This window comes from Mastacembelus armatus, chromosome 15 (genome assembly GCF_900324485.2).
Source record: "Mastacembelus armatus chromosome 15, fMasArm1.2, whole genome shotgun sequence".
NCBI classification, from domain to species: domain Eukaryota; kingdom Metazoa; phylum Chordata; class Actinopteri; order Synbranchiformes; family Mastacembelidae; genus Mastacembelus; species Mastacembelus armatus.
The window spans coordinates 2,804,090-2,932,277 of record NC_046647.1 but is presented as its reverse complement, the minus strand read 5'-3'; the positions used below and the strand labels follow the sequence as shown (position 1 = coordinate 2,932,277).

Here is a 128,188-nt window from a genome sequence, read left to right as displayed (position 1 = left end):
CTACTGAGGAATGTTCCGTGAACTTGAAATGACCTTAGTCTCTCCAACAGATAGAGTATGCTCTTGAAAACTGTGTTGGTTTTATTTGAACAATCCAGTTTATTTCTGAGGTGAACACCCACTCTTTCAATGTACATTCCATGGATGTTCACTGAGGTCAGCGAGGGGTGTTTGTATTTGTTAGAAATCACTGCAGTTGTTGTTTGCTGTTATCTATCGTTTTCTCTCTGAGATGGACTGGTGTACCCCTGCCTTTCACCCAAAGAGAGCTGGGATAGGCTCCAGCAGATCCCCGTGACCCTGGTTAGGAATAAGGAGGTATAGGTGATGGATGGTTGGATGAATGTCTTTTTCTCCCTTTCTTTATTTCTATCCCTTCTGTCCCTCACCCCATGACTTGTCCTATAGTTGGCATCATCAAAATAAACAAAATCCATTCAACAAGAGAAGTTGGTTGAACACCTCTTGGAAAGCAACTCTGTTGGCTCAATAAGGCATCATATTGTTTGCCAAGCAGCTGGACAAAAGTGTGTATTCTGCACATGTTGGCTTTCTGTGGAAATAAGCACTGCAGAAAACGGATTGATGGATTTATCTACACCCACACTCCTTTTAAATATGAAGAAAAGAGCTGCATAAGTCTGCTTGTTCTTTTCCCCTCACAAGTATATTGTGATGGTGGAGATTGTTGAGACGTGGGAATCTGCTGTTTTTTACTATGACACAGAGAAAAGTCATCTCCACTGCAAACATTCTGTTTACCTTCATCAGTTTCTGTCACTCTGAATGACAAGACATGTATGGCAGCTACCTGAAAATAGCTAAATAGGAACTTACTCCCTTGACCTTCTTTGTATTGATATGAAATTAGTCTTCAAAATATCAAGTTAAGTTCCCTCCACTTCTCCACCTCCTCTGTCCTTCCATCTCTCTTGGATTGACATTCTCCTCTCCTCAGGGTTAGCCCTTTGAACCTTTCAGCCTAGTCTGAGAGAACAAAAGCAAACAAATCACATTGTCCTTTCAGGAATGTTGGCTTGTTCACTGCCTTTCATGACTTCTTCTAAGGTCTTTTCTGCTGCTCCTTATTCAGGGTCCCCAAGAAAGTCAATGGTTCCTTACATTCTAGTTTGACAAGTCAGAAGGATACACACTAATCCCTTTAATCTGGTCTTTCTCGCATGCAGCCATAGGGAGAGCGGGACCACAGAGAGTAATCCTGTCGAGAAAACAATAGGATTAAGGGCCCAACCTTGTGAGTGACAATCAGGTATCCACCGACTTTTCTGTAAAGCAGGAGCCCAAGCCGCCCTCCCTTCAATGTGACTTTATTTTTGTTTGGCGGGGCCTGAGAGGAATGGGGGCGAGGTAGGGGAGGAACGGGTGGGTTGTGACGGAAGGGAGGATATTTCTTTCAGTGGCTGCTGGAGGTCTGACAGGCCTGTAGTCCCCTGACCACCAGGGACCCAAGAATGACTGACAGATGAGGGGTAAGAGCTGGGACGCTTGGAGGTTTGTATCCAGGGGTGTGGGGTCAGGGGTGCTACAAATACAGTTTATTTCTGTTCAGACAGACATGAGGATGAGACAGGCAGATCAACCCTTTTCACTTTTGAATAGACATTTGAGCTACTGTTAAAGCTGGTAAGCACAGCATTTTAAAAGCATCACAAACATATAGTTTATTTCTTTCTTTAAAAATAAAGCTCAGCAAAGCAGTTGAATAAAAACCTTTTTTGGATATCACACGATAGAAAATTAGATGAACCTATAAAGTATATATATATTTGATCGACAATTAATTTAGTTTAACATATTTCTATAAGGAATAGCTACCTGAATAATGTGCATCACATATAGTGTAGTAACATCCATCCATCCAGTATCTATACCCACTTATTCCTAACCAGGGTCACGAGGATCTGCAACAGCCAATTCCAGCTCTCTTTGGGTGAAAGGCAGGGGTACACCCTGGACAGGTCACCAGTCCATCACAGTGTAGCAGCATTTTGTTTGTTTGTTTATGCTCACCTTTCTATTTTATTTAATTTATTGTATTGTAATTTACTATGTACAATATACAGCAGTCTTTAATTGTACTAATTTTTGAATGTGCCTTATTGTGATTCACATGAAGTGGTGTGGTATCTCTTTTGGGATTAATAATGTAGTGATTAATGTAATCATTTTGATCTATGAATTTATACATCCAACTACAATATCTTGTATGACACAAGCACATGCAGCCTTTTTCTTATTTCAAATATGACATGAAAAGACACAAGCACAAATAATATATCAAGTGTAAAGTGCTACATTTGCCATATGAAAATATGAATTTTTATATGCCCTTTGCTGGATGTTTACTTATGGAAAGAGAACTATAACCTAACACATGGGGATTGATTTATACAGCAAATAATAAGATACAGCAAAAGAAGAAAAACTGTAAAAGAAACGGTTTGTATCAAAATGATACACCCATGCACCAAAAAAAAACATAAACAGTATGTTCAACTCCATACCAGTCTTCAGCTAAGGTTCTACTACAATCACATGCACTTCACCTTCTGAACACCAGATGGCCCCATTGTTACAAATATGGTTTTAGCAGGACTCAGTGAGAAAGAAGTATGTAACCAAACTGAGACTCCTCAGGTTTGTGAACAACTACTTATTGCACAAACACTTTGAAAACAATAGTCCAAACCATCCAAATTCAGCAAGGTGCATCTGATTTTCAAATGCCTGTCTCTGCCATTGCAACAGCCAGGAGGCATAGCCTAACTTTAGGGCTAAAGGATACAAGCCTCACACCTAGTCACGAGGGAAACTGTCCATTCCATTCAGCTCCAGTTAAAGTGGTCAGAAAAAAATCAGTCACAGTATGGTGATTTCTATGTGTGACTGTGTTTGTTTATGTAGCGCTCTGAGCTCATACTGAGGAGTCTTACTGAAGAAAATGCATTCTGGGGTAAAACCGTTGCCAAAGCAAATATGCAGACTGTGGGATGATCTGCTCTGGTGACCTCAGATGGGAATATCTTTCATTCAATTTGTTTGTATAGTGCCAAATCACAATAAAATAATTTTTACATAGAACCCAACAAATCCCTTATGCAAAACACCTGATGATTGTGGAGAAGAAAACTCTTTCCAATGGAATAAATCTCTAGAAAAGGTGTTCATGAAAGAAGTGTCTATTGGACCAAACAGTATCAAGTAAAGCAACAAATTCAAACAATTATTTTTATCATTTAAATTTACTGGAACAGTTACTTATATCATTGTAACTTAGTTTCATATTTATCCATAACTTTATTTTATAATCAGATTTCCACATTCTTGTTACTTTAGTGTCTACTGTTTGAAATTTAGACCAGTCAGTTCGTTGATGCTTTATAAACATGTTTGAACTGGCAGTGGCCCCTTCACTTACTCACAGAATTGCCTCTTCTGTTAAGCCATGATGTTTAGTCCGTGAAGCTCATGAACTTAAAGAAAGAGCAGCTGTCAAAACAGCTAAAAGTAGAAGGAATTGAAAAAAACTGTTAGATTGTTTTTTAAAGAGGCAGACAAGATATTTTGTTATTTGTGTTGTTACAAAGTGGGATTTTTAATTGAGTTTTTTCTAGTCTTGGAACAAAATCCAGAGGTTTTAGCTTGACATTGGGGCACTATAATAAGTCATGAATGAGAAAACAGTCTTCTGTCAACTTTGATTCTATATGGTTAATAAGTTGGACAGAATGTAATGTAAGTGGGAATTTTTTGATTGAGTAAATCATGTCATTTTTTTTACTTCTTGCTATGTTTTCCCCACATTATACAAAAATGGTTATCAAGATTTTCTCTGGTGAAATTTTGTCCATTTTTACTTTTATTGAATACGTAAATAGAGAATTGCAATCAGATTGCACAGCCCATGTTGAGTACTAGTAGTACTATTGTCAGCATTGTTTACTGTATTAAATTTTATGAGCTATTCAGTGACTACAGTATAGCACTAATGTTTCTACTGCAGTTAACTCCTAATGCTGTTATGAACTATGAAGTTGCATAGCTGCAAACAATTTAAGATGGAAAAAGATTACACATGCAGAGCTAATTTCCCTTTCTTTGAGTGGTCTCAGCCCGGGAGCATTGCTTTTTCACTGAAAAGTTTTATCCTGGAAGAATAAACGTAATGTGTTTAACAAAATCTCCCATCCAGAAAAGCTGTTGTAGCATGTGTTGTGGAGTGTGTTGTTGTGGAGTCTGCTCCCATCCTAGTCCTCTATGATTAATTCAATAGTCCCTGGAGGACACATCTCCTGCATGGGTGTGCACCTTAACCATTTTTCTTTTGTTTGGCTCACGCATATTAGTTAACGGATGTCACATGATCTAATATATGTCATTAATGACCAGCAGGGAGGGTCATAGTCCAGACTCACAGTGGGCATCCCAGGACAAGCACAAACTTACGCATGGCTTTATTATAACTTTCCTGCTCATGGCATTATGGACACCATCAAGACTACATGTTGGATAGTGTTAGGACCCCTCTCTGAACCCCCGTCTTGTACCCCTTGCCAATGTCAGATACCAAGAAACCAAGCCATGAGGTCAAAGGAACTACCTGCAGAGCTCAGAGACAGGATTGTTGATAGGCACAGAGCTGGGGAAGGCTACAAAAATTTCTGCTCCACTGAAGTTTCCCAGAAGCATGGTGGCCTCCATAAAACTCAAATGGAAGAAGTTTGGCACAACCAGGACTCTTCCAAGAGCTTGTCACCTTGCCAAACTGAGCGATCATGGGAAAGGACCTTAGTAAGCGAAGTGACCAAGAACCTGTTGGTAACTCTGACTGAGCTCCAGAGATCCTGTGTAGAGATAGGACAGAGTTCCAGAAGGACAACATCACAGTAGCCCTCCACCCATCTGGCCTTTATGGCAGAGAAGCCTCTCCCCAATGCAAAACACATGAAAGTTTGCAAAGTTTTAAAGTTAGCACCTGACTCTCAGACTGTGAGGAAGAAGATTCTCTGGCCTGATGAAACCAAGGATGAATTGTGTGGCCTCAATTCTAAATGTTTTGTCTGGAGGAAACCAGGCACCTTTCATTAGCTGCTCAATACCATCCCAACAGTGAAGCATGGTGGTGGCAGCATTGTGCTGTGGGGGTGTTTTTCAGCAGCAGAGACTGGGAGATTGGTCAGGGTTGAGGGAAAGCTGAATGGAGCAAAGAAGAGAGATAGCCTCAATGAAAACCTGTTCCCCAGCACTCAGGACCTCAGACTGGGCTGAAGGTTCACCTTCCGACATGTTAACAACCATAAGCACACAGCCAAGACAACACAGGAGTAGCTTTGGGACAACTCTGTGAATGTTCTAGAGTGGCCCAGCCAGAGCCCTGACTTAAATGCTGTCAAACATCTCTGGAGTGACTTGAAAATGGCTGTCCATTGACTTATGTAAATGTTTCATTAATTAATAAATTTAAAATATTCCAAAATTCTGTTTATAGGTTGTCATTATATGGTACTGAGAGGTACTATAGATTGCTGTAGAATTAACAAAATTGAAAAAAAGGGGGTCTAAAAACTGAGTGCACTGTATACACTGTTATCTGCAACACATTTTTTATTATTTTTTCAATAGTGCAGGTAGTGAACCTCTCTATATATTAAGGATGGACTAAACTATGTCTAAAACAGTATATAAAATGGTCAGGATTCATAACCGTCTTTACTTATACTATATTCAGTATAGTACTGTTATGCTTCTGATTTGCCTGGTTCCAAATCTCAGAATTACTGCCAACACATATTGCCAGTTTCTTCCAGTGATTCAAACTCATCTGCTGTTGACCCCAGTAGGTGAGGCTTCAGTTACAAAGACTGTGCCGTGGGAAGACAGGTTGCCTAGATGGTGTGTGTCCAAGGTTGCTTATGGACTGTGCTGTGAGCCTCTACAGAGGAGCTTTAACCTGAGTCTACAGTTGGCCAGGGTCCTGGCTCTGTGGAAAACGTCTTGTATTGCTCCAGTACCTAAAGTAAAGTGTCCAGCTGAACTAAATGAGTACAGGTTGGTGGCTTCCACATCCCACATTATGAAGGTCCTGGAGAGGATGATTCAGTTTGCTTACAGAGAACACATTGGTGTTCTCTACATGCTTCACCATGTTTTGTCTCACCTGCAAGTTATGTGAGGATTATGTTCTTTGAATTATTATCATTTTGAGCAGTTTTTCCCAGTGGAGAGACAGGAAATGTGGAAAGGAGAGCAAGGGGACATGTGGTATAGAACACCTGGTTGAGGAGTTGAACCAGCGTCACTGTATTCATGGTTGGGCATGCTAACCACTATGCTACAAGTGGCCCCCTGTTCTTTAAATTTTTAAGAGGATGTAAAGCCATCCAATCAATCATCAGGAACAAAATCAAAAGGATGGGGGTTCAATTCAATTCAATTTATTTGTATAGCGCCAAATCACAATACAATTCATCTCAAGGCACTTTACAAAAAAATGAAAAAAAAAAACCCCAACAACCCAAGGTTGATTCCTCCTTTTTTTCCTGGATCACAGGTAACCTGACAGAAAGGCCACAGTTTGTCAGGCTGGGAAACTGCATCTCTTTTGAGCAGCACAGGGGCTCCAGATGGGACTGTTTTGGCTCCATCCCTGTACACGCTATACACAGCAGACTTCATTTACAGCTCTGTGTGTTGCCACCTTCAGAAGTATTCTGATGATACTGTGATTGTTGCATGTATCAGGAATAGACAGGAAGAGAAGTACAGAGGGCTGATAAACTTCTTCAGTGACTGAAGTCATAAAAACTACCTGCTTCTGAACACTTCTAAAACCAAGGAGATGATAGTGGATTTTTGAAGGTCTAAGCCCCCTCCTTATCCTGTCAACATCTGTGGTGCAGACATTAAAGTAGTGCCTACAAATATCTAGGCATGCACCTGGACAATAAGTTGAATTGGTCACTGGACACTGAACAATAGTACAGTACAATATGAAAAAGGGCAGAGGCAACTTTTCCTCCTAAGGCAGCTTAGGTCTTTTATCCTACAGTCTTCTGGGGAGGTAGCATAAAGCAGAAGGATGCAGCTGGACAAACTGATGCAAAAAGCTTGTTCAGTGGCTGGAATGGACTCACTGGACTCACTGGAGGCTGTAGTGGAGAGATACAGACAGAAAAGGGTAGAGACCATCCTGGAATACACTGACCATGCAGTTCACAACATCCTGAAGAAGCAGAGAAGCAGCTGCAGTGGACGACTCACCTGAGCTGCAGGACTGAATGACACAGATCCTTCATCCCCAATGCCATCAAGCTGTACAACACCTTAGCTAATGGCAGATGACAACTGACTACTCTCACTACTGACTTACTAACAACATTACCTGAATTAGCCCTTCAGGATGAATAAGGTTAATCTTATTTATTGCAGTTTTAAAATGTTTCAATTATTTTAAAAAAGTTCACTCTGGCACCAGCTCTACCTCAGTGTCATTTTCCTGTGTGTGGAAAACCAGGTGTACTGTGTGTGTGGTTTGACAATTCAGACGTGATTATCTAGGATGGATCTCTGTCGATCAAGTGGATCTGCACATTGTATGGTTTGGGTTTATAGAGTCAAACACTCATATCCCCTCTAGTGTGTGATCTCAGGTACAAGGGTCAATTGTATGTACACCCAAACAGTGTGTTTCCACAGTGCTGAGATGGGTTTGTCAAGAGACTAATGTGTCCTAATCCCTTCAAAGGCTTTGGCTGGATACTGACAGGCACTCAAAAGTGTTGTGAAAGAAAGGCCGAGCTGTGTTTTTCTCACTGGGATGTATTCACAAGCTCTGTAAGACAGTGTGTGCACATGATTTCTATGTGTTGTGCATTTGTGCTCACGGTGCCTGAAGCAGTGGATTAGCCCTTTACCTGCAGGCTCTGGCATGCTTCTCAGTCCAACAAATGAGTCCTGTCCAGCTTGCTTACACTGTTTTGGTTTATCTTCAGAGGGTGTTACAGTTGGTCTCTGCCCATAGTCATCATCATCCCAGATTAAAATGCAGAGTCAAATTGTTAATAATGTGAACGGAAGCAATAGTTTTTCAAAGCAGTGCATGCTTATTTTGAATATGAATAATCAACTCCATGAAGGAGAGCTATTGAGAAAAATTACTTTAACACAAATTAGTGAAGCTACACTCAGCTTTGATGAGACCACTAAACTCAGACTGTCTAAACTTTACTACCATAAAGAAAAAATAACTTAACACTTTAAAATACTTTTAGTGAAGGGATACAAAGGGTTATTTATTCTTAATGTTGTTTGTGGAAAATTCTTTTTTACCTTTGGTCCAACTCCATCCATAGTTTCAATATATAAACACTTGTATTAATAAACAGTTCATTTCAAGATGTGAAAACATTTATTGTGAAAATAGACAACTTTATTGAACTGATAAATGTTGACTCTATTTGTCATCTGATGTAGATAGGGTTCTGTCTGAAGTCAAGTGAGTGAAGACTAGTGGCCAGGGCTGCATACAGGTGAGAGCTGTTGAACCTTAGGCAGTACACCGGGCTGCTCACTGAGTCTGAGCTGAGCTGGAAGAACTGGGAGAACATACAAAATATGAAACATGTAATCTAATTAAGTTTATTGTTTTAACATATGGCATTTAGCTCATAAAATAGCATTTAAAACTGTGTGGTACTATACCTAATTTACACTTTACATATCAGGCATTTTTTCCTTGAGGACATATTTTTCATACCTGCAGGCATTCAGTCTGCCGTTTGTCCCAGAGTCGTACGACGCCGTAATAAGAGGATCCACTGGCTATCAGGTGGTTTCCATCTGTCTGGATGCAATACAGTGTGCTGTCATGAGGCTCCTCCCACTCCATCACACACTTCCTGTTAGGAAGGATAGGAGTGTTTGCTGAGATAAACAGGATAATTTCTGTTTCTGTTAAAATGTTATGTATTGATCTCATGTTCCAGCGCCAACTCCTGCTGTTATGAATGGTACCCTACATGTAAAAGAAAAAAAAAAAGACCAGTTCCTGTTAAAGAACAACAAACCTAAATGGCAGGGAATATTGTGAGTATTGGTCCCTTTGATGAAAATATTGAGCAATAAAAGTGAACACTTCATTAATATTGTAGAAGCCTTAAAGCTGAAAAGCTATAAAAGCATAGTAAAAATTCTGGCAGCTCACTTTTCACCAAAACCCTTTGTAATTGCCTTGCATTTTGACTTTTAGAAAAGAAATCAAGAAAAGGGGCAATCTAGTTCGTAGCTGAACTAAAGAAGCTATCAAAACATTAAGAATATAATATAATAGAATAGAATAGACTTTACTATCATTGTACAGGTCAATGAAAATATGACTGCTTAACACAAACATTGCAAATAATTTAAATAAAGTAATAATATGATTAAAATGATCATATAATTAAGCAGGCACACATAAAAAAGTAAAAAGTATTGCACAGTGAAAATGTGTTTCACATAAGTAGATAAGATAAACTTTATTCAAACTTCCCAAAGGGAAATTTAGGTAATCTTGTAGTTAAATAGTCTGTCCGTAGTAAGAGCTGTCAATTGTCATCTGCCATTAGCTAAGGTGTTGTAGAACCTGATGACAGTGGGGATGAAGAAAATCCACTACCATCTCCTTGGTTTTACACGTGTTCGGTAGGAGGCAGTTTTTGTGACTCGAGTAGTTTATCAGGCATCTACATTTGTCTTCCTGTCTGTTCCTGATACATGCAATAATCCCAGTATCATCAGAATACTTCTGAATGTGGTGTAATCCACATGAGGCATGTGGCTACTGAGCCTCTGTGTTTAGTATTGTTTGGTATGTATTTCTCCTGCCCCACCAGAAGGTGGCGCATGCGCTATGGGAAGATTTTTGTTTTTTTTTTTATAAACCATTCAGAGTTGTGACATCAATACTATATGTTTAACACTGCACAGATACAGATACAAATTAATTTGGTTTTCAAGAATAGTGGTTACAGTTAAAAGTGCATTAGTTTGATGACTTAATATTCACTTCCTTAAGGGAATACTTGCCTTTTTTTGTTGGTTATATCTCAAATGTGGTTGATATATATCAGTTTGTTGTTAAAATGCGATTACAGTTCAACAACAGTTTAAATGGGGTGAATATATTACAAGGATATATGTTTGATGAAGAATATGTTATATTAAAATGTGGTTAAGAATATAAATAGGTGTATAGTGGTTATCAGAGGTATTACATGATTTTGGTTTAAAATGGATACGGTAAAGTAGGAGTACTTGATTGATTCCTTATTCGCACTAAAATACCTTGCGTAATGTATATCTATTCATTTCATGATGGTTGGAGTGTTGTATATCCTCGACAGTTGGTTATACTTGAAAGGAAGCTTTCCTCATTGAAAGGAAGCTAATGAGATGAATAGAGAAAAGAAGATTGCTACTTATGCATTCTACACTGTGAGCACAGATTGGTTTTTGACCAGGACCGGATTAGTTAGGATCTGAATCCTGTGGGTTTAGTGGCGAGCCATCGTGACAAGTACCCTGCAATAAATCAATCCTCAATAAATGTTTAATTTAAGCAATTAAATCACTTTTTATTCCTTGAGAGATAAAGGGGGAAAATTAAAATCGGCCAAAGAAATGAGCCAAAGAATCGGCATCATATATCGGCTGCCCTGATTTCTAAATATCGGCATCGGCCATAGAAAACCCGTATCGGTCGACCTCTAAGGAGGACCCATCCTCAGAAAACAGCATCATCAACCCATTCCTTCATTCCTAACACAGATAACTGACTCTTTAAAACCACCTGGGTAATGTTGAACATTGTGAATATTGACACACAAGACATTCTTTCCTTAACGGGGAAGTGCACATTACAATTACCTTCATAATGTGGGATGTGGAAGCAACCAACCTGTACTCATTTAGTTCAGCTGAACACTTTACTTTAGGTACTGGAGCAATACAAGATGTTTTCCACAGAGCTGGGACCCTCCCTAACTGTAGAGATCCTCTGTAGAGGCTCACACAATTGGACAGCACAGTCCATAAGCAGCCTTAGACACACTCCATCTGGGTGAGCTGTCTTCTCATGACACAGTCTTTGTAATTGCACCAACACTCCTGTTACTGTGACAGATGGTGGAGCATGCCCAGGTGAAGGAGAGGCCATAGCTGCAGTGGTGGAGATGCACACAGGTTGAGGACAAAGAGGAGAAGGAGGTGGAGGAGGGGACATTAAGGAAGAGTTAGAGGGTGTGGCTGGACAGGCTGGGGATTTTATGGAAGTGTCAAACCTGTTGAGTTCATTGGCTCTGTCCACTTCACCCACTGATGCCTGGTTGTTCTTTTTTGTAGCCAGTGAAGGTATCAGTTCCCCTCCACACTTCTCTGATGTTTTGTGCTGTAGATTTCTCTCTATTTTCTTTTTGCAGTCCTCCTCTTAATCTCCTCTTAAACTCATGTTGTACATATTTGAAACTTTCTTTGTCTCCATCTTTAAATGCTTCCTTTTTCTTGCTAAGCCTTGATGTCACTAGTGATCCAGGGTTTGTTATTAAAGAAACAGACTTTGTAGGTATACGTGTGTTATGATGTTGGTGGTGGAATGGATGGTGAAGGATGAGAGCAGGACCCAAATGCAGTAGACAATGTTTTTTATTTAATGTTCTTTGGATCCACCAGGTATCGGACACATCAGAGCACACACAAAATACACGAACAGCCATTAAGGCAACTCTGCCACACATCGCAAAAGACACAGACCTCGCCACTTGGCAAAAACAAAGGCACTCAGGCCAGGCTTAAGTCTGAGGGAAGCAGTGGTGTTGGCAGTACCAGCCAACACCGAAACAAAACGAAGAGATGATGATCCACACATGATGATCAGCAGGTCCAACCGATCCACTGGTACGAAGTCCTGCAACTGGAGACGGTGTGGCATTGGCAGCCTGGCCGACCCAACGGGGCGAAGCTTTGGTCCGAGAGAAGTGGTGGTGTCAGCAGTGCCGGACAATCCACAGGGACGAAGTTCAGGGTCGAGGTGCAGTGGTGGTGAAACCAGGGTGAAAACTCCGGTCCGGGAGTTCGGAGAGGAAACTCAGTGGGGACCACAGCCATCACTGAGGTCCGTGATCCTGGAGAGAAACATCAGTGGGGATGGCCTCGTCAGCACACTGAGGTTCTGAAAGCTGGGATGGAAACTCAGTGGGGTCGACCTCGTTGGCACACTGAGGTCCAGAAAGCTGGAATAGAACCTCAGCGGGTACGTCCTCGTTGGCATACTGAGGTCCAGGAGTCCGAGGCGGAACCTCACCGGGAATGGCCTCGTCTGCACACCAAGGTTGAGGAAACTGGTCAGAGAACTCAGCTGTGATGTCTTCATCAGTGCACTGAGGTCCAGGTAGCTGGAGAGGAACCTCAGCGAAGACGGCCTTATTGGTGCACTAAGGTTCTGAAGTCCGGGGCGGAACCTCAGCGGGGATGGCCTCATTAGTGCACTGAGGTTCTGGATGCTGTAGTGGAACCTCAGCTGGGACGCTCTCATCGGCACAAAGATTCTGGAGTCCAGGACAGAGCCTCAGCGGGGATGGTCTTGTTGGCACACTGAGGTCCAGGAAGGTAGGGTGGAACCTCAGCGGGGACACCTTCTTCGGCACACTGAGGCTTGGGAAACTGGAACTGCTTCTAGCTGTTGATTCAGGCACTCTAGCCGGGCTTTCAGGCACTCCAACCAGGGTTTCAGAAAGTCTAGCCGGAATTTCAGATACTGTAGCCGAGAACACAGGTGGCTGGCTAGCCAGAAACTCTGGTGAAGCACTAGCCAGGAACACAAACAAAAGGCTAGCCTGGAATACAGGCGAAGGGCTAGCTGGTAACACAGGAAAACGGTTAGCCAGTAACACAGGTGAAGGGTTAGCTGGGAACTCTGGTGAAGCCTCGGTGAAGGGGAGACGCCAGGTCCAGCATGTCTCCAGCAATGTGCAGGAGGCAGTAAAAAAGTAGACTGTAAACTAGTGAACTATGATATGAGTGAACTCCCTGGGACCATAATAAGTTCTGAGACCATAATAAGTTCTGAGACTAACTGCCAAAAGCTCAATGTCCTTTCCTTGACAGTATCATGACCAGGGTTACACCATGTCTTATTCACAAATAAAGCTAGTCCTGTATGTTTTGTCTTGCCACTTGCCTCAGCATCTCAGTCTGTGCATGTACCAGGTTGAAGTTAAGCAGATCCACACAGGAGTCTTCAATATGTGATTCCATCAGTTCTCAGTTCTCTGGCTCTTAACCAGTGCCTCCAGCTCAGCACTTATATTCAGTAGAGAGTTGACAATTCCCCATGATGATGGATGGTAGGAAAGGTTTGTATGTCCATCTCATAGCCTTTAGCACGAGCTCAGCATCCACAGAGAGACTAGATCAGCTGGAGTAGGGTGATATAGTCCAGATTTGGTCCGTTGTAGTAAAAGGTCATCTCTTTTATAGATTCTTATTCCCACAGTATTATACATGTGTCATTAAACAGATAAAACAGTGGTTTTCAAAAATATATCAAAAAAGATGGATAATTTCACGAGCCACAAGACTTTGGTGACATCTGTTCAAGCGCGAATCCTAGAAAAAAAAACTGAATAGAATAGAATTGCAGAGTGAAAAAAGGAAATGTAAAAAATGTATTGCACGAGTAGAGTGTAGTGTAGTGGATTATGGTATAACATAGATAATTGCACAGTAATAAATGTATGATCAGGTTCTGAAAGAGACTGAGTGATACAGACAGATATTTTTTCCCATCCAGAAAAAGTTCATTGACGTGCTGCTATGGCTGCATTAATTTCTTTACCTGTAATTTCCTTTATTAGATTATTATTTTGTTGTTCACTAACTTTTGTTCAGTTCAGAAAAGTTCGTGGTTATCATTATTCAATTCGGGCTGGGAGTACAAGCCTTTGTAGTACATTTCAAAACTCTCTTCAATTTTATTTAGATAATGGTGTATTAATTCAGTTTTGGGGTGTTTAATTTTATAAACTGTACTATCAGCTTGCTACTTCCTTTATTTAAATGACAGCTATTTTGTAGACTTACCCCTTACCTCATAATATCCTTGATTGATGAACAATAACTTTTTTCTGCATTTCATCAGTATAAATTGCATCAATTTCATTTTGCAGTCTTTTATTGTTATTGTTTGAAGTGTTTTATGTTGTTTTTGTAACTCCTTAAGATCCATGTTGAGTTTTTCAAGTTTTTCTTTTGTTTGTTTTTATATCAAGGAAGTGCAGGCAATAATTTTACCTCTCATTACTGCTTTGTAGGCATCCCAGAGCACAAACGGTGTCACCTCCCCATTGTCATTTTCATTAAAATATAATACAGTTTTAGTTTCAATTTGTTCCTTAAATTATTGTTAATTAAACAGGCCTGAAGACAATGGTGAAACTCCATCAGTTGACAGGAAAATCTAATACTGTATGTAGCTGTATCCTTGTATGCCTGGCAGCATGGCAGTAGTACGCAGTGGCCACTCCGGATCCAAAATGGTGCTATTCATGTATCTAGCCCGATCTAAAGTAATTCATGGACATCTAAGACATTGGTGTTTATGTCTACGACCGCCAGACACTCCTTAAATACAGAAATCGTGCAACAACCAACCTGCACGATGATGTACTGGATAAACTGCGCAAACTCGGCGTGCTGCGGAGATCAGGCCTCCAGATCTCGGCGTCGCCTGATGCCAGCGGCTGGAAGGAAGGACAGCGAAAGCGGTGCGTGAGGGAGCGGAAGCGTGGCACGAGCCATCAGAGAGGCAAAGCACGCATACGCCCAGAGAATCCACAGCTACTTCATGGACAGCAGTGACATTCGGCGCATATGGCAGAGCATCGAGGCAATCACTAACTACAGGACTACTACACCTGCCTGTGACAGTGATTCCTCCCTTCCAGATGCGCTGAATGACTTCTACACATGGTTCGAGGAAATGAATAACACGACAGTGAGGAAGACAACAGAGAACCTCTCCTGGTCCCTCAACACCAGCTACATCATCAGCAAAGCCCATCAGCGTCTCTATTTCCTGTGTAGGCTGCGGAAAGCCCATCTGCTTCCACCTATCCTCACCACGTTCTATTGAGGGACTATTGAGAGCTTCCTGAGCAGCTGCATCACTGCCTGTTTGGAAACTGCACCGTCTCGGACCAAAAAACCCTGCAGAGGTTAGTCAGGACAGCCGAGAAGATCATCGGGGTCTCTCTTGCCTCTATCAAGGACATCATATGTCGCTCTGTTATACGTAGCACTATGGTCCTGGAAAAACGTTGTCTCATTTCACTGTGTACTGCGAAAGCTATATTGGTTAAAATGACAATAAAAACTTCTTGACTTGACTTGACTTAAACAAGGAGATATACAGTATGTATGCACATGCCACAGTAGGTTGGGTGGTGGCTGTGGTTAAGAGAGAGGGAAAGTGTTTTGGTGAAGCATTTTTTGTCATTAGACATCAATACTCCATTAGAGAAACCTCATAAATAAGTGATGGAGAAACACCAGGGGCAGGCAATGGGGCAGTAGAGATGTCTGGAGGCTCTCTCACAAATACACACAAACACACTTTTATACTGCTATAACAGGACAACATTCTTAGTTAATTTCATTAAACTTAACAGTCATGACTAAATGTCTATCCTCAACCTCTATGCTAATCCTAAAACTAAGTCTGACCCTCATAAGGATTGTCAGAAAGTGAGGACCGGCCATAGTATACAAGTAGTCACACAAAAAGTCACACAAAAGCCAGACACATCAACAGATAATACATACAAATGCAAACTCAAAATGTATCAAACGTTTATGAGCGATGTCACACTTTGTCATTGCATTGTAATAAAATAGTACTGAAGTCCAACTTACACACACCCACACAGGTGTTTTCATTCCTTGGCCGAGTTCCCACAACGTGTGCAATGTGAGTAATACCAGCTGCACACACCTACACACACACACACACAAAAGCTCTTTATGCAAATCAATAAGTAGGATTGATGTTTCCATTGATGAAATAATCTCATTATTGTGAGTTTCACTAGGTGACTTTCACCCACTGCATGGATAGAAAAGACAGTGATAGCTAGAGTTCACAACCAAACTGATCAGAATCTTTTTTTTTCTCTGTCATAGTTTTGGCTGTGAGTCCCACCTCCTTAACTGCTTGGATGACCCTGGGAGCCTTTTGAGGCCAGTTAGGTTTGATCATATGAATTATTGATACTTAAAGAGGCATTCCCCTCTGTCAACCTTTACTCCAGCCCAACCCTTTTCAAAGTCCCTGGAGTAACCTGCCATTCACATCTGATTTGTTTTACTTGACTGATCGTGTTGAAATACAAAATGAAGCCTCTCTATCCCATTCTACCCAAAATAAAAGCTGCTCACATACATTAAGCTGAAGGGAGAGCTACTGCATTAATATTGTCAACAAAGAGGACTGCTTTTTAGTTCCTTGTACACCAAAGAAAATAACAGGTTTGGAATTTTATTGTGAGCCTATTAAAGGCAGTTAAAAAATGTATCTATATATGCTATAGCTGTGCATAAAATGAAAATATATGTTTTGTTCCACTATTAGGGTACACATCTCCCTGGGGTGTTGTTATAAGCTATTTAATGGGAGATCTAATGTAAAGTATTGAGTGAAGCAAGAGAGACAAGAAAGTGCATGTATGAGAATTGACATTTCATAATTAAACTGAAACCCAGGAATAAGAAATAATAATAAGGTTATTATAATTCTGTTATTATTATTAATCAAATGTTGGTAAATGTTGGTTTTGAAAAGGAAAAGAACATAATGGTCTATGTGTGACACCAATGTAACTACACTGAGAAACAACATGTTGTCCACTTGATCTATAATGGATGAATAAAGTAAATTTTAGCATTTTAGAATGCCTAGTCATATTCTGTGGTTATCTTAGTGAAAATAACTTAAAAGTAACTTAAAAGTAATGTAATGTATTACAATTCAGATACAGTAATACTGTAATGTAGTAATATACTGTATAAGTAAGTAACGTACCCAATAATTAACTTAATTTCAGTGAATATTAGACTAATGATGTACATTTTAAATTCATGGTCAATCCCTGTCCCAAACTGCTAATATTTTACCATAGAATCCATATTTTGATTGGCCTCCAGACATAACAATGTAGTCTCAAGATCTAATATACCTCGGATTATCATAGGTGGGTAATAATTTTCCTGCTGTAGCATAGCATAATATAATAGATTGTTATTAAATGATAGGATTTTTCTGTAAGTATCCCCCATCCACCCATTTTCATTGTCATTATTTGGGGGTTATGTTGGCAGCAAGCTAAGCAAAGTAGTTGCTTTCTACCAGCTCCTAGTGGGGTTCTGAGGTTTCCCATGCCAAATAAAATATACTGTATAATCTTTCCATCGTAATGTGGGTCTTCCCCATGGCCTCTTACCCATTCGACATAGCTGGAATACTTTCAGTGGATGACATCTGAACCACCTCAGCTGGCAAGTAGGGATGGAAATCCAGACCCGGTACTAGTTTAGAACTGCTTCCAAATTTTCCAATCGCTCGTATGCCTACTTAATTCCTCTTATTGATGCTGACATGTTTTTCTTCTTTTTTTTTTTTTTTTTTTAAAATCTGTCCTGAACAGCTGCTTGGCATACAGTATGAGGATCTAGATGCCTTATTGAGCTAACAGAGTTGCTTTTCCAAGTTTCAAATTCCTCGTTATATAGCTCTTGTGTATTTTGGTGATCAGCTACAGGATAAGTCAGGTGGTGGAGGGACAAAAGGGATAAGGATAGAGATACATATCAACAATAACAATGCTTTCTAGAATGTCAGCAATAGAATGTGAAACAAAGTCACTGATAATGACATATGATAATGCATTACGATTCTGAGTGATAATGCAATACAATATTGTTGATAATAGTAATAAAAACGATAATATTGACTATAATATTAATAATGCAATTTACAGTGTCATCAATAACAGAGAAATCACAACTACTATAAAATATGTGTGCATGAGTATGTGTGGGAGTGTGTGTGCACGTGCGTATGTGTAAGCGTGCATGTGTGTGAGTTTGTTACTGAATTTTATACACAGCCATAGCAGGAAGCCACCACAGTGCCACCCTGGTCCCAGCTGCAGACAGGTGCGTACCCCAAAAACTGGGCCAGAGAAGTTGCACAAACCCTGGCTTAATTTCTTGAATAAATATGACAGCAGTGCTGTTTCAAATGAAATAATCAAAGCACATGCAACAAATCTTTCCATGCAACAAATGCATGAATGCCACCACTTCCCAACTGAACAGGACGTCTATTACAGAGGGTAACAACATTAGCACCAGTCTTAGCAGATCTTAATTTTACTACAAAATCAAATACTACATAAATAAACAGAATTTCATAATGAACTCCATGCTGGAGATGTTCCCTGTGTCATCGTCTCTGAGCTAGCTGCACACAGAAAAATGTTTGTCTAGCACTGTTGTCTACTTTTACTATAGGAGGGAGATATTATTTGTTCAAATCTGTGAATATTTTTCTTACTTTACTGCAGTATTGCAGAGCTGGGCTGCACAGCTACACAAAACACATGAAAGCAGCTTATGAACCATGATAAGACACCCTGCACATGTTCTGATCAGCTCCTTAGAGGCTTTTCTGAGAGCAGGTCAAGTCACTCTATGAGCTGCTGTCATGACACAGCTTTTGATCCACTGCAGGCATGTGTTTCATGCTCGGAGAGGTGGGTCAGGCTATTTGATGCTTCTTCAGGGAAAAAAAGAGAATAGGTCTTTTCATTTCTGAATCAAGTTACCTAATGTTCTGACCCACTGCCCTCCCACCCTTCCCCTTCAAACTGTTATTTATCCCTTTAGCCTTCACACACTGGTAGACCTAGAAGATGTTTGACGTTACAAGATGGAAAACTTTAAAGTACTGACAGAATGTAAGGGTGAGACTGAAATTAATATGCTACTGTTTTCATCAATGAAAAACAAGAGAAAGGAACTGCTATTACCGCCGAGGACAGTCAGAGACAGTGAAAGTGTTATTGCTGTCTTGAAATATGACAGACTAGTTGTTAAGCTATCCATTCATTATCAATACCTGCTTATTCCTATTTAGGGTCATGGGGATCTGCTGGAGCCTATCCCAGCTCTCTTTTGGTGAAAGGCAGGGGTACACCCTGGACAGGTCACCAGTCCATCACAGGACCACACATATAGAGAAACAACTACACACTCTCACATTCACTCCTATGGGCAATTTAGAGTCACCAGTCAACCTGATATACATGTTTTTAGATTGTGGCAGGAAACAGGAGTACCTAGAGTAAACCCACACAAGCACAGGGAGAACATGAAAACAACCAAGAGAACAACCAGGAAACTTCTTGCTGCGAGGGAATAGTGCTAACCACCAAGCCACCATGCTGTCCTTATTTGTTAAGCCAAGGACCAAAAATGTTTGATCTATTTATGCAACTTATATGGCCTGGAGCACCTAGAGTTTACTCCTTAGTAAACTCTAGATATTTATTTTGTATCTGTGGCTAACTCTATGGCCAGGCATGTTATGTATGCATTTCTGCATTGTGACTGTTATTTTAAATATAATATTTAATTATATGAAAGGATAACCTTGTATGTAAGATTAAAATGACTGACATTATGTATATTTAGAAAGCAGGTATGCTCTGTCCAGAGAGTCACCAGATTTGTTGCTAGTCCCTTTATCAAAAAGCAGTCACTAAAGAAGTCAATGAATTGGCAGCATTGCTACTGTGGGAGTGATTTATCCATACTTCATATACACACAGACACACACACACACAAACACAAACACAAACACAACAAAGCAGAGGAGACAGGTTGAGTGGGAGAAACTCGAGGTGAAGGTGAAGTAGTTTTGTGCCAAGAAAAGGAAAGAAAAAAAGAGGGTGAAAACGTTTTTCAAACACTCCCATAGGAGCCAAGTAAATGGTCTTATACTTGTAGAGCGCTTTTCTACACTCAAGTGCACTCAAAGCACTCTTAACCCCATTTGCCCATTCACCCATCTGCTCTCACAATCACTCAGCAAAACAGCCCTGGGGGCAATTTGGGGTTCGGTGTCTTGCTCAAGGACACTTAGACATGTGGACTAGTGAAGCCAGGGATCAAACCACCAACCCTTTGGTTCATCGCCAATCTGCTCTACCTCCTGAGCCACAGCCACCCCATAAAGGCTTGGTCCAAGATGAACTCTCTCTCCAACAGAGAGAGGAGATGGGAGGAACAGGTGATGGGAAACAGAGTCTCTGATCTGTGGTTGACTGATATGGGTTCAGGTAGACACACAGGCACATCAATTTCTGGATACGTTAGTTCAGAGGGAAACTGATTCTGAGGCAGAAGAGCTGATCTGAACAGATATACTAAAATCAATGAAATGTATAGTTGGCATTTCATTGATCCTAGTATTGGTATGGTTTTATGTTGAGGCTATGGTTTGCTTCTATTTATAAAAAATGCAATATTGTGAGGAAATGTAGACCTCATTCGTTTTCTATCTTAGTTCAATATCCTGATGAGATACACAACTAACTATTAATTTTATGATTTTATGAATGAACACCAGAAAGAGTAGCAACCACTTTACAGGAAGGTAATGTGGTTTAAAATGTGGTGTAAAATAACATAGAAATTACCAATAAAATGGCTTCTTTCAGTGCAGTGGTTCTATTCTGAGCTCTCTCTGGATTTCTTACCTTATCTTTAAGTCCAGCCAGCCTACAAACAAAACTAATTGTAAATTTGCAATCTCATTTGACCACAAGTGAGAGTTATAATGTAACCTATTGTAGATCTTAAACTACTTTATTTGGGGCTGCAACACATTCTCAACCTGAAGGCAGCAATTCCCCGTTTTTTCACAAACTATTATAAGAATGCCTAAATAGTTATTCTCTGTGCATTATCACATAAACAAGCAGGTGAATCGGGTACTTATCAGAATGAGGACATCAAAGATTTGGAGAAGAGAAAACTGGAGTACACAGATAGTTCAGAAATGAACTATTTGAAGATTTTCAATCAGGATTTAGAGCACATTGTAGAACAGAAACAGCATTGTTAAAAGTCACCAATGATCTTCTCTTAGCCTTAGATAATGGACTCATCTCTACACTTGTCCTGCGAGACCTAAGTGCTGCATTTGACACTGCTGATCATAGTATCTCACTACAGAGAATAGAGCATGTGATTGGAATCAAACGAACAGCATTTAAATGGTTCGAATCTTATGTATCGTACATATTCCAATTAGTTCATGTTCATGATGAACCTTCCACAAGCACAAAAGTTAGTTATGGAGTTCCACAAGATACTGTGCTAGGACCGATTCTGTTCACCTTATAAATGCTTCCTTTAGGCAATGTTATTAGGAAGCACTCTATTAATTATCACTGCTATGCAGATGACAATCAGCTTTATCTATCTATGAACCTTGATAACACAAACCAGTTAGCCGGACTTTGAGCATGTCTAAAGGCCATAAAGGCCTGGATGACCTGTAACGTTCTACTTTAAACTCAGCGAAAACAGAATTTATTGCATTTGGGCCTAAAAACCTCAGAAACAGCTTTTCTAACAATATAGCTACTTTAGATGGCATAGCCCTGGCCTCCAACACTACTGTGAAAACTACCCTTGGAGTTAATTTTGACCAGAATATGTCCTTTAATTGTGGTTCCCAGAATTTCCAAAAGTAGAAAGGGAGGCAGAACCTTTAGCTATCAAGCTCCTCTCCTGTGGAACCAGCTCCCAGTCTGGGTTTAGGAGGCAGACACTCTCTGTACCTTTAAGGCTAGACTTAAAACCTTCCTTGTTGACAAAGCTTATACTTAGTTATGCTGCTATAGGCCTAGACTGCCTGAGGACTCTCCATTGGTGCACTGAACTCCCCTACCCTACCCTAACCCTCCCCTCTCCTACCCTCCTCTCCTCCCCCCTCACATGTATATTCCACCATTAAATGTCACTAACTTTGTGCTCTCTCCCTCTCTCCCTGTACCTTCTGCAGGTGCTTCTGGTCCTGGAGCTGTATATTGCTGATGTGCAGTTACTGGACCCACCAACCTGCAGTGTCTATTTGTTGTTTATTGTTGCTGTTCTTTTCTCTCTCCTCTATCCACTCACCCCAACTGGTCGAAGCAGATGGCCGCCCAAACTGAGCCTGGTTCTGCTGAAGGTTTTTTCCTCCGTTAAAGGGAGTTTTTCCTCTGCACTGTCGTCAAGTGCTTGTATTGTGATTTGGTGCTCTACAAATAAAACTGAACTGAATTGAATTGAAATGTATAGATAAATTAACTGCTTTTAACAGTGCAAACAAATCAGACTAATATTTCAACACTACTGTATCAGATTATAACTGTATGGATGTTTGTATGCAAATGAGCAAATTTAATTCAGTTCAATGAGCAGGACCCGCTTTTCGCATACTCCCTTTCTACTAAAAAAAGTGTCTTAGAAAATTTAAATCAGTGTATTGTTTTCTGTCAATGAGTGAACAAGATGATTTTCACATCATTTTGAAGCAAACAATCTAGGCTACAAGATGCATTTCTCAAAAGTCTTGTGAACCAATGTTCTGTTATGTGTTTTATGGCCTTATTTCAGTGACTTAAAAATTGTAGTTTTTCACTAACCATGCATAAACACTTTTTTCTCAAAAACACAATAATGTATAAACTTGCTGCTCACATATTATTGTAGCCAATTTTGTGCTGATTACAGTGTTATTAATATGTTTCAGTGTTACATTAATATGTTTAAAAAACACTGAAAAAAGCACAAATGTCAGGACATGTCAAAATTTGTCCAGGCCCCAAAAACACCCTCAGACCCCAGAGGGATAATATGTTTAAAAGCAACTGAAAAAAGCAATGTCAGGGTATGTCAAAACTTGTCCAGGACCCCAAAACACCCTTAGACCAGAGAGGGTTAACCCAAACATGTTCCTGTTGTGGACTTTATCACAGCCACGGAATCTGCCATTCACAACAATGGCTCATCTAATACAGAAGCAGAAGAACTCAGACTAAAAGTCACTGCAGCACTCTCTAGTTCTAAACCACCACCATCCAACCTCACTACCCAGGAGAGCAGGGCTGTGTCATCCCTGTCCAAGGACTATTGCACATCCTGCCTGCAGACAAAGGGAGATGCACAGTGGTCCTAAGCACAGCAGACTATCATGGAAAAGTAACATCTCTCTTGGAAAACCAGCAGGTCTATGAAAAGAAAAGACCCCACCAGCACCTACAAGAAAAAGGTGACTGACTGTTTAAAACAATGGAAAAGGACAATGCCATTGATAGGACCACCTACTACAGGCTGTATCCAGGGGAGACCACCTGTCTGTATGGGCTCCCTAAGATACACAAAGTAGGAGCCCGCCCCCTAGGCCCATCGTCAGCAGCATAAACATATAACACTGCCAAACACCTTGCCACCATCGTAGCAGCAGTGTAGGTCACACAGACCACCACATGCGGAATTCAGAGGAGCTTGCCTCCAAAGTCAGACATCTAAAACTACATAAAAAAGAAACTATGGTATCCTTTGATGTTACATCCCTCCCCTCTCTGCCAGGAGCAGTCTCAACCCAGACCAAATTTGCCTGGTATTGGACCTTCGTCTGAACACCACATACTTCTCATACAGAGCTGAAATTTACATATGGAAACATGGATGCGCCATGGGCTCCCCTGTGTCACCCATTGTTGCCAGTCTGTACATGGAAGAAGTGGAAAAGAAAGCTCACAGCTCCTTCACAGGCATGGCACCGACCCATTGGTTCAGATATGTGGATGACACCTGGGTGAAAATAAAGACCCAGGAAGTTCAAGCCTTCACAGATCACATCAATGCAGTAGACACAACCATCAAATTCACCAGAGAGGACGCTAATAAAAACTTTGCGGACTTTGCGGTAGTCATCGGGTCTGATGGCAACCTAGAAATAAGAGTCTACAGGAAACCCACACTACCTTCTTTTTGACTCCCATCACCCACTGCAACACCAACTAGGAGTCATCAGGACTTTTCAGCAGAGAGCAAACAACATCCCTCCCTACATGGAGGCCAAGAGAAAGGACGACACACACTTGAAGACACCCCTCAAAACCTGTGGCTACCGTAAGTGGGCTTTCAACAAGGCAACATCCAGACCAGGCAGAAAAACAAGAGAGAGAGCTGAGCCTCAAGATCCACAGAGGAAAAACCTGGTCATTCCCTGTGTAGCAGGTGTTTCAAAGGGGCTTAAACAGATTTTTGGGAAGCATCAGATACCAGTTCACTTTAACCCCACCAACACACTGAGACAGAGACTGGTTCACCCTAAAGACCAAACACCAAAACAAAAGAGGAGCAATGTTGTATATGCCGTCTGGTGTAAGGAAGAATGCTCAGAACTCTACATTGGAGAAACCAAACAACCACAGGACTACAGTCAGCTGTGCACCTCCATTTAAAGGAAACAGTAAACTCATTTGAAGACAGTGATGTACATATTTTGGACAGAGAAGATAGGTGTTTTGATAGAGGAGTCAGAGAAGCTATACATGTTCAAGTGGAAAAACCCTCCCTCAAAAGGGGTGGAGGGCTCAGACATTCTGCATTCAATGTCCATTCAGCTCCTCCCTGAAAGCCACACAACAGGCTTTCAGGGAGGAGCTGAAACAGGCTCTGCGAGGTCAGGAGGTTCTTCCGGATGACTGGACAACTACAGCTGAAGTGATCAGGGAGACAGGTAGGAGAGTACTTGGTGTGTCATCTGGAAAGAGGAAAGCAGATAAGGAGACTTGGTGGTGGAATGAGGAAGTTCAGGAGTGTTTTAAGATTAAGGTTTCTGCATTCTATTCCCAGGAAATTAAGGAACACATCAAATGTCTTCCAAGGAGGACACACCCTACAGGCAAAGTTGATGAATCAGAGGGGTCACGTGAGTCTACCATTAGATCATAACCACCCTCACCAGAGCTTACTCCTATTATTCATCTAATGAGCCTATTCAGGCCAGGTGTGAAGTAAAACCAACTCAGGAGTGTGGGTCTAATGACTCTCACTCAATTTACATAGCTCACCTAATGAGCCTATTTGGGCTAGATATGGAATGAAACCAACCTGAAGTATAAATTGAGGTTCCTTACCAGCTTTCTCTTGGACTGATGGAGCTACTCGAATGAGTAGTGAAAGGTTTCGACCTGAAACCCAGAAGTCCTGTTGCCATGACTCAACCTCTAGATAGCTTTCAGCTTCTCATCCCACAAGAGTTTGTCAAAAAAAAAATCATCAAAACAAATGAAGTTTTGATGATCAAGAAAAAATAAGTCTGTAACTGTCAAATTATGGTCACCCAAGATGGTTAAACCCTAAATTACCCCCAAATAGACCCCCAATTAAAATAACTATATTATTGCACATTTACATAATGTAGTCTGCATTAATGCCCTGAAAATAAAAGTACTAAAGAGCACTGATTATTGTACTAAATATTCAAGTTGACCTCAACAAAAGAGAGATGGTGCTGTACCGTGGGCTGAGTCGGAGGTCCCACAGTCGAATGAAGGTATCATAGCCACAGCTAAGGAGCTGGAATGGAGACTCAAACACCATGTCCAACACACCAGCCCCACGACGAAACTCTGAGCCCAGACAACACACACACTGCAACCTGGTAGAGGAGAGAAGTGGAAGACAAAAAACAGAAGGAAACTTTAAACAATAAATAATGAAATATATTTATTATTTACAGAAACAAATCTATGTCTGAACCTGTATTTTCACTTATTGTGGCACTTTGTTCAATATGTCTTCTATTTCAACATGTTTCTTTTAATGTTTATGTAGGTAAGGACCTAAGTTTAAGAAAATCTGCTTACTTGGGAGTCAGCCATAGGGGGCAGGGTTGGTGATGATTGGTATGTTCTCACAGTAGGATTGACACACCCCATCAAAGAGTCTTGGATCTTTCAGTAAATTTGCCCCACCCTATCTTTATCTTACAAATGCACAAATAAACTGTCTAACAATGGCTTGTACAGGCCTCTTATGATGACTGACAGACTACATTTATAAAGTTATATAAAATGGTTACACTATTGTTACAGAACCTATGCAGGACAGTGTCACGTGCCACATCTAAGCTTTGTGTGTCTCTTCACAAGTGGAACTCAACTCTGGGGTCAAGCACAGCTAACAGAAAGACTTCATGTTCTTCTACAGTTTTGGTGAAAACAAACTTGAGAATCGAACAGCACAAGAAAGCTGAATTAGAAGTCATTATTCTGCTTTTCAAAAGCACACATGCAAACCCACATGCTAGCTGGTATTCCTATCACAGTGAATGAAAACACATGAATTGACCTTGGAACAAAAATGCATGTTTGTAGAGGAATGTAATAAAGCTGATCCAGTTTTGGGGCATAGTGAAAAAACAACAGCCAGTAGAGCCACATTGCCAGCAAAAATCAGAAAAACCATTCTGAGGTGCTTAACTCAGACACCCCCATCGATGCCTTGTGTTAAGAATAAACCTTATATTATTGTTAGACTGAAAAAGACTAACCACTTAAATAAATTTTTTTTTGTCACATTATTAAACATGTTATCATGTGAACTAATCAGAAAATAGATAAGTATTTTATTATATATATATATATATATATTATATTATATATATTAATAATATATTATGATATAGTATATTTTCTGGAAAATTAAATGTTTTTGTATCAACCATTCAATTAAATAATTGACTGACTGAGTTTTAAACCTGTCACTGAGTTTGTCTGGTTGACGTGTGTATGTGTGTCCAACCTCATGCAACACCATGCTCTTGTGATCACAGCTCTGTCCTGCTTGCTCCATGCCTCTTGATTATTGAAGAATAACCTGCACTCAGCAGGGCGGATTATTGCAGAATAACTGTCTCTTTGTTGCCATTTAGAACGCTCCATGATTGTGACTGTGTGTGACTCACATGTTTGATACCTGCACCGTAGCAACCATTAAAGGAGGCCACAGGCCCTAGTGACCTAGCAGCCCTGCATTTCGACTTGTGTCCCCCTCCCTCGCCTTGAAGCTCATTCTGCTGGTTTGGGCTGGTAATCTCCCAGCCTTACCCCAGGGGACCTTTTCATTGGACCAGGGTTTTCCCTACAGGGCGTCTTATTGGGTGAGAGCTTTGTCATTGCCAGGGTCTCATGACTAAGCCTGGGCCAATGGGGAGTCTATGATGAGGCTGAGTTTGTGTCCTTGTGTGGTAGTGACCCCTTATTTTCCCCTTACTACTAAAACCAAGGAGCTTAGCAAATACTACACAAAAAGAAACTCATTAAAGCCAAAGGGATATAGGTCTGTTCATTCATAAGAAAATAAGGATGTCTCTATCACAGCACTACCTCTCTAACTAAAAAGAGATCATTAATTCATAACTCTACTCTACATAACTCGACTCTGGAATACTTCAAACAAAATGATTACTGTTTTCTAAAAATACCATAAAAAACACCCAAATGTGAGAGAAAAATAAAAACTGGGCTCCACAAAACAAATCTCACACCTGCACAGAGATCTTAAAACCAGTAACAATTGAATGTGATTAACTGTTGAACAATTCAAAACAACAGGGACTTTCAAATTGATAGCTCACAGGCTTTTATGGGCCTCATGTAATTATAAGATGGATGCATAAGCATGCAATCTGTCAATATTAATCTCTAGTGCGCCACAGCACAATGTTCTGATCTGACCATCTTGTGTATGGCTTGTCTTGGACAATAAAGTTAAATAATTGAGCATGCCTGAATGAATGGTGTCACTAATATGTCTCTAAAACAATGATGACTGGTTCACAAGGGTTGGTGATGTACTCAAAAGAACACACCATCAACTCTTTACAGGATAAAATGCTATTACTGTTGAAGATATCCAACTCAAATCAGTGAAAAGGTAGTAATGTCATACTGCATGTGGATAATGTTAGAAGCTGGGGTGTAGTTTGTTATATATCTCAGAATATATATATCTCACTAATAAGATGGATGAGGTGACCGCGCTGACCAGACATCAAAGTGAGTACCTGCAATGCAGCCTTCTGCTGTTCACAGAAACATCAGAAACATAACTAACTATGCTTACTAACTCCAGACACAGTCGTTGCTTTGGATGACTTCCACCTCATACAGGTGGACAGGATGGGGAGGGTGGTAACAGGAAAGGAGGAGGGCTGGCAGTATTTGTGAATGATACATTGTGTAACTCTGGGCACATCAGTATTAAGGAACAAATCAACTGTAAGGACATCGAAGTGTTAGCATGAGGCCGTGCTAGCTATGCAAGGGAGTTCTTGCATGTTATTGTGATAGCTCTGTATATTCCCCCTTCTGCTAATGTTGATGCTACCTGCGACGTCCTGCACTCAGCTGCAGAGACAGCACCCACAGCCAGCTGTGCAGAGGGAGCTGAGAAGGAAGATCTGGAAGGGGAAAGCCACCTACATGAGGAAGATGGCAGAACAGCTGCAGCAGAACAGCATCAGCAGAGTTTGGAAAAGTCAGGACACAGTAAGTCCAACTCCCAGGCTATGGGGGACCAGAAATGGGTGAATGATCTCAATTTCTTTTTTAGTAGACATAATCATCCTGCCCCTCTCACCAGAGGTGGGAAGTAACAAAGTACAAAATACTGCACTCTACTTGAGTATTTATTTTTCTGAGGACTTTTTACTTTTACTCCCTACATTTAAATACAAATATCTTTACTTTCTACTCCTTACGTTATCAAAACAGGCTTGTTACTTTTTCAACCTCTGCAGATGACGACACGATGTAAAACATGTAACTAAAAAGACGGAAATCGAGTGAGTATATAGGTTATGATAGAATGCAACCACAGGGGGGCACAATCCAGTGTCTTCACAGGAGACCAGGTGGAAAGGTAGCAAGGCTTATAGATTAGGAGCAGGGTTCAATCTATTTTATCATGGTGTGGATGGAAAGAGGAATGGAGTAGGCGTTATCCTGAAGGAGGATTTTGCCAGGAATGTTCTGGAGGTGAAGAGAGTGTCAGATAGGGTGATGAGTCTGAAGCTGGAAGTTGAAGGTGTGATGTTGAATGTTGTCATTGGTTATGCCCCACAGGTAGGATGTGAGTTAGAAGAGAAGGAGAAATTCTGGAGGGAGATGGATGAGGTGATTCAGGGTATCCCTAGTGGTGAGAGAGTGGTACACTGGGGCAGAAAAGGGAGGAGCATCGGTTGACATATAAGAGTGGAGGCAGGAGCACACAAGTTGATTACATCTTGTGCAGATGTTTCAACCTGAAAGAGATCAGTTACTGCAAAGTAGTGGTTGGGGAGAGTGTAGCCAGACAGCATAGGATGGTGGTGTGTAGGATGACTCTGGTGGTGAGGAAGATGAAGAGGACAAGAGCAGAGCAGAGGACCAAGTGGTGGAAGTTGAAAAAGGTAGGTCAGCTCCTCCCTGAAAGCCACACAACAGGCTTTCAGGGAGATAGAGGTGGCAAAGGTCAAACAAAGGGTGTATGAGGATTTGTATGATAGGTTGGACACCAAGGAGGGAGAGGTGGATCCGTACAGGTTGGCGAGGCAGAGAGACAGAGATGGGAAGGGAGCCGCAGCGTCCCCGTAGATTCGGAAAAAGCGTATGACAGGGTGCCGAGAGAGGAGCTGTGGCCTTGCATGAGGAAGTCTGGAGTGGCAGAGAAGCATGTTCGAGTGGTGCAGGACATGTATGAGCGATGTAAGACAGTGGTGAGGTGTGCAGTAGGGGTGACAGAGGAGTTCAAGGTGGAGGTGGGACTGCACCAAGGATCGGCTTTGAGCCCCTTCTTGTTTGCTGTGGCGATGGACAGGCTGACAGATGAGGTTAGACAGGAATCTCCGTGGACCATGATGTTTGCAGATGACATTGTCACCTTTAGTGAGAGCAGGGAGCAGGTGGAGGAAAATCTAGAGAGGTGGAAGTTTGCTCTGGAAAGAAGAGGAATGAAGGTTAGCCACAGTAAAACAGAGTACATGTGTGTAAATGAGAGGGACTCAAGTGGAACGGTGAGGTTACAGGGAGTAGAAGTGAAGAAGGTGGAGGATTTTAAGTACCTAGGGTCAACAGTCCAGAGCGACGAAGAGTGTGGAAAAGAAGTGAAGAGACGTGTGCAAGCAGGTTGGAACGGGTGGAGGAAAGTGTCAGGTGTGATGTGTGACAAAAGAGTGTCAGCAAGAATGAAAGGAAAGGTGTACAACCAGCAATATTGTATGGTTTAGAGACAGTGGCACTGAGAAAAAGACAGGAGGCAGAGCTGGAGGTAGCAGAGCTGAAGATGTTGAGGTTCTCTCTGGGAGTGACAAGGATGGATAGGATCAGAAATGAGTACATCAGAGGGACAGCTCATGTTAGATGTTTTGGAGAAAAAGCCAGGGAAGCCAGATTGAGATGGTTTGGACATGTTCAGAGGAGGGACAGTGAATACATTGGTAAAAGGATGCTGAGGTTAGAGCTGCCTGGAAGGAGGCCTAGAGGAAGACCAAAGAGGAGGTTCTTGGATGTAGTGAAGGGGGACATGAGGATAGTTGGTGTGGGTGAGGAGGATACAGAGGATAGGGTTAAATGGAGGCAGATGATTCGCTGTGGCGAAGGGAAGGGAGCAGCCAAAAGGAAAAGAAGATACAGGTTATGATAGAGAGAAAACTTGCAGTGCGACATGGAGGAAGAAAGGGATCCAGGGAGTATTGCCGAGTCCGACGACGATGTAGCAGTTTCGGAAAAGCAACACCCAAAGGAACTCAACAGCTGCAGGCTAATGGTGCTGACATCACACCTGATGAAAACACTAGAGAGGCTGGCCCTTGTTCATCTCCACCATGTAATGAGCTCCCGCTTCAAACTTCCTACCAGCCTGGTGGGGTGTATGATACTGTCATCTACCTCCTACACAGAGCTCTTGCTCACCTGGAGAAGCCTGGGAGCACTGTGAGAATCATGTTGTTTGATCTCTTCAACACCATACAGCTTGGGCTTCTGGGGGATAGACTGGAGCACATGGGGGTGGACCTTCACTTAGCAGACTGGATTTTGCATTACCTCACCAACCATCCACAGTACATAAAGGCACAGGACTGTGTGTATGACATAGTAGCCTGTAGTACAGAGGCCCCACAGCGGACAGTCTTGGCACCTTTCCTCTTAAACCCAGTATACTTCAGACTCCATGTACAGCTCACTGAACTGTTTCCCTGCTCCATACCAAACGTTGGGAGGAGCGCTACCGCAGGTCCTTCCTCTCCTGCTGCTGTCAGACTGTACAACCTGCACTGCTCCCATTAGAAACTACTCCCCACATGCCTGGTTGACCAAAGACTGTAAAACTGTAAATATTTAATTACACCACAGTGCAATATGTCATATAGGTGTTTATTATATATTATTTTTATTATATTTTTATTATATCGTACATACCTTTGCAAATATAGTATTGCTACTATACTTTTTCTTTTCGTTTCTTTTTTTTTTTTTTGCAGTTGCTGCATTCTGGAATTTCCCCACTGTGGGACTTAGAACGTAACTTAAATGTGGTCAAAACATACAAAACCAGAGCCCAGCCTGTAACCCTAGGCCCAATAGGAATAAGAATAATACTTTAAGATTGACATAAAATGCATACAATGAAGAATGAAATTGAAAGCAACATTTTGAAGAGAAATTTTCTCATTAAGAACAAAGCAGTCTGAGCTGCTGTATGGTACTTCGTGAAATGGTTAGACTGGTGGCCCTCATAAGCACAGACTTAGTGACTGTTTTGAAAGGTTGACTAGCTGTGAGACACACCAGGTCTCAGTCCTAATTTAAGCCTGTTTGGTCTCACTGCAGGAGTTCAGTTGACTTTAGGAGTCACACAAATTGTAACAGAAATTCATTAATGAAGAAGATGATAGGATAAGGGCATTATCCTTTAGTGTGGGAAACCTATAGGAAAACAGTGTGTATTTTTTGTGGCAGACGTTGTTAAAGGGTCTTGTAAAGTTAAGCCTCAGCTTTAAAAGAGGGGCTTGAGGACACACTAGGAAACAGGCCATCTTGTCAAAAGCCATCAGACAGGTAGAAAAAAGGAGCCCCGCTGAGGTTTTAACAGACTAAAATAAACAGAGAGGAACCATGTAACCTGTTGCATGTCCACCCAATTTATCCTGCACCTCCAAGCTTACTGCAGCCCAATTGCAGCAGAAATGTAAGCACAGCAGAGAGGAGGGTGTTGGCTGCTAGGATCCTTCATGAATGACCACTTTTAAATGTCATATACACGCGTGCTTTCCAAAGAAAGTATGATTCCAATTTGTATGACAGAGAATCAAGCCTGACACAGACACTGAACCTTGCTCCTCACCGTATCAGGAATGTTAGGAATCCTCACTTGGCCACTTGATTCTAAGTGAAGGAGGGCTCCCTTTCTGAAGGAACAGAGGGGAATCTTGGGAGTTGGGAGAGGCAGTCAGGGTCCTTTTTCTTTGATGCTTTCCCCCCTCTGTGTTTAGCCATGAGCAAAGACAGTGTGAAAAGTTGGGGTACTGCTCTGATGGTGCCACTTGTGTGGGACACTCTGTATGGTTGATCATAAGATCTCTTTGTGCTACCAAGATGAAAAAACACACAATTAGTTGCAAGAAAGAGAAAAGGAGAAAGGGTTAAATTAAATTAAAATCAAAGCCACAAGATCTCAGTGGGATTCTGGGATTTACAACACCCATGCATTCCATTATTTTAAAGTGTTTCCATACATTTTTTTCAGCCTGTAGACACCCTCTTGTTGCACAGGAAAATAAAATGATAGTATAATTGTAGAAAAATGAGAGGAATTGTCATTTGAGGCTTAACATACTGAGAAAAATATCACATTTTTAGACTAAAAAAGTTGTTGATTCTCTGCAACATTCCGTTTTTTAAATTAGAGACAGAAAAGTGAACTTTGATCATGTTCCAGATGATGACTTTAACAGCAATTGGATATCCAATATGATGAGCTGGCCTTGTGTGGAACTAATAGTGCTCTGCATTAAACATTTGTTACTGTTGTCCCTTTGAAAACAAAACAAAGGAGGCTAGGTCTATGGAATCTCATCAGACATTTAGACATTAGCCATATCAAGGAACGGAAGATAAAGATAGGATAAAACTAGTTCACCGAAGGAAAATTCAGGATATACCAATTATCCAATGAAGTGGACAGCCAAATGTTTTTTGCCATGACAACAAAAGCTGTTATCCCATTCTTGCGCAAAGAGAACAAACGTACCTTTGTACACTGTGTTGATAGTTAGAAATGTTTTAGCACAGAAGGGACTATTGTATCTCTGCCAAAACTGCAGAGATGCTCATACTGATGATTGAAAGATAGGCTAAAAAGTTATACTGGACTTGGTGTGTATTCTAATTTTATTTATTTATTTTTTTTGTTAAGCTCTAAGCTACACCCAATAAGCAAGCAGGAGTTGGTTTTGTTTCTAGCTGTGTAACAGAGAGCGTGGAATGTTGGACATTTTGCCTGCCATTGAGCAGTTGCCAATTCCTAACACTGTTGAATCAATTTATAAACTTAATAAACAGTGATTTTAAGAACAAGTAAAGAAACAATAAAACAAGAGACTCTGTGATCAGTATTAGACAATAATGCTTTTGGTGATCGTGATCAGCCTAACACAAAATATGACGAGAGCCCCCCAGTAATTTTTTCATGAGTTTCTTTACAAATAAATTCATAACTGTTAGAGAGAAAATTCCTCAGATCTTTCCTGCCAATATCCAACTAACCCTTTATTTCTAGAATTCTTTAAAAAACTCTTGCAAAGCAAGAGGACTTAGAGCACATCATAGAACAGATACAGCACTAGAAAGAATCACCAGTGATCTTCTCTTAGCCTCAGATTATGGTCTCATCTCTGTACTTGTCCTGCTAGATTTTAGAGCTGCACTTGACACCACTGAGCACAGCGTCTCATTTACAGAGACTGAAATATGTCTTTGGGATTAAATAGAAATAAAGTAAAGCTAAGTGCTAAATTGGTTTTAATTCTTATTTATCAGATAGATTGGAATTTGTCCATGTCATGATGATCTATACTGCACACAAAAGTTAGTCAAAGGGTTACACACAGAGTTCTTCACCTTATACATGCCTTCCCTTAGGCAATGTTATTAAGGAAGCACAGTATTACCATTGCTATGCAGATGACAAATGACACTCTTCCACAGTATTTTCCACAGAGATGAGTGTTGCAATCCTTAGAAGCTTGTGATTTTCTGTGATCTGATGGTAGGTGCAGCTGTTTTGCTGTTCGTTGTTTGGCATTTGTTATTGCAGGTGTAAAGGTGTCTTGTTCATAATTCTCTGATGGGCCATGAATCAAAGTGTAGTGTGTGGAGCAGAGTGTTACTGCACAGGGCTTGAGGCTGATGCTGGTAGGTGCATGGGGGCTAACAATTGTGTATAAGTTAGGGGAAGCTATCTACAGTGTCTGATGAGATTACTGTAAGTGAACGGGAGCCATTTTGTTTACAAGTGCATGCAAGCTATTATTCTTCACAACTGAAATATTAACTTCTATATGATAAAAACATTCATTTCAAATCGAAGGATGTTAGCATATCAATCACTCTTTTCAGATATTTTAGAATTTTTCAGTTTGAAATATTTGAAAAAAACTGTCACCATTCTTACTCACTTTGTACCACATTACAGTTTTACCTTTCTGGCCCAAACTAAGATTTCTAAGATTTATTTGTGTACTTGCCTACAGAATGCACTGGTGATGGTAGATGTGCGTGTGTGCACAGAATGCACCTTCTGAGCAAACAAAAAGGGATTCCCTATCTAGAACTAGTGTTTTGGTTTATCTGTTCTGCTCTTCTGTGGAAACATGGTAAAGCCATATGGCTACCACCTTGAAAGGAGACCCACCAAGTTTGTAAATGGTAAATAGTCTTATACTTGTATAACGCTTTTCTACACTCAAGTGCACTCAAAGTGCTTTTACACTATTTGTCCCTTCACCCATTTGCGCACGCACTCACGCCCCTTTGGAAAAGCCACCGGGGGCAACCTAGGGTTCAGTGTTCAAATTGTCCAAGGCAATTTACCAGGGAACATCCAGTGATTCCGGTCTGTGCAGAAGTTTTAGCCACTTAAGATGTTTTAGATTCTTTTCACACAACACCATCAGGTGTCATCAGGTGATCCCTGATCATCTTACAGCCCATTGTGCAACACAACATGCCCATAAAGAAGTTTACAATGGTCACTAAAATAACTAGTAATAACAAATAAAAATTTACTGAAACCTAACTAATGAGTATCAGACATTGCATTTAAATTGTGGTTCCATGAGCCACAATTTATACATATGGACCATTTAAAAAACTAATGAAACTAGCCTGGCAAAAATGATCTTACCTTAACTTAATATTTTATTTTTTACTTTACTTAATATTTTATCTTTTGAGGCAATCACTGCAATCAAGCGATTTCTGTAACTCTCAATGAGACTTTCACACCTGACAAGTATTTTGGCCCACTCCTCGTGAGCAAACTGCTCCAGCTGTCTCAGGTTTGAAGGGTGCCTTCTCCAGACTGCATGTTTCAGGTCTTTCCAAAGATGTTCAATAGGATTTAGATCAGGGCTCATAAAAGACCATTCAGAATAACCCAATGTTTTGTTCTTAGCCATTCTTGAGTGTCTCTAGTTGTGTTTTGGGTCATTGTCCTGCTGGAGGACCCATGACCTGCGACTGAGGCCAAGCCCTTTGACACTGGGCAGCACATTTCACTCCAGAATGCCTTGATAGTCTTGAGATTTCATTGTACCCTGCACAGATTCAAGACACCCTGTGTCACAACATAACCGAGCCTCCTCCATGTTTCACAGTAGGTACAGTTTTCTTTTCCTTTTATGCTTCATTTTTTGTTCTGTGAACATAAAGCTGATGTGACTTGCCAAAAAGCTCCAGGTTTGTCTCATCTGTCCAAAAGACATTCTTCCAGAAGCTTTGTGGCTTGTCAATATGCATTTTGGCAAATTCCAGTCTTGCTATTTTATGATTTACTTGCAGTGGAGTCCTTCTCGGTCATCTCCCTTTAAGTCACCAGTGTCAAATGGAGTGATCTGACACTGATGTACCTTGATTTTGGAGTTCTAATCTCTTTGGAAGTTGTTCTGGGCTCTTAATCATATTATCCGTCTCTTTATTTTCTCATCAATTTTCCTTTTGCAGCCACGTCCTAGGAAGTTGACTACAGTCCCGTGGACCTTAAACTTCTGAATAATATGTAAAACTGTAGTCACAGGAACATCAAGCTCCATAGAGATGGTCTTATAGGTTTACCTTTAACAGGTCTATCATTTTATTTCTAATCTCCTGTTTAACTCTCTCCTTAGCTTTCTGTGGTCTATGTTTAGTGTGGTACACACCATGATACCAAAGCAGTGACTACTTTAAACAGGCAGACTGACTGACTACAAGTTTGAAGACACCTGTGATCCTAATTACAGAACACACTTTAGTTTAACGTGTACCTATGGTCAAATTCTTTTAAGTCTTTTCTAGGGGTAACATCATTTTTTGTCCAGGCCAGTTTCATTAGTGTGTTTTTTAATTCTTCTGTTGAACCAGAATTGATTCAAAAGCAATGTCTGATTTTCATTAGTTAATTTTCAGTAAACTTTTATTTATTATTACTTTTGTCAGTTTCAAGTTATTTCAGTGACCATTGTGGGTTTTTTTTTAGTGGAAGGGTACCAACAATTTTGTCCATGTGTGTACATTTTCATGTCAAACTGGGCAGACAAGTTTGGACAGTGTGAAAGAAATCACTTCAAATTCAGATGCACTGCAGATTCACATGCATTTTGCAGGTCTGGTGGACTGTGAAACCTTGTCAATGTTGCACCACCTGCAACCTCCAGAATATCCTGACCACATATTCCTTCTCTCATTTTCCCTGTGTTTATCCTTTCTCCTGTCCTCAGATTTCAAGGCTTTTTGTAAGTGGGAAGCAGCTTTGCGTGTGTGGCCCTGTGTGGTGTTGTATCGGACGGTTTTAATTGGCCCAGGTAAAGCTGGGAATTACACCAGCCTAGCCAGGGATGTATCAGGTTTAAGCCTTGCTTTTCAAAGACAGGAATTTTCAGAGGCCCCTCATTTTGAACTCTTCTTTCTCAAGATTAATGTGTTCCATGCAGTTTTCAAACCCACACTTCATCTGCTTTTTTGGATGAATAAAGGGCTGCACTACAGCTCTGTTCATGCACTGATGCAGTTATATAATACAGTTGCATGAAAAAGTAATCGCACTGTTTGCAATCTCCTGGTTTTCATCATAAATTGGTCATGAAATTTGATCTGATTTTGACCAGTCAAAAATAACAAATACAATAGCTCTATGCTGCTAAAACAAACAGATCTTAGGGTCTTAGCAATAACCAAAAACAAGTGCTTCTTGTAGCTGAGGATAAGAACTGCAATAATGTGTATCTGCATTTCGGTCCAGCACCGATCCTTCCACCACCTCAACCCCACCATCACCACATAACAGATAATGAGCCATTATCACAAATTATAATAATGACAATTTCTCCAACACATTACATCAAAGTTTAAATATAACACCCGTTGATGGATGTACATAATGGGTAGGGCCACTCTAGCATTGCCTTTGTATGGGAATTTCCTTAACCCAAATCAGAGATAGGTAATGCAAGATTGTAATGAATGACCACTTTGATTTAAATTGCTTTTCTTAACATTGCTCTGTCATACACTCTTACACAGATAGAATTCTAACTTAAATGACATCTATATATGGAACAGTATGGCAGTTATATAATAGTTATGCATGTCTTTTTTTTTTTACTGCAAAACAAAATACAAATGGCCCTGATGAATTGAAAAATATTTAGTTTCCTTATTGAACCTCAGCAAAACAAATGAGCTGGGTTTGGAGTGTGCGAGGAAGCAACAGATGAACTCCGCAGCCCTGAGAATGGACAGGACACCTGCTGGAGGTGCTTACCCAGCAGGGTTGGTGTCTAACATACAGTTTCATTTTCAATTCTTTGAGCCCCACATCCACTAAATTCCCTTTAAAATCTTACATTCACGTCATCTTTCATCTGGCTTAATTTAAATTGTTTGGCCTCTGACAATGGGGAAGAAAATCACTATATGGATAAAAATGTGTGATAACTCTGTTGTTCTGTTGTTAACCAACATGGTGACTGGATTAAAGACTAAAACTCAGTAAACAACAGGACAATATGGTACTGTATTTTTAATATGAATTTAAAATATGAATCCATTTTACTTTTGATAACTGTAGAAGGATAAGGGCTTGGCATCAGTAGCAGTGCACTTGGAGTTCATCAGCTAATGCACTGTGCATTAGCAGTATGTACAGTGGGTACGGAAAGTATTCAGACCCCTTTAAAATTTTCACTCTTTGTGTCATTGCAGCCATTTGCCAAAATCAAAAAAGTTCATTTTATTTCTCATTAATGTACACTCAGCACCCCATCTTGACAGAAAAAAACTGAAATGTAGACATTTTTGCAAATTTATTAAAAAAGAAAAACTGAAATATCACATGGTCATAAGTATTCAGACCCTGTGCTCAGTATTGAGTAGAAGCACCCTTTGGAGCTAGTACAGCCATGAGTCTTCTTGGGAATGATGCAACAAGTTTTTCACACCTGGATTTGGGGATCCTCTGCCATTCTTCCTTGCAGATCCTCTCCAGTTCTGTCAGGTTGGATGGTGAACATTGGTGGACAGCCATTTTCAGGTCTCTCCAGAGATGCTCAATTGGGTTTAGGTCAGGGCTCTGGCTGGGCCAGTCAAGAACGGTCACAGACTTGTTCCGAAGCCACTCCTTTGTTATTTTAGCTGTGTGCTTAGGGTCATTGTCCAGTTGAAAGGTGAACCTTCGGCCCAGTCTGAGGTCCTGAGCACTCTGGAAGAGGTTTTCTTCCAGGATATCTCTGTACTTGGCCGCATTCATCTTTCCTTCAATTGCAACCAGTCGTCCTGTCCCTGCAGCTGAAAAAACACCCCCACAACATGATGCTCCCACCACCATGTTTCACTGTACGGATTGTATTGGACAGGTGATGAGCAGTGCCTGGTTTTCTCCACACATACCGCTTAGAATTAACGCCAAAAAGTTCAATCTTGGTCTCATCAGACCAGAGAATCTTATTTCTCATAGTCTGAGAGTCTTTCATGTGTTTTTTGGCAAACTCTATGCAGGCTTTCATGTGTCTTGCACTGAGGAGAGGCTTCCGTTGGGCCACTCTGCCATAAAGCCCCGACTGGTGGAGGGCTGCAATGATAGTTGACTTTGTGGAACTTTCTCCCATCTCCACACCGCATCTCTGGAGCTCAGCCACAGTGATCTTTGGGTTCTTCTTTACCTCTCTCACCAAGGCTCTTCTCCCACGATCGCTCAGTTTGGCTGGACGGCCAGGTCTAGGAAGAGTTCTGGTCGTCCCAAACTTTTTCCATTTGAGGATTATGGAGGCCACTGTGCTCTTAGGAACCTTGATTGCTGCAGAAATTCTTTTGTAACCTTGGCCAGATCTGTGCCTTGCCACAATTCTGTCTCTGAGCTCCTTGGGCAGTTCCTTCGACCTCATGATTCTCATTTGCTGTGACATGCACTGTGAGCTGTAAGGTCTTATATAGACAGGTGTGTGCCTTTCCTAATCAAGTCCAATCAGTTTAATTAAACACAGCTGGACTCCAATGAAGGAGCAGAACCATCTCAAGGAGGATCAGAAGAAATGGACAGCATGTGAGTTAAATATGAGTGTCACTGCAAAGGGTCTGAATACTTATGACCATGTGATATTTCAGTTTTTTTTTTTAATAAATTTGCAAAAATGTCTACATTTCTGTTTTTTTCTGTCAAGATGGGGTGCTGAGTGTACATTAATGAGAAATAAAATGAACTTTTTTGATTTTGGCAAATGGCTGCAATGACACAAAGAGTGAAAAATTTAAAGGGGTCTGAATACTTTCCGTACCCACTGTACATGACTTACGTTTGATAGTTAATGTTACTGCAGTTTCACTCAGTGGCTGTATAAGGGTGATTATGTTTAAATCACAATTAAAATGGCCAATTGTGGCCTTAAAAGCCAGATTGTTGAATAATTTGTTATATCATTTGTTACAAAAGAGTTAAAAATTTGTTTTGTTGCTGTGCTGAGTGAAATAAAAAAAGAGTACACATCTTCATTCCTAACTAGTCAAACTACTTAAAAAAATAAAACATATTGTTGTAATTCTTTTGATCAAGTGATACTTCGATGTAGTCCCGTTTTCATCAGGAAATATTAGTTTTTGACGTATAATTTTTGTCTTAGTTTTCACTGATGATATTGACACTTTTCTGCTTGGTTAGATTTCTTCCATATAGGTTGCTGCTATGTAAAAACATTAGGAAATATATATCACAAAAGTTACATAAGTTACATAAGCACCTGAGATGAAGGGGCATATGACATACAGTATAGTGAGAAACATTTTATTTGTGCTTCACATTGTTTAGTAATGCTGCAGAATGTCAGAGCAGCTTTCTGGCTTACCGTTCAACATCCCATATTCGAAGAGGAGAGAAGTTGTTGCAGCATGCAGTTCCTGTTACAAAGGAGCTGTACACAAAGAGAAAGGGAAGGGGAGACAAGCAAAAAATTATTTAAAAAATACTTTTTGTGAAATATTCCTTAAAAAGTATTATAACTAGCTGAACTAAAACTCTCCACTAAAACCAAAAGCAGCAGAATAAACGTCATCAATATCATCATCATCCTGTCATTTATATCTCAGGTAACTGATAAGAGCTGAAGGAAAATTCATTCAGATAAACCCAGACCTTTGTATTGGCTAAAACTTATATCATAATGGCCTTAATTCATTATGAAAATAAAAAACACACACAGACTTTGTTTTTATCTGCAGTGTAGCCTAATCGACCAATTAATAAACCAACAACTAATTATCAAGATCATATGACCTGGCTATTATTTTACCCTCTGTCAACTGTGCATCGTCTTTGCAAATTATGTTCAGTCTGACCCACCCCCTACCCAAAATATTATATCATTTAGAATATAATTTTGATCCTAACATGACTATAAGAATCCCTCACACACACACACACACACACACAATCTCGGAACAGTAAGTTTCAGACTTTTAAGTCTAACTGAAGTTAACTGAAGTTTAACTTCAGACTTCCTAAACTATCTCCCTTGAACATTATTCATCAGGGTCTACTAACCCTTCCATATATTGACTATATTTACCAATTTATTTTTTGTTATACATAATGGGAAGATAATCTTTATATCTTTATGTAATAGGTTATTTTCAAGGACAACTTGTAAAATTTCAGTCACATCTGTTGCTGTGGTCATCAACTCCTATGAAATCATATTGACTGTTAGAACCTCTTTGGAAGATGGCCAGGAGTTCTGGTGGTAGGTGGTCTGACTGGGCCTGAGTCTCAGTGCTTAGTGTTCTCCCACATAGTTAACAGAGAGTGTGAAGGGTCACAGAGAGGTAGTTACTGTTAAACGGAGAATAAGGAGAATGCTAAAGTTGGAAATATTGACATTAACATGCATTTCTGTCCAATCACAATCTCACAGAAGGGAAGGGGAAACCTTTAAAGCAATTCATATGTTTAAAAAGAGACAATAACACAGATTTTAACTTGTGTGCAAATATTTTAAATGTCTTTAAAAAGACAAGAAATCCTTAATACTCTACATTTATTCCCCTTATTTCACTCAGCAAACAGAGGGCAGGTTTTTCACACTGACACCTCTGAAGCAAATGGACATTCTAGTATAACTACTCAACTCAATTACCTGCCATGCAATATCACTTTCAACACACATCGGCATACTATGGCTGCAATTAATTTCATGATACAGAGGCAACACGGTACTCCGGTTTCCTCCCACAGTGTGAGTGTGTGAGGTTGTTTGTCTCTGTGTAGTGCTGTGAACGGTGTACCCCTGCCTTTCACCCAAAGAGAGCTGGAATAGGCTCCAGCAGATCCCTGTGACCATAAATAGGAATAAGTGGGTATAGATGATGGATGAATGGATCCTGTATATCAGTGTGAAACCCAATTAATTGCTGTGTACAAGACCAATTATCAACTAGAAACCAAAGAGCTGGCCAAAAAGAAAACATATTTAAATGGTATGAAATTCAGAAAAGCAACACTTAAAATCACAAAATGTTTTACTTACTAAATGACTTAAAAATAGGAAATTTCATTGATTTCACATTTGTTGTCCAACTAAAGCATAAACACAATTTCAGCATTGTACACAAAACAATTTGCAAAGCACAGAAAGTTGGAGGACAGTAAAGACCTTACTTGCCTATGCAAATGTTTTCAACACAAAAAGTTTGATTTACAGTGGGTACGGAAAGTATTCAGACCCCTTTAAATTTTTCACTCTTTGTGTCATTGCAGCCATTTGCCAAAATCAAAAAAGTTCATTTTATTTCTCATTAATGTACACTCAGCACCCCATCTTGACAGAAAAAAACAGAAATGTAGAAATTTTTGCAAATGTATTAAAAAAGAAAAACTGAAATATCACATGGTCATAAGTATTCAGACCCTGTGCTCAGTATTGAGTAGAAGCACCCTTTTGAGCTAGTACAGCCATGAGTCTTCTTGGGAATGATGCAACAAGTTTTTCACACCTGGATTTGGGGATCCTCTGCCATTCTTCCTTGCAGATCCTCTCCAGTTCTGTCAGGTTGGATGGTGAACGTTGGTGGACAGCCATTTTCAGGTCTCTCCAGAGATGCTCAATTGGGTTTAGGTCAGGGCTCTGGCTGGGCCAGTCAAGAACGGTCACAGACTTGTTCCGAAGCCACTCCTTTGTTATTTTAGCTGTGTGCTTAGGGTCATTGTCCAGTTGAAAGGTGAACCTTCGGCCCAGTCTGAGGTCCTGAGCACTCTGGAAGAGGTTTTCTTCCAGGATATCTCTGTACTTGGCCGCATTCATCTTTCCTTCAGTTGCAACCAGTCGTCCTGTCCCTGCAGCTGAAAAACACCCCCACAACATGATGCTCCCACCACCATGTTTCACTGTACGGATTGTATTGGGCAGGTGATGAGCAGTGCCTGGTTTTCTCCACACATACCGCTTAGAATTAACGCCAAAAAGTTCAATCTTGGTCTCATCAGACCAGAGAATCTTATTTCTCATAGTCTGGGAGTCCTTCATGTGTTTTTTGGCAAACTCTATGCAGGCTTTCATGTGTCTTGCACTGAGGAGAGGCTTCCGTTGGGCCACTCTGCCATAAAGCCCAGACTGGTGGAGGGCTGCAGTGATAGTTGACTTTGTGGAACTTTCTCCCATCTCCCTACTGCATCTCTGGAGCTCAGCCACAGTGATCTTTGGGTTCTTCTTTACCTCTCTCACCAAGGCTCTTCTCCCACGACTGCTCAGTTTGGCTGGACGGCCAGGTCTAGGAAGAGTTCTGGTCGTCCCAAACTTTTTCCATTTGAGGATTATGGAGGCCACTGTGTTCTTAGGAACCTTGAGTGCTGCAGAAATTCTTTTGTAACCTTGGCCAGATCTGTGCCTTGCCACAATTCTGTCTCTGAGCTCCTTGGGCAGTTCCTTCGACCTCATGATTCTCATTTGCTCTGACATGCACTGTGAGCTGTAAGGTCTTATATAGACAGGTGTGTGCCTTTCCTAATCAAGTCCAATCAGTTTAATTAAACACAGCTGGACTCCAATGAAGGAGCAGAACCATCTCAAGGAGGATCAGAAGAAATGGACAGCATGTGAGTTAAATATGAGTGTCACTGCAAAGGGTCTGAATACTTATGACCATGTGATATTTCAGTTTTTCTTTTTTAATAAATTTGCAAAAATTTCTACATTTCTGTTTTTTTCTGTCAAGATGGGGTGCTGAGTGAACATTAATGAGAAATAAAATGAACTTTTTTGATTTTGGCAAATGGCAGCAATGACACAAAGAGTGAAAAATTTAAAGGGGTCTGAATACTTTCCATACCCACTGTAGATACAGTATATTGTTTTGTATCGGTCATCCAATTGTAAGTATTAGTTTATTGCTTATAAAGATAATAATAGTAGTTGTGGAAAATGTACGTGTAGGTATGTCTTGTTTGTAGACCTTGAGGTGTTGAAAATTACCGTATATTCCAGACTATAAGTTGCACTTTTTAAAATTCCTCTGGCTTGTCCAGTGACTTATGCAGCTAAGCGACTTTTATGTGTATATTTACAGTCATTTTGTTGAGTAGTCACTAGCGTTAGATGGCACTCTTGACTCAAATGAAGAATATATTGTACTGCCAAAAAAGTAAAAATGTTCATATTTACTTCAACTCCTAGTGTAACAGTGAAAGTGAAAACGTCACTCAAAAGAAAGAGCTATACTGCAGACTTCACCCTGCAAAGTCTGCAGCTGAAACAAAGTTTGGAGTGAATGTCAGCATTCAGACAAACTAAGAGATGAGGAGGAGTCGCCGTTTCATCTCCTCCCACCACGACGTGGGCGCAGTTGTTTAACGTTACTTAACAAAAATGAATGAATTTCATAATGCACTTCTGCTTCTTGTTATGCCTAGCCTACATTCTTTATAGACTAATTTAGACTATAATTAGTATAAATAGAAATGCGACTTATAGCCCCAAAAATATGGTAATCATTTTGTTAAGGGCATAAAAGACAAATTGAAACTACTGCTAGCAAATTACTTGTTGGCTGCAGATAAATTCACATTCAGAAAAGCAATGTTTGGGGAAGTAGGAGTACAGAATTAGGCCATAAAAGGTGATTGGAAGAAAGAACTCACCATAGTGACCAGTGGAAGTAACTCTTGGTATTATGCTGTGCAGCATGGACTTGTTTAGCAGTACAGAGATGTAGACAACCTAGTCCTCTCTAAATTTTAATTGAATAAAGCATCCAACCAGTTTTTAGATAAGCTGTTAAACATTTCCTGTCAGGTTCTTATTTTGCTGTTGTTGACATTCCTATTTGTTATTTTATGCTTTGCATCCCCTTCTCAGAATCGGCCCTTCCTTGCCTTTGTTTTGAGGTTCCCACCATTTCTGCAGGCCACCTCTTTGTGCCGCTGCTTGCATTTGTCATTACTTGTCTGTGTCTGTGTTTGAGAATGTCTACCATGCAATTGTCTACCACAGAGAATGCCTAGCTATGCCATGCATAGCAGCCTAGAGGTCTGTGTGCTATCATGCTATGGTTTGTTTAGCTTTGTCAATTTTACAGTTACAATTCTCGGTGTTTGCTGTATTATGTTTGTGCACTAGTTCTTCCTGGCTCCTATGTTCATTTACACAGAATTCTGACAGAACAACACGGCCACACACGTGGACTCAGCAAACTCTAGCAGTCTGCTTAGTGAACTCATTGCTCTAGACTATATCAGACATCATGAACAACAGCTGCAAGATACTGCGTCACGTCTCCAACTGCTGTCAATTAATCCCCCAGGCACCACCACTAGCCAGGCAACTTCCTAAGCGACCTCCACTAGTACTATATGCTGGTGAGTCAAATTACTATTTAACTTACAAAACCCAATGTATGTTAATGTTTTCAATGCAACCCTCCATGTGCCCACAGAACAGCCTAAGGTAGTGTATATGATTTCCCTGCACTCTGGACAAGCACCTCAGTGGAATGCAGCTGAATGGGACTATGGGGCCAAGGTTTGTTCTTCATTTAAAGCAGAACAGAACTTTAAAGGAACATGAAAAGGTAAGAGGTAAGAGGTACTTCCAGTCAGCTTAAAAATGTAAATATGAATATCTCATGTGCTACAAACCTCTGGAATACTTTCTTCCATACATTGCTAGCAAAAGAAGTATTGAGAATGCAACTCAGATTGAATCAGGGACACTGCAGTGTGGTAGGCGATATGGTGGAATTTTGTACATAGGTAGCTTGCAGTAAGTTGAACTAGTCTTGGCCTATGTGTTGACTGCAGACTTTGCGCACACAGAGAGCAGTGGAGTGGCAGCAGTAGTTCCACAGTAACCTGTGTTTTTATTGTACTAAAACAGGACATTTAGTATGCCAATACCCAGCAAAAGACATGGCTCAACAGTGGGAGTGAGAACGCCAATTAGCCGGTCTGTGAACACACACATTCCATGTCACCCCATGCAATAGATTCTGAGCAGGTCTGGCCTTCATAAATGCTAAAATGGCCTGGCAGATTGACAAAGCCATGTTGAGCCATGCTTGTGTCAAAAATATATAGATATATAAATAAATAGACCAAGTCAAAATATACAAAAGGTTATTCACGTTTGTAATGTTATACCAATTAAGCTGTGTCTTGTGGTTCTTTTTTCCAATATTTTTGGTCATTTTTTGGTGTGTGAACAAACAAAAAAACTTTTGTTTATTTGTGTATATATTTTATGACGTAGAGGTGCATAGCTGAAAAAAGGTTGTAGTGGTTTTAGGGGTGTTTTTAGGTTTTGGTTTTAGCTCTCAATAGTGATATAGCTTGATTATCTTATTTTTCCATGACATGTTCACATTTACACATTTCCAGCCTTAAATTTAAGCCTTAAATGCTTTGTTAAGAATGTTTCTTAGAATAAAAAGACCATTATTTTTTCTCAGATTCTATCTATTTTAGGGTGTTTTTGGATCCAATGTGGTAGTATGGTATGTTAAAATAAAAACTATAACTGTCAAGTCATACAGGTGGGGTTGTGCTAAAAAGGATACAAAACACTGGCATGGTAAATATTTTTTAGGGTGAAATATAAAGGTAAAATCAAAATTTGTCAAAAACTGCCAAAATTACATAAGACTGCTAAGGGTTAACCACCACCCTTAGACAGGAGAATTATCCTGACCTCAAAAATGTTCCATTTATGTACCATGAATTTCACAAGGGGTTTGTTTTTGTGTACTTACTTGCTCAGCCTACTAGGAGCAGAGCAACTGGGGAACAACTGGGACTCTGACAATCTGATCAATTGTGTTCTATTCTGTTTTGCTCCTTTCTTTCAAGAAATATATTCTGAAAAGACAATTTGTTTGCACTCTCTTTACTGCTCATCCAACGGGTTTTCCACAACAATTTTGGAGATCCCACCGAGATCTGTCAATCTTCCCTGATCTGGTCGTCAGGGAAGACGGGTACAGGGGACAGTACACCCTGAAGCATCAATCTTCAGCCTCAACCTCCGCTGATAAACAGCGTAGAGACGGAGGACTGTGTGTGTCTGCCCTGATCGCCACTGCCAGATCTTCAAGCTCAAAAATTTATCCTAGGGGTTAGGAACCTAGGCGCTTTAGTGTTATCCTTTGAATACGGGTCTAGAGCCATAGACTTACAGTGGGGCAAATACGTATTTGATACACTGCTGATTTTCAAGTTTTCCCACTTACAAAGAATGGAGAGATCTGTAATTTTCATCGTAGGTACACCTCAATTATGAGTGACAGAATCTAAAAAAAAAAGAAAATCACATTGTATGATTTTTAAATAATTAATTTCCATTTTATTGCATGAAATAAGTATTTGATACAATAGAAAAATAGAACTTAATATTTGGTACAGAAACTTTTGTTTACAATTGCAGAGGTCAGATGTTTCCTGTAGTTCTTGACCAGGTTTGCACACACACTGCAGCAGGGATTTTGACCCACTCCTCCATACAGGTGTTCTCCAGATCTTTCAGATTTTGGGGCTGTTGCTGAGCAACACGGAGTTTCAGCTCCCTCCATAGATTTTCTATTGGGTTCAGGTCTGGACACTGGCTAGGCCACTCCAGGACCTTGAAATGCTTCTTACGGAGCCACTCCTTAGTTGCCCTGGCTGTGTGTTTGGGGTCATTGTCATGCTGGAAGACCCAGCCATGACCCATCTTCAATGCTCTTACTGAGGGAAGGAGGTTGTTGCCCAAAATCTCACGATACATGGCCCCATCCATCCTCCCCTCAATACGATGCAGTCGTCCTGTCCTTTGCAGAAAAGCACCCCCAAAGCATGATGTTTCCACCCCCATGCTTCACCGTTGGGATGGTGTTCTTGGGATTGTACTCATTCTTCTTCTTCCTCCAAAGATGACGAGTGGAGTTTATACCAAAAAGTCCTATTTTGGTCTCATCTGACCACATGATCTTCTCCCATGTCTCCTCTGGATCATCCAGATGGTCTTTGGCATGATGGTGTAGTTATCGTGTTACTAATTGAGACTGCGGTCCCAGCTCTCTTCAGGTCATTGACCAGGTCCTCCCATGTAGTTCTAGGCTGATCCCTCACCTTTCTCAGGATCATTGATACTCCACGAGGCAAGATCTTGCATGGAGTCCCAGTCCGAGGGAGATTTACAGTCATCTTGAATTTCTTCCATTTTCCTTCTCACCAAGCTGTTTGCCTATTGTCCTGTAGCCCATCCCAGGCTTGTGTAGGTATACAATTTTGTCCCTAGTGTCCTTAGACAGCTCTTTGTACTTGCCCATAGTGGAGAAGTTGGAGTCTGATAGATTATACAATGTGATTTTTTTTTTAAATTCTGTCTCTCACAGTTGAGGTGTACCTATGATGAAAATTACAGATCTCTCCATTCTTTGTAAGTGGGAAAAATTGAAAATTCAGCAGTGTATCAAATACTTATTTGCCTCACTGTAAATATGGGGTTCGGAACCTCCGGCTGTAGTCTACTCGATCCTAGACGTAAGAGTCAGACTCAGGATCATCTCCGCGGATAGTCTGTGAGATACTTTTAGTCCATCAGGGATAGGGCAAACTGAAAGTAGGAGACCCATGAATGTGGGTCAGCATGGTCTGAGGGGCAATTCAGACCATGGGGCATGGTCATATCATGAGGGGCAATTATGGTGACAAAGTGGTGGCATGCCTACAAACATGGATAAATGATTATGGGTTCCCTGAGGGAGGTTCTTTAGGTAAAAACCAATTGGAGAAATTGAAGGAAAGGTTAAAGGAAGCAGAAGCAAAACTGATGAAGAAAAAAACAATACCAACTAAAATTTTCCAAGAATGTAAACTGCATGAAGAGTGTTTGAGACTGTGGAAAGAGGAGGTAAAGTACAGGGAAAGAAAACAACTGCAAATCTAATGCTTGACTAAATCTAATGCTTTAGAGGATGTAGGATGTAAAAAGCAGGGAAAAGACTCAAATTCCTTAAATATATCAGAAACTCCAGATGCTAAAGATAAAAAAAAAGAGAATAAATCAGCAAATTATACCACTTCCAAATACTCCCGGTGTTTCTTCTTTTTATCCTCAGTTTTACACGGCTGAAACTGGACTCTGACCTGGACTACTGTCTGTCAGGCCCTGCATCACCACCACCACCACCCCCTCCACCACCATCATCCCAGGTGGCAGGAGCACAGCAGTACAGCCCTCAGACAGTCAGTGCATCAGCCCCACCTCCACAGGCCACTCCAAGTCCACCTACTCTCACCCAGCAGCCTACCGTGTTGCTTCCTCTTCCTGTGTCTTCACCACAGCTGCCTATGCTTTCCCCACAACAGCCTGTGTTCTCACCACAACAGCAACATATGCTCTCGCCACAACAACAGCCTGTGTTTTGGCCCCCAATATCACCAGCACCAACTTCTGTGCCTCAACCCTCATTTGGGTCGACGCCAAAGTCTGATCCATCACCCAACCAGCAGGCGCCGACATTCACCCTGCCTATGGTTGAGGTTGTGGGTCCACAGGGTCCACAACTGGTTTTCAGAGCATGGACTGAGGATGATGTTCAGGCATCAGCAAGTCACCATCTTTCTCCAACGGATTCAGGTGAAAAGTTTGCATATCGCCTGGAAGTTTTCTGCCAGGAGTTCCGCCCCACAGGAACGGAACTGCGACATGTTTTGGCGGCAAAGTTGTTAGCGGCAGACTTACAGAAACTCTCACCTGACCTGCCACCTCCTGAACTGTGCTGTCACCTGGGAACACAACGACAACACCACATACACTATAGCAGAAAAGGCAGTTGTAGCATCATGTGACATGGGATATTCTGATCTCACTCTGTTGGTTCCACATGCTGTTTCACTGATCCTATTAGAACAGAAAACCTCTCACCTGTCTGCTGCCAGGTGGCTAAGATAGAACAGTGTTCTTCTTAACATGCCTAACATCACAGTGAAACGTTGTACTGTTTTGAATCCTGTAACTCTCCTTCCAACTCCTGATGATGGAGAGCCTCATAACTATGATGCTTCCCTCCAACAGGTCTGCTCACCACGACCCGACCTGAAAGAGACCCCACTAACCAATCCTGACATCATTCTGTTTACAGATGGTTCAGCTTTCAGAGATTCTGACACTGGTGCTGCTCATGTTGGTTATGCTGTCTGTTCTGAACATGCTGTTTTGACATCTGGTCCGTTACCACCACACTATTCAGCTCAGGCTACTGAGTTAGTGGCTCTCACAGAAGCATGTAAATTGGCAGAAGATAAATCTGTGACGATTTGGGTAGATTCTAGATATGTGTTTGGCATACACATGACTATGGTGCCCTTTGGCGTCACAGGAAGTTTGATAGGGACCTAATGGGAAACTTTTTTCCCTCATTTTGCGAAGTTGACACATGGGCTGGATCACATGTCAAAAGGGGGGATGGTAACAGCATTGAGAAACATTGGTTCGTGAAAGGTTTTGCATCCCATGCACAGAAATTTTGTCAGTCCTGTATGATTTGTGCTACATATAACACACACACACAGGCCGCACACACAAAGGCTCAAGCAGCACATGTACTGACTACAAGACCTTGAACACTTGATGGACTTCACTGAGCTCACTCAGGCTGAAGGGAAGAAATACTGTTTGGTTATGGTTGAAATGTGGTCTAAATGGATTGAAGTATTTCCTCCCAAACATGCCAGCAGCCAGGTTGTGGCCAGAGTGTTGCGCACTCATCCAGCTGATGGTCCCCTGCACCCCTTCAAACCAGGGGATTGGATCATTGTAAAGGAGCTCAGACCCAAACACTGGAAATCCAGGAAGTGGAATGGGCCTTTCCAGTTGCTGTTAACCACTCACATGGCAGTGAAAGTTGCAGAAAGAGCCACCTGGATTCATGCCAGCCACTGCAGAAAGGTCCCAGAACCAGCAGAGGAGGACACTCTGCAGGTCGGATCACCTGGAGACCATCAAGTCAAACTGGAAAGTGGCCAGCAAGACTAAACCACTCACCATACACACACTGATGCAAGATGAGGCTATGCTGACCAACACAGCTTAGGGTGCGAGCCGAGCGCCGCACTAGCTGCACCGGTGATTGACACATATACACATACACGTTCCAGAGAAAACCCATATACGAGTTGCCTGGAGCAACCTACGATGGACACCAAGGGACCTCTTCGGAACAGACTACGACTTCTGGATACTTGGCTGAAACACCACACTAAACATAATATTTCTATCTTTACTGATTACATTTTTATTGAATTCTCTAACATGGGTTTTGCTTACTGAACCAAGATTTCATAGATCTAATCGTTCTGTTTACTCCTCAGACACGCCAATGAGCTCATGGGTAGCAGCAGTTCAGATGGAAGCAAGAAAATTCACTAACACCTCTTGTTATGAGTGCGGTTCTGAGGGTTCCAGAACCATTGAACATCACGGAAATAATATCGGTCTTGATAACATTCACAATTGGCCATTTCACTGACACTGTGGTTGTTAATGAATGAATGTCTTACAGATGACAGACGTGGCTGTTATTAACTATTCTGGCATGCAATGGAGACGGAGAAACACCTCTCAGCTGAGGACCAATTTCCAGCCGTTTATGCACAAATCAGTGTTGACGACCTCAGGTCACGATCACATTGCATCACCAGTGTGTTTTTCATTACTCTGTGCCGATAGCAAGGTAAATCTGGTTAACTCTGACAACTGTAATTACACCTTCAATGTTACATATGGTTTATATTATCCTTGGCCATGTTCCCATTCTGATAATATACCTTACTTCTCTTGGCTTAATGTTTCTCTTCCAAGCAAAAAGAAATCTTCTTGTTCATCACCTCAAGTCTATTGGCCTTCAGAAGATGGTTATCCCAGCTTAACAGAACATGCCTGGAAATGTGGTAATCAAATCTACGAAGTTCTTCCTCCTGCTTGGTGTGGTACTTGTCATATGGTTAAACTGCTGTCAGGTATTTGCCTTGTACAAAATCTGACCCACCATCACACATATTACCCTCACTATTATATTCCAGGGGGCAGGACCAAGAGGGAGACTCTTCGTTCCTCCCCACCACAGAAATTTGTTATGGGAATATTACTTTGGTATGGTTCGGTAGCTAATACACATAACATTGATGCCTTGGGTCGGGATTTGGAAAATTTAACTAGTCTGGTCACAGATGGCATACTTCAATTGACCCACCTGATATGTATGGTGGCTAATACTGAATTACAGGACGGGATGGGCTTAGACTATCTATTGGCTGCTCGGGGGGGGGGGGGTTATGTCATGTAATTGGTCAAGAGAGTTGTACATTAGTCCCATCTTATTTTGATAACATTACTGATGTGGTCTCTCATCTGAATGGTCTAGAGCAGTCTAGAGATGTTATATTATAATTATAATTCTGAGGGTTGGGATCTTTGGTCTTGGGTAAGTTCATTAAATTGGTTTGTTAAATTAAGATCGATAGGAATAGCTGCGGGTACCTTCATCATTGGGTTATTCCTTCTCATGTGCATTGTAATCCCTATTGTAAAGTGTATGCTCGTGTGGGCGTTTTCAAACTTTTCGGCTCAGTATGTGTGCATCGGTCAACCACAAATCTCTTCGCCTGAGGTGCCTGAGGCGTTTGAGTTCTACATGTACGATTCTGATTCTGATTGGGAAGTTGCTTCTACTGTGTGAGTTTGCAGTGTGTTCTTCATATTAATAATTTTATTATTCATTTTACAGGTATATGAGTATTATTCCCTCTGACTTTGCTTAGCTTTGAACTCAGGGATATATGTGTTCCGCTCCCCAGAGCAACTGGGGAAGACTATTCTGTTCTATTCTGTTTTGCTCCTTTCTTGCAAGAAATATATTCTGAAAAGACAATCTGTCTGCACTCTCTTTATTGCTCATCCAATGGGTTTTGTCACAACAGTTAACCACCACCCTTAGGCAGGAGAATCATCCTGACCTCAAAAATGTTCCATTTATGTACCATGAATTTCACAAGGTGTTTGTTTTTGTGTACTTAGATGATATAGAGACTTTTTTTAAAGGACAAGCAGGAATATAGTCTTCACATTATGAGCTGTACTCCAGAGACTGCTAGAAAAGATGTGAGTTTCATGTGTCTTGTTCTTAGGTTTTGTTACCTCCTCAGGCAACATTCACATAAATCCAGAGAAGATCAAAGCCATGGTAGAACAGCTCCTTTCTCAGTCTCATAAATCCATCAGGAGGTACAGTTCTGTGGTGACATGTCTTCATAGACCTCAAGTCATGTCCCCTTTTCCTGTGGCCTTGACGTTAATACTGCCTTCCAGCAACTTTCTGTGCCTCAAGGACCATTTCATCCTTGAGGTGGACATGTCACATATTTGAGTAGGTGCCATATTGTCTAAGAAATCTGCAATAAATTATTATTATCGAGAAACCTCTCTCCAGCAAGGTGGATGTATGATGTGAGAACTTTTAGCCTTTCAGCTCACCCTGGAACCGGGGAGATACTGAGCAACTGCTCTTGGTTGGAGCTGTCAGAATTTAAAATATATCCATTCAGGCAAGAGGCTGCACTCGCACTAAGCTCAGCAGTCTATGTTCTTCAATAACTTCCATTTTGTCATTACTTATTTCCCAGGCTCTAAGAACACCAAGACAGACACCCTTTCTCATCAGCATCACATCATGAAGGAAGCTAAGAGCCCCAGGCTATCTTACCATCTTCCTGCTGGACACAAGCTGCCCAGTGGTTAATTGAGCAGCTTGACTGCTGCCATTAAAGGCTTGCCTGTCCCTGGTGATTGCCCCAATGGGCTATTTCAGAAAAGATGCTTTTCATTTTGTTCAAAGCCCAGGATGATTATAGTCATTTACCACATCAGAACATCAACTGTAGCATCTGCCACTAGCAGTGTTTGTTTCTTTGCAGACATGATATGCACAACTTACAAGCACTAACAGATAGATTCTGAGAGATACTGCATATCTAAACATATTTGAACTGAACAGAAAATGAAAAGAGGTTGACTGAAAATGGTAAATTTTTCAACTCCATCTAAATAAATAGTTGCACAACCATTTTAAGATTGTTAAGAGTTATTCATTGCTGTAATTGTTCCTCCTGTCAATACTAGCTTTTCATATTAGAGGTTAAATATGCACACATTATTGAACTGTGTTAGGAAGGAATCTCTTGGAATTTTTATGGATAGGATAAATAAATCTTGCCACCAGTTACCGGAATTGCCAACTTTAAAGGAATATGAAAAGGTAGAGGTAAGAGCTAATTCCAGTCAGCTTAAAATGTAAATATGAACATCTTATGTGATACAAACAAGAACAACTAAAAGGCATTTTGCTATTGATTCTGCAAGTCTCTGGAACTCAACTGGAAATATGAACATCATTCTTTTAAAAGATATTATCCAATTTGTTGGTTTAACAATGGGGGTGGTCTTATACATTGGTCCAAAATATTCCAAATTGGTTTTATTTGGTTTGGATCTGGTGACTGTGAACATATGACATATAAATGAGTCACAATTTCATTCATGTTTTGCTCACCACAGAGACTTATATGCATTCAAAAAAGTATTTCCTGGGCACTGTCCTTGGTGCTGAAGATGTTCCCTCTGTCAATTTATGTTTTGCATTTATTGGAACAGCATAAATCTACAGGCACAGATGAAAGTAACAATATTTTTTCTGAATTTAACATTTTTAACTTAATTTTAGTTTTGATAAGAATGTGTTTGAATGAGCCTTATACAAAGTATTCAATGTGTGTGGTGCACACACACACACACACACATAATTTAACCCTCTGGGGTCCGAGGGTGTTTTGGGGCCCTGGACAAGTTTTGACATACCCTGACATTTGTCCTTTTTTAGTAGCTTTTAAACATATTAATGGATAAAGTCTGATAACACTGTAATCAGAACAAACTGGGCTACAATAATATGTGAGCAGCAAGTTTATACATGATTGTGTTTTTGAGAAAACAGCATTTATGCATGGTTAGTGAAAAACTACAATTTTTAAGTCTCTGAAATAAGGCCATAAAACACATACAGAACACTGGTTCAGAAGACCTTTAAGAAATGCATCTTGTAGTGTAAAGTGTTTGCTTCAAAATGATGTGAAAGTCATCTTGTTCAGTCATTCACTGTAAACAATACACTGATTTACATTTTCTAAGACACTTTTTGTTTAGAAAAGACATATGCAAGAAGGTGTGTCTGATCATGAATAGTCATGTGATTTACCTGAGAAGACAAAAGACCCACTCAAATACCTGCATAATGTCAATGTCAATGTCAATGTGGCTGAAAGGGGATTACTACAATACAATACAATGCGGATTCAAACGTTCAGCATTTGAGTCCTGTTTTTCCTCTGAGGAGAAAGTAAACTATTCATCTCTGTCTGGAACATACAAAACACTTCTTCACCCGCGTAACATGCCATCATCCAAACGCAAAAGCAACACTATAAAAATAAACACTAGTAAATACTAGCAGCAGTATAACGAATAATTACCATCCCAAATGTCTCAACCTCTTTATACGGCCTCTTGGTTTGTGGATCTAATATTGAAAGAAATTCAAACACCTCTCAGACAGAGCTGAATGCTCTGTCCTTTCCACGGTCATATTAAAGTCAGCTACATCTATTGATGTGACCCTTCCATCCTATTTGGGAATTGAACTTGATTGTTGTCCAATGCTCAAAAAGAGCCTCACTGAACACCAAGACAAAATATGTCCTTTCTTATTTTTCCTATTGTATTCAACTCCAAAATCTTTGCTGGGGTCTCCAGAAGTGCCAGGTATGCAGCCTGTGAAATGGTAGCAGTCCTGCCTGGTAGCTCCACTATTTTCTAACTACTTGCTTGCTAAATGTGACAGGCTTTGATGAGGAGGACTTTTCTCAGATAAATTTTTCAACAACTTATGCTATTATACCCCATCAGGTGTCCCTTCCTGTGCAAGTGTGAACCAGGTTCTATTTCCATTTGCTATTTTTCTAAAAAGGTGAACTTTTTTGCCACTGCACTGGTAATAGGTTAATAGACTTTAGAAAATGACAAAATATGAAACATGCCAAGCTCATAAGCCCGTGATACACATGGCCAACAGTCAGCCATCTGCCATTGGTAAGCAGCTGTCACCCTAGGTTTTGTCATGTGAGTCCCAGATCACTGGTACTGGTTGGACTCTTGTCTGTGGCTTTTTAGCTGATTTTGCATGTTCAATTAGTGGCAGAACATGACAGTGATACAAATCAATCAAACTGGCTGTTCAAATTAGCATTTTCTTCATGTTTCTTACCCCCGTCTCTTCCTTTCTTCTTTTACAAGCAAAGATTGACAGTGGACCATTGGCTGCTTCTTATGAGACATATTCTCAATATGAAGTAGCTATCAACCATATGTGATAAGTGAGATAGAGGTGTGCAAATGGTAAGCAAAAGCTGCTTTGTTTATGGTCTATCTAGCTGCAGTCCAACTGTAGGTCATTTGCTTTCCTTTTATGAATGATTAATATGGACTACCACAGCTTGCTGATATGAAGAGTTGTTTCCAGTCTTCGTGGTGTATTCAAGTCCCACTTTTTGGCCCAGACAAAGGTCACGTGACGTGATGCAATGTCAGCCTTCGTTGCCACTAGTTCTCTGATGTAGGCATGGTGTGTCTTTGCCCTTATTCAGCTGTCTCACCTGCTTCTCTGGTTAATCAGGATATTGTAAAAAGGATGATCAGTGTATTCCAGGATGGCCTGTACGTATGTCTGTGTGTAAAGGATTCAAACCCCCTTCACTTTTTAAAATTTTGTTGTTGTAGCCTGATACTGCAATTTTCTCATTAATTTACACTCAGTACCACATGATGACAAAGTGAAAACAGAATTTTAGAAAATGTATTAAACAGGAAATACTGAAATATCGCATCAGTCCCTTTGCAACAACACATGAAAATTAGCTCTTTCTCTTGATCTTTGCTGAGATGTTTCTACACCTTGACTGAAGTCCACCTATGGTAAATTAAATTGATTGGACATGATTTGGAAAGGCACACACCTCTCTATAGAAGGCCTCACAGCTGACAATGCACATCAGAGCAAAAACCAAGCCATGAGGTCAAAGGAACTGCCTCCAGAGCTCAGAGAGGGGATTGTTGATAGGCACAGAGTAGGGGAAGGCTACAAAAACTTTCTGCTGCAGTGAAGGTTCCAGGAGCATGGTTGCCTCCATAATACTCAAATGGATGAAGTTCGGCACAACCAGGACTCTTCCAAGATATGGTCACCTGGCCAAACTGAGCTATTGATTGAGAAGGGCCTTAGTAAGAGAGGTGACCGAGAATCTGATGGTCACTCTGACTGAGCTCTAGAGATCCTGTATGAAGATGTTCCAGAAGGACAACCATCACTGCATGTGGGCTTTACGACAGAGTGGCTAGACGGAAGCCTCTTCCCAGTGCAAAACATATGAAGACCCATTTGACTCTCAGACTGTGAGGAACAAGATTTTCTGGTCTGATGAAACTAAGATTGAACTGTTTGGCCTCAATTCTAAACGTTATGTCTGGAAAAACCAGGCACCTCTCATCAGCTGCCCAATACCATCCCAACAGTGAAGCATGGTGGTGGCAGCATTGTGCTGTGGGGGTGTTTTTCAGCAGCAGGGACTGGGAGACTGGCCAGGGTTGAGGGAAAGCTGAATGGAGCAAAGTACAGAGATATCCTCAATGAAAATCTGTTTTGCAGCACTCAGGACCTCAGACTAAGCTAAAGGTTCACCTTCCAACATGACAACAACCCTAAGCCAAGACAACACAGGAGTGGTGAAGGACAACTCTGTGAATGTCCTAGAGTAGCCCAACCAGAACCCTGACTTGATCCTTGTCGAACATCTCTGGAGAGACCTGAAAATGGCTGACAGTCCCCATCCAACCTGACTGAGCTTAAGAGGATTTGCAAAGAGTGGCAGAAAATCCTCCAATCCAGATGTGCAAAGCTTGTTGCGTCATACCCAAAAAGACTCAAAACTGTAATTGCTGCCAAAGGTGCTTCAAACTAAGTGCTGAGGAAAGGGTCTGAATATTTATGTAAATGTAATATTTCAGATTTTTCTTTTTAATAAAGTTACAGACATTTCTAAAATTCTATTTTTACTTTGTCATTATGTGGTACTGAAAATATTAAAATAATTAGTAGTAGTAGTATCAAGCTGCAATATAACAAAAAAAAAAAGAAATTAAGGGGGTCTGAATACTTTTTGAATGCACTGTATATGGTATGCAGCCAAAACCACTGAGCTATTAGGACAACCCTTGTACACAATTCCGATGATATATAAATACATATTGAGAAGGATATAAATTCAAACAAAATTCAGTAGGTCTCCAGATGAGTTCTTTGAAAGCACATAAAAAGGCTGCAAAGCAGTCCAGACAGTGGGGCAGAGGCAACAGATGCAGCTTTCAAGCTCTTTAAGCAGCATGGTCCACTGGCAGGCCCACAGTACTTAGTGCTGGGTAAACTCATTCATGGCTCAAATAGGTTGGGCAGGGCCAGGACCAGTATGCGCAGTGGGTGACCTCTGACCCACTGAAACAGGATACAATGGCATTATGGTTAGACTCACTATTTGGACCTTATTACTCACATGACTCACCCTTCAGTGGGCTGTGGTGCTGGTAGAGGCAGGGTTGGGGGCACCGACAATATAATGACAGATCAGCTACTCCTACACAAGCTTCATCATCTCTCTCAATCACTAGACAGACCAGATCTGGGGTAACATACACCGATGTTATAGGTGCTAGGGTCAGAGCCTTCCTCACCTAATATAGGCAGGTACATATACTGTATACATATAAACAATATCTGTGGATGAATGGAATCATTCTGACTCTCTGCCCCAATCTTTGTCTCCCCTCAGTTTTCCTTCCATCATTAATCAATCATCCATCAAGTGACACACATGGGCACGGGCACACACAGACACACACACACACACAGACACACACAGACACACACAGACACACACAGTGAGAGACCGTGCTAAGAGTTCAGTGAAAGAAACTTAAAATACACTTCCACTGCCTGTCCAAAACATGCACATTCAGTATACCAAAGCATCATGCATTGATTTTCTGCTTCCAAAAAATGTGTGGTCTTCGTCAAAGTAATATTAATATCAGTGACCAAATAATAGTGGCAGAAGCCACAATTTTGTTGTTTTATTGAATGTACTGTGGAAGAGACAGTCTCTTAAAAGCATTTCAACTTCATTGTCCATCCAGGAAAAGAAGTCTGCTTTGCTTTTTTCAGTGCAGCAATTATTACAGTATTACAGTATTTTACAGTACTTGAGATAGGACTAGAATTCCAGCTAGCTAAATTGGACAACTAGCCAGAAGCCAAAAACCCCTGTATTTACTCTATATCATTTGTGTCTACAAATTAAGCCAATTTTTTAAGACATTTTCTCCAATAAAGTACATTATTAACTATGCCAGGTAATTTTTTATCGTGTGGCCCCAATTGACTCTCAAATTATATTTTTACCCGAACTGATTTTATCACCAATTTGAAGTGGCATTGTGATTACATTGCTTGTTTAGACGGTTCCTGTTTTAGTATTACTATCGTTTAATTGTTGTTTTTTTTTAAAAAAGCAAACAAAAACTGATGCTAATGCCACCACAAGGGGGCACAATCCAGTGTCTTCATGTGCCGGTCCCAAGTCCAGGTAAATGCAGAGGGTTGTGTCAGGAAGGGCTTCCGACGTAAAATTTAAGCCAAATCAAACATGCAAATCATAAAATGACTTCCATACCGGATAGGCCGTGGCCCGGATTAACAACGACCGCCACTGGTGCTGTTGACCTACAGGGTGCCAGGGGACTACTGTTGGTCAAAGAGAGAAGAGGAAAGGCAGGAGTGTAGGACTTAGAGTAGGGACTTTGAATGTAGGGACTTTGTCAGGGAAAACTAGAGAGTTGGCTGATATGATGGAGAGAAAAAAAAAGGATACCTTGTGTGTTCAGGAGACCAGGTGGAAAGGTGGCAAGGCCTATAGATTAGGAGCAGGGCTAAAGCTGTTTTATCATGGTGTGGATGGAAAGAGGAATGGAGAAGGAATTATCCTGAAGGAGGATTTTGCTAGGAATGTTCTGGAGGTGAAGAGAGTGTCAGAAAGGGTGATGAGTCTGAAGCTGGAAGTTGAAGGTGTGATGTTGAATGTTGTCAGTGGTTATGCCCCACAGGTAGGATGTGAGTTGGAAGAGAAGGAGAAATTCTGGAGGGAGATGGATGAGGTGATTCAAGGTATCCCTAGTGGTGAGAGAGTGGTGCTTGGGCACACAAGTTGATTACATCTTGTGCAGACGTTTCAACCTGAAAGAGATCAGTGACTCCAAAGTAGTGGCTGGGGAGAGTGTAGCCAGACAGCATAGGATGGTGGTGTGTAGGATGACTCTGGTGGTGAGGAAGATGAAGAGGACAAGAGCAGAGCAGAGGACCAGGTGGTGGAAGTTGAAAAAGGATGAGTGTTGTGTGGCTTTCAGGGAGGAGCTGAAACAGGCTCTGGCAGGTCAGGAGGTTCTTCCAGATGACTGGACAGCTACAGCTAAAGTGATCAAGGAGACAGGTAGGAGGGTACTTGGTGTGTCATCTGGAAAGAGGAAAGCAGATAAGGAGACTTGGTGGTGGAATGAGGAAGTTCAGGAGTGTGTTGAGAGGAAAAGGTTAGCTGAGAAGAAGTGGGACACTGAGAGGACAGAAGAGAACAGACAGGAGTACAGGGGGGTGCAGCGTAAAGTGAAGGTAGAGGTGTCAAAGGCCAAACAAAGGGCGTATGAGGATTTGTATGATAGGTTGGACACTAAGGAGGGACAGGTGGATTTGTACAGGTTTGCGAGGCAGAGAGACGGAGATGGGAAGGATGTGCAGCAGGTTAGGGTGATTAAGGACAGGGATGGAAATGTGTTGACAGGTGCCACAAGTGTGATTGAAAGATGGAAGGAATACTTTGAAGAGTTGATGAATGAGGAAAATGTTTGAGAGCACAGAGTAGAAGAGGTGACTGTTGTGGAGCAGGAAGTAGCAAAGATAAGTAAGGAAGGCGTTGAAGAGGATGAAGAGCGGAAAGGCAGTTGGTCCTGACGGCATACCTGTGGAGGTATGGAAGTGTTTATGAGAGGTGGCAGTAGAGTTTTTGACTGGGCTACTTAACAAGATCTTGGAAAGTGAGAGGATGCCTGAGGAATGGAGGAGAAGTGCACTGGTGCCCATTTTTAAGAAGAAGGGGGACGTGCAGAGTTGTGGAAACTACAGAGGAATAAAGCTGATGAGTCACACAATGAAGTTATGGGAAAGAGTAGTGGAGGCTAGGCTGAGGTCAGAAGTGAGCATTTGTGGTTTCATGCCAAGAAAGAGAACCATAGATGCAATATTTGCTTTGAGAATGCTGATGGAGAAGTACAGAGAAGGCCAGAAGGAGCTGCATTGTGTCTTTGTAGATTTGGAAAAAGTGTATGACAGGGTGCCGAGAGAGGAGCTGTGGATTTATATGAGGAAGTCTGGAGTAGCAGAGAAGTATGTTCGAGTGGTGCAGGACATGTATGAGAGCTGTAAGACAGTGGTCAGGTGTGCTGTAGGAGTGACAGAGGGACAGCTCATGTTAGATGTTTTGGAGAAAAAGCCAGGGGAGCCAGATTGAGATGGTTTGGACGTGTTCAGCGGAGGGACAGTGAATACATTGGTAAAAGGATGCTGAGGTTAGAGCTGCCAGGAAGGAGGCCTAGAGGAAGACCAAAGAGGAGGTTCTTGGATGTAGTGAAGGAGGACATGAGGATAGCTGGTGTGGGTGAGGAGGATACAGAGAATAGGGTTAAATGGAGGCGGATGATTCGCTGTGGCGACCCCTGAAGGGAGCAGCCGAAAGGAAAAGAAGAAACAAAAACTGATGTTGCAGAAAGTGGAATTTCCAGAACAGCCATATAAAAATATTTTGAGTTTGCTTACCTTCATTTGTTAAAAAAATGGATTTGTTGTGCTTTATATTTTACTGTGTCAAATGATCAAATTCACAGACATCATTGGATAAGGTTATACCATTCCATCACAGGCAAACCGCATGGTTGTAACAGTTATTTTCATTATCAATAAATCAATTATTTTTTCAGTATATTACATACTCTTCTCCATATTTAACTATACAGTTAAGGTATTCTAGCTTTTTTTACTTGCAGACAAAAACCCAAAAGATGTTGAGGTATATTACACAAAAAGTCAGTATTTATCTCAGCCTTTTTCCCTAAGACCAATTACACATGAAAATAAGAGAACAGCCCCATGTTCCCACTCTGGGAATGTGGAGGCATTTGTCTCTGGACTCCAGGGGTAGTTTAGCTTTGCCCTGTAACCCCCCTCCGCCCTCCACTTGTCAGAAAAAGGGTTGTTAATTTGTTGCGCTTGACCCCGGGCTTTGTGCCTGACGTGTATCTAGTTTGTAAAAAGTGCTTTCATCTGCTTTCTAGATATGTCTGAGCTCAAAAGGTTATGATGCTTTTATATCAGTCAGAGAGGGAGACAATGGCCTAAAGGTGCAAGTGCTGATCCCCGCTGACACACACATGTGTGTGCTCACACTCACACTCTCTCTCTTTTACTCCCAGCCTCCTTGCCCTTGCTCCCTCTAGCCCTTTCATACAAACTGATATGCATGGGCAAACATGCATGCACACAAACATGCACTTTCTCTCTTTCACAAATTCACACTGTTATGCATGAAGACACACACATGCCCAGGACCCTGTTGTCTTATCTCCACCCCCCTGTGGCCCTTTTTGCTTCTGTTTGTGTGTCCTGCATGTAGGGTCACCAGGGCATTCCCCAGCCGGCCTCTTGACTCTGTTCATCCGTCTGGAAAAGATCAGAATCGAATGCAACTGTCCAAACCAGACACCCGCATTATCCTAATGTTGCTGGAGCTGATCCTATGGTCTAAATGATACCTATATAACAACAATAGGTCGCTTTAAGGGGTGTAAAAATACAATTAATAAGTTGACAAGAATCTGTGACTTCTCCTGTTGCCATAAGATAATATTGCTGTAAACTTAAAGTTCTTGTACACTGCCGGTTAGAGGTGGGATTACTGCACCAATTTATCATCACTACATTAACTGTACCAAGCCTGCATGGGAAGTCAATGTTGACTCTCCTTTACTTTACAATGACAGGCAGTACAATTGGATCACGTTATCGGCAAAAACATGGAAACCATCATTGTTGATCCACCATTAATATGTTATACATTATGCACAGCAATTTTATTTGCGTTTGAATCATGTTGCAAATATACAGGAGTACCAGAGGCAAAACCCTATTCTTGTCACCTGCCATCGTTTGGATTTGATCTGGATTCCACAATGACAAAAAAAAAACTGTCAAAGCCCAGCCCTGGTAATGAACTGAGCATCAGTGACTTCAGTTCATGATATATAAAAATAAGGTGTTCTTTCCACTTCAAAATGTTACATAATGTCATATTAACACAACTGACTGCTCAATAATGTAAAACATTCCATCATGAGATTATCTCTTAATTGTGACATTATAAGGGTTGTAATAGCCCACATACCTTATGATTTGATAATGACATGCTGTAAGCACTCATACGTTATTTCATTGTCCAATGCTAACTGCATTAGTGAGATTGCAGTAAAACATAACACTTTTACAATGTTCTCTTAAGATTATCAGACAACCTCCCACATTAAACACTTACATTTAATGGCATTATCAACCCAATACCCAGTGGGGTATTTAGATAAAATGGTTTTACATAATCAGATGCTATGAGCCTTTATGACATAAGCAGGAGTTCTACATGAATCCATTAATGAATGTATTAATTTAGGATTTTTCCCCACTGTATTTTACTTAGCAAAACTGATATTCCTATGGCTATTAATTTTACACTTTTTATTAAGGACATCTACAAGTTATAGCCTAGGTGAACAGCAAACATCGATGTCTGTAATTAAAGGTTGCACATACATTATTTAAAATTGAAAATAACAAACAAAAAACTATAAAAACTATTTCTTTACTTAACAGCTTTTGCATATTTGTCTGTCCTGGAATAGTGATAGCTCCTCTATTACCTTTCCTGAGCTTTACCTTTTTTTCATTAAATTGTTTCTTGGGGGATTTTTCTTATTTGATTTGATAGTCTAAGGACAGAGAATGTCATATATTGTATAGATTTTAAAGAACGTTTATGTCAATTTTGCAATTTTTGATTCCAAGTTATAAAAATAAAATTTGGCTTGACTCTTTTTAGGGATTTCACTGAAGAGGTAATGGAACAAGTTAAAAACTCAAGTTTCAAAAACAAGATTTTTGTGTGACATTTGTATATTCAGAGATTAAGACAACAGAAGACAAAATAAATTTGTATCACATATTTCTGTGAAACCTTTAGTTTTGAAACATACTTGCACAGTTGGTTACTTAATTTATGGCTGTCATGTCTATCATTGGACAGAGTGACTTACAAAGTTAATATATAGGCACTCTTCACTGGTTAATTTGTGAACTTAGCATGCATGAATGACGCCAGCAGGTAATGAGAGGTCTTTATGTGGTGTGTGTGTGTGTTTGTGTATACCTGTATGATACTATGAGGACTGAAATCTGTTTACACTCTCACAGTGAGGACTCCATTACCCAAATCATTACATTTTAAGGTAACGACAACAGCAAAAATGTGTCTGTGCCTGATGTTTCTGTAAAGTAAGTGTGGAGTGTCTGTGAGGTGTGTCTCTCTCCAAGAGAATGTCTGCCTGTAATGCATGTCTGCAGGAAGATATCTGTGTGTGTCAGGAATGTAAGGTGTGTGTGTGTGTGTATGTTTGTAATGAGGGTTTTCAGAGGGAGCTGTGATTATTCTTGCCTCCTGCTGTGCGGGTCCTCTGGCTCTGTGGGCCCCAAGGAAAGCGCCCTGTATTTAGCGTGTGGGAACGCACATTCTGCCCCCTTATCACTGCATTGTTGCAGCCATGCTCTTTTCTTCTCTTTTTTTTAACTAATTGAATTCTTGACTCCTAAGCCACAGGGACGCTTGGGTGAGACCAAAGAGAAAGACATGAATTTCAGGCTTTTTCTTGCAAGTTGAGTGGAGTAGAGCAGTGGGGGTGAAATTGGAGTGTGTGAGGTTGGTTGGTGGTAACGGTGGTAATGGGGGTGCAATCAGAGAGGGCTGTGTCTGGCTGGCTGGGTGGCTGCTGGACTGAGCCTGTACCTTGATTCTAGTGGTCAAAGGTCGTCCTCCCTCAATGGAGGTAAGAAAGTGGCAAATTGGGGACGGTTTATCCAACAATCATGTTCTCCGTTTGGAAACGTTCAAAAGCACTTTTGGCCCCTGCAACATCTTTGTAGTTGTGCTTGAGTTATTCTGCACAAAACAATTCTAAGCCCCTGTGTGTTCTCACCTCTTCTTAGGGTAGCTTCTCTCTTCACTGGCTTCTGCCCAAGCTGCCCCCCTTCTCTTCACTAATGCCCAGTGTAGCATACCTCCCACACCAAACCCCACTGCAGCTCCAAGTCAGAAGACCCACCTACTCTGGCAGGAATCTGGCACAGTACAATATGCAGTCAGTACTGGCTCTTAGCTTCTTGTAATGAGTGACTATCAAAGTCAAATTAACAAGAGAATCGCTGCTTTTTGACTGTAGCAAGGGTTTTTGTGTTTCTTATTTCACAGCACTGCAACATTATTGGCTTCATCTATTTGAAATTGATGGCTTTGTGTATAGAAGATGTCTTTTCAGTTTGGCTCTATATATACTGACATGACTGTTACACAATGAGACACACTACTTGCACTGTACTGCACAGTTTTAGGCACTAAAAATAAACAGGGGAAGGTTAAGTGACATAAATAGTTTTTCATTTATCAGTTAACTTCATACAAAGTGCAGTAAAGGGAACCAAACCTAAATCTAATCAGCAATTTGCAGCACTTCCCTTTGCCCTTAAACCAGCAGCAGTTCTCTTTGGTTTGACCTGCACACAGTTTCTCGTGGTACTTTGCAGCACTTTAGAGAAACTACTGCAGTTCTTCTGTACATTAAAGCTCTTCTAGTGTCTTCCCTCTCTTTGTGTGATTCCGGAGCTCACAGAGCCCCAGATCTGGACTCTGGAATCACATGAAAAGAGGGAAGACCATTTACTGCAAGACTGGTTCATCTTTCCTCTGAAAATAGTTCCTGATAATCTCTAGTAGGTTTCTTTTGGGTCTTGCTGTCCTGCACAAAAGGCTGCATGATGAACCTGGACTTAATCAGACACCTGATGGTGTTGTCTGATAAAAATCTAAAACATCTAAAGCGCATAAAACGTCCTGTCATGAGGTGGCAGTACGTCTCATCCCCTTTTCCCTCAGGTGTCTCTTCGCTCTCCTTCTGTTTCCAATCCTCCAATCACTCATGGAAACTAACCACCAGCTACTGCTCCAGGTCACCCAGTTGACGGAACAGGTGCAGTCCCTTTCTACTCACCTGTTTTCCCCAGTACCATGGCGGAGTCTCAGCCTCAACCCCCCAGTCAAGCTGTCTCGTCACCTCCTCTGGCTCAAAGGGATTCTTATGTCTTGGGCCCCCCGCCCTATAACGGAGATCCAGATAAGTGCCGAAACTTTATTTTTCAATGCACAAATGTTTTCAAAACATGCCCTTTGGCGATTCTGGTGGCCCTCTATGGATGCCGACATTCGGGAGTTCCTATCAGCCTGTACAGTTTACGTCCCAAGGCAAAGCTTCTCATTGGACAACAGCTCTGGCCGGCAGGGCTCCTCCACCCCTTGCCAATACCATCATGGCCCTGGTCCCATATCGCCTTGAACTTCATTACGGGCCTGCCACCATCGCAAGGTAACAGTCATACTTACTATCATTGACCGTTTCTCTAAGGCTGTGCACTTTGTTCCTCTTCCCAAACTACCCACAGCATTGGACACAGCGCGACTACTGATGGAAGACGTCTTCTGGCTTCACGGAATTCCCCAAGACGTGGTCTCCAACAAAGGAACACAATTAATGTCCACGGGTCTGGCGGGCGTTTTGCAAGGGTCTGGGAGCCACGGTGAGCTTGTCCTCTAGATTCAATCCCCAGTCCAGCGGTCAGTGCGAACGGGCAAATCAGGAGCTGGAGGCCATTCTCAGGTGCCTCACCGCCACCAACCCCACCTCCTGGAGCGCTACCCTCCCCTGGGTAGAATATGCCCACAACTCTCAGCTGTGTTCCGCTACCGGCCTGACCCCCTTCGAGGTCCATCTAGGGTACCTGCCTCCCCTCTTACCCTCCCAGGAGCGGGAGGTCGCTGTGCCCTCAGTCCAGCACCTTCTCTGCTACTGCAGACGAGCTTGGGTCCAGACCCGGGTGGCACTCGCTGCACAGCAGCTCAGAATAAGCATCTCATCATCGGGCTCCTGCAAATCCTCTACAGCCAACCTCGACAGGCTAGACCCTAACCTTCCACCCATGTTCTGGATCAGCTGCCAGCTCGGAGTACTTAAGGTTCTTTCGTTCATAGGCCTCCTCGAAGGAATCCTCGCATGGCACGGTCAGTTCCAACAAATACAGTCCGGTTAAATAGGAGCAGTGGTACTCTAATGACCTATGGTAAATTCCACATAATGTCCATTTCCACTGCATTAATTTCATCTGTAAAGCAGAAAATGATGCCACACCACTCTGCTGTTGAATGTTTCCTCCTATCCCACCATCCTTGCCAGCACATGGCAGAGTGTTTAATGACACAATGAGACATACTGTACAATCTCTATAGCTCCACCCACACTGAAGAGGAAGATGACATGAGCTGAGTTCTGGAAAATTGGGCCAGGCAAACCAGAAACAACAGTACACCTGATCTGCTCCAAATGTTGGAGCCCAGTGGACAAAGCAGTTTTAAGTACCACCGCTGAATTCGCACATTATCAATAAAACATAGAGGTGTAAGTACAATATTCAGATCTTATAAAATGATCAGACTCATTAAATTACCAGTCTCATAATGTTATTAACCACAAGTTTAGAAGTTTGACTATTGAAGACAATTGGGAGTTTCGGTAAAGGCTGACTTCCAACATCAGAGCAAAAAACTACAATAATTACTAGCTGGTGCAATATAACAAGGTTTATAACACTAAAGCACCAAATACTGTTCAAGGGAAATAAACACAAGCCTTAGGTATGATACAATTCTTAAGTACATTGATTGTGTGTGTGTGTGTATTGAGGGACAGAAGATAAACATTAAGGTGATGATAATCAAAATGTCACCTGAGCATGCGAATCCTGCTAGAGTCAAAATAATGGCCCACCAGTCTTTCCAAGTCACATTAGAGTTTCAGAGAACAAAGGGAAAAGAGGGAGACAAAATGCCAGCCTCTCAACTAGTCAAGAGAATTTGATAAGAATGTCGGGTATTTACAGATGTTTTCTTTCTATATCCACAGATCGTGACACTCAAATGTGGTATATGTAATGAATTGGCAGGGAGCGAGAGGGAGAGAGTGAGCGAAATAAAGTGTGAGAGAGACAAAGTTTAACATAGGATGTGCTTGCAACAAGTGTCAAGCAAACTAACACGGGAACAAACAAAGTGTTGAGCATTGATATAAACCTCTATAAGAGTTCAGACAAGATGGGACCGTTGTGTGTGGCTGGCCATCTGCCTCCACTGTGTAGGTGTGTATTTTCTATATTTTATTTATATTCATTTCTTTTTAAATTTTTATCAGGACTCACTCGCTAGGTTTCATTGCTACTGGTTTATGATCACCAGAATTGTGGTCTGTCCTCTTCCACTCCACAGTAGCTTTGTTCCCTTGACTTTCTGCATAGCCACAGATGTTTGAGAAGATGTGGAAAGAGGAGGATCACTAGTAAGGCTGGGAAAAATAATCACTTTTTTCAGTGCATTGTCGTTCACTTTTAAGTCATTTTTACACAGATTGCCAAATGAACTGGACTTTTTGATTGTATTTCCCCCCTCAGTGATTTTACCTCCTCCTCATTCCAAGTCTGACCCTGAGCCATTTTATTCCTGGCTATCGTTCTACACGTAGCTTGTTTAGGCTTTGTTTACCCACAATGCCCTACGCTGTAGTCCGCTTCCTGATTTTAGCTCACTTAAATCAAGCCAAGACCTATGTTTTTAGGTGGACCAGAGATTGCTTCTTTGACCCGCACCAGTTTGATTGCGCATTCAGACCTCCCCAAACAAACCTGACTTTCAGAAAAAACAAACTAGAGTTAGATTAAAATGGACGAAACAGGGCTGGTGTGAATGCACCCTAAAACAATTCTGAATTAATGCAGAGAATAAATAAATAAATAAAATAAATAGTGTGCCAATCAGACATGTTTTACCACTACCAGACTACAAACGGCCTACATGCATGCATGCTCGTATGTGTATGTCTATTCACGTATGTCTATTCACTTCCTCTTACAAGCGTGTTTTGCTGTGTGTGGTGTATAGCTCGTCTACGGATTAGCAACAGACTAGCTTTAGTCTAACACAACTAAAAACTAACTAAACGCTCTGAACAATTCATTAACCGCTACATATTCCTATGCTAGTCAAGTAACTTTCTATTTTGTCCAGTATTTCTTGCTATTTATAGAATTAGCGCTCGTTAGCCTACGAGTTAGCTTAGCTAGCTAGTAGCATGGCTTTTCCCTCTTTCTCCTGCTCAGTGTGCCACAGGTTTAGTTCGTCCTCTGCCTCTTTTAGTAATAATGATACTTGTAATAATTGCAAGGTTCTGGTAGCTTTGGATGCAAGGATCACTGAAAAGGTGTGGAGCCACCGAGCTCAGGGTCTGTTAGCTGTCTGACAGCAGCTCCGGAGCAGCCCGGAGAATTAGCCTGGGTGATGGTCCGACGGAAACATACTCCTAAGCAGAAGCCCACAGCTCATCACCTGCCTCTTCATATTTTTAACAGATTTTCCCCACTCAGCGAAACACCCGCTGAGAAACCGACTCTGATAATTGGTGATTCCATAGTCAGAAACATGAAGCTAGAGACTCCAGCGACCATAGTCAAATGCATTCCTGGTGTCAGAGCGGGCGAGTCAAACTTGAAGCTGCTTGCTAATGCTAATCATAAATATGGTAAAATTGTTATTCACGTCGGCAACAATGACACCCGATTACGCCAACTGGAGGTCTCTAAATTAATGTTGAGTCCGTGTGTAACTTTGCCAAAACAATGTCGGACTCCGTAATTTTCTCTGAACCCCTCCCCAATCTGACCAGCGATGACATGTTTAGCTGCATGTCGTCATTCCGTCGCTGGCTGTCTAGGTTGTATCCAGCAAACAATGTGGGCTTCATAGACAACTGGGCCACTTTCTGGGGAAAACCTGGTCTGGTAGCGAGCGATCGCATCCATCCCACTTTGGATGGTGTGGAAATCTGGCTGAGTTTATTGCCCAATGTAAAGTTTGACAATCCAGAATGGCGAACGCAGAGACTCAGTCTAAAATGCCTCTCTGCAGTTTCCTTAGAGCCGTCAACCCTCCAAACCCCGTAGAGACTGTGTCTGCCCCTTAAAGATCTAAATCATATAAATCAGAAGTTAACACAAGAGGAGTTATTCATAAAAACTTAATAAAAATTAAGACCACTCCTCTTATTGAACAGAAAAACAGAACTGTCAAATGTGGATTATTAAATATTAGGTCTCTTTCGTCTAAATCTCTGTTAGTAAATGATTTGATAATTGATCACCAAATTGACTTACTCTGTCTTACTGAAACCTGGTTGCACCAGGATGAATATGTCAGTCTGAATGAATCAACCCCCCAGTCATAAAAATTGTCATGTTCCTCAAAGCACAGGTCGACGTGGAGGAGTAGCTGCAATCTTCCACTCGAACTTATTATTATTAAACGTTCATCCTCAGAACAATTGTAACTCATTTGAGAACTTTGGCATTGAATGCGAACACTCCCTAAAATCCTGTTTTGTCTTCCCATTCTTTAATAACTTTTGAATTTAAGATAATGGATCGTGCAGCATTTGGAAGAAAATTCAACTACAGCAGATGTTTATCTGACAATGCTGTTAATAAATGTTAATACATTTAAGAAAATGATTCCATCTTTATTTACATCTATGCCATGTGCCAACACAGTGGAGGGCAGCTGCCTCAATCCTGCTCCCTACCAAATTGATTATGTTGTTGACTGTAGCCTCACAGCGATCCCAGGCCTGGTATAAAAATTGTATTTCCAGATTTATTACAAAAGATTGTCGGACAAATTTGAATAAAGTCCGACAAACTATATATCAAATTAAAGCATAAAGCCTCACGATTCAAATGGTATAAAGCAATTTAGCTTTTCTAGAAAGGACGTGGCGTTCCACAAATTTAGAGGAATTTTATCTAGCCTGGAAAAACAGTTTATTAACATATAGAAAAGCTCTCCGTAAAGCCAGAACTGCATACTATTCATCACTAATAGAGGAAAATAAGAACAATCCTAGGTTTCTTTTCAGCACTGTAGCCAGGCTGACAAAAAGTCACAGCTCTGTTGAGCCCAGTATTCCCTTAGCTCTCAGCAGTGATGACTTTATGAGTTTCTTTACAAATAAAATCATAACTATTAGAGATAAAATTCATCAGATGCTTCCTATAGCTGCTATAAATGAATCTTCTACTACAGTAGCTCTTGAATCATCTATGAGACTTCAGTTATGTTTAGACTGCTTTTCTCCCATAGATCTCACGGAATTCACGTCAGCAGTTGCTTCATCTAAATCATCTAGATTACTGGAACTCATTACTATCAGGATATCCCAGTAACTCCATAAAAAGCCTCCAGTTAATCCAGAATGCTGCAGCCAGAGTCCTGACAGGAACTAGCAAGAGAGATCATATTTCTCCTATACTAGCTTCTCTTCATTGGCTCCCAGTAAAATCCAGAATAGAATTTAAAACCCTTCTCCTCACATACAAATCCTTTCATGATCAAGCTCCTTCATACCTTAAAGATCTCATAGTACCATATTATCCCAATAGAGCACTTTGCTCTCAGAGTGCAGGTCTACTTAGGGGACTCAGTACTCTGAGAACCACGAGTACTGAGTACTGAGCTCTCAGTCTATGGAAGGTGATGTGGATAGAGCCAATACCTTCAACCAGTATTACATCAGGTTTGACAATGTGGCTACTTTCACCTACACCTCTGCAGCTACTCCTTCCACCTCCACAGCTCCTCACTACACCTCATCCTCTATGGCTGCTCCCTCCACCCCCATCTCTGTGGCTGCTCTCTCCACCATTATTACCTTTGCAGCTCCCCCCTTCATGGCTACCATCTCCACCTGCACTGCCACTCCAGGCTCTATATATATATATATATATATATATATATATATATATAGCCTATATAGCACAATTCATACACAGAGTAATTCAAAGTGCTTTACAGAAATAAAGGACAAGTTAAAAGTGCACAGGCAAAAATCAAAATAAGAAACAGCAAATAATAGAAGATTAACTTGAAATGATATTAAAGGAGAATGAGTGCAGATAAAGCACTTTCAGTTGTCATATGCTGAGTTAAAAAGAAAAGTCTTTAGCTTGGACTTAAACATTGCCAGAGATGAGGATTGTCTAACATCATCAGGAAGACTATTCCAGATTTTAGCTGCATAAAACTGGAATGCTGCTTCTCCATGTTTAGTCCTGACTCTAGGCACAAGCAGAAGGCCTGTTCCTGATGTTCCCAGTGTTCGAGATGGTTCATATGGCATCAACATATCAGAGATGTACTGTGGAGCTGAGCCATGAAGAGACTTACATACAAGAAGTGCTGGTTTAAAGTCTATTCTCTGAGCGTCAGAAAGCCAGTGCAGAGATCTGAGAACAGGAGTAATGTGGTTGTACTTCCTGTTTCTTGTCAGGACCTGAGCAGCAGCATCCTGAATGTACTGCAGCTGCCTTACAACTCATTTTGAGAGCCCAGTGACCAGGCATTACAGTAATCTAGTCTGCTATAGATAAATGCGTGGATGAGTCTTCAAGTCTGGTTTAGACATAATCCCTTTGATTCTGGCAATGTTTTTGAGATGGCAAAATGCTGATGACATTGATTCAATGTGGCTGTTAAAATTTAAGTCTGAGTCCATGATTAACCCTAGATTTCTAACCTGAGTTTTAGATTTTAGAGAAAGGGACTCAATGTGACTGCTGACATTTTCTCTTTGTTTCCATCCATCCATCTTCTGTACCCGCTTTTTCCTGAAAGCCAGGGTCACGGGGATCTGCTGGAGCCTATCCCAGCTCTCTCTCGGGTGAAAGGCAGGGGTTTTCTCTTTGTTTCTGTGGCCCAAAGATGATTACTTCAGTCTTGTAACTGTTTATTTGGAGAAAGCTGTTTTGCATCCACACAGTGATCTTTTCAATGCAATGACAGTGAATTGACTGGTCCATATTCATCTGCAGTGAGTGATATGTAAATCTGAGTGTCATCTGCATAGTTATGGTAGGACACATTGTTCAATGATTCATTAAAAGACCAATGGGCTGAAGTCCACTTTGGTCTCCAAAAATCCATTCCATTGCATACTGAGGGTGGTTGTCTGCGGCAGACTTCGGTCCAGGATTGGGCAGCCTATGGGTGTGGGGGGTGGGTGGACACGGCATTGCATCATGGCAGTTATTTTCTGTTGTCTTTTTTGCTTGTTACCTATCTACTCGCTTACTCTATCCCTGTCCCCTTCTGTCTCCCCACCCCACGTAGTTGGCATCATCAAAATAAACATGAGTTGTTTCAACTTCTCTTAGAAAAGAAACCCTGTTGGCTCAAAACCGCATCCAGATCCTGAATAATGTATGCCAGGCAGCTAGACAGGACAGGTTAAAAAAAGGGATGGGTTGGACCTCTCTTTTCTTTGCTGGATCACAGATTACCTGACAAAAAGGCCACAGTTTTTCAGGCTGGAGAACTGCATCTCTGGTAGAGTTCTAAGCAGCACAGGGGCTGTTTGTTAGACTAGTCACTTAACACATACAGCTAACCCTAACCCCCTGTACAATATAAAAAAGGGCAGAGATAACTTTTCCTCCCAAGGTGACTTAGGTCCTCAGACGTTTGCAGGAAGACGCTGCACATGTTTTACAAAACTATGGTAGCCAGTGTGCTGTTTTATGCTGCAGTCTGCTGGGGAGGCAGCATAAAGCTAGAGGATGCAAGGCAACTGGACACACTGGTACAAAAAGCTGGTTCATTCACTGGAATGAGGTTGGACTCACTGGAGGTGGTAGTGGAGATATGCAGGCAGAAAAAGGTAGAGACCATCCTGGAATACGCTGACCATCACCTTCACAACATCCTGATGGTGCAGAGAAGTAGCTGCAGTGGACGGATAACCTCACTGTGCTGCAGGACTGAACCATACAGGAGATCCTTCATCCCCAATGCTATCAGGCTCTACAACACCTTAGCTAATGGCAGATGACAACTGACTATGGATTACTCTCATTACTGACTTATTATTTAACTACAAGACTACCTGAATTTCCCTTTAGGATGAATACCAATTATCTTATCTTACACCACCAAACAGGAAAAACTCAGAAGAACAAATAGTTATGAGTCAAGGCCAAAAACACATATGCACATTGGTGCTGCTTTTCAATTAAGCAGAGAGCTCCAGGATTTAATAGAAGATGGATGCAGATATTGCCTTTTTCTAATGGACAGATAGGCAAATTATTTGCAATGTTCCACTGAAAACTACTGTGATTAATATGATGATGTTCAGTTCAACAACCTTCATGGCAACATTATTTTACCTGTCTACAATAAGTTTTCTAAATGAATTTTGCCATGGACATTCAGGTTGAAAACAAAACTTTAACCTCAAAGGGAGCTGATGCACTAAATTTTTTCTTTGGCATGGGCTCTTCCCTGTCGCTATTATCTTTGCCATGATAATGCATGTTCATGAGTTCTGACAGGTGTGGTTACAAAATCTTAACTGAAATGGTTTGTGGATTTGTATATAGGTTGATCAAAATATCAAGAACAGTTAATCAGAATCATAGATTATACCTTTAATAGGCAGGAACCAAGTAACAAAAGACACCATCAAACTGCTTTATGGGAAATGTAGCATCCAGTGCTTTCCACAGACAAAAGACTAGAATATCTGTTTGTGCTTTTTAAGTGCACTTGTATCTCTGTCAGGGTCTAATACCCACACTTGCCATGGGTCTGTGAGGAAACTGATACTGTATGAAACTTATAACATTTAAAGAGCACAGTAAATGTGGTTAGTTCTACAGTAAACTGTAATCACTAACTGCTGTCATGATGTCAGGTGAGAATGATGAAAAAGAAATCAATTACTACTGTTTTATTTCAGATCTACAGTAACAAAGTGTTGCAGGGCTTTCATTTGTGGTTATAAAGCACTTGGTTTGGTTTGTTTTTTCCTCTGACTTTCAGCTACAGATGTAGCAATTTAAAGAGTCACACTGTTTTACTGCACTATGTTTAGGGTGCCCTGCTTTGCATCAGGAATGCAGTGGTTTTAATCGTGTGCCAAGCTATATAAAACAAAAAAAATAATCCAATACGCTGCCCCTTTTGCTGCCACCAGGTGTCGCAAAACTGTTTGTAGTTACAGGCACTGCCCCAGATAAAAAATCTGTTACATCAGATTTCATATATTTAGTCATAGATCTATTAAACATGGAGCACAACACCATAAGTTACAAAACTGTACTGTTTGCTAGAATGAAAACATCTTTGTGAGTACTCATTTTAAACCTGATACCACACAGCCGCTATCAACAGAACAGAAACAGTCACATAGACGCATGGCAGCAACACGTGTTGTGCACACCAAATGGTGTGCAACACTAAGACAAGACTGGCCAGAATCTATAAACGTAAATTCTGAAGTTTTTAATCACCATCTCTTTGGCAGAATACAGTGTTGTACAACTTAACACTTTTCAAAAACAAAAAAAAAAGGAAGCAAACAAATGAACAAAAACAGGCAAACACATTTTATCTCCCTGTAAAAGAAAATTTAGGTGTGTGTGAGTTTGGGTATATGTTTGTAAAATGTCTTTTTAGATGCAAAAACACTTGTGCAGCGTTAACAGGACTCTAATGTGTAAGAATGTGGCACTACACATTCCTAAAGAATTAGCATTAAAAAACCATGTGGTGCATGTATACCGCACAATGCCTAGCATTGCTAACCGTCTGGCATAACGTGCTTTACTTTGGTGTAAAATTTAGCTATAATGGAGTTGTGCATATACCTTCCTTACATCTTAGATATTTCATTAATTGTTTTGATGCAGAAAACAGAATAGAAAAAGTTGCGTAGATTGACTAATGGCAGCAGTCTACATATCGCACACATAATTGTGTTACCTCATTAATTACTACTGTTAAATATCCACATCCACACTACACTTTGTTACAGAGAGGAGACAGATGCATAATGGGTAAAAAGAAAAAGCAACAGCCAAGGTAATCGGAATATACACAATACAAATAAAATAAAAATATATATATTGTAATCAGTGTATAAAATAAGTGTGAGTAGTGTATCCAAATTTTTATTACATTGCACATTCACATTTGAGGTAAGATGAATTTCACAGTTTTACAGATGGTGTGTGTGTGTATGAGAGAGAGAAGGGGGTGGGGGTGAGGTGGTGGGGAGGTTACTAAAAACTTAACACTATAGAAAATGTGTTTTTTTTTTTTTTTTTCAAAAAAAGATCCAAATGTTTGTCATCTGAGTCGTGTTTTTACTTTGAGGACAAAGTAAACTAAAAGTCGTTGTCTGGAACATACAAAGTGCTTCTTCACCCGCGTAACGTGCCATCATCCAAACGCAAAAAAAAGTGAGTAAATTCTATGATGAAGTTTGACGTTTCATGTCATTTCTCCGGGGCATGTACATAATTACCTGGCTCACCTCAGATTATTTCCATATGAACAGTGGGCTCAGTGCGAGGCAGGATCACATTATGTATAATGAGGTGAGACGGGAGAAAACGTACCACTCCTTACTTTCATACGGATTAAATAAAAAGTGGTGATTTGTTTTTGACTTGAATCATTTCATTTAAAAGAAGACATTTCAAGCATTTTAGCCATATATTTCTTATTTTTATGAGGCAAGTATTCGCTGAGATTCAGGTTGATTTATTTATGTGTCTGTGAAGAGAGATGACAAAGAAGACAGAGCGCACCCTGTCCGCTTTCTTAATTTTACAAAAGCACAGCATTTTGTTGTTATTATGAGTGTATACAAATAAAACTAGACCCTTTACAGATTCAAATGATATATTGCTCTTATTTGTACGATCAAAACTGACAAAGTAATTTAAGTTTGTTTCGGCATTATCAGAAGATGCCACAAAATGCGCTGCCACATTCGTCGACATCTGAGGGTTAAACCTTTGCCAATTATCTGTTGCAAAAAGATAATAAATTAATCATAATGTGAGACCTGCCTAGCTGAGAGGGAGAGCGGTGTCACTGCTCATATTTTTTCACCATTAACAATGTTCATAGTTCAGCTCCGTGGATCACAGGTTAACTGTTTTTGCTCCGTCTAAGTTACAGATTATAGATTTGCATTAACAATCACAGAAATCCCTTTTCTCTTGCTCCCTTCAACTTCACAGCATAGTCAAGTTTAAAGAACTCATTTTAGAAACACTATAACTTTTAGTTCTAAAAGTTATAGTGTTTCAGTCTGATTTTAATCTTATGTCGGGTTTCACAATCTGTCTGTACTTAAAAGAAATATTTTGTAACTTAATTTGTAAATTAAAAGACGTTTTCTGTTTATTGCCTGACGAATCATCACAATTATAATGTAGTCATTATCCCCCTCTGGGCATGCTGTAATTTGTAGCCTGGGTAGTAATTTGGGCTCTCATGCTTCAAAAAAATTACTAATTTATTATAATTAGTAAACGTTCCTACCACTGATATATATGTGTTTATATGTTTTCACTGTTCACTGTGTAGACATTTACCAACTGCCAGAATATCTGATCCTCCAGCACTAAAGTCAGTTTTCTAACTATAGCTTAAATGTTATTTTCTTAAAGTTTTATTATGTGCAGACTCTCACAATGAAAATTCCTATTTTGAAATGCAGCTTCAAACAGGATTGAACTCCAGTCTCCTGCATGAAAGCGCAGCGCTGATCAGCTCCACCAAATCTTCCCTATCACACTGGGGTGTTACTAAGTAGAATTTCATTTATTCAAAAAATACATTATATGGGAATATTATTGCACAATCAAGTATGTATGTATCTACATTTGCATTGTAGTTGCACAGGGATGTTTTAGGAAAGAGGGTTGGCTGAAAGCTAAAACTTCCAAACTATTACCGTAAAGTAACAAAGATCCACAGAAAATAAACGCAGTTTACAGCAAATCCTGAACTTTCATTACAGTATGGGCTGCAGTATGTATAATGAACGGTTGTGAAAGTAGCAACTTACTGTGGCATGCAGTGGCACCTTTAATGGCTACTAGTGTAGGCTTATGTTTAAACAACAGAGGTAAAAAACGTGGTTCCTAATAGGAACAAACTGAAGAAGTTACTTGAGTTGATGTGCATAGCAGAAGTAGTTTAAATAGGTTTTTCAGTGAGTTGACACCTGGTTTCCAGACCGTTGATCAATGAGAGGTAGTGAGCAGGTTTCCATTATGAGGGGGCAGCAGGCTCAGGCACAGGCTGCTATTTCAGGCAGCAAATTGGAGAATCAATGATCTGGATAATCTGTCTGGTCCTCTTAGATCTGTGGGATGCAATGAGGTTTCAACCATACATACAAGAACACCATGTGTGTGTGCAGATCTAATGGATTTCTTACTTCCACGTGGAACAGTTACAGTTTGACTGAAAAAGATAAATGAATATTTTATCGGCTCCTTACTTATTTAGAGGGATTAAAAAGAGATTGCATTCCATCATGATCTAAAAGTTATCAGATGTTCTGGTTTTACAACTCTGGAATGTTATCACAGTGATCACATTCTTTGTGATAATCATCTATTTGGAAAGCGCATTTGGACATTTAAAACTGTTTTAGTTGCCTAACCCTAGCCATAACAGGGCTTTTTTTTCTTTCTGTTGCTAACCTTAACAGTGTGGGCAAACTGGAATGGAACTATTTTAAGACATTTTTGCAGTGGATGTTAATTTAAATCATAATCTGGGATTTTTCCAGTAGAAAAAAAAAAAAAACCCTGACTACATACGACTTATAAGTGGGCAGGTATGCCAAACTTTTTTTAGGTTTTTTAGGGTCCTGACACTAACACAGGTGCTGCAAAAACTAGTCCCTGTTATATTAAACAAATTCAAAAGCACTTCTACAAAAACATTATAAAGAATGTGTATCTGCTCTCTTATGCCCCTTTTAGTCATATTCTATCATTTCACATTGATTATACTGTTGACACTGTAGTGGGAACCTTTACACTACCAGAAATACTCCATTACAAACTAGAAAAAATACATTTAAAAAAACAAATTAAAATTACATAGAATATAATGAGTATGCAAGCTGAGAGAAGTAAAAGCCATAAAATACAGAATGTAGAAAATGTTTACATGGATTGGTGTTGAATAGTGTAGTGTAGGGCTGGCTATGAAATCCAGACAGGCATCACACAAGTAAACTGATATAGGATATGTATTATGTTGGATTTGCAATTTAATTGCAAATACAGATAAGTGAGGTTTTATAAAAAACAGCTCATTCAGTCAGTATTTTGCAAGAGATGGGTGTTTGTTTATATCTCCATCAATTTCATCAAACAAATTCCTCTTTCTTTAACCCTCAGGGGCCGACGAATGCGCTGGCTTATTTTGTGGCATCTTCTCCTGATAACACCGAAAAGAACTTAAATTACTTTGTCAGTTTTGATTGTACAGATAAGAGCAATATATATACTTTTATTTGTATACACAACAAAATGTTGTGCTTTTGTATAATAAAGAAAGCAGACAGGGTGCACTCTTTGTCTTCTCTGTCACCTCTCTTCACAGACACATAAAACAACCGGAATCTCAGCAAATACTTGCCTCAAAACATAAGAAATATGTGTATAGAAACTGTCTACTTTTAAATAAAACAATTCGAGTCAAAAACAAATAATCTCTTTTTATGTAATCCGTATGAAAGGTGAGCTAGGTAATTATGTACATGCCCCCAAGAAATGGCATAAAACGTCAAGCTTCATAGAATTTACTCACTTTTTCTGCATGTTTGGATGATGGCACACTACATAGGTGAAGAAGCACTCCGGATGGCTCTGGACAACAACCAATAGTTTGCTTTCTCATCAGAGGAAAAACACGACTCAGATGACGGATGTTTGCATTTTGAAGAGCGACTGGACCCAGCAGAGTATATAATTCCTGACGAGTAATTACCTCTCAGCCACATTCCTGACTGAAAGGCTCATTATGCGGGTCTTTGTCTTCTCAGGTAAATCACATGATTATTCATGATCATACACACCTTCCTGCATATGCCATTTCTACAAAAAAGGGCCTAAGAAAAGTCTAATCAGTGTATTGTTTTCTGTGAATCAGTGAACGATGCTTTTCACATCATTTTGAAGCAAACACTCTGGGCTACAAGATCCAGTTCTCAAAAGTCTTGTGAACCAATGTTCTGTGTGTTTTCTCAAAAACACAATCATGTATGAACTTGCTGCTCACATATTATTGTAGGTCAGTTTGTGCTTATTACAGTGTTATCAGACTTTAGCCATTAATATGTTAAAGAAAAACTAAAAAACACAAATGTCAAGCCATGTCAAAACTTGTACAGGGCCCCAAAACACCATTATATCCGAGAGGGTTAAACTCAGCCTAACTTTATCCCTAACCCCAGCCACATAGATTAGCTCTACACTTTGTCACAAGACAGTTCCCACAAAACACACTGAAGTTAGTTTGACAATCTCCATCTGGACACATTTGACCCTGTATAACAGTGGTCACTAACCTTTTGTCAGCCAGGATAACTTTTCATGTCAGACAAAAAGCACAGATCTACCATACCTTTTAGAAGTTTGAAAAATGAAATCCCATACAGATAAATTATGGAAGAATGCTTTATCTTATTATTACCAAACCATTTTTCCATTCAAACAAATGTGACAACTGATGTACAAATATAGAACACAGTATTGAAAACGTATATACAGATATTAATCACTACAGTTTATATTGGTTTTCAACAAAAACTGAAGCATGTCCACAAGGAATGACATACCAAAACATTGAAAGACCAATTAGTCTCTAACTAGAAAGTCAAGTTTTCAGAAATTGTGGGAGTGCCTGCATGAAACTGAATGCGATTGCTTAAAAATATGAAGGCATGACCCATGTTCCCATACCCATTCAGAATGCAAGTTATATGTTTTCAGTATTTTTCTGTGTTTTTCCTCCATCTTGACTGCTAGCCAAACCAGAGACTTCTGGTAAAATTAGGCAGATTGTATGCAGCATAGTGCTGAAAATTTGACTGACACACCATTGAACCAATGGAATATTGGTATTATGGCAAACATATTTGCAACAGTGGTCTGATTGGTGGAACATAGTAAATAATTTTTTACCCTTAAAGATTGACCTGTCAATCATGATCGACAGGTTGGTGACCACTGCTGTATAGAGTGTAACAAGTTGGCTTAAAGTTAGATACTCACCTGCTGGACCATGAGCAGGTGTTGTAATTTACTGTCAGTAGTCTGTGTAAGTAAGAAAATCTGAAGACTGCTGATAATAACAGTTTTACTGAGGGGAAACCATGCTTAATAATGTGACCTATCACAGTCACATTAGTCAACCTCTTTGTGCCTACAGTTAATTCTTGTAAATGATTCTGAGCAAATGCTTACCTCAGCGTGGGGCTAATAGCAACAGACCACACTCTGTCATACATAGAAATTGTTTCTTTGGGGCAGCTGGAAGTCAAAGTCCAGATCTAGAAAAACAAAAATCACCAGTAAACATTTTTTTAATGTATGCATATGTATGCATATAATATGCAAAACATATTATGATATGTACATTGTAGATACTGCTGAAATCTTATGATGAATTGAATCTGAATGGAAATATATTCTTTATGAAGAAAATCCATTTTAAATAACACAAAACCATGCACCAAGCCCATTACATAAATAAATCTGAAATATAGACGTGTTCTGACCCGGACTGTTCGGTCTCTGGATCCACTGATGATGAGTCCATCTTTAGAGTCCAGGCAGTTAACTTCCTGGTTATGTCCGGATAACTCCACTAACATGTCACTTGTCCTGCTGTGGATCAGGATCTTGCCATCACTGACAGACAAAAAGCAGTTAATTTTAGAACTAGTCTGATATATTGATTTTAAACAGTGTTGTGCAAAAGTTTCAGGTACAACAAATACAATATAAAAAAACCGATTAAGTTACACAATTACTTTGAGCTGCCTGCAGAGATTTTCTTGGAGGTCTATCAGCTGAGTTTGCAGGGAAGCTGTACTGACTCACAGGCAAATTCTCTGGTTCCCACGAAAATTCTTTGACATTTCTGAGTATAAATGGTTTTTCAATGCAAAGTAGAATTTGTTTTCCTATGTTAAAGTCCTCAAAGTGTGTTGGGAAATTTTCATTGAAATTTACCTGGACCTCAGCAAGATTCTGAATCAGATTTTTTTAACTGGTTTGCTACAAAAGTTTCTGAAAGCACAGCATATTGAGGTTCAGATCTTTTTCTCTCTCAGAAAGCGCTTCGCGATAGTTTCATATAAATCCCTCTCGTTTGGTCAAGAAGAGATGTTTTTTCCGGAACATCTACAAAGGATTCCCCCTTCCTTACCTATGAAATCTAACACATACAATACATCGTGCATTGTCCAAGTTGTTTGTTGATTCATCCACGTCAAGTAATGAGATTTTAATTATCACAAGTTGATGAATGAAATATTTAGAAAAAAACCTGTTCGTCCTGCTGCAGAGGAATCTAAAAGGAGGTATTTGATTTACTTTTGTTTTTCATTTCATCCATCTCTTATTCTTATTGCCTCTCACTGAAGTCTCAATTTCCCATTACTTTGTTTTGTTTTTTTGGTTTGGTTCTTAGTTCTGTTCTCTGAGAATAAATGTGTTCAAATGACAACATTTCTCCCAGGCAGAATGACCATGAATTTCTCAGCCCTCTCATCCTTAAAAACATTACTTTTTTTTGTACTAGTCAGTTGTGAATATGCAATTTTAGTTAAACATTTACATTTGACTTAAATTAGAGTGCCTACATTTGATGAGGCTGAATGATGGCAAGTATGATGATGTGTCTCTCAAGCATAGTGTGGGTCAGATTGAGTTGAAAGTTCACCCCATGTCTGAATCAAACTCTACTTCTACCTATACTAGAGTTTGTCTTGTCAGGCATTTATTTGTTGCTATTCTTTCCTTCCTGTTAGACAGAGAAACATTTTGAATAAGGTGATAAATGTCTTGAGTAAAATCACTGGTTATCAACCACAGTACCTGCCTCCTCTGTACAAGAAACAAATGGTAAAGACAACAAAATCCATTTAGTTTGAGAGTTTCTTATCCCTAAAATCCAGAGTTTCAGATTCTCCACTCTTGTTCTGTTTTTTAGGGTCCCATTACCCACCAGTAGCCAATTCTAAAATTCCTTTTTTCTTACAAGATTCTACTAAACTCAGTAAACAAGTGATTATCTAAATACTGACCTCTTGATCTTACCAGAATATACATATGATATGCTTTTTTGGAAGGTGTATATAATCTTTATGTACCGTATTTTACGGACTATAAGTCGCACTGTAGTATTAGTCGCTTTTAGCACAAGCTGCCTTGTTGAACAGAAAAAAAACATATAAGTCGCTTCTGTGTGTAAGTTGCATTCCTTATTATACTAACTATAGTTTAAATTAGCCCATGACAAACATTGGCTAGACATAACAATAAGCAGAAGTGCATTATGAAATTCATTCATATGTGTCAAGTAATATTAAACAACTGCACCAACATCAGGGTAGGGGGAGATGAGGCAGCATCTCCTCCTCCTCTCTCAGGCTGTCTGAATGCTGACACTCACTTCAAACTGTGTTTCAGCTGCACACTTTATTACCTGCACTTACCTGCAGTATAGCTCTTTGTTTTGGGTGGCATTTTCACTTCTGTTACACTAGGAGTTTAGTGTGAATGTGGGTTTTTACTTTTTTTGGCAGAACAGCATTATCTTCAATTGAGTCAAGAGTGCCATCTTACACTACTGACTACTTGACAAAATTACTGTAAATATACACATATAGGTCAATTCCCTATATAAGTCGTACTACAAGCTAGAGGAGTAAAAAAAAAAAGTGTGACTTATAGTCCAGAAAATATGGTAGTGTGTTTATGCACGTGTGTGTGTGTGTGTTTATGTCAACTAATTGCCTTTTGAGGACAAATCAAAGTAATTTATTGTGTGAGTGATATTATGCCTTACGTAGCTGTTTCTGCTTCATGCCATCATTTGGTTCAAGTGACATATTATGTTGGTGCTTATTAGTATCTATTGAATCACCAATGTCTGAAGTGGCTGAAAGCCACATAACATGCAAATTAGTAGGCCTTGATTTAAAACTGAAAATCAAACTATTGTTCCCAAGATCAAGGGGGGACCTTTTTTATTTTTATGACACCTTATGGCACTTTTTGAAAAGTTGTAACTGCGAAGCAGATTACCATTTTAATTAAGTAATAGTAAAAAAAATACTGATTCTTATTTCTGTAGGTGTTTTAAAAATAGCATGTATTTCATATGGATAAAATATGTATAGAAATATCTGAAACATGGGCCTCGAAATCGAATTGAATCATGGAATGCCTAATGATTCCAAACCCTAGTGCCAACATAGCTATTTGAATAATTCACTGCATTTCACCCCTCCTTATCAGCAGGATTTTTACCATCACAACCAGTGTGTCCATTTTGCCTTGTCAAAAAAAAAAAAAAAAAGCTACCAAGCAAAAAAATAAATGAAATATAATCAGGCCCACCTTTACCAGCTACAAGTGATGATACAAAATGTAATTTATCAATAATTAAAATAGAAAATTTTAATACAGTACATTATTCTGCATGCTTTTATTACTTTACATATACTTGTACAGTATACGTTTAGACTGTAGTATTGCTACCTATATTCACATGAAAATCTGAGTACTTACCAGATCTTATATTAACTCCAAATAAATTATTGTTTCTGCACATTACTTATCATGAGCCACATTTTCACCAGTAGCAGTATGGAAATATTTAAACTACAAAATGTAATAGTTTAAATCTCTATAGGTTAGGTTGGTATGGATCAATCAAAAACATTCCTTAATGTGATTGTGACAAATGATGCCTCCAACATCATACATAAACTAATGCATGTTGTCTATGCCAAATAAAGTTACAAGGACAACAAAAAGCATAAGCTACCTTCTGCCACTGATCAGGTGTGAATCTGTCAGAACAAAGTGGCACACATCACCGTTGTTGGCTGAGTAGATTTTAAATGGGTTACTCTGGAGCTTCCCAGGGTCTTGACGTAGATAATATGCTTCAATATTAGCAGCCTGAGATAAAAACAGTATCTCTCCATCTCCATCCAGCTGTAACCATGGTAACAGTCTAAAGACAAGGCACATAATTTCAAGGAAATGTAATTTATAAGTGACAGCAAATAAATGCAAATACCATGATAGACTCTAATAACATATGCAGATGTGTCTCAGACAGCTCACAAAAGAACATATAATGTTTGTTACAGGAATATCGAAAATTTGGGAAAATATATTTATTTCCTTCAGAGTTTAAAAGATGCATATCACTTATGTCTGTCAAAATTTGGGCATAAAGATTGGAAGCTGATGGAATGAATCTATAGGACTTGTCCCAATGTAAAGCACAACATATATTTTCTCATTCCGTTTTTTTATGTTTTACACTACATGTTGTCCAGGTAAAATAAAGCCATAGCATTTTGGCCTTCAAACAATGTGTAGGTGGCTCACTTACTTTGTTTTCCATTTGAGAGGAACTGCCTTTTTGCAGATTCCATCACACCAGTTTTGAGCTATCTTCACTCGCTCCTTCAATGGGATGTGAGGATATCTGCAAATAACAGTGATAGTTAAGCATTGCTGTGGCTTTACCATTGTTTAACAGATAAATACACTCAAATTACAAAACAAAAAAACAAAAAACGCAGCTTTTAGTGGAAATATGCTTTTTAAATCAAAGACATGGTCCCAGTAATAAATGTGGACCATGAGATGTGTGGATTATAAGATAAGAAAACTTTTATTTAACCCAACTGTGCTTTAGCTTCAGGTCATGAACTGATGTCCAGGCATTCTCCTTCCTCCCTGAACAAAGTCTAAAGAACTCCAGGCCTTCAGGATTTTCTGCTAGAGAGCAGAATTCATGGTTCCATCAATTATGGCAAGTCATTCAGGTTTTAAAGCTTGCAAAGCAGCCCCAGACCATCACACTACCACCACCATGTTTGATGATGTTCCTTTATGAAATGCGTTAGTTTTGTGCCAGATGTTTCAGGATGCACACCATCCACAAAGTTGAACCTTTGCCTCATCAGTCCACAGAATCTTTGCCCAAAAGTCTTGGAGATAACAAGATATTTTTTGGCAAATCTGAGATGAGCCTCTGTGTTCTTTTTGCTAGGAACTCTCCCTTGGATGACATTCCAGCAGTTGGTAAACCTTTTTAACATCTTTTAATTGACTGTGTTGGTCCTCTGCTAAAGCCTAAAGCAGGCAGTATGTATTTGCTTACAGCCTGTAAGTTATAGATTAAATATACATTACCCAGCAGCTTATGCTCTTAGAAATATAACAACCAAGTCTGTTGTCAAAGCTTTGTCTCAGTTCATTTTAGTGTTTGGTATTCCAAAAGTGATACAAAGTGACCAAGGGACAAACTTTACATCTAACCTGTTTGCAGAAATCCTAAAACAGCTGCAGATCAAGCATGTTACATCTACACCCTATCATCCAGAGAGTCCCCCTGACTCTCTGGATGATAGGGTGTAGATGTATTGAATGCTTCCATCAGACCCTCACATCTCTGTTTTGTGCTTACTGCACTGAGCTTGACCCAGACTTGGAAGAAGGTCTACGCCGGCTAATGCTGGCAGCCAGAGAAGCCACTCAGGCCAGTAAAGGGTTCAGTCCAAATGAACTTGTGTTTGGTCATTCTGTTCGTGGTCCTTTAACTCTGATACAGAATGACTGGAAAAGCTCTCCATCTCCCACTAAACTTATTGACTATGTCAATGGTTTCAAAAGACGACTGTATGAAGCTAATTTAGAAAGGTCTCAAGAAAAAATGAAAATATATATTTGATTGTAAATCTGAGAAACATGCTTTTAGTGTTGGTGACCAAGTGTTAGGCTTGTTGCCTGTAAGCGCTCCCTTTTAGGCCAAGTTCTCGGGTCCCTACTCAGTAATAAAGCAGGTTTCAGATCAGAACTACATGATTTCTACTACTATATGCCATATAGTAGACTTCCAGCGGCACTGTTCCCTGGCTGCCTAGCGGTGTCTCTCGCTTTGCTTTTTGGCATTTTTCACATGGCAAAACTTAATTTAATGTTTTGCTGGAGAATGTTAATCATGGATTATGCAGCATGGAGTTTGATTTGATTGCTGATGACGTTTCTCAACATTTATTTTTCTTGTGGATTGAACTCTGACTACTCTGTTGGCGGCGCTGCCGTAAATAAAATCCAATATAACAGGGAGTTTTTACTATTGTTTCCGAAACTCTGTTTCAACGGAGTGTTCTACAGCAGTGGATATGATCCCGAACTATCTTAAAACAAATGTGACGGGAGTTTAAGCACACACTAAGCGCAAACGTGGATGCAGAGCAGGCCTTCGTCACCGATTGAGACGGCTGAGAGATAAAAATAAACTTTGTTTGCCTACAACTCTTCTTATCAATCTGCAATCTCTGCAAGCAAAAATGAATGAACTATCAGCTAATATTCGCTACCTACACGAGTATTGGAATTCCTGTATCCTGGCAATCACTGAGACGTAGCTGGATAGCAACGTCACCCCCAGTGAGGTGGAACCTGCTGGCTTTGTATCGTTTAGGACCAACAGGGATCCTGACAAAACCGTGAAGACTCATGAAAGTGGAGTATGCCTCCTTGTTCAAGAGGATTGGTGCCGCGCAGTCAAGGTTAGAGAGAGCCTGTGCACTATGGATGTTGAATTGTTATGTCTCCCTTCGACGATATTATTAAACAAGGGAGTTTCTTCAAATTTTTATTATTGCGGTATATCAAATGCTAAGAAAGTCCAAGAGATTGTTTTCAAACTATCTCAGAGACTTGAGTCAATTTCTCCCAATGCTCCCAAGTTTATTATGGGTGATTTTAATAAGTGTAATGCTAAGAAAAGTCTGTGCACATATTATCCATATGGTGATTGTCCCACAAGGAGGAAAAAGACTTTGGACATGTGCTACCGAACTGTTAAAAACACTTATCTCTCGTCACTTCTCCCGTCATTGGGAGCGTCTGATCATAGTGTGGCCTACCTCTGTCCTGTCTACCAGAGGCTAGTCGAAAGGGAAAAGTCTCAGGAAAAGACTGTTAAAGTACGGGACAATGACAATATAACAGCTCTGCAAGGGTTTTTTGAATGTACATATTGGGATATTTTTAGTACAGTTGATATTAATGAATAGGTTGAAACAGTTACTGATGTAGCGAATTTAAATATGTACATGTATTGAACATGAAGGTTTATTATGTCTAGTTTATGAATTATGAATATCATAAACCATCTTAATAATTTGGGGCACCAGAACCTTTAAAGGCAGAGCAACCAGTCAATTAATGAGTAATACAGGATATCATTCTACAATCTGAAAGAGACTTCACTTTGTCATATGTAGTGAGAGCAGGGAGCAGGTGGAGGAAAATCTAGAGAGGTGGAAAGGAGAGGAATGAAGGTTAGCCACAGTAAAACAGAGTATATGTGTGTAAATGAGAGGGACTGAAGTAGAATGGTGAGGTTACAGGGAGTAGAGGTAAAGAAGATGGAGGATTTTAAGTAACTAGGGTCAACAGTCCAGAGCAATGGAGAATGTGGAAAAGAAGTGAAGAGACGTGTGCAAGCAGGTTGGAACGGGTGGAGGAAAGTGTCAGGTGTGATGTGTGAGTGTCGGCAAGAATGAAAGGAAAAGTGTACAAGACAGCGGTGAGACCAGCATTGTTGTATGGTTTAGAGGCAGTGCCACTGAGAAAAAGACAGGAGGCAGAGCTGGAGGTAGAAGAGCTGAAGATGTCGAGTGTTGATTGAGATGGTTTGGACGTGTTCAGAGGAGGGACAGTGAATACATTGGTAAAAGGATGCTGAGGTTAAAGATGCCAGGAAGGAGGCCTAGAGGAAGACCAAAGAGGAGGTTCTTGGATGTAGTGAAGGAGGACATGAGGATAGTTGGTGTGGGTGAGGAGGATACAGAGGACAGGGTTGAATGGAGGCGGATGATTCGCTGTGGCGACCCCTGAAGGGAGCAGCCAAAAGGAAAAGAAGAAGTTTGAGTCTCATGTCTAAACACAGTTTAGGAGGAAGCTTTAGTAATTATGAAGACCAACTGAGATTAGTGTGAGACAACCAGCACAGCCACAGGTTACTTGCTTGTCCTCAGATTTACTGAGGCTCAGTCTATTCGTCTGTCGACTGGCCCGACTGCAGTCTGCCGGTGGGAGTAGATGTTCTCCGGAGTGTTGGGCTTCGGGCCTGGGTCGGTTCGTCGCCTTTTCTCACTGTCCTTCTGGCTGCTGAAGGGTCGTCTCATGGAGTTGGTTGATATGAGATGGTCAGCTGGGGGACAGCCACACGCAGGGACAATGTCTTTGTTTCTCCTCTGCTGGGCAGTAAAACAATCTCTAGTTCATGGTTCTCCTGTAGCTCTCTTTTTGAGAGTGTTTCTCCTCAGGGCAAGAGAATCTTGAGAGTCTGGACATCTCATAACTTTCTCTGAATCTGTCTGGAACTCCGTCCATTTCTGTTCTCTTCGGGGTGTTCAGTTCCCCAGAGTTCAGATCTAAGAGTTCTGAATTAAGGGTTCAGGGTGTGTTCTCATGTCTTATTCATTCTTTCAGAGTTCTCTTTCAAGCCTGCTTCAAGTCTGGGTATTATCTGTCTGTACAGTGGGTACGGAAAGTATTCAGACCCCTAAATTTTTCACTCTGTGTCATTGCAGCCATTTGCCAAAATCAAAAAAGTTCATTTTATTTCTCATTAATGTACACTCAGCACCCCATATTGACAGAAAAAAACAGAAATGTAGAAATTTTTGCAAATTTGTTAAAAAAGAAAAACTGAAATATCACATGGTCATAAGTATTCAGACCCTGTGCTCAGTATTGAGTAGAAGCACCCTTTTGAGCTAGTACAGCCATGAGTCTTCTTGGGAATGATGCAACAAGTGTTTCACACCTGGATTTGGGGATCCTCTGCCATTCTTCCTTGCAGATCCTCTCCAGTTCTGTCAGGTTGGATGGTGAACGTTGGTGGACAGCCATTTTCAGGTCTCTCCAGAGATGCTCAATTGGGTTTAGGTCAGGGCTCTGGCTGGACCAGTCAAGAACGGTCACAGAGTTGTTCCGAAGCCACTCCTTTGTTATTTTAGCTGTGTGCTTAGGGTCATTGTCCTGTTGAAAGGTGAACCTTCAGCCCAGTCTGAGGTCCTGAGCACTCTGGAAGAGGTTTTCTTCCAGGATATCTCTGTACTTGGCCACATTCATCTTTCCTTCAGTTGCAACCAGTCGTCCTGTCCCTGCAGCTGAAAAACACCCCCACAACATGATGCTCCCATCACCATGTTTCACTGTAGGGATTGTATTGGGCAGGTGATGAGCAGTGCCTGGTTTTCTCCACACATACCGCTTAGAATTAACACCAAAAAGTTCAATCTTGGTCTCATCAGACCAGAGAATCTTATTTCTCATAGTCTGGGAGTCCTTCATGTGTTTTTTGGCAAACTCTATGCGGGCTTTCATGTGTCTTGCACTGAGGAGAGGCTTCCGTCGGGCCACTCTGCCATAAAACCCCGACTGGTGGAGAGCTGCAGTGATAGTTGACTTTGTGGAACTTTCTCCCATCTCCCTACTGCATCTCTGGAGCTCAGCCACAGTGATCTTTGGGTTCTTCTTTACCTCTCTCACCAAGGCTCTTCTCCCACGATTGCTCAGTTTGGCTGGACGGCCAGGTCTAGGAAGAGTTCTGGTCGTCCCAAACTTTTTCCATTTGAGGATTATGGAGGCCACTGTGCTCTTAGGAACCTTGAGTGCTGCAGAAATTATTTTGTAACCTTGGCCAGATCTGAGCCTTGCCACAATTCTGTCTCTGAGCTCCTTGGGCAGTTCCTTCGACCTCATGATTCTCATTTGCTCTGACATGCACTGTGAGCTGTAAGGTCTTATATAGACAGGTGTGTGCCTTTCCTAATCAAGTCCAATCAGTTTAATTAAACACAACTGGACTCCAATGAAGGAGCAGAACCATCTCAATGAGGATCAGAAGAAATGGACAGCATGTGAGTTAAATATGAGTGTCACTGCAAAGGGTCTGAATACTTATGACCATGTGATATTTCAGTTTTTCTTTTTTAATAAATTTGCAAAAATTTCTACATTTCTGTTTTTTTCTGTCAAGATGGGGTGCTGAGTGTACATTAATGAGAAATAAAATGAACTTTTTTGATTTTGGCAAATGGCTGCAATGACACAAAGAGTGAAAAATTTAAAGGGGTCTGAATACTTTCTGTACCCACTGTATACTGTGTTTTTGTGTCTTGCCACGTTGGGCGGGGGAATCCATCTGGTTCGTCCCATGACTGTGCTTGGCACGATGTGATTGGTCCAGGAAGTTCTCCATTTTTGGCTCAGTACCCTGACTGTGATGGGCAGTCTCACTGATCTGGATTTTGTCATTCCTACTAAGATTTTTAAGGTTAACCCTAATGACAATCTTTGGGTGCCTAAAAACTTAAAGACCCTTATAAATGAGAAAAGACAGGCATATAGAAATCAGAATGAGGTGGCTCTGAGGGACTCACAGAAACAGATTAAAAGACAAATATAAATAGATAAACACACATATAAACAAAAAATAGAGGCATCTTTTACACAAGGTAACTCTCGATACGCTTGGCAAAGGATTAAGAATATGACAAACATACCCCATAAGGGAAGATGCAGACCATCCCCGGTGCTGTAGGGATGTGAGGAGCTGGAGATGGCAAATCAGATTAACTCATATTATTGTCACTTTGATAGCGGAAGTGGTGATGCTACCCGGTGTTTGCGGTATCATCTGACACAAATCCTCTGGTAGGTTTCTCTATTAATGAAACAGAGGTCAGACAGATTTTTAGGAAATGTAATCCCTGTAAAAGTCCAGATAAGATATGTGGAAATGTCTCAAAACATTGTGGTGTTCAGTTACCGCCAGTTTTTAGCTGATATTTTTAGAGCATCCTATTATTCTGGTATCGTTCCTGTCTTATGGAAAACAACCACAATAATTCCAATGGCAAAAGTTTCTAGACCCTCAGGAATAAATTATTTCCGTCCAATAGCACTTACATCACTTGTGATGAAGTGCTTTGAACACTTAGTGAAGAAGTACATTGTATTTCAAACACGGCATCTTACAGATCCAATTGGCTTATTTGCAATTGAAACTGTATTGCACCTGCTGCATTCACATTTAGAAATACCAAAAAAAAAAAAAAAAAAAAAATTGTTTGTGGATTTCTCATCAGCTTTTAACTGTATTTCTCCCAGCATATTAGCTCCCACCTTGGCCAAAGAAGCTAGCAGGATGCTGCTTGGGTAATCAATTTTCTTAGTCTTAGAATACAGCAAGTCAGAATAGGAGGATCTATTTCAGATAATATGATCACTTCGATCGGAGCTCCCCAGGGATGTGTTTTATCTCCATTATTATTTATTTTATATACAAATTCTTACATGAGTTCTTTTAATAACAGACACATTGTAAAGTATGCAGATGATACCGCTTTAGTGAGCCTTTTACACGATGGGGAGGAAGAACATGGGCCTGTTTTAGATTTCTTTTTAAACTGGTGCAAAAATTCAAATCTCTTTTTAAATATCTCCAAAATTAAGGAGATGGTTAGTGATTTTAGACAGAAAGAGCAAAGTGTAACCCACCCTACATTTATTAACAGAGAGCAAATCTAGTTAGTGACAAATTATAAATACCTAGATATAATGTTGGACAATAAACTTAGGTGGGATGCATGGACTGACTGCATAAGCAAAAAGCTATAACAGAGAATGTATTTCTTAAAGAAATTATTGTCTTTTAATGTTGATAACAGAATGTTGCTGTTGTTTTATGGGGTTTTCATCGAAAGCACTATGACATTTTGTGTGATCTGTTGGTATGGTAATTCTTCTGAGGCCCAGAAGAGGTCATTGGGGAAGGTGGTCACAGCAGCAAGTAAATTGTTGGGAACAAAATTAAAGAGCATAGTGAGTATTTATAAAGAAAGAGTGTTACATAAGGCTAACATCATTGTGAATGAGAAGAGGCATCCTTTATCGTATATCTTTGAATTGTTACCATCAGGTCGATGATATTGTGTTCCAGATGCTTAAAAAAAATTGGTTAAAATTATCATTTATTCCACAAGCAATTAAGTTTTTAAGCTCTTCTTCCTCTAGTGGTAGTTGACAGTTTTGACTAGATATCTCAATTAGATTTATCAGCATTAAATTTATTGTTCATATCTACTTATTCATGCATATACATATATTCATAGTGCCAATGCGAATCGTCAAATATATGTATGCTGCAAACATAATTTCCCCACGGGGATGAATAAATACAACTTGAACCTGATCAATTTGTTGAAATCTTACTTTCCACAGCCTGAAGGTTTTGCTCATATAGTTACTGTAAATCAGGGACCATTGCTACATTTCTTCATCTTCCCTGGCCCACTATGAAATAGAAGATGTTGGTGCTCTTTATGACTCCATGTTGCAAGGTCAACTTGAAAATTCTGAGTAACTTAAAAACCTGGATCAGTTGTCATTTGTCAGGTCCATTTGTCTGAGTTAAAGGAAAGAACAGCTAAAAGTTTTAATTCTATCTTTTCCCTTATTGTTTTTAGATTCTCCATCTTGTACAAATTTGATAGAACATGATACTGACGTGGGTGAAGCTGTACCAATTCACCAATGCTTTTATCAGAAAAACAACGGCAGTTGGAGAAGAAAGTCAAATACACGTTGTAAAACAATATAGTTGTCCCATCTAACTCGAGCTGGGCTTCACCCTGCAACAGCACATTGTAAGATGTTGACAAAAGTTGAACCAGATCAAACTTTCCACCACTGTTCTTACGACGCTAGACACAAGACGTTTGCAGCAATATACCCATGTTGTCCCTCTGATGTACTCATTCCTGATCCTATCCATCCTCGTCACTCCCAGAGAGAACCTCAACATCTTCAGCTCTGCTACCTCCAGCTCTGCTTCCTGTCTTTTTCTCAGTGCCACTGTCTCTAAACCATACAACATTGCTGGTCTCACCATTGTCTTGTACACCTTTCCTTTCATTCTTGCTGACACTCTTTTGTCACACACCACACCTGACACTTACCTCCACCCGTTCCAACCTGCTTGCACACATCTCTTCACTTCTTTTCCACATTCTCCATTTCAACTGTTCCTAATTCATACATTATTTTGTTATTTTGTTCCAAATTCTTCCGTAGGCTAAATTATTTTATTTCATTCTGTCAATTTTTGGTCGGCACAAACCACTGTAGACCAAAAACGCCCAACAAGACCTGCAGTCTCATTAGACATTATAAAACAACATTTGTTTCAGACACGGTATTAGCACTAAACTCAAATACATGTCTTACAACCGGCAGAAATTAACACATGATGCTTTGAAAGAATTTGGCAATACAACTCTTATGAGATGGAAACATAACAGAATTGCATTGTGTTTGGTGAGTCATGTTAAACTGCATCTCCAGTAACACAGCTCGTGATGGCTCTGTGACATTGCTCTCTGATGAACTGGCAAAGATCTCAGGTGTTGATACTTAGATGAAGGATGGAATTTCACATAGGAAGAATTTAAAATCCGTCTCCTCACTTAGAAATCCTGTCATGATCAAGCTCATTCATACCTTAAAGACCTCATAGTACCAAATCATCCCAATAGAGCACTTCACTCTCAGAGGGAAGGTCATACTTCTGGTTTCCAGAAGCCCAGTTCTGCTGGAGGTTTCTTCCGTTAAAGGGATTTTTTCCTTCTCCATTGTCACCAAGTTTTTGCTCATAAGGGATTTGTTGGGTTTGTGTTTTTTGTGCCTTGAGATAACTGTATGGTGATTTGACCCTATAGAAATAAATTGGATTGAATTAAGTTGGATCCATGTTAATGAGATTCTTATTATGATGTTTATAAACAACCTGTGTATACTTGACTGAATAATTAACAATAATGAAAATGGAGGAATGTAGTGGAAAATCTATTTTATCAACTTTAGGGAGATTGTTCTTGTTTTTTCATTTCTGTCTAGAATGCCTCGACTCACTTAATTAGTATGTCCCCTGTCAGGGACAAAGACTGGCAGCTTCTGTATCCATCCTAATAATACTGTATAAAGCTCAAAGTGCTCTTTGTTTCTCTGTCACTCTCCAGCAGACTGCTTTAGCACTCTGTCATGATGGTGATTTCTTTGCAAAGACACTATAGAGTAATTATTCATGCTGAGTTTTGTAATATAAGTTTCATCACTTGGAAAAACTGAAATGGGTATGTGTTATTTGATATGATGATATAAGTTACCAATACTCAGACAAATTCCAACTGGTGAATATTCACACTTGTAAGTAACAAGTATTTAATTTTATGAAAATAAAAAAATGAAATGACCCAACAATAACTAATTCATTAGCCCTTGTACACTGTTCAAAAACACTACCCTTATGTTCGGGATGAAAACATCCACTAATAAACTGCTGTAAAAATTCAGGCTGCCAATTGATTAAAATATTTAATCACAATTAATTGCATGATTGTCATGAGTTAACTCATGATTAATCACTCATTTTTATGTTCTGAATGACCCTTAAATTAATACTTTTCTTTTTTTTTTTAAATACTCATGCATATAATCAACATGGTCATGGACAAACATGGATGCTTTATGCAAATGTATGGTTATTATTAGTGAAACCATCTTAAACCTACAGCATAAGGAACATAAACATGTTTCAAAGACAGTACATATGTACATATTCATGTCTATTAAAAACATGGAAAAAAAGAACATAGAAAAAACACAAGTTCCCATTATTTCTCTTTCTTTGGACTGAGCCAGTTGCTCAAACAGACAAGCCTGTTTACATTTTCAGATGACAGGACAGCTCGGTAATTTCTGAACAACATGGCCTGACAGTGAAAACAATCATTCACAAAGTATGGATGTGGCAGCTGTTGCTAAGTATCTGCAGACAAGATGAATTTACCGTTTAGAAGACCCTCCATTTCTGTTTGCTGCTGCTCTCTTTACTGTCTATGGCTTTCTCCTTCTAAGGGCTAGGCCACGGGTCAAACAGGAAATGCGCACTGCGTTAATAATATTAGTGCCATTAAAATGAGTTTGTGTAAATACGTTATTAACGCATTAATTTTGACAGGCCTAGTAAAAATATATCAGATAAAAAAAATGTTCAACTTTTTCTTTCATAAATCTGTTAATAAAATTCAGTACTGATCAAAACTACTAAATGTTAAAAAACCCAGGATTTTAACCCCTTAATGCCAATTTCATGAGTGATGTCACGGATTTGTCACAGACGTTTCTGGCTTTTATATGGAGTTTTATATGGACTATATCTGCATAATATAGTGTGTGTGTATGCGTATGTGTGTGTGTGCGTTCAGTCTTTCCAGCAGGACTTGCAGGATATCACCTTCTGCTCTATGCAAGTGTGTCTACCAGAAAGTGCTGGCTGTCCTAGTCCATAGTTTTTCCCCCAAATCCTGTTTTGTCAGATCATTCTTTAATAACTTTTGAATTTAAAATGATGGATCATGCAGCGTTTGGAAGAAAATTCCACTACAGCAGATGTTTATCCGACAACGCTGTTAATAAATTTAAGAAAATGATTCCATCTTTATTTACATCTATGCCAAGTATAAACATAGTGGAGGGCAGCTGCTTCAATCCCACTCCCTACCAAATTGATCATATTGCTGACAGCGCTGTAACCTCCCTGCGTGAAACGCTTGATTCTGTGGCCCCTCTGAAAAAGAAGTTAGTGAATCAGAGAAGACTAGCCCCATGGTATAATTTACATATTCGTACCTTAAAGCAGGCATCACGAAGGCTGGAAAGGAAGTGGCGTTCCACAAACTTAGAGGAAATTTTTCTAGCCTGGAAAAATAATCTACTAACATATAAAAAAGCTCTCCGTAAAGCCAGAACTGCATACTATTCGTCACTAATAGAGGAAAATAAGAACAATCCCAGGTTTCTTTTCAGCACTGTAGCCAGGCTGACAAAAAGTCACAGCTCTGTTGAGCCCAGTGTTATCTTTGCTCTCAGCAGTGATGAATTTATGAGTTTCTTTACAAATAAAATCACAACTATTAGAGATAAAATTCAGCAGATGCTTCCTATACCTGCAATAAATGAATCTTCTACTACAGTAGCTCTTGAATCATCTGTAGGACCTCAGTCATGTTTAGACTGCTTCTCTCCCATAGATCTCTCTGAATTTACATCAGTAGTTGCTTCATCGAAATTATCAACGTGTCTCTTAGACCCCATCCCGACTAGACTGCTTAAAGACACCCTGCCATTAATGAACTCATCTTTATTAGACTTGGTAAATGTATCTCTAGTATCAGGCTACGTACCACAGGCCTTTAAGACTGCAGTAATCAAACCTTTACTCAAAAAGCCTAGTCTTGATCCAGGAGTCTTGGCTAATTATAGACCAATATCCAACCTGCCATTTATTTCTAAAATCCTAGAAAAGGCTGTTGCTAAGCAGCTATCAGACCACTTACACAGGAATGAACTATTTGAAGATTTTCAATCAGGATTTAGAGCACATCATAGTACAGAAACAGCACTGTTAAAAGTTACCAACGATCTTCTCTTAGCCTCAGATAATGGACTTGTTTCTATACTTGTCCTCCTAGACCTTAGTGCTGCATTCGACACCATTGACCACAACATCTTATTACAGAGACTGGAGCATGTGATTGGTATCAGAGGAACAGCGTTAAAATGGTTCCAATCCTATTTATCGGACAGATTCCAGTTTGTTCATGTCCATGATGAACCTTCCACACGAACAAAAGTTAGTTATGGAGTTCCACAAGGCTCTGTGCTAGGACCGATTCTGTTCACCCTGTACATGCTTCCTCTAGGCTATGTCATTAGGAAGCACTCTATTAATTACCACTGCTATGCAGTTGTATCTATCTATTAAACCTGTTAACACAAACCAGTTAACCAGACTTCAAGTCTGTCTAACTGACATAAAGGCCTGGATGACCAGTAACTTTTTACTTTTAAACTCAGAGAAAACAGAAGTCATTATATTTGGGCCAAAAAATCTCAGAAATAACTTTTCTAAAATTATAGCTACTCTAGATGGCATAACCCTGGCCTCTAGCACTACTGTAAAAAACCTTGGAGTTATTTTTGACCAGGACATGTCCTTTAACTCACACATAAAACAAATCTCTAGAACTGCATTCTTTCACCTGCGCAACATTTCCAAAATTAGGAGCTTCCTGTCTCAAAATGATGCAGAAAAACTAGTCCATGCATTTGTTACCTCAAGGCTAGATTACTGTAACTCATTACAATCTGGATGTCCCAATATCTCCATAAAAAGCCTCCAATTAATCCAGAATGCCACAGCCAGAGTCCTGACAGGAACTAGCAAGAGAGATCATATTTCTCCTATATTGGCTTCTCTTCATTGGCTCCCTGTAAAATATAGAATAGAATTTAAAATCCTTCTTCTCACATACAAATCCCTTCATAATCAAGCTCCTTCATACCTTAAAGACCTCATAGTACCATATTATCCCAATAGACCACTTCGCTCTCAGAGTGCAGGTCTACTTGTGGTTCCCAGAGTTTCCAGAAGCAGACTGGGAGGCAGAGCCTTTAGTTATCAAGCTCCTCTCCTGTGGAACCAGCTCCCAGCCTGGGTTCAGGAGGCAGACACTCTCTATACTTTTAAGGCTAGACTTAAAACCTTCCTCTTTGACAAAGCATATAGTTAGGGCTGGCTTCAGGCAACCCTGAACCATCCCTTAGTTATGCTGCTATAGGCCTAGACTGCCCGAGGACCATCGGTGCACTGAGCTCCCCTACCCTAACCCCCCATATTCCATATTCCACCATTGAATGTCACTAACCTTGTGCTCTCTCTCTCCCCTAGTTTGTGCTCTCTCCCTCTCTCTCTGTTCTCTCTGTACCTTCTGCAGGTGTCCCTGGTCCTGGAGCTGTATATCGCTGATATGCATTTACTGGTCCCACCAACCTGCAGTGTCTATTTGTTGTTTATTGTTGCTGTTCTTTTCTCTCTGCTCTATCCACTCACCCCAACCGGTCGAGGCAGATGGCCGCCCAAACTGAGCCTGGTTCTGCTGGAGGTTTTTTCTTCCGTTAAAGGGAGTTTTTCCTCTCCACTGTCGCCAAGTGCTTGCTCATAAGGGAATTGTTGGGTTTTTAGTTTTAGTTTTTGTAAAGTGCCTTGAGATGATTTGTATTGTGATTTGGCGCTATACAAATAAAATTGAATTGAATTGAATTGTCCTTTTTTTTTTTCCTTTGCACAATGTGCATGTTCCCCTCTTTACTCCTAAGCTGCCGGTGTCTGCCGGTCTCTGGACGCACAGCTGATGAAGACTGCATCCCTCTCACCAGTGCAGCAGCAACTAGCGCACAAGGGAGGTGCGCAACAACATTGATGCAAAGACCGGAGAATTTCCCAGTTCTTCTAGGAAAAGCTATGCTGATATGTCCACCAAATTAAAAATAACATCTCTGGCCACTGATTGGTCCTCCATCTGCAGCTGTAGGTGCCGACAACCTACAGAGATAAAAGCTCTGGTTTATTTTTCCTGATTGTCCCGACCAAGACTACTTTCTTCTCTAGACATTTCTGAGCAAGTGAGTAGGATGTAAAAGTTGTCACAAGTGACAGTGAGGCCCCTGAAGTCCTTCTGTCATCTCCATGACAGAAGGCCCTCCTGGCCCACCTCTGCAGCATCACCAGTTTTTTCCAAGCAAATGTCACACCACCACTGATGACATGTCCAGGGTGTACCCCTGCCTTTCACCCAAAGAGAGCTGAGATAGGCTCCAGCAGATTCCTGTGACCCTAATTATGACTAAGCAGGTATAGATAATAGATGATGGATGGATATCACACCTCTTGGCATGGGATATGACAACATCAGCAGTACACATTTACCACAGGGATCTGATGGGTGCAAGCTAGTCCTCTCTATGACAAGCCGGTCTATGCAGCTTACTGTCAAATCACAGAGCTCTGCGGATTTTATGAAATCTTGAGTGGTGGCATGACATGGTGGTTCGGAAAATCATATGACCATTGCGATCATTCCACAGGCAGCATGTGGACTCTGCTCTAACCTGTAGTCTCCAGCCAAAATCAGTAGCCCAATGTAGGTATGAAGATCTCTGGAGTCCACCCCGGTCCAGTTTCTTTCTCACTGTGCGCCGCCTTCATGGATGCCCATTGTCAGCATCTCTGTTAACAGACTGAATGAAGAGTCCACATTCTGGACCCTCACAATGGCATAATGCGATTGTCTCCATGTTGGTAGGAAACCACACTTTGCCATTTCTCCCAGTCCACCCAGGATCCTCTGAATCCTCCTTGCTTTCAGGGGAAAAAGCTGTTGAGGATGATGAGGGTGCCATAACAAAATCAGGACTCTCCTGAATCAGTGGTGTCACAGGGAGAAGATGATATTTTCTGTATCTTGCTGGAGGGATCAGGCTGCATAATCATTGCCAAAGGTTTGGTACGAGTGAAGCCACCACTTATGGTGCTTACTGCTCTTCTCATCATGAAATGACCAGCAGGATGGCATGTCAGTGTTTAAATCCACTCTTACCTTGTTTTTGTTTGGTGTATACTTCTCCCCATCAAAAGGCAGCAGGTGCATAAATATATTTGCTTTGTTTTTGTTTGCTCAATGTAGAGTCTCAAATTCTCTGAGAGCTGTGGTACATATTCTGATTTTCTCAGACAGCTCATAGTCAACATGTAAAAGTCTCTTTCTCTCTCACGCTCACTCACACATTCACACACTCACACACACTATAATATGCTGATATAGTTCAAATAAAACTCCATATAAAAGCCAGAAACTGGAAAGTTTTCTATGCACAGGCCTGTGTAAAGGGTTAATGGGGCCACTTGGTTGTCAACAGTAAAAATCACAAATTTTACCTCTTCCCAACAGGGGAAACCACCAACCATCAAGAATGCATGATTATATAGTGTCATGGCTGTGCAGTCAAAAAATGTCATTATAATGGCAGTCAATGGGGCAAAAACATTCACAAATAATAAATTATTCAGAAAAAAATTAAATCTGATGTTGCACAAAAAGTAACAATGCATCAAAATCAGTGTTTTTACTAATCTTTGACATATCTAAGACTGATAAAAGGTAAAAATATATCCAGCCCACAATCACTTTTTATATTGAAAATAAGTCATTTTGTGTTTTTTCCACCAAATTCATCACATCACTTATTAAATTGGCATTTAAAGAGTTAAAATCTTGGAATGTTTTCAATCTTGGAACTGAAGTTGATTAACAGATTTATGCAAAAAAGTTGAAAATATTTATCTGATATATTTTTACAGCAGTTTATTTTAGTGGATGTTTTCATTGTGAACATAACAAAAGAGTAGTGAATTTGTCCACAGTGTATTACTGACCTATGGAAAACTTCAAAATCATATTTTCCAAAATGTATGTCAAATTAAGGTTTGTCATCAAAATCATTCCATTTGGTGAAATACAGTGAAAGTTATGGCCAAAGAGAAAAGAGAAAAATTACCCTTGGTGGATGAAAACATCCCAAACAGTACATAAGGGTTAAGATTGTTGCAAATATGTTTTATTTCAAAATCTCCAATCGATAAATCAACTAATTATTTCATTGTTAAAACATTAACAGGGGCCACCCAAGAGGGTTAGTCCGATCTTGTGTCTGTCCCCCCAGGGTGATGTGTTCGCCCCATGGGTTAAAAGTGCATTCCCGTAGCGCCCCCTCGGTGGTTAGAGGTATAATTAGGTTGGGTTCGTATTAAGATATAAAGTATCACAACGTATCACAAAGCACCGACAATTTTTGGGCCAACACAGGCCATACAACTACTGGCGTGCAATAGTGCCCCTGACGCCAACAGAACATAGTCAGACCAACAGGTCAAGTTTCAGGTGTAAGGCCAGTGCTGAAGTGCGTTTATCTCTGTTCTTACCCTGGATGGAATAGCGACAGTCAGTCTATGTACAGCAGCCTGCCTCTATATGTGGCCAGAGAGAAGACTGCCACACAACAGATATGCTAAGATAAAAATACAGTGCACGTTATTTTACCTGTCCGTCCCATCCCGAGTGATTCCGGTGTTTAAACCCTCTTTAGCGATCTTCCTCCACACAGCGTCCCGGTTTACAAAGCGGTAAAAGCTTTTACAAACTTGAGAGAGGCGACTGAGAGATCTGCAGTCTAAATAAGACAGGATATGATAAAAGACGTCATCTGGCAGCTGGAATAACAACATGGTAGCCTAAATCGACAACAGTGCTGTTTCCCCCTCGTACTCCCGGTTCTCGATGTGTGTTGTCCCGCACACGGCACTCATTTGTAAAAACTGAAGTTAACTCAAATAAACTAACGTTATATTCTTTAACAAAACAACAGCACAGGGGAATCAGGAAGCCATTCTACCAATCGACTAACAGCTGATGACCACAACTATACGTCACTGGACGTGATGACGTATGATATTTACGTCGTGGTTTTCACGTTTAATAACATTTTACGGTAAACATACAAAGAGACCTATATAATTCAGCTGTTGGCATTGCTTTTTACTGCACTTGTTTCCCCATAACACAGTTCCTACATTCCACATCCCAATCAAACCTGCACATATAAGCTCTGTTGGCCTGAACTTTAACAAAGACAAAATTTGTTTGGAATATAAAGCATAGCCTATATTATACAAAGACAAATTACTATTTAATCATTCATTGACAATGAAATGTTGGTGAGTCAGTTAGTAAAAAAAAAAAGAGTGGTGTTACGGTCATATTGAGGATTACTTCAAAATGTTGAAGCAGTCATACCAAAAATGTGCTAGATAGCTAGAGCTCCCACTGTTTGTTTTTTTTTAATATTAAGGAATTGTATAGACTAAAATGGTTAGCTCTTGCAGTTCTCATATTCCCTCACACTCACCCAATTGTTTCATGTTGTTTCATTTTTTAACAGATGTCTACAAAGTAATCAGTTCACACAGAGACCATGGAAGTTCTTTAGGCACAGGTAGCTTAGTCTTTTGTTCATCACCACTGGCCTCCACAACAAGACAAACACAACTGGAAAGAGAGCGAGGGCATCACTCCTGCGGCTCTTTGCCTGTCCGTGATGTGCCGTTCAATGTGTGCTACACAGATGTGCTGCGCGCCATGCGCGGGGACGCGGAGAGGGGAAAGGCACGGGAACTCGACAGTCTCAACATTTCCCGACCCGATCTGATATTTTGATTGTTTATTTGTGTGACAGGGAAAGATGTGCGCAAACATAAACACACACGTGCACACATTTATACATACATTCATTTATTTAAAAAAAAAACTCTTTTCTTTCTCTCGAGGAAGAAAAAGGACAGGTGCTCAAGCCCCCTTTGATGTGCACGTGCCTGCTGTGCAGTAACAGACACATCAGGAATACACTGAACTACATCTTTATTACATTTCTTGCAGAAAATAGTTACAGAAATGACTGATATACCTCACTGTATTAGCAAAGAAGTTAAAAGTATCCTATAACATTTTACATTAAACACATTTACATTAATTAGCCTATAAATTATGCTTGTACATTTTGTAATTTAGGGGAACCTTTTTGGCTGTTTTTGCACTGTTTTTACTTTTATTTGGCTTGGATAGTAGTCAGTGAGATGAAAGCTAATATTTCCTGTATGGATCTGTTGCTGATTGTTCTTTGTGAATTCAACATCCATAAATCTGGCTCCATAACCATTGTCTTGTTTATTGTAAGAAACCTGCCTTATGTTATGGTGTGGTTCTTCTGTTTCTAGGTATGGTCTTTAATTTTGGTGTTTGCTTTCTCGCCTAGTTTTAGCTTCAGGTAGCTTTCTGTTGTATTAGGCTCATAGTTTTCACTTGTGTTTAATTAGTCTTTTTGTTTTCATGTATATACCTCCCTCTGTCTTCTGTTCCTGGTCGAAGGATTAAAGTAATGTTTGTTCCTGTGGTGCCTGAGCCAGCCAAGGAGTTAGTTTTGCTTCTACACCGAGTGGTGGAGTAAATGTGTTTTGCCTGTTTAGAGGCCCAGTGTCGGAATTAGTGCTGAGCGTTCTCAGTGGTACCTGAGTCTGTTTTTTCCCAAAATAAACAACAGCGTCCTGCACTTGGGTCCTGCACCTCTGATCCTTTCACCTCCACCCAACATAACAGAATCCTCCAACCAGATATGGACCCAGCGGACAGTGAAGTGAGGAGTTTGTCTCGGGGTTCCTCTGTGCCTTCCGTGACATCCTTCGAGCCTCCACTGACTACGAGGAGTTGCTCGATTTGTGTTCCCGGGTGGAGAAGATTGTTAGGCAGCCTCCTCGGACATCTCCAAGGTGAGAGCGGACTCACTGGTCTATCCCTTCGCCGCCTCCCACACGGTGCTGGAGACGTGCCAGACCTGGCAGCTTCCCTTCTACGAGGCTAGGCAGAGGTGCCTGGTGCAGCTCCAGTCCTTGTGCCCAGCTAGCCTGTCGCCCAAGTCCCCGGCTAGAGTGCCAGTGTTCCCGACTAGCCTATTGTCCAAGTCCGCTAGAGTGCCAGCATTCCTGTTGACAGAGTATCCCGGCTAGAGTGCCTGAACCCCTGGCTAGAGTCCCTGAAGCCCCGGCTAGCCCTCCAAAATTCCCAGTCCTGCTGCTTCGATGCTGGCAACGCCAGAGACAGTTCCAGTCTCCAACACTCCAGCAGCCCAAGCCTCAGCGTGCCGACGAAGACATTCCTCTCCAGCTTCCCGGACCTCAGGGCGTCGATGAGAGCATCCCTGGTGAGGTTCCACCCCTGACTCCTGACCTCAGTATGCAAATGGCGGTGTTTCTCCAGGGATCCATTCTTCTGAGCCAAGTCTAAGTCCAATCAGAGAAATGAATCACAAGATTAATTCAATTCAATTCAATTCAATTCAATTCAATGTAATTCAATTTTATTTGTATAGCGCCAAATCACAATACAAATCATCTCAAGGCACTTTACAAAAACTAAAACTAAAAACCCAACAATTCCCTTATGAGCAAGCACTTGGTGACAGTGGAGAGGAAAAACTCCCTTTAACGGGATTAACATTAAATGCAACAAATCGCCAACAAGCTAGAATTCTTTCCTACCATTTTCCATGAACATGTTCTGATAAAACAACTGCAGTTGCACCATCCATGCTTGTCGCATTTGCTGTTGTCACCCTAGGTCGTCGTCACCTCTAATTTAAAAATAGTGATGATGGCTATTCATAAAGCATTTCTCTGAGCAAAGTTGCAAAACAGCTATGAAACATCTACAGTACCACAAAGATCACAATGTAACGTATGTCAAACATCAAGGGAACATTCCAGAAGTCACTGACGATATATAAACTATGTGGTCCAGTGGCATACAAGAAAACCAAATAGCAATTGTGCCTGCAGAGCAAGATGGAAATTTCATGACACTGAGCTATTTCAATATTTTGTTAAATATCACACACTTTGTGATCATTTTCATGACTTTCATATGATTTGTGTAGGCTTGGCAATTTGACTTGGCTTGATAGGAATGATCTACTCTTACAGTACATCCCATTTAATAGGTTCACCCAGTTACACCAATGTAGCCTAAGTCAACAGTCCTGCAGTAAATTAATTAATTATGCACAGTATATATTTAAACAGTGTTTATCATTTTGGTCAGCAGAGTTTTAATTAGACTGATTATTTTGTCCAGACAATTTAGATCTGAGGTTAAAAGTATGTAAACACCTCTGTATATACAGCACAGTTCAACACCAACACAAGCTGCAGTTTGAGCTTTATTTACCTGATAGACTGGCACCTGAGCATATATTTTTTTGATGAAAATAAGATTCTATAGACATGTATGTGGAACACTCCAATTCCACTCTAATGTAAGGAAATTATGGATACCATAGCACCCATACTATATTTTATATATATTATGTTCATGAGCAGTTAACTGGCTCCAATTATTTCTTTGAGTATTCTATTCTCGGGCATAATAATCTGCAGTACTACACTGTCTCCAAAGACAGGTTCTCTAACTGCTTGATGCCTGACTAATGAATATCTAATCTCTTAAAGATGATTTGTAACCTTAATGCAAATAAAAAATTCATTATTTTCAGTTCTTTGAGATCTCTTCTTTTGCAAGTCATGCTTCACACTGGCAGCAATGAATGGCAAACTCAAAATGTTTGAATGCTTTGCATATATCAAATTTAACCTTCAATCCAAAAAATAGACTTCAGGTTTGCTGTCCTGACTCCCTGTAGCTTTCGCTGATATCATTAACCATGGGGTTCAAATGCTTTTTCCAACCTCAACTGTGAATGTAACTGTATTTAATTTGGAACCCTACAGTGATTTGTGCGTTATATTTATAATGGATGAAGAGCTGATCAAATTCATGAATAAATATCGCATTTGCTGTTGTCACCCTAGGCCTTTAGGGTTCATCTACTTTTTCTTGTGTCTGTAGTTGTAATCTCTGCTGTCTAAAAATGTCAACACCAGGCAGTCCAATCTGTGCAGCTCTTATTAAGGGCCATGTATCCATGTAGCAACCCACAATATGAAAAATGTCAGGTTAGTGCATGTGTCTTGCCTCCCCTTTGTTGTGTTTTGCTTGCTGACTGTACCCTCTGTGATCCATAAAACCACTTCACCAAACTGTCGGCCAAAATTTGATTATGCCAATTTTGGAGGTGCTTAACTGTTTAACATCAGTAGCGTCAACTTGTATTCATTCATATCATGAGAGTCCTCAAGCCTTCAGTTATGAGTGGCATCCCTGCCGCTCTTTGACCACCAAAGTGCAAATGCACATAGTAATTAAAATATGCAGGTCAATTTCCTTTTTTCTTTTTTTAAACATGTCCCCTTGTTGGGAGCTGTGTACTCCAAAACTCTATGTTCCAAACACTTGGCTGTCCAAAAAAATCATTTATGGTTGGCTTTCCAGCTGAACTGTCATGGCTAAAAGGAAATGAAGAGCCTGGGAGGAGGGATATAGGGAATAGAGGGGATGCTTAGGGGTTGTGGTAGGGTGTTTGGGGCCTGTGCAAGGGGGCGAGGTCTTTGCTTTTGATCTTTTTAGGGCAGCAGAAAGGGAGGGAGCTCTGCCTGAGCTGGCAAACACATTTAGCTGATAATTGTTCAGATCAGACTGACAAATGCATGGACAAACAAAAGTTTAGAGCTCCAATTGAAAAAGTCAACAGGACATGTATGAGGCCTGTAAATAAACAATGAAACTGTTGCGCTGGAGCTTCATTTTGATCAGTTCTTTGCAGTTCAATTATCTAGCTTGGTCCAACTGCCAGCTTTGTCAACACTGCTGAATGGGGCCTTTAATAAGCTGCATGTCATTTTTGATTTTAGTAACATATTTGAATCCATCCATCTTACTTGTGTATAGATATATATGAACATCCTTTTGTGTTAGCAGCTCAGTAAAGATACTAACCAGAAATAAGAAGTTTTCTGACATTTTTGAAATAAACTTCCTCTATGAATATTAATTTCAAAAAGACATTTAGAAAATCCATAGTTGTATCCTTCAGATTTATTCTATTTAATTTTCACTTTTTCAGTTCTACTGTCGATAATTCCTTACAATTTAACATGTGAGATGGATCAGAGAAGAACCATATAAGACCAGTGAACAATATCTCTGCATGATCACTTCAATACACTAGGGCTGTGTATTGCTCATTAGTACTAGTGTGAAAGAAGAGAATTTTATTAATTTCACTTGAAAAATAACTGTGTAGCTTATTTAAAATCTTACTGTGTACTGTAATCAATATGTTGTTACAAGGCAACGCTGTAATGAACATATGTGATAATAAACACATTTTATTTTCTTATATTTTGTTATTAATATACACAGTCAAAATTAAACTGAAGTGGATCACAGGCATCCAAGTGGATCATAGGCAAAATGTATTAATATTGATTGCAGACATAAAAACCTAACAGACATGGACCTTAGTGAACATGGGCAAATGAAAAATGGACAAAAGAGAAAATGAAAACAAAGGAAAACAAAAAACAAATTAATTATAAGGAGAGGAAAGTAACCACTGGAATAAACAAAACAAAAATTAGGTTTTTCATATAAGACTATTCAAACCATTGTTTCTAAATTTATGTGGGCTGAGTGTAATTTTTTTATTTTTAGGTTTCATGAATTCAAGTAAAAAATAAAGTGTTCAAGATTAAATTCAAGCTACTCCTATTAGTTGATCTACAAATTAAGAATAATAATAATAGTAGTAATAATGATAAGTCTGCAAATTAAAACAATAAAAACAATAAAGTCTCTCAGATTGGACAGATAAAAAAGTCAAACTGGTACATTTGTGCCACAAAGTAACAAGCAGTGAATGACCTGAGTCAAATCAGTCATCTCCCTTACCTTTACCTTCTGTGCAGTATGTGATCATTTGATTATCTGATATGATTGATTGAAGATTCAGAAAGCATGTATTCTTACAGATGTTTTTCAAATTAAAATGTTTTCATTGTAATACATCTACAGTCACATAGCTCATCCAGTATTTGGGGCTTTTTTTCCCAGTGTGCACCATATAGAAGTCTGTCCCGGGTCAACAGTGGCTGTGTGCTCCCTGGGAAAATCCTCCTCTTACTGAATGCTTTGGAGCGAATACAAGTGGCTGGAGTGCTTTTTGATGAGGGCAGCTTCTGTGTCAGCTTGTGGCATTCATGGCTGCTTAGGGAGGCAGGGTCACGTTCTGTGGTCACCCCTGCTATTCTATAGCCTCCATGGGGGGGTTGAGGCAGGGGTTAAATTGCTCCCTAAGCAAATGAACAAGGTAGCTCTGTTTGTTTATCTGGGGTTAAGGATTATGGTTGCAGCTCAATAAAATGGATGAAAGTGGAGTTACCCCCGTTTTCTGCTCTGGAATTGCTCCACATTTGCATGGTAGCATTGGTGACACAGAAGGTGTGATTTTTCCCACAAACCAGTTTTTCTCTGAGGTTCACTGACTTTACAGACACTGGAGGCAGTGCTAGGGGGGGTACTTCATTCAGTTTTTCACAGTCTACTGGTTCTCCAGTAAAATCTACAAATCCTGGATATGAGAAGCAACTTCTAAATGACATTCTCTCTTTAAAACTTTCTAACCATATTTGTTAAGTATTTTTCTGTTGCTATTGGATTACATAAGACCAACTTTATCATAACGCACTGGATTTAATTGATTGATCTGGTGTCTATGGGAGGTCCTCAGTGGACAAATCCCTCTGCTAATCTGATGTGGAGGGAGTTAATCAGATTTTTGTCAGATATTTTCAAGAGCATTTGATTCAGTACCTTGTGTTAAACAAATGTTTGCAGAAGGATTAATTAGTAAAGAAACATCAATTTTTTTAGCTTTGTCTTTAAGAATGTGTTCACATAGAAATAGTTTCAACCATGTATTTCAGTTGTTTACTTCCATATCTTACATGAATCTCCAACCTGAATGACAATTATGTTGTTTGTCCCTACCCTAGACTGTCACCCACAGGATCCTTCCAGTGGCACACGTACCAGAACTGTGTGGTCATGGTAACAATCATAAACACATAACCTCACTGAATCACAATTCAGTGAAGTTTAGGAGTAAGAACAACTTGGTGTGTGTCATGTGGTCTACAAAGGTGTGACCGTCAGCTGTTTAAAAATTGTTTCTGTTCCTACTGTTGGGACACTCCTGTCTCCTAGCAATAATGACAGCTGCAGTTGGACAATAGTACTGGAAAAAAATAGATACTGGATTAGATTAAATTACACTTTATTGAAATACAGGTGCCACACCAGCAAGCAAAAAAAACAAACAAAACCAAACAATAAAAAGATGTAGTATGATGTCAGCGTCAGATAGTTTCAGTCTCTAGCCAAACCCAAAAACACAGATGAACAATGGCAAATTCAGTGACAGCCCTGGACTGCAGGGATAAAGGACCTACAGTAGTACTATTTCACACACCATGGGTATAGCAGCCCAGTGATGAAGACACCACCAAGAGCACCCAAAGTCTCCATACTGCTTTGCTAGTCTGTACATCCATAACAGCTGAAAACCATCCTGAACGCTGTTCATCCATCCTCATTCCTGAGGAGAGTCAGGAATGAGTTCATTCATACATGTGTGTCCTGGTAAACTCTCATCAGGGTGTCAGAGGGGCAGGGGCAAAAAAAAAATCCAAAGGGTACCAGAAATATTTAGTGGGTGTCACATTTCTGCATAAACATCTGGGGTCAACGAACGCACCAGCATGTTTTGTGGCATCTGCTCCTGATAACTTTTGCCTCAGAGGAAGAACGTGACTGAGATGACGAACGTTTGCATATTGAAGAGCGACTGGACCCAGCGGAGGATATAATTCCTGATGAGTAATTCACTCTCAGCCACATTCCTGACTGAAAGGCTCATTATGCAGGTCTTTGTCTTCTCAGGTGAATCACATGATTATTCATGATCAGGCACGCCTTCTTGCATGTGCCCTTTCTACAAAAAGGGCCTTAGAAAAGTCTAATCAGTGTATTGTTTTCTGTGAATGAGTGAACAAGATGATTTTCACATCATTTTGAAGCAAAAACTCTAGGCTACAAGATCCAGTTCTCAAAAGTCTTGTGAACAAGTCTTGTGAACAGCATTAAAATGGTTCCAATCCTATTTATCGGACAGATTCCATTTTGTTAATGTCTATGATGAACCTTCCACGCACACAAAAGTTAGTTATGGAGTTCCACACGGTTCTGTGCTAGGACCTATTCTGTTCACCTTGTACATGCTTCCTTTAGGCAATGTTATTAGGAAGCACTCTAATAATTACCTCTGCTATGCAGATGACACTCAGCTGTATCTATCTATGAAACCTGATAACACAAACCAGTAACCAGGATAACCAGTAACTTTCTACTTTTAAACTCAGAGAAAACAGAAGTTATTGTAGTTGGGCCTAAAATCCTCAGAAACAGCTATGGCATAGCCCTGGCCTCCAGTACTACTGTGAAAAACCTTGGGGTTAAGTTTGACCAGGATATGCCCTTTAACCTTCCTCTTGTGTTAGGGTCGGCACTGACCCGTTTTAGGTTTTAAATGCATAAAAGAAACACATACATTTGTTTATTGCATCAAGGCTTTTTGACTTTGTCAGGAACCTCTATTTCACTAAATTATAAAGTGGTCTGGTTGAAATAATGACTTTTGTGTTATGTTCGTTTTCGACCCAGTTATAAAAGTAAGATTATAGATAATTGTTTTTAGTGTATTTTGCAGCTGATTTAAGACAAGGGTCAAAACGGACCCATTAACATAAGAGGTGGTAACAGAAAGAAAACACAGGAGGAGGTTAATTCACACATAAAACAAATCTCTAGAACTGCCTTCTTTCACTTCAAAATATTGCAAAAATTATGAACATCCTGTCTCAAATGATGCTAAAAAGCTAGTTCATGCATTTGTTACTTCAAGGCTGATTTACTGTAACTCATTACCATCAGGTTGTCCCAGTAACGCCATAAAAAGGCTCCAGTTAATCCAGAATGCCGCAGCCAGAGTCCTGACAGGAACTAGCAAGAGAGATCATATTTCTCCTATATTAGCTTCTCTTCATTGGCTTCCAGTAAAATACAGAATAGAATTTAAAATCCTTCTTCTCACATACAATGAGCAGCACTTGGTGACAGTGGAGAGGAAAAACTCCCTTTAATAGAAGAAAAAACCTCCAGCAGAACCATGCTCAGTTTGGGTGGCCATCTGCCTCGACCGGTTGGGGTGAGTGGATAGAGGAGAGAGAAAAGAACAGCAACAATAAACAACATGTAGACACTGCAGGTTGGTGGGGCCAGTAACTGCACATCTGCAATATACAGCTCCAGGACCAGGGACACCAGCAGAAGGTACAGAGAGAACAGAGAGAGAGGGAGAGAGCACAAACTAGGGGGGAGAGAGTCATAACCCCTCTTGCTTGGGAAGTAAAATGTGCCAAATATACCTCCCCTGGCTACCTCCTCCTAATCCTTAAGTCCTTCTTTCTAGTATGATGTGTTTCTTGGAGAAAAATAATTTTAGATTGCATGTCTTTTAACCTCCCCATTACGTGCCTATTTTTTTTTAGTTTTAGCAACCCTCTACAGTTCCAAGAGATCATCTTAATTTCTAAAACATTGGTCATAGCTGTTTATGACACATGGTTTTCTCATGTTTAAATACGGAAACAAACAAAACATTACAATTAACACTGATACTTCTAACTGCATCACCTTCTGAACATAAACCTCTGAGCCTGAAGACCAGATTTCCCCCACCCTACTACATACTCCAGTAGTGCTAGAGACCATTCCACATTTAATGAGGAATGATGGGATAGTGTTGTCTAGAGCTTATAAGCACCCCCTCTATTGTTTACCTGAAAGAAAAAATATAGTTTTTGCCAAGAAAGTGACCACAATAGGTAGATGTTGCAGTCTCTCAGACCTGTCACTTAACTAGTGAACGGTGTCTTTTATCCCTGTGTAACATCAAACATTTAATTACTTTACTCCATACCGTTATTTACTCTATTTTTGCCTCCTCTCGGATTTGCAAAATGAGAACCTCTGCCTCATCTGATTTGCCAAAAGTCATCGTTTTCTCCGTGTAGGTCACCAAAGTTGGTCTTCCATCATTGCACTAGCATTGGCTTTAGCTTCTTCAATTCATTAGGTTGGCCTGAATTCAATCCTAGGACTTACCATGACCCTTGCCCGATTTACTTGGCACAGATCACATGACCTGTTGTGTGTGAAAGTTTTTGTGTACAATCTTGGATCCTAAATGAATTTTATTTAGGTTACACTAAATGTGAGTTTCCAGCAATCCAGCCGGCATCTCCAGAGTCTGTGCCAGAGACCGGTTGCCTCCTCTCGGATTTGCAAAATGAGAACCTCTGCCTCATCTGATTTGACTGCAGTTAAGACTGCAGTAATCAAACCTTTACTCAAAAAGCCTAGTCTTGATCCAGGAGTCTTGGCTAATTATAGACCAATATCCAACCTGCCATTTATTTCTAAAATCCTGGAAAAAGCTGTTGCTAAGCAGCTATCAGACAACTTACACAGGAATGAACTATTTGAAGATTTTCAATCAGGATTTAGAGCACATCATAGTATAGAAACAGCACTGTTGAAAGTTACCAATGATCTTCTCTTAGCCTCAGATAATGGACTTGTTTCAATACTTGTCCTCCTAGACCTTAGTGCAGCATTCGACACCATTGACCACAACATCTTATTACAGAGACTGGAGCATGTGATTGGTATCAGAGGAACAGCGTTAAAGTGGTTCCAATCCTATTTATCGGACAGATTCCAGTTTGTTCATGTCCATGATGAACCTTCCACACGAACAAAAGTTAGTTATGGAGTTCCACAAGGCTCCGTGCTAGGACAGATTCTGTTCACCCTGTACATGCTTCCTTTAGGATATGTCATTAGGAAGCACTCTATTAATTACCACTGCTATGCAGATGACACTCAGTTATATCTATCTATTAAACCTGTTAACACAAACCAGTTAACCAGACTTCAAGCCTGTCTAACTGACATAAAGGCCTGGATGACCAGTAACTTTTTACTTTTAAACTCGGAGAAAACAGAAGTCATTATATTTGGGCCAAAAAAATCTCAGAAATAACTTTTCTCAAATAATAGCTACTCTAGATGGCATAGCCCTGGCCTCTAGCACTACTGTAAAAAACCTTGGAGTTATTTTTGACCAGGACATGTCCTTTAACTCACACATAAAACAAATCTCTAGAACTGCATTCTTTCACCTGCGCAACATTTCCAAAATTAGGAACATCCTGTCTCAAAATGATGCAGAAAAACTAGTCCATGCATTTGTTACCTCAAGGCTAGATTACTGTAACTCATTACTATCTGGATGTCCCAATATCTCCATAAAAAGCCTCCAATTAATCCAGAATGCCGCAGCCAGAGTCCTGACAGGAACTAGCAGGAGAGATCATATTTCTCCTATTTTGGCTTCTCTTCATTGGCTCCCTGTAAAATATAGAATAGAATTTAAAATCCTTCTTCTCACATACAAATCCCTTCATAATCAAGCTCCTTCATACCTTAAAGACCTCATAGTACCATATTATCCCAATCGACCACTTCGCTCTCAGAGTGCAGGTCTAATTGTGGTTCCTAGAGTTTCCAAAAGCAGAATGGGAGGCAGAGCCTTTAGTTATCAAGCTCCTCTCCTATGGAACCAGCTCCTAGCCTGGGTTCAGGAGGCAGACACTCTCTATACTTTTAAGGCTAGACTTAAAACCTTCCTCTTTGACAAAGCGTATAGTTAGGGCTGGGTTCAGGCAACCCTGAACCATCCCTTAGTTATGCTGCTATAGGCCTAGACTGCCCGAGGACCATCGGTGCACTGAGCTCCCCTACCCTAACCCCCCCCCTTTCCCTTCCCCTCCCCTCTCTTCTCTCCTCCCACCTCATGTATATTCCACCATTGAATCTTACTAACCTTGTGTTCTCTCTCTCCCCCAGTTTGTGCTCTCTCCCTCTCTCTCTATTCTCTCTGTACCTTCTGCAGGTGTCCCTGGTCCTTGAGCTGTATATCGCTGATGTGCAGTTACTGGTCCCACCAACCTGCAGTGTCTATTTGTTGTTTATTGTTGCTGTTCTTTTCTCTCTGCTCTATCCACTTACCCCAACCGGTCGAGGCAGATGGCCGCCCAAACTGAGCCCGGTTCTGCTGGAGGTTTTTTTCTTCCGTTAAAGGGAGTTTTTTCCTCTCCACTGTCGCCAAGTGCTTGCTCATAAGGGAATTGTTGGGTTTTTAGTTTTAGTTTTTGTAAAGTGCCTTGAGATGATTTGTATTGTGATTTGGCGCTATACAAATAAAATTGAATTGAATTGAATTGAATTAGATTCCAGATTCTGTGTCAGAGTCTCCAGTATCCATACCAGAATCTCCAGTGTTCGCATCAGTCTTCAGCCAGCCTGTCAGAGCCTCCAGCTAGCCTACCAGAGCCTCCAGCTAACCTGCCAGAATCACTAGTCCCTCAGCCAGAGTTTTCAGTCTCGCAGCCTCAATGCCAGCGACACCACCGCCAGGAAAGGCAACATCATCTCCAGTCTCCCATTCAGAGTCTCTGAGCCAGCTCCGCCCAAGTCCTAAGCTCCTGGGCTACTACGTACTGTTGGCTGCGTCCCCGTTGAGGCTTCCCCCCGGTTAACAGGGCCCCAGTGTGCCAATGAAGTATTGCTGATGCTACTGCATCACCAGTACTTCCCAGTGGGTCAGCGCTCCATGCTGCCGCCACCACACCTCCAGTTCCACGTCTTTCCAGTAGGTCAGCATTCCATACTGATATCATCAGTTCTGAGTTCTCCCAGTGGGTCTGCGGTCTGTGCTGATGCTGCTGCATCCTCGGTTCCGAGCCTTCCCAGTGGGTCAGTTGTCCATGCTGACACCGCTGCAGCACCAGTTCCGAGTCTTCACAGTGGGTCAGCTAGGATTGCTGATGCCACTGCACCCTCGGATTCTGGTCCTTCCAGTGGGCTGGCTGACAACACCGGTGCCACTATTCCTAGTCTCCCCAGTGGGTTGGCTGAGACTTCAAACACCACTGTTCCGAGTCTTGAGTCGCCACACTGTCCTGCGACCCTCACTGTTCCTGTCTTCTTTGTTCCCTGTACTCTGTTCTAATGTCAACATTCCTGGACACCCCTGTGCATACTCCAGTTGAGTGTTTAAACTTACATGTTGAATAAAGGTCTTTGTCTGCATTTTGTGTCCGAGCAACTCAATACACACTGCTGTACATGACAGAATCAACTCAGAGGTAACATACAGTCCAACAACTCAAATATGGACAGTTTCAATACAGTAACAAAGGTAAATATTTGATAAATCAACTGCAACATATAAAAGAAAATGCTATCATATCTGAGTCTACACGTGAAATTGTACATAACCCAACAGCCATTAATAACATATTTAAAGCATTTTACAGTAAACTAACTACATTGTTTCATTTAACTACTAACTACTACTAACTACTATGCTCCAAAGTACAAGCTCACATCTTAGATGTCAAACATCTCAGATGTCAAAATTTGTCAGAAGTGCAAACACTTCTGACAAATTTTATCACCACTATTTTTCAGGGAAACTACAAAAACGAAATCCATTTCCATAATTCTGACGCACATACAGCCATCATGACACTCCTTCTAAAACCCAATAAAGATCCAACCCACCCCTGCAGTTAATGCCCCCTTATGAGTAAATCCCTTATGAGCAACCAATATGAATCCATCCCTGTATCATTAGATGCAAAAAAGCACTTAAAAAATAAATGACACATTTCTATTTAGCACACAGGTTTGATTTTGGAGAGCCTTTCATCCATTGGATAAAAACACTGTACACTTCACCCAGGGCTGTATATTTCAATATTTACCCCAGGCTGTCAGAGCTCTTTAACCTCAATTACACCTGTCTGTTAAAAAAGACAGAAGATGATTTCAAATGCTGGCCTAACCTCCTCTCTCATTGGCTGAATTACTACAGTCAAAATGAAAACTCTACCACACATGAACTATCTGTTCTCAGTGCTTCCCAAAGCACATACAAATAATGGTTTATTCACTTGACTCATGAAAATTGAAATCCTAACAAAATATGCTATACTATGACATCACAGTGTAGTATTTGATAAAAAAAATTTGGGGATTCTCTTAATTAGGCTGGGGTGTTTTAACCCCTTGCAGACTATTGTTGCGAATACACCTCAAACTGTCAAAATTTTTATTCTTAGATTTGGTTGTAAGAAACAAGATCAAGGCCATGGAGCCTGTGTCATGCTGTGACATCATGTAACCCCGCTGATTCACCAACTGGGTGCAGAGTGTGTCTTCCCTGGGAAACATTTGAATTGTTCCTTAATTTTCTGGGAACAAATGAAAGGGTAGCCTGGTAGTTTGAAGACAGGTTATGTCCACCCCTGTTAAAGGAGGGTTTTTCCACTTGTACATAGATGAGCCCGCTATTAGATCCTAATGACCCTCATCCGAGTTCAATCCTTTTGTTCATCTAACAAGCCTATTCAGGCCAGGTGTGAAGTGCAACCAACTCAGGGGCGTGGGTCTTGCGACTCTCACCTGATTCACATAGCTCACTTAATGAGCCTATGGGAATAGGGGTGGACTGAAACCAACCTGGGAGATATATTGGAGATTCCAGTCCAGATTTTTTCTTAGACTGATGAATCGGCCTGGATGGGCGTTTCGACTTAAAAACTGAAAGTCCAGTTTCACAAAGACCTTCACTGCTACCCAGGATACATACATGCTGTCTCTATTTTTGCACTTGATGATGATGATGGTTTCATCCCACAGAACACAGCTGGGAAAGACGCAGTGGGAAATGCATCTTTAACAGTCCTTTGGAAAACACAGTCAGTTTAACTTTTAGCACAACATACTACATGGAATGACTGCAATGTATTTTTATTGCATTAATTTGTAAGCAATGTTTATATATGTTTATATATAGATTGTTTTGTGCAGATAAGTAGAAATTAACCAGGTACATGTCTGTGTTCCTACCATACCAGAATAAGGAAAAGATTCTCTGTTTTGCGTTTAAGTAACTTAAATGCAGTGTATAACTATATGTAGTTTTCTTCTAGCCCTGCCTCAGCACTTGCCACTGTTTTCTTTTTGTTTGCTCCATCTTATTTTGTCTAAAGACCTGGGTTTGCCTCTTTATACTGCCTCCATGAGTTTCTATATTTGTCTTGACGCTGCTTTAAAAGTGTTGTAGTTAAAAATGACACACAGACTCTGATCAAATTGCTGCTGCATATAGAAGTCCACCACCAGCTCTATTTGCTTCCCTGTGTTGATCTGGAGGTGGTTCCACAGACAATGGGCCACAAAGTCCTAGATCAGTTCTCTGTACTCCGGTCATCCTTGTCTGAGGCTAACGATCGCAGCGTCATTAGAGAACTTTTGCAGGAAATAGTTCAGTGAGCTGTACATGAAGTCTGCAGTACACAGGGTGAAGATCAATGTTGCCAAAACTGTGTCCTGCAGGGTCCCTGCACTACAATCTACTATGTTGGACACACAGTCCTGTACCTTTACATAATATGGTCAATTGGTGAGGTAGTCCAAAATCCAGTTTGATAAGTGGAGGTCTACACCTGTGCTTCAGCTTGTCCATTAGAAGCCTCGGCTGTATGGTGCTGAAGGCAGTGGAGAAATCAAAGAGCATGATCTTCACATTGATCCCAGGTTTTTCCATTTGAGAAGGGGCTCTGTGTAGGAGGTAAATAACAGTGTAATCCACATCGATGCCTGGCTGGTAGGCAAATTGAAGTGGATCCATAGATGAGCTCACCAGAGTGCTTTGAGTGCTATGTCTTTGGTAACCGTATATGATATCAGCCTCATATCTGTGTGTTCAGTGCAGAGCTTGAATCAGCATATGCTTAGTTTACAGGGAGCAGAGGCCATCAGATTGCCTAGCTCTGTCCAGAATTACATAAAATGAGATTATTTGTTTTCAACTTAAATTGTTTTATTTAAGACAAGACATTTCAAGCTTTCTATGCATATATTTCTCATGTTTTTGAGGCAAGTATTCGCTGAGATTCACGTTGTTTTATTTATGTCTGTGAAGAGAGGTGACAGAGACAGAGAAGACAGAGAGCGCACCCTGTCTGCTTTCTTTATTTTACAAAAGCAAAGCATTTGTTGTTATTATGAGGGTATACAAACAAAAGTACACCCTTTACAGATTCGAATGATATATTGCTCTTATCTGTACAATCAAAATTGACAGAGTAATTTAAGTTCTTTTCAGCATTTCGGTGAGAAAATGCCACAAAACCCACCGACGTGTTTGTTGACCCCAGGGTTAAAATACAATAAACAGATAAAGGCACCCAGTCAATAACATATAACATAAATAACAGATCAACAGTTCCTATTAAAAGGTTTAATGGCTGTAGGGACAAAGGATCTCCTCAACCTCTCAGTTCTGAAGTGCAGTGAGATGAGCCTCCCACTGCAGCTCCATGGACTCACCCACCCCTCCAGCACACTACCCCCCTGCCCTTCCTTGTCCCTCACACCAACCCAGGTGAGGAGTGAACTGAGGAGGATCAAGGCTAGGAAGGCTGCTGGACCAGATGGCATCAGCTCCAGGCTCCTTAAATCCTGTGCAGATGAACTGTGTGGAGTTATGGAGCATGTCTTCAACCTGAGCCTCAAGCTGAGGATGGTACCACAGCTCTGGAAGACTTCCTGTGTGGTACCAGTGCCCAAGACACTGCATGCTAAAGACCTCAACAGCTTCAGGCCGGTGGCTCTCACGTCCCATCTGATGAAGACACTGGAGAGACTGGTCCTGGGCCACCTCCGCTCTGTGGTGAGCTCAGCGATGGACCCGCTGCAGTTCGCCTACCGACCCGGCATCAGAGTGGAGGACGCCATCATCTTCCTGCTTCACCGTACTCTGGCACACCTGGAGAAGCCCGGCAGTGCTGTGAGAATTCTGTTCTTTGACTTCTGCAGCGCATTCAACACCAAACAGCCGTTGCTTTTAAGGGACACACTGGAGAAGGCTGGCGTGGACTTTGACCTGGCGGAGTGGATCCTGGACTACCTCACAAACCAACCGCAGTTTGTGTGTGCCCGGGACAGTGTGTCCGACATCCTGACCTGCAGTGTGGGGGCCCCCCAGGGGACCGTCCTGGCCCCCTTCCTCTTCACCCTCTACACTGCAAACTTCAGACACAACACGGACGGCTGTGTTCTGCAGAAGTTCTCTGACGACTCTGCGATTGTCGGGCTCATCACGGATGACGATGACGCGGAGTACAGAGGACTGACGCAGGACTTTGTGGACTGGTGTCAGCAGAACCACCTCCTCATTAACGCCAGGAAGACCATGTAGATGGTCGTGGATTTCCGCAGACGTTGGTCTACTCTCCCCTCTCCCCCTAGCTATGACTCTGTGGTGGCATCAGCCATCCTGTACGGTATGTTCTGCTGGAGCAGCAGCATTACGGAGAGGGAAAGGAAGAAGCTGGACAAGGTCATCAAGAAGTCCAGCTCTGTCCTAGGCTGTCATCTGGACTCAGTGAGGGAGGTGGGGGACAGACGGGTCCTGGCTAAGCTGACATCTATGCTCGACCATGAGTCTCACCCCCTGCAGGATGTCCTGTCTGCCCTGGAGAGCAGCTTCAGTGATAGACTGGTGAATCAGTGAATCAGTGAAGGAGGTCTTTCCTTCCTGCTGCTGTCAGACTCTACAATGATCATTGCTAACTGTACATTTGTCATCCATCTACTGTAATCATGTACAATGGTGTAGTATAATGTAAATCACATCAGTGCAATATACTGTAGTCACTTTACATGGTATTTATTTATATATCCAGTGATGTCCATATACTGCACATACCAATAGGCACATATTGTACATACTTATAGTCTTGTAGATTCATAGTTCTATTCCACTTTTTAAATATTTTTAATTTCCTATTTATCTCACATCTTGCTACTTCTGGCTCTCTGCTGTGTACTGTACTTACTGTTGCAACAATGCAATTTCCCCATTGTGTGACAAATAAAGGTTTTCTTATTCTTATTCTTATTATGAGCCTCCCACTGCAGCTGCTACTCTGTTTAGTCAGTATGTCGTGGAGGGGGTATTTATTATTGTTCATTATAGCAAGCAGCTTCCTCTACATCTGCTGCTGCACCACAGTTCTGAGAGGGTCCAGCCCCCTGCCAAACACAAAACTGGCCTCTTTCACCTTTTTGTCCAGGCACCTACAGTTCCTGTCTGTAATGCCACTCCCCCAACAGACAACAGCATAGAACAGTGTACTTGCCATGACAGTGTAGTAGAACATCCACAACATGTCACAGCAGACATTGTACGAACCGAGCCATCTCAAGAAGAAGAGGTGGCTCTGCCCTTTTCTGTACACTGCATCCACATTGGCAGACCACTCCAGTTTTTTGTCCAGTACCATCCCCAGGTACTAGAAGGTCTGCACAGTCTCTATCTCCTGTCCATCAATGCAGACCAACTGGTATGGTGCTTTTGATCTCCTAAAATCCACCACCAGCTCCTTAGTCTTGGTGGTGTTCAGGAGAAGACAGTTCTTTTTGCTCCAGTCAGGAAAGGCCTCCACTAGGTCCCTGTACTCCCCCTTCTGCCCACCACGCACACATGCCACAACCGCCATATCATAAATTCAATTCAATTTTATTTGTATAGCGCCAAATCACAATACAAATCATCTCAAGGCACTTTACAAAAACTAAAACTAAAAACCCAACAATTCCCTTATGAGCAAGCACTTGGCGACAGTGGAGAGGAAAAAACTCCCTTTAACGGAAGAAAAAAACCTCCAGCAGAACCGGGCTCAGTTTGGGCGGCCATCTGCCTCGACCGGTTGGGGTCAGTGGATAGAGCAGAGAGAAAAGAACAGCAACAATAAACAACAAATAGACACTGCAAGTTGGTGGGGCCAGTAACTGCACATCAGCGATAAACAGCTCCAGGACCAGGGACACCTGCAGAAGGTACAGAGAGAGAGAGAGAGAGAGGGAGGGAGAGAGCACAAACTAGGGTAGAGAGAGAGCACAAGGTTAGTAACATTCAATGGTGGAATATACATGAGGTGGGAGAGAAGGGGGGGGGGGGGGGGTAGGGTAGGGGAGCTCAGTGCACCGATGGTCCTCGGGCAGTCTAGGCCTATAGCAGCATAACTAACTAAGGGATGGTTCAGGGTTGCCTGAAGCCAGCCCTAACTATATGCTTTGTCAAAGAGGAAGGTTTTAAGTCTAGCCTTAAAAGTACAGAGAGTGTCTGCCTCCTGAACCCAGGCTGAGAGCTGGTTCCACAGGAGAGGAGCTTGATAGCTAAAGGCTCTGCCTCCCATTCTGCTTTTGAGAACTCTGGGAACCACAAGTAGGCCTGCACTCTGAGAGCGAAGTGGTCTATTGGGATAATATGGTACTATGAGGTCTTTAAGGTATGAAGGAGCTTGATTATGAAGGGATTTGTATGTGAGAAGAAGGATTTTAAATTCTATTCTATATTTTACAGGGAGCCAATGAAGAGAAGCCAATATAGGAGAAATATGATCTCTCTTGCTAGTTCCTGTCAGGACTCTGGCTGCGGCATTCTGGATTAATTGGAGGCTTTTTATTAAGATATTAGGACATCCAGATAGTAATGAGTTACAGTAATCTAGCCTTGAGGAAACAAATGCATGGACTAGTTTTTCTGCATCATTTTGAGACAGGATGTTCCTAATTTTGGAAATGTTGCGCAGGTGAAAGAATGCAGTTCTAGAAATTTGTTTTATGTGTGAGTTAAAGGACATGTCCTGGTCAAAAATAACTAAGGGAGCTAAGGGAACACTGGGCTCAACGGAGCTGTGACTTTTTGTCAGCCTGGCTACAGTGCTGAAAAGAAACCTGGGATTGTTCTTATTTTCCTCTATTAGTGATGAATAGTATGCAGTTCTGGCTTTACGGAGAGCTTTTTTATATGTTAGTAGACTAGGAAGGCTAGAAAAATTTCCTCTAAGGTTGTGGAACGCCACTTCCTTTCCAGCCTTCGTGATGCCTGCTTTAAGGTACGAACATGTAAATTATACCATGGGGCTAGTCTTCTCTGAATCACTAACTTCTTTTTCAGAGGGGCTACAGAATCAAGCGTTTCACGCAGTGAGGTTACAGCGCTGTCAACAACATGATCAATTTGGTAGGGAGTAGGATTAAGGCAGCTGCCCTCCACTATGTTTATACTTGGCATAGATGCAAATAGAGATGGAATCATTTTCTTAAATTTATTAACAGCGTTGTCGGATAAACATCTGCTGTAGTGGAATTTTCTTCCAGACGCTGCATGATCCATCATTTTAAATTCGAAAGTTATTAAAGAATGATCTGACAAAACAGGATTTGGGGGAAAAATTATTAGATGTTCAATTTCGATGCCATAGGTCAGAACAAGATCAAGGGTGTGATTAAAACAGTGGGTGGGTTTATTAACGTTTTGAATGAAACCAATTGAATCTAATATAGAATTAAATGCAATGCTGAGGCTGTTATTTTCAACATCTACATGAATGTTAAAATCTCCCACTATAATGACTTTATCTGATCTAAGCACTAAATCAGACAGGAAGTCAGGGAATTCAGTTAAAAACTCTGAGTAAGGAACAGGTGGATGGTACAAAATGACAAGTAGAACTGGTTTTTGTGTTTTCCAGTTTGTATGTGAGAGACTAAGAGTGAGGCTCTCAAATGAGTTATAACTGTTCTGAGGATGAAAGTTTAATAATAAGTTTGACTGGAAGATTGCAGCTACTCCTCCACCTCGACCTGTACTTCGAGGAACATGATAATTTTTATGACTGAGGGGGGTTGATTCATTCAGACTGACATATTCATCCTGCTGTAACCAGGTTTCAGTAAGATAAAGTAGGTCAATTTGGTGATCAGTTATCAAATCATTTACTAACAGAGATTTAGAAGAAAGGGACCTAATATTTAATAATCCACATTTGACAGTTCTGTTTTTCTGTTCAATAAGAGGAGTGGTCTTAATTTTTATTAAGTTTTTATGAATAACTCCTCTTCTGTTAACTTCTGATTTATTTGATTTATATGTTCGAGGGGCAGACACAGTCTCTATGTGGTTTGAAGGGGGCGGCGGCTCTAAGGAAACTGCAGAGAAGCGTTTTAGACTGAGTCTCTGCATCCCGGTCCCCACCCTGGATTGTCAGGCTTTAGGTCGGCTAAGAAACTCGGCCAAATTCCTAGAGATGAGAGCTGCACCATTCAAAGTGGGATGGATGCCGTCTCTCGCTATCAGACCGGGTTTTCCCCAGAAAGTGGCCCAATTGTCTATGAAGCCCACATCGTAAGAATACTTCTGAATGTGGCAAGGTCTTCATAATGTAGGATGTCAAAGCCACAGGTCTATAGTCATTTGGCTCCACCAGCCGCCCTGTTTTGGGCACCAGTATTAGACAGGAAGTCTTTCATAGGGACAGGACTTTTTCCAACTTTTTTTTTTATTATAGAGCCTCTGAGGAGGGACAGCAAATTGTCCTGCACAGTCCGTTCCTAAGTCTCCTGAGATCAGCTCAAACCTCTTCCATTGTTAGAGACAGGAGGAGTTGTTCAGATTGTAGCGGAGGGTGGTGGAGGGAGCAGCTGTAGAGGTGGAGATGGAGGTAGCAGTCATAGAGGATGAGGTGTAGTAAGAAGCTGCAGAGGTGGAGGTGGAGGAAGCAGCCTCGGAGGTGGAGATTGGGGAAGCAGCCTCATAGGTGGAGTTTGGGGGAGTAACTGCAGAGGTGGAGGTAGAGGGAGTATTTGCCACGTTGGAGACAGAGGGAGTAGCCTCAGAGGTAATAATGGTAGCCTCAGAGGTAATAATGGTGGAGGGAGAGCAACCGCTGGAGTGGTGGTGGAGGGAGTAGCTGTAGATATGTAGGTGGAAGTAGCCACATTGTCAAACTTGATGTAGTACTTGTTGAAGGTATTGGCTCTATCCACATCACCATCCAGAGAGAGTTCTTCGGTTTGTAGCCAGTGATGGTCCTTACCCCTCTCCATACCTCCCTGGTATTATTGTTCTCCAGCTGTTTTTCCAACTTTTTCTTATACTCCACCTTAGCTCGCCTCAGTGTGTTTTTGAGCTCTTGTTGTATACTCCTCAGCGTTTCCTTATCCCTGTCCTGGAAAGCCCTCTTATTCTGATTCAGGAGGTCTTTAATGTCACTGGTGATCCATGGTTTATTGTTACGATAGCAGTGTACTTTCCTAACTGGGAGTATTGTGTCTCTATGTCTCTCACGTACTCTTATGGATCTTAGCTGTTTCATCCTGGATAGTGGCCCTGACACTCACTAGTCCTTGGCCTCCTTCCTTCCACTTAGTGTACAGTCTCAGGATGGTGAATTTTGGGTGAAACCCTCCGTGCATTGTGAGGAGTATCCTTGTCTTGATGTCAGTGGACTCTAGCGCCTCCTTTGGCTAGGTTATTATACCAGCAGGTATAAATACCCAGGTGTTCATAGCCCAGACCTTGTTCTTCCCATTTAGCTGACTTCTCAGGACCCGCCTTACTCTTTGTATGTATTTGGCATTTGCTGCTCTCCTTTTCGCCTCTTCATTGTTCACCTTTGCATATGGGATTTCAAGGTACTTGTAGCTGTCCTTGCTGTAGATTCTGGTGGTGTGGATCAGTGAATCATTAATATCAGTGGATGTCATTCATGTAGAGGGGGTGGCTGATAGTTGCTCCATTTTTTAGATGGTATCCTTAACCACTGTTCGTGATGATTTCACTGAGTCATAGGGTTTCTTGTAGTCAATCAGGCAGTGCACAGGTTGGTGTGTCTGGTCTTGCAGTCTCGGGTGACTGCTTTATCTACCAGTAGCTGGTGCTTAGCTCCTCTGGTGTTCCTACCAATTCCTCTCGGGGCCCCGCTCATGTATTGATCCTTGTGTCTACTCATGTTATCTGTTATGATACCCAAAAGGAGTTTCCATGTTTTGCAGTGGCAGGTTATTGGGTAGTGCTTAAATGGGACTGCTCACTTCTGGGGGTCCTTCAGTATTAGAACTGTCCTGCACTTCAGTTAACCATTCAGGATGGGTCCCACGCACTAACAGCTAGGCCATTTTGCAGCTAGGCATTCATGGAGTGAGGTTAGCTGAGCTTAACCAGTAGGTGTGGACCATGTTTGGGCCTGGTGCTGTTCTCAGTGATGCGGTGTTGTCAATCCAGGAGAGGTACTCTGTGATATGCACATCCAGGAACTTGGTGCTGCTCACTCTCTTAATCTGACAACGCTGTTAATAAATTTAAGAAAAGGATTCCATCTTTATTTACATCTATACCATGTACCAACACAGTGGAGGGCAGCTGCCTCAATCCTACTCCCTGCTAAGTTGATTATGTTGTTGACAGTGCTGTAGCCTCACTGTATGAAACTCTTGATACTGTGGACCCTCTGAAAAAGAAGTTAGTGAATCAGAGGAGATTAGCCCCATGGTGTAATTTACATATTCGTACCTTAAAGCAGGCATCACGAAGGCTGGAAAGGAAGTGCTGTTCCACAAATTTAGAAGAATTTTATGTAACCTGGAAAAACAGTCTATTAACATATTAAAAAAAAACTCTCCGTGAAGCCAGAACTGCATACTATTCATCACTAATAGAGGAAAAATAAGAACAATCCCAGGTTTCTTTTCAGCACTGTACCAGGCTGACAAAAGGTCACAGGTAGGTTGAACCCAGTGTTCCCTTAGCTCTCAACAGTGATGACTTTATGAGTTTCTTTACAAATAAAATCACAACTATTAGAGACAAGATTCATCAGATGCTTCCTATACCTGCCATAAATTAATCTTCTACTACAGTAGCTTTTGAATCATCTGTGAGACCTCAGTTATGTTTACACTGCTTCGCTCCTATAGATCTCTCTGAATTTACATCAGTAGTTGCTTCATCAAAATCATCAACGTGTCTCTTAGACCCCATCCCAACTAGACTGCTTAAAGACACTCAGCCATTAACTGACTCATTTTTATTAGACTTGGTAAATGTATCTCAGGCTACGTAACACAGGCCTTTAAGACTGCAGTAATCAAACCCTTACTCAAAAAGCCTAGTCTTGATCCAGGAGTCTTGGCTAATTATAGACCAATATCCAACCTGCCATTTATTTCTAAAATCCTTGAAAAAGCTGTTGCTAAGCAGCTATCAGACCACTTACACAGGAGCATGTGATTGATATCAGAGGAACAGTGTTAAAATGG

The 128,188-nt window shown here is 40.7% G+C and overlaps 1 protein-coding gene across 3 annotated transcripts; it reads right to left on the bottom strand.

Annotated features, from left to right (window-relative positions):
• Positions 1 to 8,409: 8,409 nt before the first annotated feature.
• Positions 8,410 to 103,731, bottom strand: fbxw4 (F-box and WD repeat domain containing 4). 3 transcript variants are annotated; one of them, XM_026309089.1, is made up of 9 exons: positions 103,367 to 103,731; positions 86,665 to 86,760; positions 86,086 to 86,277; positions 82,805 to 82,937; positions 82,491 to 82,576; positions 40,814 to 40,879; positions 25,697 to 25,837; positions 8,777 to 8,918; positions 8,410 to 8,615 (listed from the first exon to the last, which is right to left on the bottom strand). In XM_026309089.1, the coding sequence occupies exons 1-9, from the start codon at positions 103,549 to 103,551 to the stop codon at positions 8,481 to 8,483; spliced, it is 1,176 nt and encodes a 391-aa protein (XP_026164874.1). In that variant the 5' UTR covers positions 103,552 to 103,731; the 3' UTR covers positions 8,410 to 8,480. The 3 variants fall into 3 exon arrangements, with proteins under 3 accessions (XP_026164874.1, XP_026164876.1, XP_026164875.1); XM_026309091.1 differs by lacking the exons at positions 8,410 to 8,615; positions 8,777 to 8,918 and adding an exon at positions 32,566 to 32,808 and having other exon boundaries at positions 25,700 to 25,837; XM_026309090.1 differs by lacking the exons at positions 8,410 to 8,615; positions 8,777 to 8,918; positions 25,697 to 25,837 and adding an exon at positions 35,656 to 37,737.
• Positions 103,732 to 128,188: the final 24,457 nt, after the last annotated feature.

What these genes read in the sequence shown, in the direction of transcription:
- fbxw4 (XM_026309089.1), bottom strand. Translation starts at nt 103,551, where the DNA reads ATGTTGTTATTCCAGCTGCCAGATGACGTCTTTTATCATATCCTGTCT. An exon ending in CCTCTCAAATGGAAAACAAA is followed by an intron (nt 86,278 to 86,664) that starts GTAAGTGAGCCA and finishes CCTTGTCTTTAG; the next exon opens with ACTGTTACCATGGTTACAGC. An exon ending in GGCAGACTGAATGCCTGCAG is followed by an intron (nt 8,616 to 8,776) that starts GTATGAAAAATA and finishes ATGTTCTCCCAG; the next exon opens with TTCTTCCAGCTCAGCTCAGA.